The sequence below is a fragment of the Pyrus communis genome, chromosome 7 (assembly GCF_041283825.1).
Source record: "Pyrus communis isolate YQ-2024b chromosome 7, ASM4128382v1, whole genome shotgun sequence".
NCBI classification, from domain to species: domain Eukaryota; kingdom Viridiplantae; phylum Streptophyta; class Magnoliopsida; order Rosales; family Rosaceae; genus Pyrus; species Pyrus communis.
The window spans coordinates 9004971-9128478 of NC_142571.1; the positions used below are offsets into that span (position 1 = coordinate 9004971).

General features: G+C 36.7%; 5 protein-coding genes, 2 long non-coding RNA genes and 2 pseudogenes across 10 annotated transcripts; 2 read left to right on the top strand and 7 right to left on the bottom strand.

The window, feature by feature from the left end:
• Positions 1–828: 828 nt before the first annotated feature.
• Positions 829–4127, bottom strand: LOC137734240 (receptor-like protein 6). The gene has a single exon (XM_068473539.2). The coding sequence runs from the start codon at positions 4030–4032 to the stop codon at positions 1183–1185; it is 2850 nt and encodes a 949-aa protein (XP_068329640.2). The 5' UTR covers positions 4033–4127; the 3' UTR covers positions 829–1182.
• Positions 4128–27272: 23145 nt separating this feature from the next.
• LOC148695676 (large ribosomal subunit protein uL6 pseudogene) lies at positions 27273–28283 on the bottom strand (annotated as a pseudogene).
• Positions 28284–35846: 7563 nt separating this feature from the next.
• Positions 35847–36563, bottom strand: LOC148695677 (receptor-like protein 9DC3; annotated as a pseudogene).
• Positions 36564–39849: 3286 nt separating this feature from the next.
• On the top strand, positions 39850–43989 carry LOC148695678 (uncharacterized). 4 transcript variants are annotated; one of them, XR_015963871.1, is made up of 6 exons: positions 39850–39993; positions 40303–40366; positions 40560–40639; positions 41234–41336; positions 43350–43382; positions 43519–43989. It is a non-coding gene; the product is annotated as an uncharacterized LOC148695678 (long non-coding RNA). The 4 variants fall into 4 exon arrangements; XR_015963873.1 differs by having other exon boundaries at positions 43524–43989; XR_015963870.1 differs by lacking the exon at positions 43350–43382.
• A 477-nt stretch (positions 43990–44466) lies between these two features.
• LOC137734235 (receptor like protein 27-like) lies at positions 44467–46928 on the bottom strand. Its single transcript, XM_088696241.1, has one exon. It carries the CDS (start codon positions 45985–45987, stop codon positions 44623–44625), a length of 1365 nt encoding a protein of 454 aa, XP_088552367.1. The 5' UTR covers positions 45988–46928; the 3' UTR covers positions 44467–44622.
• A 12265-nt stretch (positions 46929–59193) lies between these two features.
• Positions 59194–62425, bottom strand: LOC137733362 (receptor-like protein 6). The gene has a single exon (XM_068472512.2). The coding sequence runs from the start codon at positions 62294–62296 to the stop codon at positions 59474–59476; it is 2823 nt and encodes a 940-aa protein (XP_068328613.2). The 5' UTR covers positions 62297–62425; the 3' UTR covers positions 59194–59473.
• An 8604-nt stretch (positions 62426–71029) lies between these two features.
• Positions 71030–73434, bottom strand: LOC148695679 (uncharacterized). Its single transcript, XR_015963988.1, has 2 exons — positions 72181–73434; positions 71030–72081 (listed from the first exon to the last, which is right to left on the bottom strand). It is a non-coding gene; the product is annotated as an uncharacterized LOC148695679 (long non-coding RNA).
• Positions 73435–103932: 30498 nt separating this feature from the next.
• LOC137734250 (AT-hook motif nuclear-localized protein 11-like) lies at positions 103933–113135 on the top strand. The gene is made up of 4 exons (XM_088697366.1): positions 103933–104693; positions 111999–112072; positions 112826–112960; positions 113055–113135. The coding sequence occupies exons 1-4, from the start codon at positions 104360–104362 to the stop codon at positions 113133–113135; spliced, it is 624 nt and encodes a 207-aa protein (XP_088553492.1). The 5' UTR covers positions 103933–104359.
• A 7325-nt stretch (positions 113136–120460) lies between these two features.
• On the bottom strand, positions 120461–121069 carry LOC148695680 (secreted RxLR effector protein 161-like). The gene is made up of 2 exons (XM_088697367.1): positions 120709–121069; positions 120461–120600 (listed from the first exon to the last, which is right to left on the bottom strand). Exons 1-2 carry the CDS (start codon positions 121067–121069, stop codon positions 120461–120463), a joined length of 501 nt encoding a protein of 166 aa, XP_088553493.1.
• Positions 121070–123508: the final 2439 nt, after the last annotated feature.

Consider the following 123508-nt stretch of genomic DNA (forward strand, 5'->3'; position numbering starts at 1 on the left):
GAAAGGTTTTGTTATTCTCCAATGTGGGACTTTCGCCTTCACCTCTTCACGTGTACCAATGACTTGTTTTTTCCCCATTAATTGTCTTGTTAAAATATGTCAATAATTTTGAAAAATGGTACATAAAAGTACTCTTACAAAGTTATAATATCCTTCATATAAAAATGTTTTCTGTAAGAATAAAAAGTGTATTATCCTTGCACGACAAAAGAAAAATTAAGTCACAATAAGCATGGAACCTATTGAGGAGAATTTATAAGATAGATATTTATATTAATGATAACATTATTATTTCATCAATGATATAACACAAGTTTTAGGGCTAACGACATTGATGTTTTCTGTTTCTGCGCTTCAAGTCCACCAGGCCTTTTGCATTTGTTGCCTATTGCACAACTGATGTATTCAGTTTACAAGTTGTTCCTACAAAACCAGTTCCCTTGTAATTCACGATTCTCATTCATTCCCTCTGATGATTGGAACAAAATGTTGTACAAATTTCGTAGCTCTGGTTTTAGAATTTTGGAACAGAATGTATTACTCTTAAATATGTAACTGTTGTACAAGTATTCTTAGTTACTAAGGCATAGGAAAGTTTCGATTTCATTTGATTGAAAAGATTGTCTCCAATTAATCGAATGAATAAGAATCCCTTCAAATGAACATAGCTGCTTTCATTCTAATTTCAGAAAATCCAAATCCATGAAAACGTACAGCACTCTACTATCTTTATTTACATTACTTTCTATCTCCATTTAATTGTTAAAGAAACTCGATGGTGCAAGCAAACTGATATAACTTAAAAACAATATGATATATAGGGCAGAGTTTTGAACTTGAACAACACAATCAACTAAAAGCTAAAAAGCACCAATACATTCTACCTTCTTTTTTTTTTCTTTTTTTTTTCAAAGAAACATCAACGGTACGAGAGAAAATATAAAAAAAAGAAGTTACATCTAATCAGGAGGACATAAACTTTACCCCTCAAAATAAAGAAAGAAGAAAGAAAAGAAACCAAAAGTATAAGAAAATAGGAGGGACACACACTTACATAACCTGATACAAACTTATAACTAAACATATAGAAAGTGAAGGAAAGAGACCACAACAGAGAAAACAAACGACAACAAGAAATGCGAAACGGTAACAAACTGAATTTCTACTTCCCCCACTAGTACTCTAAATTTTCCTTATCATTTGCCTGATCATTCCAACAATCTTAAGAAAAAAGTCGGGCCTCTTTGTTATCACAACATCTGCAAGAACTACTCCCACTACCAACCCACTTCCACATCCGGCCAAAACAATTTTCCAATCAAATTCAAATATGCCTTCTGAGCTAGAATCACCTTCGTCAACGGTTGAAGGTGGAAGATCAGGGGCCTTGGGATTTCCACATTTCTTTGGCAATGGATCTCCACACAACCCTGGGTTTCCCTCGTATGAAGTGGCATTCAAGGAAGTAAGTTGGGTTCCTTGTGGTATAGGACCTGTGAGACTGTTGTGAGACACATTGAAATTGGCGAGAAAAGTAAGTCGACTCAGTTGTTGGGGGATCTGTCCTGAGAGCTTGTTTTGTGAAAGGTCCAACGATTCAAGCTTCATCAAGTTTCCAAGGGATGATGGGATAGAACCAGTGAGAATGTTGTGGGATAGATTCAGCGAGCGAAGCTCCTTAAGATTCCCAATGAATTGTGGAATTTTCCCTTCAAATTTGTTGCTTGAGATATCAAAGGATGCAAATTCTTCTCGGATCTTTGGGTAGTATTGCTCCAAACCTTTTGTTGCTATTGTGAGTTGGTAATCAACACTATTCCAAACCGGGAATCCATTGACATCATAACCTATGCGTGTGTACATATATGCTGACTTGTTTACAGTAATATCTGGAAACATAGATGGAACCGCACCAGTAAAATCATTGTAAGCCAAATCAAGAATGCGTAACTTGGGGAAATTGACATTCTTTCTAGATTTCCCAATCACACCGTAAAATCCATTATGGCGCATTGCCAAAAGTTTTAACTCTAGAAGAGTCCCCAACCAAATGGGAAAAACATCATTGAAACGATTGTTTGACAAAACAAGATAATCAAGCATCACACAATTGGCCAATGACCTCGGCAACTGCCCCTGCAACTTGTTATGACTCACATCAATCATTCTCAAACTGCTTCCTTTGTTGTATGTCTGAGGAATAATTCCGTGAAAACAGTTGTTTCCGAGAAGTAGAAGAATCAGACGATCACTAAAGTTTCCGAGACACTGAGGAAGCATGCCACCCAAATTATTTTTCGACAAGTCAAGGGACAGAAGATTTTTCATATTGCAAAGCAACGGTGAGATTTCTCCGGTAAAGTTGTTGTCTGCAGCTGCATATTCTAGCATGGTTGGTGGAGGTATCGGTAGTGATCCATGAAACATGTTGGACGAAAACCTTAAACCTAACAGTTTCACCCAAGGAAGGACAAGTGGAGGTTGGTCTGAAATGAAGTTATTAGAAATGTCTAAAAATAGCAAAGTTTCTAAGCTTGTATTCCACATCCATTTTGGTACTTGGCCTCGGATTTTGTTTCCAGCAAGTTCCAAACGCGTCAACCCCTTCTGATATTGTAAGAAGGATGGAAACTCTCCTATGTTGCAATTATTCAATCCAAGAACGGTGAACTGTTTAACCGTTGAATTCAAAATTCTGGATTCAGTGACAAGTTCTAAACCGTTCCAGCTTAATTCTAGTTGGTAAAGAGATTGTAGATTTTGAAACATTTGAAACTCTACTGCACCACTCAGAGTATTCGAATGGAGATACAGGATCTGAAGGTTTGTGAGATTTGAAAATGACGCTGGAACTGAACCATTTAATCTATTAAAAGCAAAATCTAGGTACTCTAGTTTGCTAAAGTTGCCTAGCCAAGATGGGATTGGACCAGTTAAAAAACTTGTACTAATCCTAAAAGTAGCCAGTTGGGTAAGGTTTGCCAAGGAATCAGGAATTAGACCTCCAAATTTATTGGCTGAAATGTCTAGATAAGTGAGCTGCCTAAGATTCCCAAGAAAAGATGGAACCAACCCTTCCGAAAAATTGCATTGAGCCACATCGAATTTTTGCAGTGAATGAAGGTTTTGAATTGAAGAGGGTATTGTTCCAAAAAAGCCAGTAAAGCCGACTTTCAGTAAGTTGAGAGGACTGCTTTGATTAAATTCAGGAAAATATCCAGTCAATTCTTGGTTGTATCTCACACTAAGAGATTCTAGGTTTGGCAGTTGGAAAATTCTCACTGGAAATTCACCAAACAGGTGACAGTCCTTGAGGTGGAGGGCTGTCAAAGATGATAAATTAGCCATGGAATGAGGAATTGCCGAAGATACATTTACGAAACTGAGATAAAGTACTTCGAGACTAGTTAAGTTTTGCACTAGGCTTCCAAGATCTGATGCTTCAAGTTTCAACAAGGGATAATTCTCCTCTTCTGATGACTGATGATCCTTATCTTCTAACAATCTATCGAGATTGAGAGCTAGATTAAGGTATGTCAACTTGGATAACAGTGAAAGTTCAGAAGGGACTTGACCAGAAAAGACAGAGGTAGAGAGGTCAAGATGAGTGAGGCTTGGAAAATTCCTAATGCTAGCAGGAATTTGAGAGTAATTGAAGTTATTGTCAGAGAGGTTTAACCTTTGAAGATGAACAAGGCGGAAGAGGCTGCTATTGTTGTTGATAGAGCCGTGGAGACAGCTGCTACCAAGATCTAGGCCAATCACATGACCCGTCTTCTCATCACACTCGACACCTTCCCATGAGCAGCAGGTGCTATTTCCTCCTTCAGCTGGTTTCCATGATGAAACCTTTGGATAAGCATCGGTAGATCTAGAAGCAGAATTGGCAATAGTAAAGCTGTCTTTGAATTGCAGCAGGGCGGACTTCTCCTCATCAGGGCAAGATGGATACTGCTTCTGCGAAGAGTAGGAAGAGTTAGCAATAACCACATGATGAAACAGCAACAAAACTAGTACTAGTTTTGAAACCATGCGAATGATGGAGATATCAAGTAACCCCGTAACAACAATCTTTTGAATTTTTTTTTGCACTCTTAGCTTTGTATGATGGAAGTGCAGAGTGATATACAACAATTTATAGACCGGCATCGATCAGTATAAAATCCTTCCGCAATATAATTTCTGAAAAGTGATAGAGACGGGTGCAGCAAGGACAAGTTGATATGATGCCTTGACTAATTGATGAGAAAAATCAAAAGTTGGAAAAATCAGCAGCACCAAGCAAAAGTTGGAAAAATGATGTTTCTTAGATTTATTCTTCCTTTTTCTTTTTTCGAATAACATTTAATTACTGTCAATATTGCTATTTTAATTTACAATTAAGAAGAAGTAGGTACAATTTAAATTCGGTACATGGTGAATTAAACCAAATTTTTTTATCTATCAGATCAATCCATCACTTATAAAATACTTTACGATAAAATGTTCTTATAACTCTTTCCATCAAAATTCATTTTTCTTACATAATATAAAGTCTAAACTAATCTAAAGTATTCTTATGAACAAAATAATGAATGTAACCAAATTTCAACAATCATCGTTGTCATGTCATGTTTTTGTAACTTGCAAGGACAGGAGCCTTCCAAAATAATTAGGTTTTAATTCGACCGGTGGAGTGGATACTGGCCTACCTACGTGGAACTTGCGCTTTGGTTTTGGTCTATTTTGGTTTTTTTAACAGTAATGTTATTCTTATCATATTTTTATAACACATTTATATATTATCTTATGTGGTATTTGAAGTGGACAGTCACATTATTTAAATTAATCAAAATTAAATTTAAATTAAAGACCATTTAATAAATCAATAATTAAAAAAAACTGGAATTAAATGGTAATTGTGGCATACCCCGACTGAAATCAAGGTGTGTTGGCCATCACGTGAGGGTGACGTAACCATGTGCATAATGCGGAAGCAAAAGATAATAATAAAAGTACGAATAAATAAAAACCAAACTACTAAAAATCTAGTTAAGGTAACACACTAATGCGAGACTAAGTGTGATAAACATAATCAAAGCACAGAAAACCTAAGTGCAGTCCAGAACAAGAATACTAATTACACAACACCCAAAGGTGATCCTACATTTGTGATGTTCTGTCAGAACCATTGTCAAGTCCTCGTGAACCACCAAAGCTGCTTCTAACTAGAACCTGGAGAGGCGCAAAACAGAAAGTGTGAGTGGGCAAAAACAAAGCTTTTCAAAATCATTTCATTATCAAAAGTTCTAACCCCTCACCGTAAAACCTGTATAGTTTCCTAGAAAATAGTAGATACACATATATCAAAAACATATTTAGAAATATGCTATGTCGAATGCCTCCACATAAAATGTAAGTAACTCAGGTAATGTCAATCAAGGCAAGTAACATGTCAGCCGGAGTCACCTAACGTGACCTGTACGACTAAATCTAGAGCTCAAATCCCCAACTCACTAACTATACCTGTACATGAGTCGGAACCACCCAAAGTGGTCTTTACGACAGCACTGGGTGTAAATAAATACGCTTAAGTGCTACAATCACGTGAAGACTGGGCGAATAATCGCGGGTCACCTACGAGTCGGAACCACCTATAGTGGTTTGTACGATAGGACTGTGCACCTAACTTGGATCCAAGATGAGCGTGTGGTGCGGGAGGTGAACATCACGTGAAGGACTATGCCCTACTCTGGGCGGGAGCACTAACATCGGGGGTGCAGGTTATGAGCTCTCTATGCATCTCACATAACCACTAATTCACAATCATAAACCATAAACTTACCTGGCACTTACCTTTGCGTCCGCAGCACTAAACATACATATATGCAACTACTAATGCATAAATAAGTAGGCAAACGCTATGCATGGCATTTAAAACATATAAACATTCCATATCATTTTCTGGGAAAAACCACAAGTATATAGGTATATACGGAAAACCAAAAGCCCACTCACTGATATATGAAAGGGTCGTAACCCCCTTGCCTCGAGTGACTGCGCTCGTCCTCAAGATGGGTCTCACCTATACGTGAAACAACTATAAAAACGTCAATTTAAAGCACATAACCAAAACTAGGTAAAAACTTTTCATACAATGCTCAAATGGGGTGTATGAATACACCAACGTGATCTACTCAACCTCACGAACATCCCCATATTTTTAAAATAATTTTCCGAGGCTCCACACGCCGGCAAGGGCACGGCCCTACGCGCCTCCACGTGCGGCCAAAACTGTCGTGTTCCTTAACCGCTGTTAGGGAATATTCCGTTAAACCCTAACAGATTCCGTTAAAACTAACTTGACGTCGTTAAGAATATTTCGTTAACTTAACGGAATATTCCCTTGTCTTCTCCGTTGAGTCTGGCCGGTCGCCGCTGTCTGCAACTCGAATTCTCGCCAAAAAATGGAAAATTTTCAAAACTTCATATCTTCTTCATTTCTCAACCAAATTCCATGAAATTGGTACCAAAATGAAGCTTACAACAAGTAGAACAAAACCTTACCACTTTGAAGCCCTTAAATTCACGGAATCTCGCCAGAGAAACCACGAAATTCCGGCCAAACCTACAACTCGCCACTTCTGGCCTTCCTGACGTCCAATTTCTTCCAAAATGCTTCTCCAAGCTTCGTGAGAGTATTCTAAAGCTTCCTATGACCTTAAAAACTTCTAAAACCCCCCACGATCATGTGTGCATAAACAGTGCACAAAATCGAGGTTCCCTGGTTCTTAGGTTTTCGAGGGTTTCACGTCTAAAAACTGGTATAGATGAGTTCCTGATGACGAGATGAAGGTGATGGTACTAAACATAAGCTCGATTTGTGAGTATGACTTGTACGGACGTTGCAAAAAATCGAAAGAGGGAGGAGAAAGAGAGAAAAGGCACGATAGTGTGGTATGGGTGTGTATGTGTGGTCCTAGATGAGTCAACCACCAAAAGAAACAACTAAACAACACCCCACAACTCCAATTAACATCCAAGGGCATTTTAGTCTTTTCGCACCTACGGTACAAATAATTCGGGACGGGCCATCACAACCTACCCCCTTAAGAAAATTTCGTCTCGAAATTACACAACAACAACAACCCAAACACTAGTAACCATAAAACAAGCGGGGGTACAAATCTCTCATCTGGTCATCCGTCTCCTAAGTAGCCTCTTCCGCTGAGTGATTCCTCCACAAAACTTTCACTAAACTCACAGTCTTGTTCCTCAGAACCTTTTCCTTCCAATCCAGAATCATTACTGGTTCCTCGTCATATGTCAAATCCGGGTTAATTTCCAATGGTTGAGGAGGTATCACATGCGACGAATCTGCAACGTAATGATGAAGCATGGACACATGAAAAACATTATGCACTTTAGCCAGCTCAGAAGGTAACTCAAGCCTGTAAGCCACTTCACCAACTCGTTCGGTGATCATATATGGTCTAATATACCTGGGACTTAACTTGCCTTTCTTTCCGAACAGTACAACACCTCTCTACAGTGAAAGCTTCAAAAACACCCAATCACCAACTTTATACACCTTGTCAGTGGCATGCCTGTCCGCTAAGCTCTTTTGTCGATCCTGGGCCGCTTTTAGGTTAGACTTAATTACCTGAACATTCTGAGTAGTCTCATCTACAATTTCTGGACCCACCAAAACTCGTTCTCCGACCTCCAACCAACACAAGGGTGTTTGACAAGATTTACCATACAGTGCCTCAAATGGTGACATTCCGATACTCGAATGAAAGCTGTTGTTGTAGGCAAATTCCATTAAATCCAATCGCTTGTGCCAAGCATCGCCAAACTGCAATACCGAAGATCTCAACATATCCTCCAACGTCTAAATGGTTCTCCTTGATTGTCCGTCTGTCTGAGGATAATATGTCGTACTGTAGAGTAATCTCGTACCCAAAACTTTCTGAAAAGCCACCCAAAATTTAGAAGTAAATCTTGGGTCACGATCCGAGACAATACTCATTGGAACACCATGGTACTTCATAATCTTCGATATGAATAATTCAATTAATCGGCCCAAATAATACTTTTCCCTCACTGGAATAAAATGCACTGACTTAGTAAGCCGATCAACTATCACCCAAATGCCATCAAAACCATTATGTGTACGTGGAAGCTTGTACACAAAATCCATAGTAATATTTTCCCATTTTCACTCTGGAACGGGAAGCGGCTGCAACAACCCAAACGGCTTATTCCTTTCAGCTTTAACCTGTTGGCAAATGGCACACCTACTCAGCTATCTCTCTTTTCATACCTGGCCAATAATAGAATGGTCGAATGGTATGATACATTTTAGTACCTCCTGGATGCATCGCATAAGCTGAGATATACGCTTCATCAAGAATTGCTTTCTTTAATTCCAAATTATTCAGCACATACATTCTACTCTCCTGCATCAGCATACCATCAGATTCTCAAACTTTAAAGTCTTTCTTTTTTCCCTGATTCTTTGCTTGAATTATTTCATGGGTCTCTTCATCAACCATCTGGGCTTCAAGTACACAATCAATTAAAATCGGCCTAACTTGAAAATTAGCAAGTAAGGCTACCTCCTGATCTTCTACCTCTAACCGCACTCCAGTTGATCTCAAGTCTGCCAGAAAAGGAACACGACCAGCGTACAACGCGTTAATACGGCCCTGAGATTTTCTGCTAAGTGCATCAGCTACCACATTCGCACGACCAGGGTGATAATCAATCGTGCAATCATAATCACTAAGCAGTTCCAACCATCTCCGTTGACGAAGATTAAGGTCTCTCTGAGTGAAAAGATATTGAAGACTCTTATGATCCGTAAAGATCTTACAGTTTTCTCCATAAAGATAATGTATCCACATCTTCAAAGCAAAGATAATGGCCGCTAACTCCAAATCATGCATAGGGTAATTCAACTCATAAGGCTTTAATTGTCGTGAAACATAAGCAATCACCCTACCATGCTGCATCAACACACATCCCAGACCATTTAAGGAAGCATCACTGTAGACTTCGAAATTACCACTATCATCCGGGAGTGCCAAAATAGGTGCATGAGTGAGACAATACTTCAATTGCTAGAAACTTTGCTCACAATTATCATGCTACTCAAATTTAACATCATTTCTAGTTAGCCTCGTCAGTGGTAAAGAAATTACGAAAAAATCCTTTACAAACCGTCGATAATATCCTGCTAAGCCAAGAAAACTCCTCACCTCAGTGACGGTTTGTGGCTGCTTCCAATTCTCCACTACTGCTACCTTTTGAGGATCCACCAAAATACCTTGAGTAGATATGACGTGTCCCAAAAATGCCACTTGATCTAACCAAAATTGGCAGTTGCTAAACTTAGCATATAGTTGGTGTTCCCTCAACCTTTTCAACACCAAAGTAAGATGTCGAACATGCTCAGATTTAGACTTAGAGTATACTAGGATATCGTCAATAAAGACAATGACAAACCTATCCAAATACGGCTGGAATACTCGGTTCATCAAATCCATAAAAGTTGTTGGTGCATTCGTCAATCCAAATGGCATTACCAGAAACTCGTAATGACCATAACGAGTCGTGAAAGCTGTCTTAGGGACATCCTCACTACTGATCTTCAACTGATAATAACCAGACCTCAAATCAATCTTGGAAAATACATAAGCACCTCGAAACTGATCAAACAAATCATCTATACGCGGCAATGAATAGCGGTTTTTAATTGTTACCCGATTCAATTGCCGGTAATCAATGCATAGCCTCAAAGTCCCGTCTTTCTTCCTCACAAACAATACTAGAGCTCCCTAGGGTGAAGTACTAGGCTGAATAAAACCTTTATCCACTAATTTATGCACTGGATTTTCAATTCCCTCAACTCAGCAGGAGCCATTCGATTAGGAGTCAAGGATATAGGATTAGTACCTGGAAGCAAATCAATAGTGAACTCCACATCTCGGTCTGGTGGCAATCCAGGTAAATCATCAGGGAAAACATCAGGAAAATGCCTAATTACCCTTACGTCCTCCACGCTACTAGGAGCAACATCGTTTAACACTACATGAGCTAAGTATCCCTGGCACCCTTTTGATAACAACCTTTTTGCTCGCACAGCAGAAATAACGCCATGTCTCACCCCACTCTGCTCACCCACAAAAGTAACCACAGGTAATCCAGGACGATGGAAGGTAATTATTTTCCCGTAGCAATCAATATTGGCACGGTTAAAATGCAACCAATTTGTGCCCAAAATCACATCAAAATCAACAATATCTAACGGGATAAGGTTAGTTGGCATACAACATCCTCCACCATCACTGGACATCCTGGATACACATAATCAACATAACATATCTCCCCTCTAGGCATAGCAAACTCTAAATCATACCCTAGAGGTGTAGAATGAGGTTGCGTCACTTGAGCAAATGTATGAGAAATAACAGAATGTGTAGCACCACAATCAATCAATACTCTAGCAAAATAACCAAGGATATTTAACGCACCCATGATCAAGTCAGGATTATTCTAAGCATCTTGCAGAGAAATATTGTGGATGCGCTCCTGGGTCTGCTGTCATCCACCACGACCTTTACTAGTCTGACCACCTTGACTCTGCACATTACGCCCCTGACTAGGCTGACCAAACTGCCTTAAAGATCCCGCACTACTAGTAGCAATCTCTCCCTGCTGAGGCTGTCCTCCCTGGTGCCACTGAGATCCACCTGCTGGAATGGGAAGATACGGTATATAACCTCTGGAGTACTGAGGATACCCACTCTGAGAATAAGGATCCTGAGGATACGGATATTGTCCTGGAGCATAAGGAACGACATCACCTTGATAATAGTAGGCACCACCACGACCCATTTGACCATAACTACCAGGCTTTGAAACCTGCTGGATCGGCGCAGGTGGTGGTAAGAAAGACTGCTGGGGCCTCTGCTGACTCTAGGGACAATTTGCAGCTCTATGTCTCATTTGCCCACAAGTGAAACAACCACTGATGCCTCTCCTGCACTCTCCAAAATGTCGATTGTTACACCTGCGGCACAACAGAGTTCTTCCTCTACCAATATCGCCTTGTCTCTGGCCTCAAGAACCCCCAGAAAATCTACCACATCTTCCCTGACCAGTGGCACTAAAACCTCCACTGGAAGAACTAGAACTAGTCCCACCTCGCTTAAAACTCTAGGTCTTGCGAGGTCCTAGAGATGCTTGACCTTTGCCCTTATCATATTTCCTTTGATTGCCAACTTTTTCTTCCTCCTCACTCTCGCTAGGCATGTTCTCGGAATCCTCAATCTTCAACAAAATCTCATAGAACTCCTGATAAGAGTCGCAAGGAGTAGTGGTCGCCATAGAACGCCACTTCTTCTTAGTACCCAATCGAAAACGACGAAGCATCTCACCCGGATTGGCAGCAACCTCCAGATAATAACGAGATAAATCAGTGAACCTCATATAATACTCATTCGCCGTCAATTTCCCTTGCCTTAATTCAGGAAATTCTTGCTTCTTACGATCAATGTACTCGGGAAGCACAAACTTTTTCGAAACAAATGCTTAAACACTTCCCAGTTAGCCCTTTCCTCTGGGGTCAAAGGACGGACCTCCTGTTCTCACCAGGATGACGATTCCTTACCTAAGAACCATGAAGTCGTCTCCACCCACTTTTCAATAGGAAGATTCCCCTGATTATGCAACACTCAAAAAGTCTTTTCAATATGCTCCAGCCACCGCTCAGCTCCTTCAAAACCTTCGTGGCCCTCAAACTTATCCAGCTTCAAATTATACATAGTCTCCAGAGGAGTCCTCTGGGGAGGGCGGAGCGCCGACTGAATAGCGGTAGCAATAGCTTCCCCCAATTGAGCTACATCGAGGAAACTAGGCTCAGGAGAGCGACGTGGTTCCCTACGAGGTGGCATAGTTCTGACAGAAGATACCAAAACAATTAGAACACTCACAAAATATGCAGGACTGCCAAACCTATGCTGTGGTATGCGTGTGTGTGTGTGGTCCTAGACGAGTCAACAACCAAAATAAACAACTAAACAACACCCCACAACACCAATTAACGTCTAAGGGCATTTTAGTCTTTTCTCACCTACAGTACAAATAATTTGGGATGGGCTGTCACAAGAAGTCTTCTCCTTCCTTTCCCATTCAATCCTGCTTTTTCTCTCGTTTCTTCTTCCGCGCCAGTTCTTTCACGCCATATTTTTGCACTTTAGTAATCCAGATAGGGGAGTGTTGATAAACCTTTGCCTAAACAAAAAAGCTGGAATTAAATGCTTACCAATAATCCAAATAGGGGAGCGTCGATGAACCTTTGCCGTATGAGAATTAGTTGAGATTGTGGTAGTCCACACTAACGTGAAAAAAACTAGAGTGAAAAAATATGGTGTGGAAGAAGAAACGGGTGAAAAAGAAAGATTGAATGGAGAAGGAAGAAGAAGACTTCTCGTATGCCACAATCACCATTTAATTCCATCTTTTTTTTAATTATTGATTTATTAAATGGTTTTTAATTTAAATTAAATGCTAATTAATTTAAATGATATGGTTGTCCACATCAAATACCACATAAGGTGGTACATAAATGTGATATAAAACATGGTAATAGTAACATTACTGTTTTTTTAAACAACAAGTTCTTTTCTCATCATAAAAGAAATATCTCATTAACTCGTTAACTCAAGGGAAAGCAAGGAAGAGAGAATACTTCGACTTGGAGTTGAGGCCTCGACCCTGGGGAAACCTCCTCCAACTGCATGTGTCTAGAGGAAGTGTAGGTATTCTTGTTGACATTGAGTAGGAGAGAAATGTCCTCCAACTTTGCATTTGGATACTTCTAAATGTGTTGGACCTTCATGCTTGAAATCTTGATTAAAATATGTGTAATTTGTATTGGAAATTAAACCAAAAAAAAAAAAAAATGTTAACGAGTGACTCATGAGCTTAACAGGTTGAGTTCGAGCGACTCATTAGCTTAACGAGTCGGGTGTGGGTGACTCAATAGCTTAAAAGGTCAAGTGAAACCCGACCTGTTTGCAGGTTATCAGTTGATAGTAAAGGGGATGAAAGTTTCGGACTCTCAACAACTAATTAAGACATTAGAGTCATCGGATTCAATTCATGCATTGGCTTGAAGTGGGATGGATTTGAAGCCAGAACTTTTCATTCGATATCCAATTTCTTCATCATTAGGACTTTCAAACTCCTAGCATAGATTAGGTCAAGAGTGCGGGTGTGACGAAATTTTTCATGTTGGATTTGGTCTATGTTGTATTTTTCAAACGGCAAGCCCTTTTCTCATCAGAAAAGAAATATCTCATTAACTCAAGAGAAAGCACCGAAGAGAGATACTTCCACTTGGAGTTGAGGCCCCAACCATAGGAAAACTGTAGGGAAACGTATTTGGCTCAATTTTTTTTTTCTCATTCATTCTCAAACGTAATATATATATATATATATATATATATTAAATACAAATATATAGATTATTTAGATTATTTACAAATGCACGCTATTTACTCTTGGGTGATGTTATCCCTACACTTATTTTTACCTGTCACACACACAACACTCCCAATTTTCGGACGTCAGATTGTGTGAATGGTAGAAGATCAATGTATAAAAATTAACAAGAGTGTGTGTGAAGTAAAATGGGATGTATGAATAGCATTATCCTTACTCTTTCATACAATTAGCGTAATGCAGAAAAGTCAATGGAACCCATGTAGAAGATTTAATGAGTTCAATTGTTCAATGAACCCAATTAACACACACTCCCCCTCAAGTTCTGTCGGGTAAAAGCTTACGTGCTCAAAACTTACTTTTACCTGCCGAAATGATTTCATCTCAGAAGGTGTTTTCTTATAGTGATATCAACTAACTCCATGACAATAATCTTTTGATTTTTTTTTTTTTTTTTTTTTTTTTTTTTTTGGCACTCTTAGCTATGTATGGAGGTACAAAGTGACATAACTATTTGTAGACTAGCATCAGTATAAAATTATTACGCAATATAATATCGAAAAAGTGATAGAGACGGGTGTAAAGGGGACAAGTGCATCGCATTTCTTCTACATGCGTAAGAAGAGATGCTCTTGACTAAATGATTCATGAGTTAACTTTTGAAGTCGTATTCAACTTTTCAAATGCCGTGAATCAGAAGTTAGAAAATTGAGCAGCACCATACAAGAAACAAGGCTTGATGACGCAGTACTAACGTAGAAGGATTAAAAATATAAATCCTTCAAGAAACAAAGTTTTTGGAACCCACCTGTTTGATAGAAACTCTAAAGGATAATTTGATTAGTTGATGAGTTGATGCTTACAATGGATAACACCCATGACATAACAAGTCATTTACAACACTTTTGGACAACACAAAAGGCTTAGAGAATTCAAACGAAAGTAAATGACATTAATCGGACGACAATTGAAAAGCCCAAAACTTATTACAAATTTTATTTTTCGGTTTTGGAAGCTTAATTCCTCTTAAACACAACGGGCTTATGATATCATTCCTCTTATTCTGATCGCGATTCTCTTCAAACTGACATATTATACGCCTAATTATGATACTGAAATATTTCTTGTTGCCTTTTTTGTCACCATATTTATTGAATCCAATATTTTCCAATTTTAATTTTTCTTCTCTTGAAACATTTTATTTTATTTATATTTCTTCATAGGAAGTGACTAATATCTTGTCTTACATCACTTGACTTGACCTCAACCATCTGATCTTCGACCTCAAGATCTAGATTAATGGTTCGAGAGCAAGTGTGTAAAAAAAAAATAAATGAAAGGAAGAGAAAAAGAAGTGCAAACGGATCGATTACAAAACTTTGCCAAAATTACTACATAACGCAAAAGGACTACATCTTACCAAACTTAATTCCAGCCAAGTTACATGGTGTATTTATAAAGACCCAATTCTTAACAAACATGAAAGCAATCGTAAACCCTCCTAAATAATAGGATAGTAACCTAAGATCGTGTGGCACAGAAGGATTTAAGAGTAGTGTAGATTGACCGAGTAGTACTCTTTCTTTTCTTAAAGTCGACAAGAATGAACAAATAATGAATGCAACCAAATATCAACCAATCATCGTTGTCTTGTTTTTGCAACTTGCAAGGAAAAAACCATCGATAGTAATTAGGTTTTAATTCGACCGGTGGAGTGGATAGTGGTCTATCTGTGTGGAACTTGTGCTTTCGTTTTGGTCTATGTTGATTTTTTCAAACTGCAAGTTCTTTTGTCATGAGAAAAGAAATATCTCATTACTCATTAACTCAAGGGAAAGCATGGAAGAGACAATACTTCGACTTGGAGTTGAGGCCCCGCCATTGGGAAATCTCCCCCAACTACATATGTCTCTAGGAAGTGTAGGTATTCTTGTTGACGTCAAATAGGAGAGAAACACTATCCATTGGTCTTGCTTGGTTGATATGACTCTTCGACACGATTTTTCTATATTTAATGGCTTTCTATTGAAGAAGCTCTACATCTCCTTCTTGTTTGTCCACACGTTAGGCTTGAAAATTCTTCTACAAAAAGCAAAAGAAAAAAAAAGGGGTTATTTGTGCATATATGTAACACATTTACAGTTGATCTCATGAGTTCCTTCCGTAAGGGTTTATGATATTTGTATTGACACTCTTGTAAGGTTTTATCATATTTATATGGCTAATTGCAAGACTTATCAACTTTGCATTTGGGTACTTCTAAATGTGTTGGACCTTCATACTTGAAATCTTGATTAAAAAATGTGTGATTTGTATTGGAATGCAAAATTAAACAAAAAAAAATGTTAATGGATGACTTATGAGCTTAACAGGTTGAGTTTGGATGATTCGTTAGCTTAATGAGTCGAGGGTGACTCATTAACATAACGGGTCAGGTGAAACACGACCTAAACCCAATAAACTGAATCCATTTACAGTTTACCAGCAAATAGTAAAGGGGATGAAAGTTTCAGACTCTCAGCATCAAATTAAGGCATTAGAGTCATCAGTTTCAATTCCTATAGTGGCTTAGAAGTGCAATGGATTTGAGGCCCGAAATTTTTATTATACCCAATTTCTTCATCATTTTAAGACTTTCAAACTCCTAACATATATTAAGTCAAGCATGCGGGTGTAATGAAATTTATCATATTGGATTTAGTCTATGTTGCATTTTTCAAACTGCAAGTCCTTTTCTCATCAGAAAAGGAATATCTCATTAACTCAAGAGAAAGCAAGGAAGAGGAGAAACACTTCGAGTTGGAGTTGAGGCCCCAACCATAGGAAAACTGTAGAAAAACGTATTTGGCTCAATTGTACTTTTCATTCATTCTCAAATGTACAATATATATATATATAGTAAATAAAAATATATGGATTAATTATAAATACACACCATTGACTCCTTTATATAATGAGCCTAATGCAGAAACGTCAATGAATCCATGTAGAAGATTTAATGAGCCTAATTGTTCAATGAACCTAATTAACTAACATTCCCTCCCAAGTCAGAGAGTGAAGATCCACTACTCCCAACTTGCATATCATAATCGAAAATTTTAAATTTCGTCGGGTAAAAGCTTAAGCACTGAAAACTTACTTTTACCTGACGAAATGGTTTCGTCTAAAAAGGTGTTTTCTTGTAGTGATATCAAGTAACTTTATAACAATTATCTTTTGAATTTTTGCACTCTTAGCTATGTATCGAAGTACAAAGTAACACAACTATTTATAGACGGGTAATGCTAGGGAGACTAAATTTGTAGATAAAGTTTTGAAAACTAAAGGAAACACCTTATCTATTTTGTAGGTGTTCTGAGCTCATATAAGTAAACATTTGCCCAAAAAAAATTTGATTAGCAGATTGTAACTCAAGTAATTAAACATTCATTCCATCCATCTCAATATCAATTGTACACATATAAATATGTAAATAAATAAATAAAATTGACCTGTTCAATCTGATCTTTGATGGTATGCATCATGTTCTGAAACATACAGTACAGTCCATTAAGAATGAAGATCAATGGTTTGGAGAGCGGAGGTGGATCTACCACTCCTGTCATGTATGGTTATGGTTAAGCTATATTAATATTTTATATTAATTTTTTATAGAAATAATAAAACAAAAAGTAATAGGAATATAAAATGTTAACGTGGCTTAACCGTGACCACACAAACAGGAGGGCATACGGAAAGTATAAAAATAGGAGGGCAAACAATCCACTTCCTTGGAGAGCTCCAAGATTTGTGGCCAATTGTTAAAGGAGGTGGATTGTCTGACCTTCTATTTTCATACTCTTCTTATTCCTTTTTGTGATGTGTGGTCACGGTTAATCCACGTTAACATTTTATATTAATTTTTAATAAAAATAATAAAACAAAAAGTAATAAGAATATAAAATATTAACATAATTTAACCGTGATCATACAAATAAGAGAGTATATGAAGAGTATGAAAATGAAAGAGTAGACAATCCAGTTTTAAAAACTCCAAATTGACTATCCGGTCTTCTAAAGTCACGTCAAGAAGTGTTGATCATTAATGACATGCAACAACATATTATTCGCAATAAATTTCCTTGACAGATATTGAAAAATGGAGTTATCAACAATTCGGTTTTCCATTGACATATATTAAAAATATAAAACTAATAAAAGAGATTTAAAAACTATGAGTTTAAATAATAAGACCAAAATAAAAGGTAAAGTGAATAGTATCATGATTGACTTTTTAGTGTAAAAATATGATTTTTCGTTAAAGTGAATAGTATCGGGAGCTTTTCGTTAAAGTTCCCTATCAATGGAGTATCTCCAACAGGATGAGGATGATCCTCTTTGTGGGGATCCTAATGATCCTCACATCTTAATCGTTTATTGTACATTGTGCGTCTAGTTTTCATTAGGTATTATTTGTGTTTAATTTTTAAATAAAATAATTTTTGACCGCACAATATACAATAAATTATTAGGATGTGAGAATCCATATAATTTCACAATTTGGATCAAGATGGGATCCAAATCCTCTCCAATAGTCCAACTCTTTGGCATTGGCCCCACAAAATTGAGAATTGGATTTTTCAAGTTGCAACTTGATTTGTCAATTTACGCGCATTGGATTCAACCCGACGAAATACTATACAGTCATGTAGAATCCATCACTATTTTTTGAAATGTTGTTCATGTTGTGGTCTATATTTAACTGAGGGGTGTGGCATGGAGAGAAACATAGTGCATAATAGGTTTGAGTAATTGTGTGTTATTCCCTAGTTCATGTGCCTTTATTAGGAGGAGAGAAACCTGCTCTCCAAGTAATACAAAGTCTATTAGGAAGATATTTTAGATCTCAAAGGATTCCTAATTTATCTCTATTTAGGATTTACACAATCAGACATGTATTAGAACGTATGTCACAACACTTCCCTTTTGTGTGCAAATACTGAATTAGATGGCGCATCAAATGTTCATGGAAAATATAGAAGTAGTTGATAAAGTCATCTCGTCTAGTTGGCGCAAATGGCAAATGTGAGTCTCAAACCAAACGGAAGAGTGCATAGGTGGTAGAACTCACAAAACATCATTATAGAAAAACTCAAGGTGGGACAAAAACTCGTAGTCAAAGGAGAAACGTGAGAAGTTGCATTAAGTAAAAATTATACGTGTTCAGGACGTAAGTAGAATGTACAAAGGGTATGACAAACCCAGGATGGGTGCCTGATCAAAACCTAGTCAGATAAAAAAATCCAGTGGCAAAAATGCTTCTTAGCATAGGAAAAAAGAGTACATCAAGGTCAAGTAAGTATACTTCTGAATACTCCCCATAAGTTTGACAAAACTTGACCTTCGCTAGGTTTCTCTGGTTATTAGTGTGGATAAGTATGTAAATGAATAGAGACAGAGAAGCAAACAACACAAGATGTACGTGGTTCACCCAGATTGGCTACGTCCACGGAGTAGAGGAGTTCTCATTAGTTGTGAAGGGTTTACACAAATACACAGGTTCAAGCTCTCTTTTAGTGAGTTCTAGTGAATAGTTTAGTACAAATGACATTAGGGATTATTGTGGGAGAATGATCCTCTTTTATAGAAGATAGTTTCTAGCTTTGTTCTGACATTGACATGTGTTGTGTTGTGATTGGCCTCTGATATCGACAAGTGTCGCACTGTGATTGGCTTCTGACATTGACACGTGTCGTGTTGTGATTGGCCTCCTGGTTGGAGGAAAAGTCTTGTGGGTCCTTGACGGTATGCTGTTGACTGGTGCTTAGTAGTTTCGGGATTGGTCAAGTATGGTACAAACAAAACCATTGGATAACCATCATCACTAGAAGCAGATTTGTCAATGATAAAGCCGTCTTTGAATTGCAGCAGGGCGGACTTCTCCTCATTAGGGCAAGATGGATACTACTTCTGCGAAGAGTAGGAAGAGTTAGCAATAACCACATGATGAAACAGCAACAAAACTAGTACTAGTTTTGAAACCATGCGAATGGTGGAGATATCAAGTAACCCCATAACAACAATCTTTTGAATTTTTTTTTTCACTCTTAGCCATGTATGACGGAAGTGCAGAGTGATATACAACAATTTATAGACTGGCATCGATCAATACAAAATTCTTCCGCAATATAATTTCTGAAACGTGATAGAGACGGGTGTAGTGGGGGACAGGTTGATATGATGCCTTGACTAATGGATGAGAAAAGCAAAAGTTAGAAAGTCAGCAGCACCATACAAGAAACAAGTCTTGACTTGATGAGAAAAAGAAATACAAACCAATCACAAACTTTGCCAAGATGGCTGCGTATGGAAAAAGAGTACATCGTACCAAACTTAACTCCAGCCAAGTTACATGGTGTATTTATAAAGATACAATTCTTAACAAACATGAAAGCAATCGCGAACGATCCTGAATAATAGGGAACTAATCTTAAGATCATGTGAAACAGAAGGATTTACAAGAATAATATATGCGCCACCACATAGTTTTACGGTCTAATGGTATTCTTCTTCACTTGTAAGTGAGATATCTTAGGTTCGATTCTCACCAAAGGTGAATTTGAACCAAATTATTGGTAGTCCATTATGAGACTTAGTCCACCCCACCCCTTAGTGTAGATAATAATGTTTGCTAATATATATATATATATATATGCAGAATGACGGGTGTAGATAATAATGTTTGTTAATATATATATATATATATATGTATATATGTATGCAGAATGGCTGAGTATGGAAAGAGATCCTCTTTGGATCTCTTCCACCAATGCCCACGGATCAATTGATCCGGACCTTTGAAATTTAATCAAACTGTTAAAATTATTATAACTTTTAAAAGTGGCTTATGTGTTTAGCTGTTGGATCAAATTTCAAGAGTCCGGATCATTTAATCCGTGGACTTTGGTGGAAGAGATCCAGAGAGGATCTCTTTTTCCACTAAGTAGTACTCAAAAGACAGCACTCGTCATTTCCAAAAACCCACTCACAATTTATTGTTGTAAAATGTTGTTTCTTAAATTTATTCTTCCTTTCTCTCTTTTCGAATAACATTTAATTACCGTCGATACTGCTATAGAATGGCATGCGAATGATGGAGATATCATGTAACCCCATAACAAGAATCTTTTGAAATATTGTTTTTTTTGTTTTGTTTTGTTTTGCACTCTTAGCTATGTATGGAGTGCAAAGTGACACAACTATTTATAGACTGGCATCGGTATAAAATTCTTCCGCAAATTAATTTCTAAAAAATGATAGAGACGGGTGTAACGGGACAAGTGCATCGCATTTCTTCTACATGAGTTCTTGACTAATTGATTCATGAGTTAATTGTTGAAGTCAAGTCTTCAGCTTTTGAGATGGGGTGGAATTAGAAGTTAGACAAATGAGCAGCACCATAAAAGAAATATGATTTTTTTTTTTTTTTTTTTTTGCATACACACGTATAGTTTATCTCATGAGTTCCTTCTGTAAGGGTTCATGATATTTGCATTGACACTCTTGTAAGGTTTTATCATATTTGTATGCCTAATTGCAAGACTTATCAACTTTGTATTTGGGTACTGCTAAATGTGTTGGACCTTCGTGCTTGAAATCTTGATTAAAATGTGTGTAATTTGTATTAGAATACAAAATTAAACCCAAAAAAAAAAAAAAAAATTTGTTAGCGGGTGAAATGCGTGACCCATTAGCTTAATGGGTTGAGTTTGAATGACCCGTTAGCTCAACAAGGCGGGTGTGAGTCACCCGTTACCTTAACGAATTAGGTGAAACCTAACACAAACCCAATAAACCGGACTCGTTTACAGGCCTAGGCTCAAACCTCCAGATAGTGAAGGGAATGAAAGTTTCAGACTCTCAGCAGCAAATTAAGGCATTAGAGTCATCAGCTTCAATTCCTGTACTGGCTTGAAGTGGGGTGGATTTGAAGCCATAAATTTTTATTCGATACTCAATTTCTTCAACAGTAGGACTTTCAAACTCCTGACATGTATTAAGTCAAGAGTGCGGGCGTAACGAAATTTCTCATTAAGTCAAGAGTGCGGGCGTAACGAAATTCTCAGAGTGCAACTATTCTCATGTTGGATTGTGACGGGTGTTGAGGTTTGAAAAATTCAACTTGTGCTTTGGTTTTGGTCTATGTTGCATTTTTCAAACTGCAAGTCCTTTTTCTCATTAGAAAAGAAATCTCATTAACTCAAGAGAAAGCAAGGAAGAAAGAAATAATACTTCGACTTAGAGTTGCTACTTAATACTACGGTCTAGTAGTTTTCCTCTTTACTTTTAAGTGAGATGTCTTAGGTTCGATTCTCCCCAAAGGCGAATTTGAACCATATTAGTGGTAGCCCATTGTGAGGATTAACCTACTCCCTCATCCCTTTAGTGTGAATAATATCGTTTCTTCAAAAAAAAAAAAAAACTTTGACTTGGAGTTGAGGCCCCCCAACCATGGGGAAATTGCCTCCAACTACATATGTCTCGAGGTAGTGTAGCTGATTCTTGTTGATACAATTTGTGGAACCAAAAATAATCCCAAAAATTCAGAAGGGGACACGTGGACTTTTACTTCAGAAAGACAAGATTGCCCTCATTAAATAAGCAGAGCTCTCAAGTAGTCCCATGTGCAACTGAGCATCACTGGAAGTTCAAGCAGCGGACTACGACTACTCAAAGCTCCCCTACTCGTGGTATCAAAAAAATCAAAGGCATTAAAGATAGAATTAATTACCAAATCCTATCTTTAATACAATCATAATTGAAGATCAACCATATCAAGTAGGGAATTCCTGTCACAATCAATTATGAATATTCCCATCATCATTCCAAGATATTATCTCCTAATTAATATCTTGGAAACATCATTTCCTTGCGGATTTTACGGATGACATAACTTGGCCAATAGGAAGCCGCCATGTGTAGGGCAAATCCTTACACTATGACCGGCCACTACCTCCTATAAATACCCTCATCACCTCCAAATTTCGGTAAGCTTTTGGTATGCATACAAGCCCTAAAAACTCATTCTTTTCAGAGAAATTAACTTAGGCATCGAAGATCCATTTGCTAAACCCTTCTCCCCACCTCGTGGGCATGTAAGCCTTAGATCTTTGATAAAAAAAATATTGATTGTATTGTAGGTACAAGTTCATTAAAATAGAAGGTAGCGAATTCCTGCTACCACACAATTCTTCCCCACTTAAATGAGTTTCTATACATGTGTTTAATTGTATGTCGGATTAGTAATATAATTTCATAAATGGATACACGATTTAATGCATGAGCATGGATTAAGTCATGCCATAGAATGAACAATTTTTTTATTTTTTTTTTAAATTACGAACGACCTTTAACATTTGCATAGAAATTGAATAATAATCGACCTTGCGCTTGCCCTTAACATACTATTGTTGATCTTGTGCAGTTGCAAATATTTAATTGTCTTTGGTTTTATCTATATTGTAGGTACTCCGAGCTCACATAAGTAAACATTCATCCAAAGATAGTTTTACTAGCAGCTTGTAACTCAAGTAGTTAAGAGCATCCCCAGTTTCGCATAAGTAAATATGTAATTTTCTTTTTCTTATATTTGAATTCTACCACAAGAAAACCACAATTCTCATTCTAGTAATTGCGTCGCTAGTCACCAAATTATGGCACTCCCACCCACCCTTTCTCTACATTTTCACCAAGAGTGTATAATTGTGATTTTCATTCCCACTATGCCCTGCGATCTTATTTTTGTTGGAGAACAATTTAAAAACAACAAAATACCAAAAATACTGAATTGAGATACTTATACTTTATTATTCAAAAATACTTGCAATATAGGTCATTCTTCATCACAGAGTCCCCAACCATAAGAGGACCATTAGAAGATAAGAAGGACGAGCGCCATATATTATCTTGACGTGGCTCATCTGTACCACTCCTAAGACTCAAATCTAAGCAAATGTTAGATGGGCAAGCCATTTTTCAGAAATGATGAAGGAAAAATGGGGTCAGATAAAATCTAAGAAGTGCAAAAAGGGGAAATTTTTGCCGGCAACAATTTTTTGAGTGTATCTGAACAAAATTGATATATCAATAAAAGAAGAGGTAACAGGGTCACTTGTTCAAAATCGAAGAGACATCGCTTTTCGAATTTCAAAAGCCAGTTTTTCAGGATAAAGTTCGTCAACATTTCTCAGATGTAATCTCAGCTTTTGGATATCACGTGCAACTTTGTCAAAGTTGAAAACGCGTGAATCTTATTGTTCGAATTACACCATAGTACCTGTTATTGGGAAATCCCTATATATGTCGACCTCTATCTTCTATAACAAGGCAGACTTACAAAAATATCTAACTTATCCTCCTCTCCGAGAATGCATCTTCAACAAAGCATCTCGAAATACTCAGTTTTCTTTCTCTCCAAGAATACCTCTTCAAAACAAGTCACACCAAAGCAAAAGTATCTCATATCATCAGGGTTGAAAGCAAAGGTATCTCATATCATGCTTTCTCCCTGTCATTTCCTTTGTCCTTGTTCTCACCTGGAGGACAAGAAGAAAGAGAGCAATCAGTCGCCACATGGAATCAAGCTTCCTATTTGGAACTGATTGCCCAAAACCTTTGCCTGATTGCTTACTTAACATTGCTCTCGAGTAGTCATCTTCAACTGTTGATATGATGTTGGTTATTGACACTGAAGTTGCCAAGCATGATGAGTCGCTGAGAAGTGATGTTCTGAATGACCATTCAAATGTAAGGTTTGCATTCCACTTCTGCATCAGGGAACAAATACTACAAGATAAGATGTCACACCTGCATGGGGGAAAATTAAGGAAAATACCACTTCTGCAAAGGGAACAGATAAGGCAAGAGAAAATGATACATTGAAGCATGTGGTGACAAGCATAACAAAATATAAGTCGATTCATCCCCGACGGAGCCGATGATCACTTGTCATGTGGAGCTACTCGTGGTTCCATTTCATTGAAGGACAAGTCCCAAGGATCTTGAAGAAATCACAAGTCCGATTCAAGATCAAGTGTCCACCACCCTTGAATCAAATTCTGCTCTAGATAAAAGGAGTAAATTCCGACCTTTGGAGGAAGTCTAGCAGAAGGCCCTGCGGCCCAGTTCAAGAAATAGCCTATGGAAAGTCAACAAGTACAACAGATGTGTTACTACTCATCAGGGGAAGCATCCAAAAACAGATCAATGTTTTAACGAGTTAATCGAAGCCTTATGACCATCCAAGGGGGTGTTATAATATTATGAGCCATTCAATGTGTAGATGGCCAACCCATTACATCCCACTCATCCCACTATATATGTCCTTCCACTAAGAGCTACCATTGCTTGCTTTTGGTGCTCCTGCTTTGATTATAAATCAAAGAAGAAAACATGGAAGAGAGAAGCCAGAAAGTTCATGGCAGAGAGAAGAAAAGACGGAAAAGAGAAGCTAGAAGGCTCATGACAGAGAGAAGAAAAAGAGAGGAGAGAATAGAGAGAGTTATCTTTGTAATTTTATTATTTCAGATTATAATGAAAGCACCACTACTGCCCCGCGGACGTACTCCAGTCACACTGACTGTAGAGGAACCTAGTAAATTTTGTGTCTTATTTATTTATTCCACTGCACACACCATCAATTTTACAAAATATATATATACATATATACACACACACACAAAGGAAAACTAATGAAAATGGCTTGAAGACTTTGAGTTTTAACGATAAAGGCAAAATATTGGGTAAAGTGAATAGTACCAGGTTTGACTTTTTAGTGTAAAGATGTGGTTTTTCGTTAAAACTCCTTATATACAAACGCTCGACAAAAAAATTTATATATATATATATATATATAAAACGCTTGTAAAAACAAGCTTTATGTTGTAGTCCTATTAAATTAGAAATATGATTGTGTAAATTCTAATATATGTAGGTATTCTTTTGGGATTCTACTATATCTCTTAGACTAGATATTATTCTATTAGAGTTGTTTGTAATCCTATTAGGGTAAGGATTCTAATACAAATAAAGGCACAATGGGATGAAATAGAACACACCTCACAATTACACATCTCTCTATTCTTTCTCTATGTGTCGTACCTTCTCTCTCTGGCCTCCATAAGTGTTCAGTAAATTATGCCTACAACACGTTATTATCACTTTTTTGTAATTAGGTGGTTTAGATTCTTTTGTTGATCAATTTCCACCCTTAATTTTGCTTACCACTTAGAATCCATTCTCCTGGAATGCAAGGGCCACTCCATTGGTAATTATCCCAATTTCATTTTCAGTTTTTGAGTCTTTGTAGATTTGCTAGTGGGGTCTCAACTCTTGACGGATAAAACAAAGGTCTTGTAGATTTGCTCGTAAAGCTTTGGTATTTTCACCGGCTCAGGTGTTTTCAACATCACCACCTTCTTCTTATTATCAGCCTTTATCGGCAGTGTTGTTCGTGGCTTTGTTCTGTCCCAGCAACAACCTGAAAAACAAATCAACAAAAAATGCATTGATATCATACTAACAATTTGATACTTTACGTCTTCAAGTAAAAAAAGGAAAATCAAATAGCTACATTATTTCCCCAATTAAACAAAATTATCAATTATAAACGTTGAACACTAACTATTTCTCGAATTGGATAGGGGTATCGATACTATTTATTAAATAGAACACTAGTACTATTATTATTTCTTAAATTGAACACTGGCACTATCATTATTTCTTAAACTGAGTAGTGGTACCATCACTATTTCTTAAACTGAACATTCACTATTTCGTAAACTGAACACAAATATTATCACTATTTCTTAAACTGAATACTCACTATTTTGTATATTAAACATGGGTATTATCACTATTTCTTAAACTTAAGACTAATATTATCACTATTTCTTAAACTGAATACTGATTATTTCTTAAGTTGAACACTGACTATTTTTAGAATTGAACATAGGTACTGTTACTATTTCTTAAGCTAAACACTGACTATCTCTAGAACTGAAAACTGACTATTCATTAATTGAAAACTGACTATTTATTAAATTGAAAACTTGTATTATCATTATTTCTTAAACTAAATACTAACTATTTTTCGAATTGAACAAAGATACTATCACTATTTCTTAAACTGAGTACTGATGTCATCACTAATTTTTAAACTAAACACTATTTCTAGAATTGAATATGTGTGTTGTCACTATTTCTTAAACTGAACACTGCGATTATCACTATTTCTTAAACTTAACACTAACTATTTCTTAAATTGAAAATGGGTATTATCACTATTTATGAAACTGAACACAATTACTATTTATGAAAGTAAACACGAGAACTATTTATGAAATTGAACACGAGTACTATTTATGAAACTGAACACGAGTACTATTTATGAAACTGAACACGAGCACTATTGCTGAAATTGAACACTACCTATTTCTAAAATTGAACACTAACTATTTCTAAAATTGAACATTAATTATTTATAGAATTGAACACGAGTAATATCACTATTTCTTAAACTAAACAACGATTTTTTTGTTATGCATGAAACAAAAACACAATTTTAAAACACCTCCAAATACACCACATAAATTTTCATTTACAAATTTATTATTTTCATTCACAAACACACGACACAGCACCCCAAATGCACACATATAATAGCCATCCATCATCAAAGGTTTATAAACTACATCACAAAACAAATCCTTGAGAACATGAGATATTCCAAGCAAACAAAAAAATTAAACGAACCAAACTCTCATTTTTATTTTAGCATTCTAATGGCTTATTTTCCAAATCAATACAACTTTGCCTTAAATATGCCTTCCATTCCAATCAATGCTTCCTCGTACCCAGAAGTAACAAAAGAATGCTCACTCATACTTCCAACGTAACGTGGTAGCTTAGTGATTACAAAAGGGCAGCTTTCCCTCAAGTACTTAAATCCATCAGTTTCTCCATTATTCCTCTATGAAATGAATCAAATATATCAACCAGGACAGATATTTAATATATTTCTCACTAATTTCTTACCAAAAACAGCAACACAATCAAACATTCAACAGAACCCGCAGCCCGCATCTGCCCCTTGATATATTTTCTTCCACAGAAACTCTCCAACAAAAGGAATAACTAGCCAATCCCATGAAGAAATTAAACTACATTCAGAAAGAACACAAAAACAAGCACCCTTCATTCCTCTGCAACAATGGTTCCCCTCTCACTTACATAGATACCATCAAGAAACTTCCTAATATATAAGATGGCATTTCTGGTTGATCAGGGCACAAGATTGAGAAAAATTCATGTCCATCCAAGATGGGGTTATCCTTGACCTTTTCACATTGGGTGATAGAAACATCATCATATCCACCTTACTCACCTTCTTTCAAAAAGTTATGTGTGTCGATCAACTTGGTCTTATTAGTGATGGAGGCATTGATGGAAAAATTAGCATACACAAACACATCTTGTAGCGATACCCCTTGGTGATGAGATTTCCGATGTGGGAGAGAGCGGTGCGGATGGCGGGGCTGATTTTGAGGGATTCGATCCAGGCCTTGACCTTCAGCTTCCGCTTTCTGGTCGTATTCCCGTGAGGTCCTTAATGATCTTGGTGTGGACCTTGATCTTGACACCGTCATGGATGTCCATGGTCTCAGAGGAGAGGATGGTCATCATATTCGCTACTCTGGTTGTTTCTCTCACTCTCTCGCTTTGCAACTCCGGTTGGTGACGAAAGGAGATGAGGAATTTGAGGTTATGGAGGCAGGGAATAACAGAGATAAGAAAGGAAGAGAGGATAAACGAACAAAGACTTGCCGTAGGGGCAAAATCGGAAATTTATAGTTTGGACCATTTTAACTAGGCTAGTTTAATATTGGGTTTTGTCCTAACCATTAAATAAAGTTAGTACATGATTTTTGGTTAACATTCAAAATTTTCAAATCCTTATCATTAGTTTTCCTTTCTTTTTATGATTTATTTATTATTTTATTGAATTGATCTACATGTTATTGATTCAATTTAATTTTTATGTGTTGAACATGATACAACGCATTGGAGATGCAATCCCGGCATTCCAAGAAGGATCTTCTACAAATTCAAAGGCTTTTGTTGTTTTCTGCCAATTTAGTACGTTTAAAATAAAGGAAGATATTTGAAACGACCATGAAGCATGAAAACATTCCTCATAATGCATGAACCCTTATATTTATATTTTCCTTCTGACACACACACACACACACACACACACAAACACACACACACACACACACACATTCATGCACTACGCAATTATAAATCGCTATGTGGAATTTGTGAGTAAAAGAATCGAAAGAAATTAGAAGCAATTTAGGGTTTTTTTTTTCAAACCCTAGATTTCAAAAAAAAAAAAAATATATATATATATATATATATATATATATATATATATATATATATATAAAGAAAATATGGGAAAATCGCGGCTTCAGCTAAACATGGACCAAAAGTGTAGCAGCCATTTGGGCTTGCTGTGTGTGTATCACCAAGCCCGCATGCTTGGGTTCTTCACGATTGGGCCTGCAACCCTAATCCGTGCCACCTCATCAGAAGCCAGCCTTGCTGGGCTTCTGCTCCTTGGCCCAAAAACTCGACTGCTACTTGGTTTCCTCCACGCAATGGTCCGCCTGTAGCAACCCATGTTGCTAGGCTTTTGTTTTGTTTTCCCACCCTGGCTTGCAGTGTAGTAGCAAGCCTGCTACTTGTGAATTTTTTTTCTCTCTCAGCCAATGAGTGCAGCAAGCCTGCATAGCCCCACACATCCGAACCGCAGCCTGCAGTTGCTAGGCTATTCAGATTGGACAGCAACCAGCAATCCAATGCTGGGCTACCTCTTTTTTCTCGGCCTAAAGCCATTTTTGGCTTTTTTTTTTCAACCCGCATCCATATTTTTGGTGCCCAATTTCATGGTCTTAGCCAATTTTTTGGGGTTTTCTTTCAAATGGCCCGTAGCCGTCTAGCCCAAATTATGGCCTGAAACTTTGTTTTATTTTTCTTCTAGGATTGACCCTGAATGGCCTCGATCTATTGAATTAATTAACGTGACCAACAATCCACTAATCTGACAAGATATGCAAAATTATTGGCCTGTAGCGCATTTTTGGACATTAACGACTCAATATTTTATTTCTTTTCTTTGAACTGTTGACTACCTTTCGTAGTCCTGAAGCACTCACACTTGAGTTCTTGAAGCAACCCAAATCCACTACACTTAATTGAATATTGTATTTTGTGTTCTTACACGTACCTATTTTTATGAACCAGAAGTTCATAACTAAACTTGAATTTGTAGTTTCGAAGTTAGTGCCTTTGAAACCCTAAGTTTTCGTAAAACAATACACCCATGAAAACCCGATGTTTTTCATGTAAACCATGTCTTAGAACCTGAATGTTCTAACTTTGATGCTTATGGATATCTTATTTCCATAGCACCAATCACAATCTTGTTCCCTCTATTAAGTAGATTGTCGAATTGTAACAAGTTTGATTTCATTAATTTGGACGTTTCTTGACAGAAACCACTTCATATGGATACAAGATGTGAATCTCCACTTGACTATCAAGAAGTTGAGAAATAATTGATGCTAACAATGGTATGGAAGAGCTAAATAAGCCTTTGCCATGATCTTTATTCGAAGACTTATGCCCGAAGCATTACAAAAGGAAATACCTCCCGAATGAGGATTCCATGGCTCTTTGGCTCATTCCTACGAACCGTCTAATCATGAAATATATTGCCTGAAGCACACCATGATTACGTCTATGAATGAGTACGATTTTGAAGTTTATAAATCCGATAGAATTTCGTCTTGAGAATACTTTTTCTCGTACTGCCATGTTTCTAACTCGCTCATGAGGTAGTCATGTAGAGAACAGAAGTTTACCAAATTCTCAGATCTAATTATTACCACAAACATGAAAGAAAGGTATAGACCCAACTTTGGCTGAAGTTTACCAAACGGTATATATCCAGTTCGGCTGGAGTTTACCGAATGGCTCAACCCAGTTGGTCAAAGCCTATCGAATGGTGGTGCCCTGTTTTGGTAGGGATGCACCAAAGGGCATGCTCTGCTTCGGAAGAGGTGCATCGAAAGGTATTCCTCTGCTTCGGTAGAGGCCTACCAAACAGACCTTCTAGCTTTAGCTGGAATCTACCGAACCCAATTATGGGTCTATCTCTCTCACAATCCAATTTCGAGTTTGTTTTTACAACATATGGTAGAATCAGGGCCTGCCAAGGTGTGGCATCATGCTTAAAGCATGATCTTTGGCACCTAAGACCTAAAACTTCAAGAATAAGAGATAGTATTCCTAAACCTTAACCCTACAGAATCTACTTCCGTCTTGATGGAATAAATCATTGGTTATGCACCTGTTCGTGCCTCTACCAATGTCGTTAAGGAGTACCAATCTCATAGTTAATATGTGAAACTATTTTTGCTTCACCGAACACCATTGGAAGAGCAGAATTTTGATATGAATGCCTTGTAGGCCGAATCCTCTCAGTAAAACATTTACTTTGTGAACATTTTTCCATGTTCTTGGATTCACGTTGGGTGTTTGTTTTAGTTATGGATAATCTTATTGATATTGCCCTCGAATATGAGTTAATTGAATCATGTGTTCTTGTATGCATGTGACCGAATTCAATTAAATATGTCATTAGGTACGAATGTAGGAAAGTTAGTAGTATGGATGAATGTGACACTAACTTTATACCTAAAATCACATCTTTAGCAACGACTTCAGGTATATCCAACCTGATTAAGAGCATTGGCATGCTCCTTATTGTATGAATGGTTCTACATTACCATTTCAAAGACCTTATATTCTCCTCGTTCCAAAAGAACGTCGTTGAGTCTTAACGATATTTAAGATGACAATGATCGTGAATGAAACCATTGAAGAATATAAAGTGAAATATCTTTGCACCAACTCCAAAAATGAGCCTACAGCTTTGCTTTGGGGCCAATGGGCTGTCTCCCAACTGGGAACATTCTACATGTGGCCGGCCTGGAGGCTAGTGATTAAGCAGTTTATTTGATTTGGCATGACCATTTGGGACACTTAGGTCGAACAATGATGTTACGATGCATCTCCTTACCCGAATTAAGGATCTTGTGTCTACAAGTACACTTTGTCAAGCTTACTCATTGGGGAAATTGATTTTCTAAATCATTCCTTGCAAAGATACGAAATCACCCTCTTTTCATAGTGGAAAAGGAATATATGTGAACTAATACAACCAAAATGCAAACCATATAAATACTTATGGCTTTGGTTGATGAATCGACAAACTGGTCACATGTTTGTCTACTCACATTACTGCTAAACCTCTTGGCCGATTTTAAAGGTTCACCACCCTACTTATCCCTTAAAGTCCGGGAGACTCGATAATGTTAGAGAATTTATATCAACGGTTTTCGATAAAGTATTGCATGTCATTTGGGTTTATAATTGAACATCTAATTCCCATGTTCACCCCGAATAGCCCCGCATAGTGATCATAAAAGCGCAATTTAAATGATTGCCCGGACCTTGTGACCGTAACAAGTTTTTGGTTTTTGCCTAGGGCTATGCAATCTTGTACGCAGCTATTTGGTCCACCTTAAGGTTTGTTGCCACCGAACCTATTCGAAGTTACAGTTGGTACGAACCTGACGTTTCGCATTTACACGTTTTGGGTGTGCATTCCATGTGCCAAGTTTTGCCGCCACAATGTACCAATATGTGTCCTCAAAGAAGGATGTGAATCTTTGTCGATTATGATTCTCCTTCACACTAGCTTTATTAGAGCCATTTCATGCGATCTCTTCACTGCTCATTTGCGGATTGTCAATTCAATGAGACAGTCTTCCCGCTGTTAGAGGGAGATAAGAACGTCAACGTTCTTGTAGAACGGTTCGAAATTGCATGGACGTTGCCCACTGTGTCTCATCTCGATCCCCATACTGCACAAGTGTGGTAAGCAAGTGCGATGAATTCTAGCTTTCAAAATGTTGCTCCAAATGCGTTCCTCTGATCTAGTTAAAGTGACAAGATCATATACCAACTATAAACATGCCTACAAGGATAAACGTACTTAATGGATGTTGAGTCAACATCCCCGAAAGGTATGCCGCCTCTGTTAGACTGTTTGGCCTCTGGTAGTTCTAGTGGAGCTTGCCGAATAAGGTGGTGAACATGATGGTGCTTGGCTGCTCTGTGTTGCACAAAGATCGCAGAGAGAGTTTGAGATGAAAGATGAGAGATGTAATGGCAATAGAGAGATAAGGGAATCTGAGAGAGTGGGAAAAGAGGTGACATGAGGACAAAGGGAAGAGGAGACCCATGTGGGTGGGTCCCTCTAGACATAAAATATTAAAATATAAAGGCGCAAATTATCTAGAATAGTGAATTTACCAAAATGCCCTTCTACTTCGTAGTTCCGAAAAGTCTTTGTTCTAACTCTGAATTCAATTCCGCTTAAGCCCACGCATTTGTATGGTCGAGTACTCTGATAATGTGTGTGTGTCTTTGGGTCAAGCCCAAACAATAATTAATTAGGCACGAGGCCTAATTAATAAAATAAGAACGTAAACGGGCCTACTTGCCCACTTGCTTAACGAACCCAACGAATAAGTCATTGATATTACAGTGTGCAGCTTGCAATACCGCTAACTCACTATTGTCTCGATAAACAAGTAATAATTCCCAAGAGTGCAAAATTACCATTTTTCCTTTCATTGGGAAATGTGCATAATTCGTTCAATTTATACCCGTTCATGCTCACGTGTTCGTAAGAAATCACCTAGAAATATGTGCAAAGGAACAAGAAGTGATAAGGACTCAAATGTCCACAAAGGATTTCCAACTGTCAGGGGCATTTTTGTAATTTCACAAGATTAGGGAATAAAATAATATTAAACTAGGAACGGGATGTCACAGTTTTCAATTTCATTAAGTATTGTTTTAATAGATTTAATGCAATATGTAATAATTTATTCAAAAAAAGAAAATGCAATATGTAAAAACTATTGGTTATTCTAAGAATTTTGTTAGTTGCCTCAATAAATGGATCCCACAAAGTGATAAAAAAAAATTTAGATTGACATTATTATTTAACATATTAGGTGGATCAAATTTTTTTTATAAAATGTCAAATTGCCACATGAGCCATCAAATATCAATTTGATGTTTTAAATTTGACATCTTATTTGGAATGCTCTTAGCATTTCACGTGGCAAAACGTGAATGGTCTAGAATTGTATAATAAATATGAGTTGATATTAATAATAAATAATAATGACATATGATACAAAGAGAATAATTGAAAATCTCATAAAAAATATAAGGTGATAATGATACGGAGAGGATAAGGTCAACAAAGCATTAAAATATGTGTAAATATATATGGGTGAAATTGCACAAATATAATTACTTTTCATAGTGAATAGTAACTGTCTTTAGGCGTGGCTTGCCCTTGTCCTTACTCAACGGGTGAAATTTCTCTTCGGCCATTATCTAGGTGCGTCTCTCTTGAGAGAGATTGGTTAATTTGGTTGTTGGCATCACATATGTAATTGCTCCTTCAGTCGGGAAAGCTTTCTCAAATTTTATTCAGTAAGTGATACGTACAAACAATTGTTTTAACCTTAGATTAGATTATTTTGTCTTAAAAACCTACAACTAGCATGCGGAACAAAACGATCAGATGGAAGCCACCAACAGGCAATAAACAGGGACCGGGAGCTATCAGATGGACAACACAGCACAAATCAAGTTAAGTGTAGTATACATGACTGTTAAGTTTTATATGTGGGCCAATCTAGAAGTTGAGTTTTACATATGAACCAATCTGTTCTGATACAATTAAAAGGTATGTACTATCAAACGGGGCAATATAAATAGTAGTTTAACTTTTTATAAACTCTTGCAAGGTTTTGTTATGTTCCGACATGGGACTTTGGCCTCCACATCTTCACATGTTGTACAAATAACTTGTTTTTCCCATTAGTTTTCTTGTTAAAATATGCCAATAAATTTTGAAAAATGGGACATAAAAGTACTCTTACGATATCCTTCACATGAAAATGTTTTCTACAAGAATAAAAGGTGTATTGTCCTCATACAATGAAAGAGAAGTTAAATTACAATGAGCATGGGTTTTCTACAAGAATAAAAGGTGTATTGTCCTCATACAATAAAAGAAAAATTAAGTTACAATGAGCATGGGAACTGTAGAATTATCAGAGAGACCAACAACACCGATATTGTCCCCAACTTGTTAATTACCTTCTGCAAAGTACGGTAAGTTTGGAGTTTTATCACAAAATGTTTCGGTATTAGTTAGAGTGAGGTTAAGATATTTAAACTCTTATATTCTCATAAATACGATCGATGTGAAATATTTCAACAGAAACTATTGAGGAGAATTTATAAGATAGATATTTAATAGACGACATTGATGTTTCATGTTTCTGCACTTCAAGTCCGCGAGCCCTTTTGCATTTGTTGCCTATTGCACAACTGATGGATGTTAATATTCAGTTTACAAGCAGTTTCTTCAAAACCAGTTCCCTTGTACTTCACGATTCTAATTCATTCTCTTCGATGATTGGAATGAAATGTTGTACAAATTTCTTAGCTCTAGTTTTAGAATTTTAGACAACATTACTCTTAAATTTCTAACTGTTCAAGTATTCTTAGATACTGAGGCATAGGAAAGTTTCGATTTCATTTGATTGAAAAAGGTGTCTCCAATTAATCGAATCAATATTGAATCGCTTTAAATAAACATAGCTGCTTTCATTCTAATTTCAGAAAATCCGAATCCATGACAACAGCAGCACTCTACTATCTTTATTTACATTACTTTCATCTCCATTTTTTATTTGTTAAAGGAACTCGATGGTACAAACAAACGTTGATATAACTTAAAACACTACGATATATAGGGTAAAATCTTGAACTTGAACAACACAATCAACTGAAAGCTAAAAAGTACAAGTACATTCTTTCCTTCTTTTTAAAGAAACCTTAACGGTATGAGGAAAATTTTTATTGAATAAAATAAAATGGTTACACCTAGTCATGAGGGACATAAACCTTACCTCTCAAAATAAAGAGAGAATAAAGAAAAGAAAGCTAAAATACAAGAAAATAGGGGGACATATTAACTTATAACTAAACATTAGAAAGAGAAGGAAAGAAACCACAACAGAGAAAACAAACGACAACAACAAATGCATAACATTGCAACAAACTCAATTTCTACGCCCACCACTTGTACTCTAAATTTTCCATATCATTTGTCTGATCATTTCAACAATCTTAAGAAACATATCGGGCCTCCTTATGATCACAACATCTGCAAGAACTACTCCCACAACCAACCCACTTCCACATCCGGCCGAAACAATTTTCCAATCAAATTCAAATATTCAGGCTGAGCTAGAATCACCATCGTCTACGGTTGATGGTGGACGTTGAGGGGCCTTAGACTTTCCACATTTCTTTGGCAATGGATCTCCACACAACCCTGGGTTTCCCTCGTATGAAGTGATATTCAATGAAGTAAGCTGGGTTCCTTGTGGTATAGGACCTGTGAGATTGTTGTGAGACACATTGAAACTGCCAAGAAAAGTAAGTTGCCTCAGTTGTTGGGGGATCCGTCCTGAGAGCTTGTTTTGTGAAAGGTCCAATGATTCAAGCTTCATCAAGCTTCCGAAGGATGATGGTATACAACCAGTGAGAATGTTGTGGGAAAGATTCAGCGAACGAAGATCCTTAAGATTCCCAATGAAGTCTGGAATTTTCCCTTAAAATTTGTTGCTTGAGATATCAAAGGATGCAAATTCGTCTCGAATCATTGGATAGTATTGCTCCAAACCTTTTGTTGCTAGTGTGAGTGCGTAACCAGCACATCTAATAATCCTGGCTCCACCTGCATCATAAGCTACGCCTGTGAACATATATGCTGACTTGTTAACAATAATGCTTGGAAACATAGATGGAACCGCACCAGTAAAATTATTGTAAGACAAATCAAGAATGCGTAACTTGGGCAAATCGACATTCTTTCTAGATTTTCCAATCACACCATTACTTTAGTCTAAAGAAGGGGGCGAAATTGCACGTAGAAATGAACAGTGTTTGGACCACATTTCAGTTTATTTACAACACTGCCACTGAATTTCTCGACTTTTGATCCCCGTGTGTGAGCAGTGCTTCAGCCAAAACAGGTGCTCTCTCTAGTTTTCATCTCTTCCATACTCAAACCCTAGCCGCTCCACCTCTCTCTCTCATCTCCCTTCGTTAGCTCCACTACAACTCAAAACCTCGACAAAACACAATTCCCCTTCTGCAAAAGCTCGAGAGTTTTCTCTCTCTGAGAATTAAAAAATGTGAGCTCGCTGATCTCTCTGAGAAACCATGGCCTCCATTTTTGTCAAAAACCAAACTCAGGCCTTGAGTCTACAAAATCTGGAGAGCTTTCTCTCTCGCTTTGCTCTCTATGTAAACCCAAGAGAAATTCCATGGAAACATCACGCTTGCAAACGAAGTTGCAGGCCCACACACCAGCAAACTCCATCTGAAAGCCGAACAATCCAAAGGTAAATCCCTTCGAACTCTTCGATTATGAATATCCATCGTCTTCCACCTCATCTTTTTCTTCTGTTACTGCTTCGACCAGTAGGGATACTTCAGGCGGTGCTGCTGTTGCTTCCGGCAAAACATCACCACAGAACCACCATCATTCACTCTGTTCTACTCAGGACACACAGGCGAAGGCCTTTCACTGCGCAGTCAGTTCTAAAATGTCCGGTCTTGCTGTGACGGGTTATCGAGTTCTTGCATCGAGTCGTTCAAACGAGGCATTCATGTATTGTATTTATTTGATTAATTAATTAACTATTTATTGATTATATGTTTTGATTTCTTTTGGGTTTTTTTATTTTTGTATATTTCTGTTTTTCTTTAATAACTCTGGAATTTGGATTTTTGAGTTTTGCATTCATGCAACCTTAGTGACACACCCCGACCGAGATCAGGGCGCGCTGGCCGCCACGCGGAGGTGATGTAACCATGTGCACGTGCGGAAGCTAATAAAATAGTAATATAAAAAGTATGAATAATTAAAAACTAGCATACAAAGTAATAAAAACAAGTGCTAGCGTAGTGAGACACAAGTTCAGAGCATAAGCCTACAGCAGTCCAAAAGAAAATGATACGACAATAGTACACCCGAAGGTGACCCTACGCTGGTGAGTGTCTGTCAGAAATGCTGGGAAAGCCCTCTGGGAAACCACCGAACCTGCTAGACAACTAGAACCTGGAGGGGCGCAAAACAAAAGCGTGAGTGGGCAAAAACAAAGCTTTTCTAAAACCATTTAGTAAATACATTCTAACCCCTCGCCGTAAAACCTGTATACTTCCCAGAAAATAAACATATATATGTATGTATAGATATGCTAATCATGCTCAAGAATCTGCCATGTCAAAACCTCATAATGAAATGCAAGTGCTCAGGTATAAATCATATCACTAACATATAATCTGGCAGCCGGAGTCACCTAACGTGACCTGTACGGCTGCATATAGAGCTCAAATCTCAAACTCAATAACTAAACCTGCCCAAGAGTTGGAACCACCTAAAGTGGTCTGTACGACAGGCCTGGGTGTAACATATATATACGCTCTAGTGCTACGATCACGTGAAGGCTGTGCGAATAATCGCGGGTCACCTACGAGTCGAAACCACCTAATGTGGTCTGTACGACAGGACTGTGCACCTAACTTGGATCCAAGCTGAGCGTGTGGTGTGGGAGGTGAACATCACGTGAAGGACTGTGCCCAACTCTGGGCGGGAGCATTAACACCGGGGGTGCAGGTTATGAGCTCTCTAAGCATCTCAAACCACTACTGAAAATAAACATGAGTAACACCTACCTGGCACTTACCTGTGCGTCCACAGCACTCAATATGCATGTGTATATGTATGCAACTAATAATGCACGTGATGATGCATAAACAATAATAATATGGTGCATGGCATAAAACAATTAACCTTTTCAAACAATTTCTGGGAAAATAAATGTATATAGGTATATACGGAAAACCAAAAGCCCACTCACTGGTAAGTGGAAGGGTCGTAGCCCCCTTGCCTCGAGTGGCCACGCTCGTCCTCGAGATACGTATCACCTATATGCGAAACAACTACAAAAACGTTAATTTTAAGGCACATAACCAACTTCTCGTAATAACTTCTCATATATTGCTCAAATTGGACAAATGGATATACCAACCTGCTCTACACAACCTCAGGATCACACCCAAATTTTTAGAATAATTTTTCACCGCCGCACGCGCCCCCACGCGCCGGCCACGCGCAGGCACGTGCATGGCACGCTGACGGCGTCAACTGACGCCGTAGGGAATATTCCGTTAATTCTAACGGATTCCGTTAACGGCGTCAGGAATATTCCGTCAAACTTGACGGAATATTCCATCTCCTTCCCTGGCGAACCTTCGGTGCCATCGCCGACGCCTGAAAACTGGAAAATTTTCTAACTTTGATATCTCGTTCGTTTTTCGTCCAAATTTCCTAATTTTTGCACCAAAATGAAGCCTAGGACTAGGGGAACACAACCATTCAACTTTTAAGGGTTAAAAACCATGGAATCTCACCTGCGAAATCGATCCAACTCCGGCCAACTTCGAACCCAATGATCCCGACGTCTAATTCCTTCAAACGAACTACTCCGAGTCTCCTTGGGAATCCACCAAGCTACCTACAAGCTTCATTTTCCTTAAAACGTGAGAAATCACGTTTGCATGAATAGTACCCAAATCGGACATCGTCGAATCGACGTGAAAACGATGGAGTTCTCACCTGAAAATGGTACGACTGGACTCCCACGAGCCTCACGAGCTCGACTATGGCCTTGGTTTCCTCGATCTGTGGGTGTTTGATGGGTTTTGGGTGGTGTCCGTACGTATATGGTGAAAGAGAAGGGAAATGGGGTTCTCGGGATAGTAGCAGGAAACAGAGAAAAGGTGGTGATGTGTAGGGGTGCGTGTGTGGCCTACAACATGCCAACAAAACTAAAAAAAACAACCAATAACGTAAAGAAAACGAACTAGGGGTAAAAGTGTCTTTTCACACGTACGTTACAACGATTTTGGGACAGGTTGTCACACTTAGGCTTCTGGGTTTGTTGTTTTAGAGCTAAATAAGATAATTTAAATATAATTTGAATCATTGAAGTCATCACTCTTGCCTCTCTGTCTCTCTCTCTCTCTAAACAATTTCCAATTGGTTTTTAGAAAGAGAAAGTGGCAGCAGCAGCAGTGGGGAAGGAAGAAAAACTATTCCTGTTTCTGTGATCCTGCCCTTCGAAGCTCTGGAGTTTGGCTTTGGCTCCGTTAGCTATTAAGGTAATTATTAATCCATGCCAGGAGAGGGTCACAGTGAGAGAAATAGTCGGGATTGCTGGGAGATAAAGAGAGAGGGAGGAGTGGGGGGGAGATAAAGTTAGGTTCGTGTATGCGGGATATGTGGAATAAGAATTTATTTGAGAGTTTTAGGTCTTTTTCAGCGTCCCTGTTTAATTTCTAGATTTGTGGTTTTCGATTTGCAGCTGGATTTTGTGTTTGGATTTTTTTTGTTTTGTGATTTTGGGGGTTATGTCTGCGTGCTTCGATCTTGCGTCTGGTTGTCTAATTTGATTTAGTTTTTTCTTCCAGGAAGCGCTGATCATCAAATTTTGGAGCTGTTGTGTGTGGCGTTGGTAGCCCTTTTGTGCTGAGGGTATACAATTTTTTGTTTTTCCCTTCGAGTCTTTTGTTAAGATTTTTTTTTTTTTTTTTTTTTTTTTTTGGTGGCCTTTGGTATGCAGATACAACTTTTGTTTAAATTTTTGTTTTTTCAAATTTTGGCTATTTTGTTTATGTGTTTAGATGCTCAGTGTGGGTTTATGGTATAGTTTTCCTTTTATTTTCAGGAAACGGTGCTTTTTGTTTTCTGGAACCGCTTGTAGAGCGCACTACTTGAGGATCTCAGATCGAAGGTAAAAGGTAAAAGGTAAAAATCTCTAGCTTCCTTTAATGGTGTAAGCTTGCACGAAAGAGAGAAACAATAACCAAAATTTTATCTGAAGAGAACCAAGAATTTTGAAGCCAATTACATTGGCTTAAGAATTTCTTAGGATAGAACTTGCACTCGATCGACAGTTTTATTTATTTGCCTCTGTTTTCTTGCTCGGAAAATATTATTTCCAGCCCTCAAAGCCAACCAATTGAAATTTCTGTTCGGGCAACAACCAACACATAATTCTAATAAAAAAGAAGTAGCGAGAAGAAGAATGTAATACAGAGACACATGCATGTGGAACTTCATTGCTAGATTTTATTATTTATCATAACTCAGTAAAGAAAAATTACAGACGTTGCCTTCATAGGTTTAGGGTTTTATTTTAGATAAATTGCAGTGCACTGTCTGTGCTAAAAGTTTTTGGATCCAAAGCGGTCAGGATGCTAATTTATAAAGAATTTTTCTTTAAATTTTTGTATTCTTTTGTGATTTCATTTTATCTGAATTATTCATTTAATGTTTGAGATGCACTACCTTGCAGAGTATTGTTCTCTTTTGGCTATAACAAGAAATTTGATTGTGCAGATTGTATTTGTTTTGGGATCTATAAAAGGATATTACAAGGAACATATCTTGGCTGTTGATACCATACTTGGATTCTAAACTCTCCAAAGCTGCCTTCATCTGGGTTATTTTCTCAACATTCTCTTTTTCGTTTACGGTTGGTTTCGTATACCATTGCAAGTGTTAAATTTGTGATTTGTTGTTTATGTGGTGAAAAAATAGGATGCTAGACCAATTCAAATTATTTATTTGTTACACGAAAAAAAAAACTTTTAGAACTCCCGGTAGAAAGAGATTTCGCTAACGAAAAAGTCTTATTTTTTTGTGAGACTTAAGAGGTTACCTTCTCCAAACGCATAAATGGACTTTTGAAGAAGGCTTTTGACCTCTCTATCCTCTATGACGCTAAAGTTGCTCTCATGATCATCTTCTCTCGCTCTGGCATGGCCTGCCAATTTGCAAGCCATGAGTACATTTAATTAACAAATAATTCAACTAGCTAGCTAGGTTTGATGATCATCTTTTCAATTAATATGGTTTTGCTAACGTGTAATGCAGCATAAATAGGACCATTTCCATGTATAGAGGTAAAGTAGGGTTGCCTGAAATCAAACAACTTAATTTTGTGTTCCAATATCACAAAGAATGGTGCAGGAATTTTCATATTTGGGTAGATTTTTATGAATTGTTCTCGAGCTAAAGGTTGAAATGATCTTATTCACTTTGATCTTTTCTAGAAGCTATTTGTTAACGGTTGTTAACTTGGCTAAATGAGTTTTGCAAGCTACCATTTTGTTTAAATGTAGAAACAAAAACTAATATCCATGAAAAGAAAGATGAGTTACAAGGAAAGATAGGATATCCGTTTAAGCTTGACTGAAAGTTAGAGTGTAATGCTTGGTGATCATCTATTGCTACAAGAAGAAATTAAAAAACTTTGTTATTTGATTCTCCGCATTTTCATCGCTGATTCGTCTATGAACAGTTAAATTTTGCTTTGCCTTTATTAATCTTGAGTTCACTCTTTTCTATTGTTATTATATATTGTTTTCAATTATATAATTGCAGCTTTCAAAAGAGGAAGATGGGTATTTTTGTTTGGAGAGAGAGAGGGGGAAGATAGTTAGAGAGGTGAATTATGTTGACAAATGGGATAGTGGATTATAATGTTGTATTAATTAGAATGTTAGGATTTTGTATCACGTTGTGTGAGTTAATGTTTTCTGTTCTATGTTGTGAATGATTTTGCATTCATTACTGCCAGGTTTTTGCCCCAGTGTTTATATGTGATGCATCAACATTTTTTTTACTTAAAATAACCCCAATGGTTTGGCCTTTCTGTATTCTCATATAGCATTCAACCAACAACATGCCATTAGGTCTCCGTTCTCTACACAAACTAAAACAAATATTAAGTCCTTTGAACACCCAAATTCAAAACCAATAAGTAATGATAATTACATTATTGTCTTTCCCAATACACAACAAATTGGAACAAAAACTATATATATATATATATATATATATATATATATATAACACTTCCATATGCTTATTTCACTTCATTATTTTTTGCATTCCAGTTGGTCTTTGTTTCGTTCTTAGATAGTTATCAGCATAAAGTAAAATTCCGTTCTTGGCTCTCTTTTTCTATACTGTAGCACCTGCTTATCTGTTAATGTAAATTTGGGTTATGTTGGATTTTTCAATTTGATTCTCCAATATATTTTTTTGATGACAAACTGGTCTAATCAGTAATTCCCCACTCTGAGAACTTGAGACCTTGGACTGATATTTTCTGGTATACTCACAGACCCCTGAGATTTTTATGTCTCCAGAGTTCTCCAGCCAACCAGACCCCTGGTTGCCATACTTTTGTTGCACGCAGATCTTCTGGTATACTCACTAAGCATAAATTTAATGGTTTACAGAAACTTTTAATAGTTCCATCCTAAATATCTTCCTTTATTCTTGATGCCATGCTACTTGCTCGACCCTTTCTTGCATCAGTTGTGTCACCAAAAATTAAAATGAAATGAAATAGTTTCCCTACATGCTTAATGTTGTGAATGCCGGTGATGTTAGAAATTTAGTGTTGTTGCTCTCTTTAATATATCCGTACTCATGTGTTTTACAGATGCGCAGTTCAAAAGAACTGGTTACTGCTTGGGTGAGGGTTTATCTGTATTCTTGCCTTGGAGTTGGATGCACTTTGTGTAATGGATTGTGATTTGTTTGAAAATATCTTTGGTGATGATTTTGAGTATAATGTGTTTTCCTAATACTGTTTTTCTCCCTCTTTGTAGTCCAGTCGTGCAGAAGACATCTCCATTAACCAGTAACAGATGAAATTGTTTGCTGTCGAGGTTCCCATGAAGAAGAGCGAAAATGCTGCAAGTGAAGGATAGATAACAGCTCAAGACACATGGTATGAGGGTGCAGGTAAACTGTACATATGCATCTGGAAAAAGTTAAAAGTTAAGGTGGGTTGGCTGTAGCTTCTCCTTCTCGCCACTACAGAAAACACTTTTGAACTGCATTAAGCTGTTAATAAATTAAGCTTAAGTTATATTTTACTTATCAAAAATGAGTAACCTGTTTTAAAAAGGAAAATTAAGTGCTCATATTAGGTAAACTGTCACTTTTACAAAGTTTTCTGGTAAATTAGATATATAGTTTAATTCGAAGAGTTGTATTGACCTTTACTTTTGTTAAATTATATAGTTTAATTACGTCCCCTTTGTCCAATCCCTATATATCTGCTCAACTCTTGGGTCAATTATCTGCCAATAGGAATGTTTAATTGCTTGATCAATGATGTCAGTTCAGTTTGAAGAAGAAACAGGACTTTTGTTCAATAGGGATTGACTCTCACATACGAGTAAGATGTCTCAATTGTTCATTGATTCTTGGGTGCTACGTCTTTTTAGTTGCTTTGTGTGGAAACTATTCATGCCTGTTGCAACTAATACATTCAAGTCTCGCAGCAATGCACGGGCATATTTTCTCATAGAATCTATTATGGCGCATTGCCAAAAGTTTTAACTCTTGAAGAGTCCCCAACCAAATGGGAAAAACATCATTGAAATGATTGTTTGACAAAACAAGATACTCAAGCCTCACACAATTGACCAATGACCTTGACTGTACGAGAAAAAATTTTATTGAATAAAAAAAAAAAGTTACAACTAGTCAAGCGGTACATAAATCTTACTCCTCAAAATAAAGACAAAATAAAGAAGAGAAAGCGAAAATAAGAAAGTAGGGGGACATACACTTACATAACATAAAACAAACTTACAACTAAACATATAGAGAAGGAAAGAAACCACAATAGAGAAAACAAACGACAACAACTGATGCATAACATTGTAACAAACTTAATTTCTATCCCCCCCCCCACTATTACTCTAAATTTTCCATATCATTTGTCTGATCATTCCAACAATCTTAAGAAACAAGTCGGGCCTCCTTGTGATCACAACATCTGCAAGAACTACTCCCACTACCAACCCACTTGCACATCCGGCCGAAACAATTTTCCAATCAAATTCAAATATTCCTGCTGAGCTAGAATCACCTTCGTCTACGGTTGGAGGTGGAAGTTGAGGGGCCTTACGATTTCCACATTTCTTTGGCAATGGATCTCCACACAACCCTGGGTTTCCCTCGTATGAAGTAATATTCAATGAAGTAAGCTGGGTTCCTTCTGGTATAGGACCTGTGAGATTGTTGTGCGAGACATTGAAACTGCCAAGAAAAGTAAGTTGCCTCAGTTGTTGGGGGATCTGTCCTGAGTGCTTGTTTTGTGAAAGGTCCAACGATTCAAGCTTCATCAAGTTTCCGAAGGATGATGGTATAGAACTAGTGAGAAAGTTATGGGAAAGATTCAGTGACAGAAGCTCCTTCAGATTCCCAATGAATTCTGGAATTTTCCCTTCAAATTTGTTGCTTGAGATATCAAAGGATGCAAATTCTTCTCGAATCTTTGGGTAGTATTGCTCCAAACCTTTTGTTGCTAGTGTGAGTGCGTACCCAATACTTCTATGGATCCTGAGTCCACTAACTTCATAAATCATGTTTGTGTACATATATGCTGACTTGTTTATAATAATATCTGGAAACAGAGATGGAACTGCACCAGTAAAATTATTGTAAGACAAATCAAGAATGCATAACTTGGGAAAATCGATATTCTTTCTAGATTTTCCAATCACACCGTAGAATCCATTATGGCGCATTGCCAAAAGTTTTAACTCTGGAAGAGTCCCCAACCAAATGGGAAAAACACCACTGAATTGATTGTTTGACAAAACAAGATACTCAAGCCTCACACAATTGATCAATGACCTCGGCAACTGCCCCTGCAATTTGTTATGACTCTCATCAATCATCCTCAAACTGCTTTTGTTGTTGTATGGCTGAGGAATAACTCTGTGAAAGAAGTTATTTCCAAGACCTAAAAAAATCAGCTCATCACTAAAGTTTCTGAGACATTGAGGAAGCATTCCACTCAATTTATTTGGCGACAACTCAAGGTATTGAAGATTTTTCATATTGCAAAGCAACGGTGAGATTTCTCCACTAAAGTTGTTGTATGTAGCTGCATATTCTAGCACGGTTGGTGGAGGTATTGGTAGTGATCCATGAAACATGTTGGTCGAAAACCTTACGCCTGCCAAGTTCACCCAAGGAAGGACAACTGGAAATTGGTCTGAAATGAAGTTTCCACTTATGTCTAGGAATACCAAAGTTTCTAAGCTTGTGTTCCACATCCATTTTGGTACTTGGCCTCAGATTTTGCTTTCAGCAATTTCCAAATGCGTCAACCCCTTCTGATATTGTAAGAAGGATGGAAACTCTCCTATGCTGCAATTACTCAATCCAAGAACGGTGAACTGTTGAATTCAAAATTTTGGATTGAGTGACAAATTCTATAGTGTTCCAGCTTAATTGGAGCTGGTAAAGAAATTGTAGATTTTGAAACATTTGAAACTCCACTGCACCACTCAGAGTATTCGAATGTAGATAAAGAATCTGAAGATTTGTGAGATTTGAAAATGACGCAGGAACTGAACCATTTAATCTATTAAAAGCAAAATCTAGGTACTCTAGTTTGCTAAAGTTGCCTAGCCAAGATGTGATTGGACCAGTTAAAAAACTTGTACTAATCCTAAAAGTAGCCAGTTGGGTAAGGTTTGCCAAGGAATCAGGAATTGGACCTCCAAATTTATTGGCTGAAATGTCTAGATAAGTGAGCTACCTAAGATTCCCAAGTGAAGATGGAACCAACCCTTCTGAAAAATTGCATTGTGCCACATCCAAGTTTTGCAGTGAATGAAGGTTTTGAATTGAAGAGGGTATGGTTCCAAAAAAGCCAGTAAAGCTGACTTTTAGTAAGATGAGAGGACTACTTCGATTAAATTTAGGAAAATATCCAGTCAAATCTTGGTTGTATCTCACACTAAGAAATTCTAGGTTTGGTAGTTGGAAAATTCTCACAGGAAATTCACCAAACAGGTGACAGCCTTTGAGGTAGAGGGCTGTCAATGATGATAAATTAGCCATTGAATGAGGCATTGCCGAAGATATGTTTACGAAAATGAGGGAAAGTACTTCGAGACTAGTTAAGTTTTGAACTAGGCTTCCAAGATCTGATGCTTCAAGTTTCAAAAAGGGACGATACTCTTCTTCTGACAAATAATCTACATTGCCAGATAGACGAAGTTATGTCAACTTGGATAACAGTGAAAGTTCAGAAGGGACTTGACCAGAAAAGACAGAGGTAGAGAGGTCAAGATGAGTAAGGCTTGAAAAATTCCTAATGCTAGTAGGAATTTGAGAGTAATTGAAGTTATTGTCAGAGAGGTTTAACCTTTGAAGATGAACAAGGCGGAAGAGGCTGCTATTGCTGTTGATAGAGCCGTGGAGACAGCTGCTACCAAGATCTAGGCCAATCACATGACCCGTCTTCTCATCACACTCGACATCTTCCCATGAGCAGCAGGTGCTATTTCCTCCTTCAGCTGGTTTCCATGATGAAACCTTTGGATAAGCATCGGGAGATCTAGAAGCAGATTTGTCAATCGTAAAGCTGTCTTTGAATTGCAGCAGGGCGGACTTCTACTCATTAGGGCAAGATGGATACTGCTTCTGTGAAGAGTAGGAAGAGTTAGCAATAACCACATGATGAAACAGCAACAAAACCTGTACTAGTTTTGAAACCATGCGAATGGTGGAGGTATCAAGTAACCCCATAGCAACGATCTTTTGAATTTTTTTTTTTTTTTTTTTTTTTTGGCACTCTTAGCTATGTATGGGAATGCAAAGTGACACAACTATTTATAGACTGACATCAATACAAATTCTTTCACAAATTAATTTCTAAAAAGTGGTAGAGACGGGTGTAACGGGGACAAGTGCATCGCATTTCTTCTACATGCGTAAGAGATGCTCTTGACTAATACATTCATGAGTTAATTTTTGAAGTCAAGTCTTCAACTTCTGAAATGGCGTGAAATTAGAAGTTAGACAAATGAGCAACACCATAAAAGAAAAACTAAATAATTTTTGCATACATACGTATAGTTTATTTCATGAGTTCCTTCTGCAAGGGTTTATGATATTTGCATTGACACTCTTGTAAGGTCTTATCATATTTGTATGCCCAATTGCAAGACTTATCAACTTTGTATTTGGATACTTCTAAATGTGTTGGACCTTCATGCTTGAAATCTTCATTAAAATATGTGTAATTTGTATTAGAATACTATGTTAACAGATGAAATGGGTGATCCATTAGCTTAGTGGGTTAAGTTTGAGTGACCCGTTAGCTCAATGGGACGGGTGTGTGACCTGTTAGCTTAACGAATCAGATGAAACCCTACCCAAACCCAATAAACCCAACCCGTTTACAGGCCTAGACTCAAAACACCAGATAGTGAAGGTAATGAAAGTTTTGGACTCTCAGCAGCAAATTAAGGCATTAGAGTCATCAATTTCAATCCCTGTATTGGCTTGAAGTAGGGGGGATTTGAAGCTAGAAATTTTTATTCAATACCCAATTTTTTCAAGATTAGGACTTTCAAACTCCTAATATATATTAAGTCAAGAGTGCAGGTGTAACGAAATTTCTCATTAACTCAAGAGTGCAACTATTCTCATGTTAGATTTTAATGGGTGTTGCAGTTTGAAAAATTTAGCTTGTGCTTTGGTTTTGGTCTATGTTGCATTTTTCAAACTGCAAGTCCTTTTCTTCAGAAAAGAAATATCTCATTAACTCAAGGGAAAGCAAGGAAGAGAGAATTAATATTTCGACTTGGAGTTGCCAGTTAATAAGTCTAGTCGTATTCCTCTTTACTTTTAAGTAAGATGTCTTGGGTTTGATTTTCTCCAAAGACGAATTTGAATCACATTATTGCTAGCCCATTGTGAGACTTAGCCTACTTCCCCACCCTCTTAGTGTATATAATATTGTTTCTTCAAAAAAAACGAAAATGAAAAGAAAAAAAAACCTTTGACTTGGAGTGGAAGCCCTAACCATGGGGAAACTGTCTCCAACTACATGTCTCTAGGTAGTGTAGCTGATTCTTGTTGATAGAATTTGTGGAATAAAAAATAATCCCAAAAATTCAAAAGGGGACACATGGACTTTTACTTTAGAAAGACAAGATTGCCCGGGCAGAACTCTCAAGTATTCCCATGTGCAGCTGAGCATCCCTGAAAGTTCAAGAAGCGGACACGACTACTCAAAGCTCCCCTATTCGTGGCATGGAAAAAATCAAAGGCATTAAAGATAGAACTAATTACCAAATCCTATCTTTAATACAATCCTAATTGAAGATCAACCATATCAAGTAAGGAATTCCTATCAAATCAATTATGGATATTCCCATCATCATTTCAAGATATAATCTCCTAGTTAATATCTTGGAAACATCATTTCCTTGCGCATCCTATGGCTAAAGATGACATAACTTGGCCAATAGAAAGTCGCCATGTGTAGGGCAAATCCCTACACCATGACTGGCCACTACCTTCCTATAAACACCCTCATCACCTTCAGATTTCGATAAGCTTTTGGTACGCATACAAGCCCTAAAAACTCATTCTTTTTAGAGAACCTAACTTAGGCATCGGAGATCCATTTGCTGAACACACCCCCCCCCCCACCCCACCCCCCCACCCCCCTTCCCCACCTTGTGGGAGCATAAGCCTTAGGTCTTTGATCAAAGATGTTAATTGTTTTGTAGGTACAAGTTCGTCAAAACAGAAGGCAGTGAATTTCTGCTACCACACAATTCTTCCACACTTAAAATGAGTTTCTATACATGTGTTTAATTGTGTGTTAGATACACGATTTAATGCATGACCATGGATTAAGTCATGCCATAGAATGAACAATTTTTTTTAAATAACGAACGACCTTTAACATTTGCATAGCAATTGAATAATAATCGACCTCACGACTGCCCTTAACATACTATTGTTGATCTTGTGCAGTTGCGAATATTTAATTGTCTTTGGTTTTTATCTATATTGTAGATACTCCGAGCTCACATAAGTCTAGTAAACATTCGTCCAAAGACAATTTTACTAGCAACTTGTAACTCAAGTAATTAAAGCATCCCCGGTTTCACATAATTAAATATGTAATTTTCTTTTTCTTATATTTGAATTCCACAAGACAACCACAATTCTCATTCTACTAATTGCATCCCCAGTCACCAAATTATGGCACTCCCACCCACCCTCTCTACATATTTCACCAAGAGTGTATAATTGTGATTTTCATTCCCACTATGCCCTGCGCTCTTATTTTCATCTCCATGCATCTTCAGAAAGAAGCTTTTATTTCATTCCCTCAGGAAGTTCCAGGGATATGCCACCTTTCAAAATACCATCAATTTCCATAATCAAAATCATAGTTTTCTATATTCTATCAATATGAAATTTCTAACCGTACACAAATTTTGGCATATACTTGATCACCATTCAAATACTAATCTAGCACCAAAGATCTAGTTTGAAACTCCATACCAAGTCAAATTATCGTCCTGTTTTCTTATCCCCAAATAACTGACAATATTTTCTGCAGAAATTCCCTTCGCAAAAATTATTTAAACTTCCCCTCATTTCTGTACTTTTAAGAGCCTCCTATTTTTCATTACACCAACCTAACTTACAAACTACGTCAAACCTATCCCCTCCTCTCACGCTCAAGCAAAACACAACTCCATTTTTCTCTCTGTTTTCTTTAGTTGATGACCGCTGCCATTCCGCTCAAGTCCACATTTCAGCACTCTTTGGTCTCCACATAATTACTTTCTAAACCCATTTCACTAAAACAAAGTCAGTCAAACTATACATCTTTCTCAATAGAACTCTAATACGCCAATGCAACAACACATGCAAAAACTAGCTTTATATTCAATCCTATTCCATACACTTTGCATATTACCAGAGGTATCAACGTCCAAAAATCCACTTGTTACAAACCTTTCAAATTTCAAACACACACACATACATACTTATATATATATACACACACACACACACACACACACACACATACATATATAAGTCATGCTCCGGACTCAGGTTGATATAGAAAACTCAAATCCGAATCCGGAACACAAGCTAAAAATTAAATAAATAAAAATAAACTAAAACCTGATGAAAATAAATTCCTCTTGGACAAAGAAACTCAAGAATTCTTTACAAGGCTACAAAAAAAAATAAATAAATAAACTTATGGTGATCTCACATCTAATTCAATCTCATTCCGCGTACTCTCTTGATTGTTTAGTTCCAAAACTTGCATAACAATGAAGGCGTGAACTTCAACAACTCACTACGGACATAACCTTAACACAGTATATATTAATCAAACTAGATTAGGTGTCATGGCATCATACACAATCAAGTATCAAATCATTATTGATAACAATGCATGAATGCAATGTAAAGCATTTTAACTATACATGTTAATTTGCATAACAAAATACATAGACTTCGTATGTCCCATTCCGTACTTATACCACTTGGTCCCGAGCGTTAAATTATACAAACTTTCTACCGACCCCGAGCCAGGGTTGTGACACCTAACTAGGTCAACCGACCCGGTGATTGTGCCTAATCAAAACTAGTGGAGCCAACAATGCATGCGGGTGTGAGGCCCTCTGCAGCAACTTGAACAGAAGAGCCCAACAACTATATATGACGTGGCTCGATAACAACCGTAAAATTTTAGAATGTTTGATGATATGGACCATTGGATCTCCAACAATTAAAAAAATAAAAAGATTCTTACTGTTGATCCATGTGGCGCTTTCTAGTACGTCATATTCAATACTAAAAAAAAAAAATCAATTTGTCAGGATTAATTTGACGTTAAAAATGGAAAAAGGGAAATAAAATTAATTAATTTTTATTCTATAAAAACCCAACCATGTTCTTGATTTCTTACACCACACTGCACCACAACTCAATATTATTTTTGTTACAATCTCCTGTATTTGTTTTCCACTTTCCTACAAACTCCTAGGTTGAATAAGGATATGTGGCATGATATGAATGGTCGAGAATTTTATAAAAAATATGAGCGGATATTATTAACGGATAATGACATGTGGCACGACAAGGATGATTTAAAATCTTTTAAATAATTTAAGGCGATAATGACACATAAAGGAGAAAGCCAACAAAGCAAAATACACACACATGTAAATTATGTAATTGCCCCTGGCAATGGCAACAGATGGAGTTTTGTTTTAGTACAACGATATAGTTTACAGTAAAGGGAGGAAGAGTTCAGCTAAGCCACACAATTGACAACCTAATTTGGTATCGATTTCGTCATCCACGAGATTCGTACCTAAGACCTCTCACTTACAAATGAAGATGAATACCATCAGACTGTAGTACTGAATGACACAATAAATGAAGTTATACAAATGCATTTTACTTTTCAGAGAGAAAAGTAACTGACTTTGGACTTTTTCTTACCCTTAGCCCTTCCTCAGCAGGATCTTAAGCGATTATCCAGGCGTGTCTATAGAGAAAGGGATTGGTTAATTTGGTGGTTGCATGACACGTGTAAAATCTCCTTCAGTCATAGAAGCTGTCTCAAATTTTAGTCAGTCAAGTGTAATGCCAGCAATTGTTTAAAGATTAGATTAATTTTTCTTCAAAACCTACAACTAGCATACGGAACAAAACGATCAAATGGAAGTCACCAAGTGGCAATAATCACGGACCAATTTGGCGTTGAGTACTTTACATGTGGGCCAATTTGGCGTTGGGCTTTACAGGTGGACCAATTTGTTCTGACATTCTAAAGAAATACAACTATAAAATGAAGCAATATGAAAAGTGATTTAACTTCTTATAAACCATGCAAGGTTTTGTTATTCGTCGATATGAGACTTTGGCTTCCACACCTTCACATAATGTTCCAATAAATTGTTTTTTCCCATTAATTTTCTTGTTAAAATATGTCAATAATTTTTTAAAATGGTACATAAAAGTATTCTTATAACATCCCTCAAACCTAGAAAACCAAATAAAATAATAAAACTAAAAAACACATCCCTATTCTAATTTGGTAAACTAGGCAGTCAGAAATTCCACACATTTCCTAGTCAAATCTGCACCAAATCAGGCTTAAGAAGTGGTGTTGGAAAAATGAAAACATCCCCTTCAACTTTGTAGAATGAACTTTCCTAAACAAACATCATTTTCAAGGACTTGTGACCAAAATAAGCCCAAAACGTCAATCTGGCAACACAATCCTCTTCACTCATTGATTAATCGGTTCTAATTGGAATCACTAACTAGATTCCAATTGGAATCAGTTCCAATTTAAGGAAAAAAATATTTTTTTTTTCTTAAGGGTCATAGCGGGTCATAACGGGTCAGGTCACCTTACCCGTTGGCTAAGGTGACCCGACCTGTTAAGGACTCGTTAAGATAACGGATGTGACACGACATGACCTTTTAAGATAACAGGTGTTACATGAAAACGACACGAACACGACAGACACGACGCGTTTGCTAGGCCTTGTTTTTACCCCTAAGTTGTGCGCGACATCCTACTTCCTTCCTTCCCTTCTTTGTTTTGGCAGCCTTCCCCTTCATTCCTTTCATTCTTCGTATTTTCTCCCCCACGCCGTCTCACTTTCAGAGTCTGTAAGACTCGCTCACGACTCAGCAGCTGTTCAGCTTGACTCGTGCCTCATCTCAGTCTCACTTAGTCCTTCCTCGACGTCAACCACTCGCCCACCTCACACTCACCCTCGCAACCCACAAGCTTCCTCTCGCCGTTTCAAGTCTCGACAACCCACCTTGATTCCTCGATTCCAAAAGGTTAGTCTTTCTGCTCGATTAAAATTTGGATCCACAACTATAGTTGGTCTTTCTGCTTATTAAAATTTGGATTCACAACTGTGTTTTTGTATGATGTATTTTTCCGATTAGGAATTTGGATTGGAAGCCTTTGATAGGATTAGACATGGTAAAAGGGAAATTGCAAGAAAGTAAATGCAGGAAATGGAAAAGGAAATCAAAGGAAATTCATAGTCTCTTTTCATCATAAAAGGGGTTTAAATACACCCAAAGATAGCTAGGGTTTGAAATATAAATAGGCCTAATGATATCACATATGTAATGGGCCTAATAGCTAATAACAACAATAGCTGGTCTAATTGATCTAATAGAAACCCAATAACTTAGAGTCGCATCAATCCCACCCCCTTAAGATGAGGCTTGTCCTCAAGCATCTCAAGCCGAGAAAGAAGCTTGCAGCAGTCTGGAAAGAGGCCAGCCAATTTGCCAAACGGTGTACCATACTCATATTCAGTATTAGCTTCTGTATGGACTTTAAATCACGAACCATGTTCTTCCAAAACATCTTCGGTGTGTGCACCCAAAAAACAAATATCAGTAACTCAGATCCTGCCAAAATGAAATCAGGCAGTCTTGCCAAATACTTTGAGATGGAATAAAATAGTTGAAGCACACTGATTTTGACAACACTGAACACGAGAACAATCAGCCTTGTTGCATCACCAACCACCAACTCGTGTGGTAGATAGATTGAATTAAAGATGGCAAGAAATAGGGTATGTTGTACCAATAGCACCCATTTCATAGCAAGCAGCATCTCCGATGAATGGTCAAGCAAAATACAGGTTTCTTCATCATATTCGAAAGCCTCTGCATCATGCTCTGGAAATAGGTTGGAGGCCCAAAAATAGTATGGAAAATAACTTGTCACAAAGCCATTGAATACCTCAAGATTAGTGAGTGAAGGCCAATTGTTGTTCAGCAATACACCAAAAGAATTCAAAGAGATCTCACCCCCGTTGCGAAATTCCATGGATGATTGGATGGCTTGATAATCGCTTAAGTAGAGCAGTGAATCGGCACAGAACATTCCATAATTTATCATCTCATGCTGCAAAAAGAGTGCTAGACCCTTCCAATAATCGAAACAGTTTGGCACACCACCAAATGTGTTTGTCATCTGGTACACTACAGAGCAAATGGGTCTAATCCTAGCTGTATGTGACATCTCACTCTTGAAGAACCATATTACAGGGGACTCATTACTCTGGAATATGTAGGTGAAAAAGCAAATTAGGTAATCATTTCTCTACCACTCTGTCTTGTTTGAACCCCGAACACTTCGTGAAAGTGATGGTTGTATTCCTTCCCCATAAAGAATATGGATCATGTTCACACGAACTAAAGCAGTGAAATGATTCCAACCAATTATAGTAAATCCCTTGTACACAGAAAACCAAATTGCAGAATCTAGTGCTGCTCTCATATTTCCCAAGGTAACTCTCCATATACCATGGTGATGAAAAGGATCAACTAGAACAAAATTACAGCGCAAAACTTCATTCCATAGGTGTAGTGATAAGAACACTACAGCTTCCCCAACCCATGTGGCAACATGTAAAACATTCCCATTCAACCAATTATGCATGCAATTAATATCGGTAGCAGGAAACTGATTGCTCTTCCCCAAATAGATATGATCTGATTCAAGCATATGAAAGTGTGAAACCAAACAAAGAACAAGTATAAATACTGGAGGTAGAACCTGAGTAGGAGGCAATGAGGTAGTAGGATCTGGAAAGTACCTCTCCATTAAACGAATATGAGTCGTATGAGCCATAAACAAGGCTGCCATGAGGTCGACATTGTATTTAGCATTGAAGTGGCACCATGATACATACTCATCACCATCAAAATGCTTGCCAAAATCAGTTATTATACCAATGCTGTCAATATAGAAGGCAAGAACCACATGGATTTGATTTGCATAAGCAATATAGGAAGCTACCAATGGACTCATGTACTTAGAAATAACCTCTATAACTTGCAAAAGCCTCTGTGAAGCTGATAGAAATGCCTTGTTCAGCACACCATGGTAATGCATGCCATCTAGTAAAAATCGAGCAGTAGGTTGTGTTACCCAAGTTAGCAACATGTTCTCAAATGTCTCCCAGTTGGAATGTGTTCGAATTTATAGTGAAAAGACCATCCAATGGCTCTGTACCCACTGCTAGAGAAAAAGGCATAGAAAGAAACTTCTGAAAATAACAAGAATATTTTTCCTTGACAAGTTTTGATGCTACGAAAATAGGTAACCCAAAACTTGTCAATGACACTGGCAGCACATATGCATTAGCATCATCTAAGAACTCAACAAGGGATATTTCAGAACTGAGGGTAAACCCTTGTTTGCCGGACAAATTCCTCGAACTCATCATGGTCTAACCTCATCCACTTGGAACGGAATGAGAAAACTAATGCAAAAGCTGCACAGCTTAATTTGCAAAATGCATGCCCCAGATCCCATACAAGCTGAAATTCAAGTAGAATAGTTAAAAAGAGAGAGAAAGCTAGATGTAGATCAACAGTCAAGGTATCCAAAATGCACAGCTTTGGTTGAGATGCAAAATAGCAACAAAGTAGTGGCTTAAATATAGTCAAGTACTTGGCACAAGCACTGCTAGCACAGCAAGGAATAAGCCATTGCAGGCGATAAATTTGAGACATGAAATCGAAGATGGTTTCTATATTGCCATCACTTTGTCTCTTTGACATTTCATCAAGCAGTTCTGCTGCAGTCAATTCCATCTTCACGAATTTGCCAACAAGATACAAAATAACCCACCCATATTTATCATTCAAGAATGCACTATATTTAGCATTCAAAAGCGAATGGAGTATGGCCCTTGAATTTGCTGAACTATGACTCAGATAAGGGAATACCTCAGGTTCACTGTTTTTTATATGAGTTAGTGGTTGCTTATGTAGGTGTATATTCTTCAATTTGAAGTTTTGGTGATCTCCATACCACTCCTGTTGACGATATCATACTGATCTTCCGGTTGCAAGTGGCCTGCAACTTTGGCTTCAGAGTTTTTGGGAAGAATATCCACACCAGCTGGTTCGAAATTTGGAGATAAAATTATGGCTACAGCTGAAACGGTTGAGTGTGGATTGACAGGCGGAGTTGCCATTGCTGTCAACAAGGGTGAAGACGAGAGTAACGGTGGAACGCGATGGTCTTGGAGCTTCGATGGTGGAGATGATCGAATTTGCGACGGAAGACGTGGCGGGGGTTGAAGAGAGCTCATGGACAGAGGCCTTTGTGGGTGAATAACCAAATTCTGGCGAAGGGTCAGGAGAGCACTCTGAGCGAGGAGCAATCTCTACTGATTCAAAATGCGAAGTGGTGGTCAGTGGCGCCAGGAAGGAGAACGGCGGTGGTACCGTGGTCATGATGGTTTGAATCGTGTCTAGGCAAACACCCAGAGAAGACGCGGATTCCGTAACACTCGTAACTTGCTTGCCCAGTCCGTCACGGTGAAGAACAGGTGCGAGCACTACCATTGTGAACTCTAGAACGGTGGGTGTGGACTTCGTCGTCCCCAATAAGTCCGGATCTAGAATGTTCATGGTCGAATTTGGAGGGACCCTCGCCAATCCAAGCAGCCGAAGCTCCTCCATAAGAGCTTCCCGTAAGGTAGCTTGTTGGTTATTGAGTGTTGTCATTGTCTTCCGGAATTCAGACGTGTGGAACTGGAATTCCTCCACCATGGTAGTGGAATTTGCCGATGCCCTTGGTGGAGTAGGAGCTAACAACGAAATCAAGCGATTCCGGTATCGTCGTCGGCAAAGGCTCCCAGACGGAGGCTTCCTCTTCGTCCGCACGAGGGAAACCACAGCAGGATTTCGCCCGATTTAAGTGACGGCTGCTTAGAAGTGTGGCGAATTCCTCCGACCATGCTGAAGACATTTCCTGTTGCAGGAGCTGTGTGAACTGTCGAATCGAGACCCAGGTCAAGTTCATAATATGAGACCTGATGGGGGTCATTAAATCGTAGACGGTTCTCGAAATCGAAAACCCACAAATTCTGTTCGTACGACGATGGAGAGTAAATTTGGGGATCGTGAAAATTAGGGTTTGTGGCATAGGAATGAGGGATTTGAGGGACGTCTATGAAGTCCGAATACACAACGGAAGGTGGTGCGGGGTGCGGAAGGAAAATGGGACTGGTATATGAAGGAGCTACGGGAAGCTCAGGCACATCCGAGGCTGGGTAATCTGGCGGTCGATAGTAACAACTGGAGTAAGGAAATGTGGGCTTATACTCGTATGGAATCTGGCACTGAGAAACATTGGTTTCTGGATTCCATCACACTTCTTCACGGTGCCGGAAGTGTGGGATCAACGAAGGCAAACCACAGATCCACGGTGGAAAAGGAAATCAATTGATAGGATCAAACATGTAAAAGGAAATTGCAAGAAAGTAAATGCCGGAAGTAGAAAAGGAAATAAAAGGAAATTCATATTTTCATTCATAAAAAGGGTTTCAGGAAATTATATTTTCATTCATAAAAAGGAAATTGCAAGAAAGTAAATGCCGGAAGTAGAAAAGGATATAAATGAGCCTAATGATATCACATATGTAATGAGCCTAATAGCTAATAACAATAATAACTAGGCTAATTGATCTAATAGAAATCCAATAGTTTAGAGTCGCATTAACTTTATCTGTCATTTCTGCTTTGACAGTCTTGTTTCTCTATTGTAAATATAAATTCATCACACAAAAACACAAAAAGGTTTTGTTATTTCCCATTAATTTTCTTGTTAAAATATGTCAATAATTTTGAAAAATGGTACATAAAAGTACTCTTACAAAGTTATAATATCCTTCATGTGAAAATGTTTTCTGCAAGAATAAAAAGTGTATTATCCTTGCAAGACAAGAGAAAAATTAAGTCACAATGAGCATGGAAATTATCAAGGAGAATTTATAAGATAGATATTTATATTAACGATAACATTATTATTTCATTAATGATATAACACAAGTTTTAGGGTTAACGACATTGATGTTTTCTGTTTCTGCGCTTCAAGTCCACCAGCCCTTTTGCATTTGTTGCCTATTGCACAACTGATGCATTCAGTTTACAAGTTGTTCCTACAAAAACCAATTCCCTTGTAATCCACGATTCTCATTCATTCCCTCCGATGATTGGAACAAAATGTTGTACAAATTTCGTAGCTCTGGTTTTAGAATTTTAGACAATTCTTGCTATACACATTACTCTTAAATATGTAACTGTTGTACAAGTATTCTTAGTTACTAAGGCATAGGAAAGTTTCGATTTCATTTGATTGAAGAGATTGTCTCCAATTAATCGAATGAATAAGAATCCTTCCAAATGAACATAGCTGCTTTCATTCTAATTTCAAAAAATCCAAATCCATGAAAACGTGCAGCACTCTACCATCTTTATTTACTTTACTTTCTATCTTCATTTAATTGTTAAAGAAACTCGATGGTACAAGCAAACTGATATAACTTAAAAACAATATGATATATAGGGCTGAGTCTTGAACTTGAACACAATCAACTAAAAGCTAAAAAGCACCAATACATTCTATCGTCTTTTTATAAAAGAAACCTCAACAGTACGAGGGAAAATTTATTAAATAAAAAAAAGAAGTTACACTTAGTCAGGGGGGGCATAAACCTTACCCCTCAAAATAAAGAAAGAAGAAAGAAAAGAAACCGAAATTACAAGAAAATAGGAGGGACATATACTTACATAACCTGATACAAACTTATAACTAAACATATAGAAAGAAAAGGAAAGAAACCAGAACAGAGAAAACAAACGAAATGCGTAACGGTAACAAACTGAATTTCTACTTCCCCCACTAGTACTCTAAATTTTCCTTATCATTTGCCTGATCATTCCAACAATCTTAAGAAACAAGTCGGGCCTCCTTGTGATCACAACATCTGCAAGAACTACTCCCACTACCAACCCACTTCCACATCCGGCCAAAACAATTTTCCAATCAAATTCAAATATGCCTTCTGAGCTAGAATAACCTTCGTCGACGGTTGAAGGTGGAAGTGGAGGAGGATTTCCACATTTCTTTGGCAATGGATCTCCACACAACCCTGGGTTTCCCTCGTATGAAGTGACATTCAAAGAAGTAAGCTGGGTTCCTTGTGGTATAGGGCCTGTGAGATTATTGTGAGACACATTGAAACTGGAAAGAAAATTAAGTTGCGCCAGCTGTTGGGGGATACGTCCTGAGAGCTTGTTTTTTGAAAGGTCCAACGATTCAAGCTTCATCAAGTTTCCAAGGGATGATGGGATAGAACCAGTGAGAATGTTGTGGGATAGATTCAGCGAACGAAGCTCCTTAAGATTCCCAATGAATTCTGGAATTTTCCCTTCAAATTTGTTGCATGAGATATCGAAGGATGCAAATTCTTCTCGAATCTTTGGGTAGTATCGCTCCAAACCTTTTGTTGGTATTGTGAGTTGGTAATCAACACTGTTAACAATCCAGAATCCATTGACATCATAAATTACGTCTGTGTACATATATGTTGACTTGTTTACAGTAATATCTGGAAACACAGACGGAACCGCACCAGTAAAATCATTGTAAGCCAAATCAAGAATGCGTAACTTGGGGAAATCGACATTCTTTCTAGACTTTCCAATCCCACCGTAGAATCCGTTATGGCGCATTGCCAAAAGTTTTAGCTCTAGAAGAGTCCCCAACCAAATGGGGAAAGTATCATTGAATCGATTGTTTGACAAAACAAGATACTCAAGCATTATACAATTGACCAATGACCTCGGCAACTGGCCCTGCAACTTGTTATGACTCACATCAATCATTCTCAAATTGCTTCCTTTGTTGTATGTCTGAGGAATAATTCCGTGAAAAAAGTTGTTTCCAAGAAGTAAAAGAATCAGTTGATCACTAAAGTTTCCGAGACATTGAGGAAGCATGCCACTCAGGTTATTTTTCGACAAGTCAAGATACTGAAGATTTTTCGTATTGCAAAGCAACGGTGAGATTTCTCCAGTAAAGTTGTTGTCTGCAGCTGCATATTCTCGCATGGTTGGTGGAGGTATCGGTAGTGATCCATGAAACATGTTGGACGAAAACCTTATACATAACAGTTTCACCCAAGGAAGGAAAAGTGGAGGTTGGTCTGAAATGAAGTTTTGAGAAATGTCTAAAAATAGCAAAGTTTCTATGCTTGTGTTCCACATCCATTTTGGTACTTGGCCTCGGATTTTGTTTCTGGAAAGGTCCAAACGCTCCAAACTTTTCTGATATTGTAAGAAAGATGGAAACTCTCTTATGTTGCAAAAACTCAATCCTAGAATGGTGAACTGCGGAACTGTTGAATTCACAATTCTGGATTCGGTGACAAAATCTATATTGTTCCAATTTAATTGGAGTTGGTCAAGAAATTGTAGATTTTGAAACGTATGAAACTCTACTACACCACTCAGACTATTGGAATGTAGATAAAGGATCTGAAGGTTTGTGAGATTGGAAAATGATGCAGGAATTGAACCATTCAGTTCATTAAAAGCAAAATCTAGGTACTCTAGTTTGCTAAAGTTGCCTAGCCAAGGTGGGATTGGACCAGTTAATCGACTTGTACTAATCCTAAAAGTAGCCAGTTGGGTAAGGTTTGCCAAGGAATCAGGAATTAGACCTCCAAATTTATTGGCTGAAATGTCTAGATAAGTGAGCTGCCTAAGATTCCCAAGTGAAGATGGAACCAACCCTTCCGAAAAATTGCATTGAGCCACATCCAACTTTTGCAGTGAATCAAGGTTTCCAATCGAAGAGGGTACGTTTCCGAAAAAACTGGTATATGAAACTTTCAGAAGCATGAGAGGACTACTTCGATTAAATTCAGGAAAATATCCAGTCAGATCTTGGTTGTATCTCACGGTAAGAATTTCTAGGTTTGGTAGCTGGAAAATTCTCACCGGAAATTCACCAAACAGGTGACATTCCACGAGGGCTAGGGTTTTCAAAGATGATAAGTTAGCCATTGAATGAGGAATTGCCGAAGATATGTTTACGAAACTGAGAGAAAGTACTTCGAGACTAGTTAGGTTTTGAACTAGGCTTCCAAGATCTGATGCTTCAAGTTTCAACAGGGGACGATACTCATCTTCTGACAAATTATCTACATTGCCAGATAGATCAAGGTATGTCAACTTGGATAACAGTGAAAGTTCAGAAGGGACTTGACCAGAAAAGACAGAGATAGAGAGGTCAAGATGAGTAAGGCTTGGAAAATTCCTAATGCGAGGAGGAATTTGAGAGTAATTGAAGTTATTGTCAGAGAGGTTTAACCTTTGAAGATGAACAAGGCGGAAGAGGCTGCTATTGCTGTTGATAGAGCCGTGGAGACAGCTGCTACCAAGATCTAGGCCAATCACATGACCCGTCTTCTCATCACACTCGACACCTTCCCATGAGCAGCACGTGCTGTTTTCTCCTTCAGCTGGTTTCCATGATGAAACCTTTGGATAACCATCGTCGCTAGAAGCAGATTTGTCAATAATAAAGCTGTCTTTGAATTGCAGCAGGGCGGACCTCTCCTCATTAGGGCAAGATGGATACTGAGCAATAACCACATGATGAAACAGCAACAAAACTAGTACTAGTTTTGAAACCATGCGAATGATGGAGATATCAAGTAACCCCATAACAACAATCTTTTGAATTTTTTTTTTTTGCACTCTTAGCTGTGTATGATGGAAGTGCAGAGTGATATACAACAATTTATAGACTGGCTTCGATCAGTATAAAATACTTCCGCAATATAATTTCTGAAAAGTGATAGAGACGGGTGTAGCGGGGACAAGTTGATATGATGCCTTGACTAATTGATGAGAAAACTCAAAAGTTAGAAAAATCAGCAGCACCATTCAAGAAACAAGTCGACTTGACGAGAAAAAGAAAGGGTACATATCCCATTTTACTTCTCATACATATTTTTAATTTTCTATCATTATATTGGATGAATTAAAGAAAATCATCGGACATAAATTAATAAGAGGTATGTAAGAAGTAATTTGGGATGTGTGGATAACACACTCTAAAAGAAATACAAACCAATCACAAACTTTGCCAAGATGGCTACGAAAGGCAAAAAGAGTGCATCGTACCAAACATGAAAGCAATCGCAAACGATCCTGAATAATAGGGAACTAATCTTAAGATCATGTGAAACAGAAGGATTTAAAAGAATAATATATGCGCCATATAATACTACGATTTAATGATATTCCTCTTTATTTGTAAGTGAGAGGTCTTAGGTTCGATTCTTGCCAAAGACAAATTTGAACTACATATATATATATATGAAATACAACTGTATGGATTATTAACAAACCAATGACAAACTTTACAAAGATGACTACGTAAGGCAAAAAGAGTAAGTACATCGTACCAAACTTAACTCCAGCCACGTTACATGGTGTATTTATAAAGATGCAATTCTTGACAAACATGAAACAGAATACTGGGGAACTAATCTTATGATCATGTGAAACAGTAGTATTTAAAAGAATAATATATGCAGAACATACTATTACGGTCTAATGATATTCATCTTCACTTATAAGTGAGAGATTTTAGGTTTAATTCTTGTCAAAGGCAAATTTGAACCACATTATTACTAACTTATTGTGATGATTAGTTCACTTCCATCCCTTAATGTAAATAATATTGGTTGTTAATATATACACACACACATATTTATGCAGAATGACTGAGTGGTACTCAAAAGACAGCATGTGTCATTTCCTTGAACCCACTCACAATTTATTGTTGAAAAATGTTGTTTGTTAGATTTATTCTTCCTTTTTTTTTTTTCGAATAACATTTAATTATGGGGTGTGATGTTCACATATTTTTTTTTTACTTCTTTCACATATTTTTAGTTTTCAACCATCAGATCGGATAAATTGAAGAAAATCAATAGACATAAATTAATAAATGATGTGTAAAAAGTAAAAAAAGATGTATGCATATCATATCCCTGAATTACTGTCGACATTGCTGTAGACTGGCATGCGAATGATGGAGATATCAAGTAACCCCATAGAGACGGACGTAATGGGGACAAGTGCATCGTATCTTCTACATGCGTAAAAGATGATCTTGACTAATTGATTCGTGAGTTAATTTTTAAAGTCAAAGTCTTCAACTTTTGAGATGGCGTAAAATTAGAAGCTAGACAAATGAGCAGCACCATAAAAGAAAAAAATTAATTAATTAATTTTTCCATACACACATATAGTTTATCTCATGAGTTCCTTCTGTAAGGGTTTATGCTCTTGTAAGGTTTTATCATATTTGTATGCCCAATTGCAAGACTTATCAACTTTGTATTTGGGTACTTCTAAATGTGTTGGACCTTCATGCTTGAAATCTTTATTAAAATATGTGTAATTTGTATTAGAGTACAAAATTTAAAAAAAAAAAAAAAAAAAAATTGTTAACAAGTAAAATAGGTGACCCTTTAGCTTAACCGGTTGAGTTCGAGTGACCCTTTAGCTCAACGGGACGGGTGTGAGTGACTCGTTAGCTTAACGAATCAGGTGAAACTTGACCCAAACCCAATAAATCAAACCTTTTACAAGCCTAGACTCAGACCACCAGATAGTGAAGGGAATGAAAGTTTCGGACTCTCAGCAGCAAATTAAGGCATTAGAGTCATCAGTTTCAATTCCTGTATTGGCTTGAAGTGGGGTGGATTTGAAGCCAGAAATTTTAATTCGATACCCAATTTCTTCAACTTTAGAACTTTCAAACCCCTAACATATATTAAGTCAAGAGTGCGAGTGTAACGAAATTTCTCATTAACCCAAGAGTGCAACTATTCTCATGTTGGAATTTGACGGGTGTTGCAGTATGAAAATTTTCAACTTGTACTTTGGTTTTGGTCTATGTTGCATTTTTCAAACTGCAAGTCCTTTTCTTATCAGAAAAGAAATATCTCATTAACTCAAGAGAAAGCAAGGAAGAGAGAATTCAATTAATACTTCGACTTGGAGTTGCCACTTAATACTACAGTCTAGTGGTATTCCTCTTTATTTTTAAGTGATAGGTCTTAGGTTAGATTCTCTCCAAAGGAGACGTATCAACTTTGTATTTGGGTACTTCTAAATGTGTTGGACCTTCATGCTTGAAATATTGATTAAAATATGTGTAATTTGTATTAGAATACAAAATTAAACAAAAAAAACAAAATTGTTAACGGGTGAAATAGGTGACCCCATTAGCTTAATGAATTGAGTTTGAGTGATCCGTTATCTCAACGTGGCGGGTGTGAGTGACCTGTTAGTTAAACGAATTAGGTGAAACCTAATCCAAACCCAATCAACCCAACCCATTTACAGGCCTAGGGTTAGATTCTCCCCAAAGGAGACGTATCAACTTTGTATTTGGGTACTTCTAAATGTGTTGGACCTTCATACTTGAAATATTGATTAAAATATGTGTAATTTGTATTAGAATACAAAATTAAACAAAAAAAAAAAAAATTTGTTAACGGGTGAAATAGGTGACCCCATTAGCTTAATGAATTGAGTTTGAGTGATCCGTTATCTCAACGTGGCGGGTGTGAGTGACCTGTTAGTTAAACGAATTAGGTGAAACCTAGTCCAAACTCAATCAACCCAACCCGTTTACAGGCCTAGACTTAAACCACCAGATAGTGAAGGGAATGAAAGTTTCGGACTCTTAACCGCAGATTAAGGCATTAGAGTCATCATTTTCAATTCCTGTATTGGCTTGAAATGGGGCGGATTTGAAGCCAAAAAGTTTTATTCGATACCCAATTTCTTCAACATTAGGACTTTCAAACTCCTAACATATATTAAGTCAAGAGTGCAGGTGTAACGAAATTTCTCATTAACTCAAGAGTGCAACTATTCTCATGCTGGAGTTTGGTGGGATGTTGCAGTTTGAAAAATTCAACTTGTTCTTTGGTTTTGGTCTATGTTGCATTTTTCAAACTGCAAGTCCTTTTCTCATCAGAAAAGAAATATCTCATTAACTCAAGAGAAAGCAAGGAAGAGAGAATTAATTCTTTGATTTGGAGTTGCCACTTAATAATACGATCTAGTGGTATTCCTCTTTATTTTTAAGTGAGATGTCTTAGGTTCGATTCACCTTTTTTTTCCCTTCTCATACACACTTTGTTAATTTATGTCCATTGATCTTCTTTAATTCATCCGATCCGACAACAGAAAATTAGAAAAGTGTTTGAGAAGTATGGATATCACATCCCTAGATAATATCGTTTCTTTAAAAAAAAAAAAAAAAAAAACAACTTTTACTTGGAGTTGAGGCCCCCAACCATGGGGAAACCGCCTCCAACTACATATGTCTCTAGATAGTGTAGCTAATTCTTGTTGATACAATTTGTGGAACAAAAAATAATCCCAAAAATTCAGAACGGGACATGTGGACTGAAACTCGAGAAAGACAAGATTGCCCTCATTAAATGGGCAGAGCTCTCAAGTATTCCGGCGTGTAGCTAAACATCCCTGGAAGTTCAATCAGCGAACTACGACTCAAAACTCCCCTATTTGTGGCATGGAAAAAAAAATCAAAGGCATTAAAGATAGAATTAATTATCAAATCCTATCTTTAATACAATCCTAATTGAAGATCAACCATATCAAGTAAGGAATTCTTATCACAATCAATTATGGATATTCCTATCATCATTCCAAGATATTAACAAGATATTATCTCCTAATTAATATCTTGGAAGCATCATTTCCTTGCGCATCCTACGGATGACATAACTTGGCCAATAGGAAGCCGTCATGTGTAGGGCAAATCCCTACACCATAACCGGCCACCATCTCTTATAAATACCCTCATCACCTCTAAATTTCGGTAAACTTTTGGAATGCATACAAGCCCTAAAAACTCATTCTTTTCAAAGACACTAACTTAAGCATCGGAGATCCATTTGCTAAACACCCCCCCCCCAATTCCCCACCTCGTGGGCGCGTAAGCCTTAGGTCTTTGATCAAAAGTGTTAATTGTTTTGTAGGTACAAGTTGGTCAAAACAGAAGGCAATGAATTTCTGTTACCACACAATTCTTCCACACTTAAATGAGTTTCTATACATGTGTTTAATTGAATGTGGGATTAGTAATATAATTTCATATATGGATACACGATTTAATGCATGACCATGGATTAAGTCATGCCATAGAATGAACAAATTTTTTCAAATACAGAACGGCCTTTAACATTTGCATAGCAATTAAATAATAATCGACCTCGCGATTGGCCTTAACGTACTATTGTTGATCTTGTGCAGTTGTAAATATTTAATTGTCTTTGGTTTTATCTATATTGTAGGTACTCTGAGCTCACATAAGTAAACATTTGTCCAAAAACAATTTTACTAACGGCTTGTAACATAAATAAATATGTAATTTTCTTTTTCTTATATTTGAATTCTACCACATGACAATCATAATTCTCATTCTAGTAATTGCATCCCCAGTCACCAAATTATGGCACTCCCACCCACCATTTCTCTACATATTTCACCAAGAGTGTGTAATTATGATTTTCATTCCCACTATGACCTGGGCCCTTATTTTCATCTCCATGCATCTTAAAAAATAAGCTTTTATTTCATTCCCTCTAGAAGTTCCAGGGATATGCCACCTTTCAAATTACCATCAATTTCCATAATCATAATCATCCGTAGGCATATAGTTGAATACTGTTCAAAGACTAATCTAGCACCAAAGATCTAGTTAGAAATTTCTAACCGTACACAAATTTTGGCATATAGTTGATCACTATTCAAAGACTAATCTAGCACCAAAGATCTAGTTTGAAACTCCATACCAAGTCCAATTATCGTCCTGTTCAACTTTCTAATCCCCAACTAACTGACAATATTTTCTGCAGAAATTCCTAATAGGATTTTTACCATCTGTAAAAGTAGGGATAAAAACACTTAAAAATACTTGCAAGAGTACAAGATTGTTGTAGTATAGCGGCTCAAGCAAGGTTGTTTTCCACAAAGATTGAATGAATAATTTGTGTTTAAAACCAACTCTTAATTAATTATTGAAAACAAAGTTTTGGAAAATGTTGATTTTAGAATTTAATATAATAAAAAAGAATTTTAAAATAAAACAATTAAAGAAATTAATTAGACAACAGTTTAAAGAAAATCAATTTGTAAAAACCTAGGGTTCCGCCATCCCCTTAACAAATCCTACGCAATTTTACCAACTACTTATGAATTTCCACATACATGCTTTGAAGGTTAGGTTTTCCTAATGCATATCTTGCTCGTGATGTTCAAGCGAAAACGTATATCTAACATGCAACCCGTCTGTAATGTTCAGATCAAATATAAACATGCAAGACTCATTAAGCTTTGTGAAAACCCTTTGAAATATCATGCAACTCTTAAGAGCATGATGTTCGCCTTAAGTGAACTTACAATTACTAATCACAAGAAGCCCTCTTCAATTTCAGGGTGATGTTCCAACAGAAATTGCATCAAATTACTTGTCTAAAAACCCTAATGGTAGCAAATCATTAAGACAATTAGATAGTTTAATCACGGTGATTAATAATTCAAAGCAAACATGCTTCCATTCATAAGCAAATTAATAAAATCACATATTCATGCTAAGGCTCAAGGCTCAAGGCTTCGCCCTAGCAAAAGAAATATTTACGAACAATCATAATAAAATATTATTAAGAACATGGAAAGAAAACACCTAGAAAATAAACTTGAATTGTGCTTGTGCGTTTCCTCCTCTCTTCCCTTCTAACCCTAAGAGCTAAAAAGTTTTATTTATACACTACAAAATAAAACCTAAAAAGTCTTAGAATAAAACTAGGAAACATAATAAAATAAAAAATAAAAGGTTTCCTATTTACACTAAAATTTGGACTTCTCAGGAAATCAGACTTTTGACCAACCAAATCAACTCCGATTTGGTCCCAAAAGATCTCTTTTGAAAGTTGGAGACGTCCCCCTACAAATCCTCAGAAGGAATCTTCCTCAAAATGTGCCATCTTGACCTCCAAAATACCCAAAATGTCCAAAAACGTCAATTTGGTAAAGCTACGCGCTGGGCCTTTATTTCATCGCCATGGTCAAACGGCTTGGTAGAAAAATATGAAACTTTGATACAATCATCTTGAAAGAATCATGAACATCTTCCAATTGTAATCACTCCAAAATTCATCCGTTTGGTCACTTTTTGCTCCAGAGAAAGTCTCATGTCCTACATTGAAAATATATAACAAAGTATTAAAATTCTGCCAAATAACCAATAAACTATAACTAAGAATAGGGTAAAATATATGATATAATATGGACTCAACAAATACCCCAAACTTAGCTTTTTGCTTGTCCTCAAGCAAAACAAATATAAGAACTAACAAACTTAAAAATTTTATTAATACTCAACTATGACAAAATTTTCCTCTTCAAGTTGTAATCCATAGAAAATGTTAAAAATCAAAACATCTTTCCAAAAGTTCTAACTAATCCCACCACAGAGTCTATGCCATTTAGAATCAATTAGAAAAGAATTCATGAACTTCCTTTGTTGTAAAGTGAACCAACATGGTTAAAGAGACTCGACTAAAACCCTACCTTTCGTCCTCTTTATTCTACACGTACTATATTTTTTTTTTCTCCTTTTCGAAATTTCTCTTCTTTTTTTTTTTTTATCCTTTTTGGATTTTTTTTCTAGTAATAGTAGTGGTCGTGCAATGCTAATTAGGCAGAACTGGCCCGGTTACTAAGCAAAGTCTTGGGTGGAACAGTTATTACTTTATGACACATACTAAACTTTACTTTACTTAGAACAAAAATTAAAAAATTACTTAGACAAAAAGTAAGCTTTCCAATCTCACTCCCCACAAACCATGTTGGTGTGAACGTGCAAATTTTCAAAGTATAACTCATGGATTAGTGTCTAAGTAACGATAAATAGAAAAGACTCTACTATGGGATTAACCTTCACCATGTCCATTTGTTCTAACATTTAAAATAATCTATGGATATTAACTCAAAAACAAAAAATTTTAACTAACTCAAAAATTAAAAACCTTAAAGTTTACTTTCCCACTCCAAAACTTAAATCACACATTGTCCTCAAGGTGTGGAAAAAAGAATGAAATAAAAAATAAACTAAACAACAAAATAAAAATAAACAACCACCTTAATTGACTAGAAATAGAAAAATGAAAAATAAAACTAGAAAATGAAACAAAAGACAAAGCAGAACAAACTATAAAATGATACAAAACGAAAAACAAAATAAGGGGAATGGAAGTGGACACTCTTGGGTTCGAACCTGGGACACGAGAGCATCAAAGAAAGCGCTGAAAGATAAAAACCCAAAATTTGCTGGGTGCTGGATTTGAACCCATGACTTGCTGGAACAAAATTTGCCTCTTCACACGGACCACACGTGCTAATGGAAATTCTAGCTGCTCTTATTTAAGCTAAGGGGAAACTTAATATGAGTCCAATTTTATGAGCCATTATTAGTTATAGTCCAATTTTGTTAGGTCCAATGATTCATTGTCCACATAAGCTTATTTGTATTCTCTTGCGAAATTTACCCTTAAATTGACCAATTAAGTAATTACTGTTTTTTTAAGTGTGTGATTAATGTTAATCTTATCCTTAATTATAGTATTAGGGATTTAAATCTCCTTTTTTTCTTCTCCTTCCCCAAATTGTTCATTTCTCTTTTCTTTCAATTCTCTTTTCTTGTTTCTCCCTTACAATATCTTTCTCTTCCTCCTTTTTTTTTTGCTTCATTCTCCTTTATATATATATATATATATATATATATATATATATATATATATATATATATATTTTAACTTTGAAGTTCTATCGAATTAGCATTTTCTCTAGTGTTTCCTCCCGTGTTTCCTCCCACAATATAATTTTTCTTCACGATGTTTTTTGGTTTTTATCTACCTATATCACTTGTCCTTTTTTTTTCTTTTTTTTTATTTATTTTTTTTTTTATTTTATTTATCTTTTTATATTATACTGTGCCTGCATCATGAATAATTGTATTTATCTACCTATATATATATATATATATATAAAACTTATTTTGTTGATAATCTAAGATTAATTGTATTTATCTACCTATATATCACAAATTAACTATGTTATCTACCTATACAATATGTTTTTGTTCATAGTCTATCTGTATCATAGATTATTTTGTATTATCTATCTATAAAATGGGTTTTTGTTCATAGTCTAACTCTATCATAGATTCTACCTACATCACAAATTTTTTATTTTATTTTTTATCTGCCTCTGGCAATGTTTCTTTTAATTTTTGATAAACTTATAAGATTTGTAATAATGTCTTTTTAATTAGAAAACGGGTAGATAAAAGTATTTGAAGATTCAAATTTAAAAAATTTAAAAAAATTATTTTTTAAGGGCAAAACAGGTGTAATAGAAATCTAATAAAATTGGACCCAATTCAAAAACAGCTGAATTTTTTAGACCTGAATCAAAGTGCCCCTTAAGCTAAATTAAGCCCCAGTATCCTCGTTGCCCCAAACCTAGCCGTTTGAGAAGCTCCCCTTCTCTTTCACCTGGAGCCCAAAGCCGCAGACTCCTCCATTCATGTCTCATTTCCCTCAAAAACCATAGCAGCCGCATCCCCTCCAATGAATTTCATGGTCCAAAACATACTTCACAATGATCTCAGCATTCTTCGGCCATAGATCAACCTCAAAAACAAATACCCAGCCGTGCCTCCCTAGCTGTATCTCATGTCCCTCTCAGTTCTTGACACTGATAAAGGTAACTCTCTTCCGCATCTCCTTTGATTTCGTCTCCAAAGCTGCAAATCTCAGATGCGGCGATGCAGTATTGCTTTCCCATGTGCTTGCATGAATCTGAAAGATACTAAAGTAGGGTATGAGGATCTGAATTGCATAAGCTCAACTTAGTTAATTATGAGTGAGTCATTGACTTCATATTTATAGAGATTACATGAATATGTTTGTTACAGATTACAAGTATTTCAAATTTACAAAACAACTAAACAGATTACAAAGAGATGTAGATAAGCTAGGATTGTTCAGATATCCCTTGACTGATATTTGAACTGTGGCAATCTGTTTGAATAGCGGGAGCTGGGATTTCAAACATAGATGACCCGGATTGCTGACTTGGCATACTTTTCGACTTGTACGGCTGAGATGGTTTATCACGATGAAATTGAGGTTCTACCATAAAATCAATTGACAATATGAGGATTAGCCGAAGATCATATAAGCACATAACAAACCTTGTCTCTCACCAATGTGGAACAACTCTCAACACACCCCCACACGTGTGGCGGATTTTCAAGCCTACACGTGGACAACAACTGGGTGACGTAGAGCGCGTGTGGTCGTTGGGCTTCACACGTGTACAACCTTACTCTGATACCATGATGAAATTGAGGTTACACTATAAAACCAATTGGCAATATGATGAGTAGCCCAAGATCATATAAGCACATAACAAACTTTGTCCCTCACCAATATGAGACAACTCTCAATAGAATCGTGATGAATGATGAGTCAAAATGGTGTGCACAAAACTGGATCTATATCTTGACTTGATGAGCCGTGCTTTCTGTGCATCATGGATCCCTCCCCCAAACTTGAATGTAATTATATTTTGAAGGAAGTGTGAGAGAAAGGGGTCCATTAGCATAGAGGTCTTCTCAGCATCCTCACTGTGAGTTAAGCCTGACAAATGGGCCGTGTCTATCGTGTTTGTATTGCTTTTGTGTAACACATATTATCTTAACAAGTTGTGTCGTGTCACACATGTTATCTTAGTGGGTTCTTAACAAGTCGGGTCACTTTACCCAATAGATAAAATGACTCAACTCATTATGACCCGTTAAGAAAAATATATTTTTTTCTTAAATTTGCAATTCCACACATTGCCACATAAATATTACTTCAAAACATTAAAATACATTTGTCGTTTAAGTACTACATCTACATTAAAAAATAAGAGCCTAAAAAAAAAAATACACATGCTCTTAGTGCAGGTTAAATCTAGCTACCTAATCCCCCATGCTGAATTGTAATCAATTAACCACTTTGATTCATGCATATGTGCTGCAATAAGAGAAATTCATGTAATATTTGTTCAATTCAATATAAATTCACCACAATAAATCTGAGGCGTCATTGTATTAATCTTTATAATAATGACTACAAGAGTTATGCACATGTATAATATTAAAACGACAAACGACAATCCTACACCCCCCATAATAAACAGTGTTAGTTTTTTTTTTTTTTTCCCTTTTTTTTTTGGAAGCTCATCAGAAAAACCGAGCTGGGAAGCGAGTCAGCCATGGCGATGGGGGTGAGTTCATAGTACGACGATGATTCCCATGTCGTTTTTTGATACGAAGAAGAAATGGGTTGGTGTTAAATTGTTAATTTTAATTAAGTTAAATGGATTAATGAAAGCTGCTGCAGCATATCCCCTAACATACAATAAATCTGAGGACATTCATGCTTGAAAGAGGGTGAGGAGGAAGTAGCGAAGTTCACAGAGTGAGACCGAGAGACTACAGCCGCTACACACAATCACAATCAGGCACTACAAAACACAAAATACAGATCGAACCTTGAACGGAGATGCAGAGCTGAAGTTCACAGAGAGGGTCGCTACACGGAAGAGGATGAGGAGGAAGGTTATGACTTGCGAATGCGAGGGAGATGCAGAGCTGAGCGGGAGAGATTCGAGAAGCCTGTCTGAGAAGAGAAGAGGATCCAAAGTCCAACCTAATGCCTAATGGACAGCTGAGATTAAATTTCAATCAATCCAATGGTCACCAATTTTTTAAATTTAATTTAATATATAAATTCACTAACACTTTTCATATAATATAAGATTTTATGGTATCTACTAGTGTAAATATTTTAAATTGAAGATCGAGTTCATTCATTGTATTCATATAGGGTCAAGAAGTGTAGCTGTAAAAATTCATCAAAATCGGAGTTAAAATAACCGTTAAATCGTGATTTTCATTTATAACCGTCAAAAAGTTTTTTCCCGTTACTTGATCTCTGAATATTTTTTTTTTTTGCAATTTTTGGCGTATACGATCTCGAAGCATATACAAACAAGTTTGACGGTTTGGATCGTTGAAATTAGTTTCGTAGGATGTGTGTCCCATCAAAACGATAGATTCACTAACACTTAAAGTTTATTTATACTTTCATTAAGTATAACATAAGATTTTGTGGTATCCATTAGTGTAAATATTTTAAATTGAAGATCGAGTTCATTCATTGTATTCATATAGGGTCAAGGAGTGTAGTTGTAAAAAATCATCAAAATCGGAGTTAAAATAACCGTTAAATCGTGATTTTTCGTTTATAACCGTCGAAAAGTTTTGTCCTGTTACTTGATCTCTGAATGTTTGTTTTTTGCAATTTTTGGTGTATGCAATCTCGAAGCATATACAAACAAGTTTGACGGCTTGGATCATTGAAATTAGTTTCGTAGAATGCGTATCCCATCAAAACGATAGATTCACTAACACTTAAGAGTTTATTTATACTTTCATTAAGTATAACATAAGATTTTGTGGTATTCACTAGTGTAAATATTTTAAATTGAAGATTGAATTCATTCATTGTATTCATATAGCGTCAAGGAGTGTAACTGTAAGAAAATCATCAAAATCAGAGTTAAAATAACAGTTAAATCGTAATTTTCATTTATAACCGTCGAAAAGTTTTGTCATGTTACTTGATCTCTGAATGTTTGTTTTTTGCAATTTTTTGTTGTTGCGATCTTGAAGCATATACAAAAAAGTTTGACGGTTGGATCGTTAAAATTAGTTTCGCGTAATTTGTATCCCATCTAGTTCAATGGTATATAACTATATATATATATATATATATATATATATATATATATATATATATATATTTATTTATTTATTTAGTAGATTTAAATATATTTATTTTGTACGTATAATTGAACAGTACATGGAGTAGTACATCACGTGTCATTATAAAAATAGTGGGATATGGGTGATAAAAAGTTAATAACTTAAAAAATAAAATTTCTCACCACTTCTATTAAAACACATGGTGTACTATTTGTGTTCCTGTTACAATGAAAAATTTCTCAAGAAAAAAAAGGAGAGAGAGAGAGGTAAATGACGTACACGTGTCAGGAACACAGCTGTCGAATCTTATCCTAACAAGTGCACGCTTGAGAGACCATGGTGGAAAAACCCGCCCTACTAGTAGCAAGCAAAATATCACTACACCCATCTTTCCCTCTCTTTTTTGTTTTGTTTTCTTAAAATTTTCTTTTTTCTCTCCCTGTTTTTTAAAGAAAAAAACTTTTTCCATCCCTTTTTCTCCAAATGGCGGATGCATATTAATTTTTATAGTTTTTAGGAGTATAAAATTTAATTTAAAATTTAATATATATATATATATAATTATTATAGTTAATATTTTGGGGGTATAATTATTATAATTATTATAGTTAATTTAATATATATATATGTCAGATCCCTGCCCGGGGCGGATCACTTCCCGGGCCCGCTCCACCACCGTAGCACGATATTGTCCGTTTTGGGCCCCGACCACACCCTCACGGTTTTGTTTTTGGGAACTCACACGAGAACTTCCCGATGGGTCACCCATCCTGGGAATGCTCTCGCGCACTACTCGCTTAACTTCGGAGTTCCCATGGAACCCGAAGCCAGTGAGCTCCCAAAAGGCCTCATGCTAGGTAAAGATGAGAATATACATTTAAGGATCACTTCCCTGGGCGATGTGGGATGTCACATATATATATATATAATTATTATAGTTTTTAGGGGTATAAAATTGTTAAATTAATATATATATCTACATATATAATTATTATAGTATTTTTTTAGGGTTATAAAATTATTAAATTAATATTCTGCTTATCTTGTATTGTGTTACCCATATGTATACCCGAACCAACATGTTATCTTAACAGGTGCTTATCGGGTTTCCCGATAACGATCCGATTCGTTATCGTGTCGAGCCGAACACTTGTTAATTTCGGATTGTGTCGTGTCGGGTTATTTGGTCGTGCCCGAAAGTGCCAGGCCTATTGTGAGTATCCCTGGATCTCATCATATGCTCGCTCTGTATCTTGTGCTTGCATTTGTGTTGAATTTGACTCCCATGAATATTCTTCTGAATGTGATGATGAATTTGTTGTGATGAAGATATGAATGCTACTGAATGAATGATTCAATCAATTGAGCACACTTAGTGGATATTTAGAGCTAATTTACTTCCAGATGCAACCTGGAAAGATCAGACAATAAAAATCCAATTAGAATAAATCCCAAAATAAAATACTAATTAACTAAAAAAATTTCTATTTTTGTGTTATTCAAATTTCTGACCTTTTTTTTTTAATTTTTTTTAATTTTTGTTTTTGTGATTTTGTGATAATGAATGAAAGCAAGAAAATAAAATGAAAATGAAAGCAAAGAGTTAGAAAAATTGGGTTGCCTCCCAATTAGCGCTTTAATTAACGTCTATAGCTAGACGCAGAGGAATGAGGCTAATGATCACATCATTTGTTCCTTCAAAATTAACCACTCCTTGACAGCATCATAGAGTGTCAGTAGGTAAGGATTGACTTGAATTGTGCATTTGAATTCATTGGTTGAATCTTTCTTGTCCACCCTTCTAAGGGAATGAGTCTTTGTTGTATATGGTCCCTGACCTCCCTTCTAGTAAGGTTTTGGTATCTGTTGAATTGGTTTCCACCTTGTATTTAATACCCATAATTTTTGCAGTGGCTGGATTTCTCTATTAGGAATTTGGCTGTCAATAAGCTTATTCTTTCCCGTATAGATCTTTGCCTGTTCGTAGGACTCATCTGGCATTTCTTCGAGTTTGATGGACTGTGCAGGTCCACTGTTTAGTACAGCCGATAAAATTTTCTTATCAGTAGGTAGCTATCCTGTATCCGGATTTGTCAGTGTGTCCAAAAGCTAACTTGTGATGTACCAAATGCCGATTTTGTATGAATAGCTTCTAACACATCAATTTTTGTGCATTCGTGCAACCTTTGTGGGAAGGGTTTTAGTGGCACATAAGCATGGGTGGCCCTCGGTTCTGGGAAAACATCTATATATGTTGCTTCCTCCCTTGGGCGTGAATGGCTGGCAGAGTGCTCCTCTGTTCCTGAGACAGTCTCTTCCTGATCATTAAAGTTGTTCCCACAATTTGATGCTTGAATTTGAAATCCTTGATGGGTTCTTTCAATGCACAACTCAGTTGATTCCAACAATAGAGAAAGTTTGTCCTCCACTGAGAGCTCTTGTGGCACATTATGTTGCTCAAAATATTGCTCAAGAAGCTTTTTCAAACTTGTAGTGTAGAACTCTGAATAGGGATTGTTCCAATTCTTTTTGGAGTCGATTCTCATATTGATATGTTTTTGGACAAACTTAGGAAAATATTTTCTTCGGGGCACTCCAAAAGATCATGGGTCTTCAAACAGCAAAGGGCACAAACTGTAGGTTTAAATCCATAAAAACCTTTTTCTGCTAAAGAAACCCATAACGGCAATCCTCCTGGTGGTGGCTCCATCATTGAATTGCTATCAAACTTAACAAGCCTACAAAAATAAAAACAAAATCAACAAGTAAATAAAAAGAATATATACAAATAATTACGTAAGAGTATGATAAACACAAATTATTTAAAACAATCCCCGACAACGGTGCCAATTTCTTGATAGGATTTTTATCACCTGCAAAAGTAGGGATAAAAACACTTAAAAATATTTGCAAGAGTATAAGGTTGTCGTAGTATAGCAGCTTAAGTAAGGTCGTTTTCTACAGAGATTGAATGAATAATTTGTGTTTAAAACCAACTCTTAATTAACTATTGAAAACGAAGTTTGGAAAATGTTGATTTTAGAATTTAATATCATAAAAACGAATTTTAAAATAAAACAATTAAAGAAATTAACTAGAGAACAATTTAAAGAAAATCAATTTGTGAAAGCCTAGGGTTCTGTCATCCCCTTAACAATCATACGCAATTTTACCAACTCCTTATGAATTTCCACATACATGCTTTGAAAGTTAGGTTTTCCTAATGCATATCTTCCTCGTGATATTCAAGTGAAAACGTATATCTAACATGCAACCCGTCTATGATGTTCAGATCAAATATAAACATGCAAGACTCATTAAGCTTTGTGAAAACCCTTTGAAAAACCATACAACCCTTAAGAGCGTGATGTTCGCCTTAAGTGAACTTACAATTACTAATCACAAGAAGCCCTCTTCAATTTTAGGGTGATGTTCCAACAGAAATTGCATCAAATTATTTGTCTAAAAACCCTAATGGTCGCGAATCATTAAGACAATTAGATAGTTTAATCACGGTGATTAATAATTCAAAGCAAACATGCTTCCATTCATAAGCAAATTAATAAAATCACATATTCATGCTAAGGCTCAAGGCTTTGCCCTAGCAAAAGAACTAGTTACGAACAATCATAATAAAATATTATTAAGAATATGGAAAGAAAACACCTAGAAAATAAACTTGAATTGTCAAAGGCTAGTGCGTTTCCTTCTCTCTTCCCTTCTAACCCTAACGGCTAAAAAGTCTTATTTATACAGTACAAAATAAAACCCTAAAAAGTCTTAGAATAAAACTAGGAAACATAATAAAATAATGGCTTTTTAGCCAAAATGGTCCCTGAGATTTACATAACTCCTCACTTTGGTCCCTGAGATTTCAAATCGATAAAAGTGGTCCCTGAGATTGTCCATCATCCATCAATTTGGTCCTTCCGTTAAAAAATTCCGTTAAGTTCAGGGTATTTTTGTCAAATCAAGTTCTCCACTTGCTTTTTCACCATATTTCCCTCATTTCTCTTAGTAAATACCCCTATGCTGCTAATTTTGGTAGTGATATCAACTCTTCAACTATTATTAAAAATGATTTGGCATCAAACTCAAGTAAATCATCGTAAATGGTACTTAACTTTTTCCCTTTCGTTAATTTTTGGAAAAAACTGTACAGTTTGCACACTTGAATATAATGAAATGAATGGTTCAAATATTGTAAATCCATAGACAAGGGCTAAATCAAAAGAATTAACAAAAAGAGATATCATGCTCCATTACATGAAATTTTCAACATGATTAGCATTATAACTTGCAAAATATCTCAAAGAAAAAAATGTTCAAATGTTCAACATCAAAAAACAACATCCCACATGTTTAATAGCATTGTTCAACTGCAAAATCAATATCCAACTGTTCTAATTCAAAAAGAAGAAGAAAAGAAATGATTGCAAGTTTTTTTCTTCCATTTGTGCAATGATATCCAAACTACAAACTTCCTCCATGTCAAGGCTTCCAAGGCTTGCCTCTCTTTGCTGGTGATTTGTATCGTTTGTTGGTAGATTATGATTGTGGTGGCACTACTTGGGAAGTGACACCAATGCAACCTTGTACCTATTGAAAACCAAAAGATAAAAGCTTACACTTAGTTACCCTATAAAATCCAAATTGTACTCCTTTTATCACAATTTACACAAGTAATTGTTGAAAAAAAAGGAAAAGAATAAACAACACAAAAACTAAAGGGCTACTGAATGTACCTGATAGGATTAAAAGCACACCACAAAGTAGCACACAAATGTCCTATTAATTTTCCTTATTAACAATAATATTTGTCAATTATAGCATATGAAAATAAGGGTCTTTTCCGCAGAAGATTGTTTTATCTAACTACTTGAAATGTCAAAAAAACTAGGCTGTTGTCCCTACTAACCAGCCACTGAAAAATAATTATTAGACCGACTTACACTTATCTAAAGTCTACGAAATTTTATATGCAGATACTAGACACACAGAGCTACATTTGGGATTTTTGGAGTTGATTTGCTATTTAAATTAAATCGAACAAAAACAGGACAAAAACAGATTTTTAAGTAGTTCACAAATTAAGAAAAACGAGTGAGGGGAATTGCTATCCACCACCAAATAATCATACAAACATGTTATGTTTCATTCAAATTCCTTTTATTTTCGGATGAAGATGCTCAAGTTGGCTCAATGTTAGAACTCAACCTATTACTCTTTCTTATGTAGTATGTTAAGAGAATGACGTTTTCAACTTAACTTAGTCCCTAAGATGCAATCTAGAATGGTGTGTTCATAGATTTAACAAGTAGAAATCATTAAGAACGAAAAGAGTTTGAGTCATCACAAGGCATCGTAAGTACTAGCGTTGTCTTACTTATCCTAGAAATTGATTCACATGTTAATCACAATTAACAAGTACTACTCTAGAACATATGTAGGTCCTCAATTGGTAAGGGCAGGCACACACATATTCATAGCATTAGAATCCTAGATATGCTTACTAAGTATGCATCCGTAGAAAACACATAAAGAATTCATCAATGAGACAAGTAGTGAACCAATTTGCATCCAATCATAAAAGTAATTCAAACGAAATGTCATAACAAACTTGCAATCATATTCGGGGCTTCAAACAGCCCCTAACTACTAAAAATTTAGTTACACAATCCTTAAGTTAAAACAAAAGATAGACATAAGTTTGAGAAAATAGAACCGAAAAAAAAATCGACTAAGGCTCCCCCCCCCCCCCAAAAAAAAAGCTACTTTTAAACCAAATCTTGCTGCATCATTTTCTTCTCTTTAACTCAATCACTAATAGCCATTTAGTGATGACAACAAGTGAGAGGAAATGTAAAACAATCGTAACTCCTTGGGTAGCCTTTATGTCAATTACTCCCTCTTAATCCTTATCTTTAATTCCATTTTCTCTGATATTTGAATAGGTGTCAGCTGGTTTGTTTTTTATTGCATCAGTTTTGGCTGCTAGATTTATTGGATTTATTGCTTTCAATGTTTTCTTGTCAGTTACAAACTGCTCAGCCTCTTGGGAACCTTTCAGTGTTAAAACAGCCATAACTTCTTCTAGAAAAATGATATTAACAATCCTCGAAATGCTCCAGAAAATAGACATCCGTAGCTTTCCAAACATATAAGGCTCATTCTCTAATTAATTCTGAGCTGTCCGCAACTTGCTTCCAAAGTCAGCTGACCTGCACAGGCAGTTTTGACGAATTTGTTACTTAAAATCCCACTTGTGCTATTTTTCTTTTCTTTGCTTGAAAAATCCTACAAAACACAAAAACAAAGTAAATAACTCAAAAATATAAGGAACTAACTAAGAAAAGAAAAGTGAATTTGATGTAAAATTTATATAAATATGAGCTTATCAGTACCATTTGAACTTGTGGAGTGGGTTGTGAGCTAGATACTATGCCTTTCCCTCTTCCCATTCCTCTTCCTCTTCCCATGCCCATGCCCACCTATAATATCAACCAATTTAATGGACCTCACTTTCATTATCAAAACCTACAATTTAAAAAAAAAAATTAAAAAATACAAGACAAAACAGATTATACCTCTAGTGTAGATGTGTTAACAAGTGAATGATTTGGCTCTTGAGTGGCTTGAGTTGTCACTGGTGTGTTTGCAGTTGTGTGACTTGGCTCATAAGTGCCATGACTTGGTGTTGACTGACTTGTAGAGCCCCCATTTCCACAAGTTCTTTTTGTGTGGCCCTCATGTCCACATTGTTGACATGTATACGGTCTATGTGAAACCCATTTCCCTAGCTTCTTTCCACCATGAGTTGTCACTGGTGGCTTTTCACCAGGCTCCTTTGTCTTATTCTTGTTAGGTCTGCCTGTTTGCTTCTTGTGTAAAGGAGGTTTAATAGTGATAGTATCTGCCACTTTTAACCATTGATCTGGACCAGGGAGGGGTGAAATAATAGGAGCATAAGCACTGAGGTAAGATGCTTGCTTATAGCACTCATCAACATATAAAGCGACATCTTGTTTTTTTCTTAGAATGCAAGCGATAGCTTGAGCACAAGGGATTCCACAAAGATCCCATTTCCCACAAGAACAAGTCCTGGCTCCTAAGTCTACTAAAAACTCCACCCCCCCCCGCGCCCAAAGTGAGGAGTTATGCAAATCTTAGGGACCATTTTGGCTAAAAAGCCTAAAATAATAAAACTGAAAATAAAAGGTTTCCTATTTAAATTGAAATTCGAATTTCTCAGGAAATCAGACTTTTGACCAACCAAATCAACTTCGATTTGGTCCCAAAAGGTCTATTTTGAAAGTTGGAGACGTCCCCTACAAATCCTCAGAATGAATCTTCCTCAAAATACCATCTTGACCTCCAAAATACCCAAAACGTTCAGAAACATCAATCTGGGAAAGCTACGTTTTGAGCCTTTATTTCATCGTCACGGATAAACGACTCGGTAGAAAATTTTGAAACTTTGATACAATCATCTTGAAAGAATCACGAACACCTCCAATTGGAATCACTCCAAAATTCATCTGTTTGATCACTTTTTGCTCCAGAGGATGTTGCATGTCTTACATTGAAAATATATAACAATGTATCAAAATTCTACCAAAATAACCAATAAACTATAACTAAGAATAGGGTAAAATATATGGCATAATATGGACTCATCAATTCCCTTTGCAGAAATTATTTAAACTTCCCCTCATTTCTGTACTTTTAAGAGCCTTCTATTTTTTATTACATCAACCTAACTTACAAACTACATCAAACCTATCCCCTCCTCTCACGCTCAAGCAAAACACAACTCCATTTTTCTCTCTGTTTCCTTTAATTGATGACCGCTGCCATTCCGCTCAAGTCCACATTTCAGCTCTCTTTGGTCTCCACATAATTCCTTTCTGAACCCATTTCACTAAAACACGTCAGTCAAACTATACATCTTTCTCAATAGAGCTCTAATATGCCATTGCAACAAGACATGCAAAAACTAGCTTTATATTCAAGCCTATTCCATGCACTTTGCATATTACCAGAGGTATCAACGTCCAAAAATCCACTGTTTACAAACCTTTCAAATTTCACACACACACACATATATACTTAGGGATAAGATCAAGGGACAAACATTTTAACAAATATTTTTACACATTTTTTTTAACCTTTAGATTACAAAACATCCAAAGGTCCATATTCATTCATTAAATGACATAGATGCTTATGTGGATTTTAACTAATATTAAAGATAAAATAAAACTGAAAAAAAAAACATAAAATCTGGAAAATTAAAAATATAATTAAAAAAGGAAGATAATTGAACTGAAATTGGTTCTCTCATTCCCATATCGATTAAGACTTGGATTCAGACTTTGAACCCTAATAAAAAAAAATCATGAAACTTCTTCTTTGCCGATGAGGAAGCTTTATTATTTTGGATCTGGCCAGAGGCCCTGGCTACCCATCGGAAACCGGCGCATTACCAGAGCAGAAGGACAACTGGGATTTTAATGGGGAGATAGTCAGTGGGTTGGGTGGAGTCAAATTAGATTGAAGGGTTTTGAGTTGTTTCCCATAAACATGTGGTACAGAAGAGGAAGAGGACGATTCTTTTTTTAGTTTTTGCAAAACCTAATTTAATGACCCTAGCTACTCTCGATCCTTTTTTATTTCATTTTTTTTTTTTTTTTAACGATTACAACTAAGATTTTCAAAGTAACTATTTGTTTTCAAAGTAATCATGGGAGTTGGAATCAAAGGGTTATCATCGACTACCGTCCATGAATTTGAGCAACAAAAGAAAATGGTAGCAGCGACCATGCCATGGAAGGAATAAAACGCCCATGATCCTAGGGTTCTTCCCCTTTTAATTTTAGTTTTAATTTTCTTCCAAACTTTATGTTTTTTCAATTTTATTTTTATTTTTAATATTAGTTAAAATCCACATAAGTATCTAAGTCATTTAATGAATCAATAGGAACCTTTGGATGTTATAAAATCTAAAGGCTACAAAGAAGTGTAAGAATGTTTGTAAAAATATTTGCCCCTTGATCCGATCCCATACTTTTATATATCTTGCAAATCCCTTCCAACACTTCTTTCCCAAGGTATCTAATTCACCATTTTGCCATTCTCTGGACTCAGGTTGGTAGAAAACTCAAACCCAAATCCGGAAAATGAGCTAAAAATTAAATAAATAAAAATAATCTAAAACCTGATGAAAATAAATTCCCCTTGGACAAAGAAACTCAAGAATTCTTTACAAAGCTATAAAAATAAATAAATAAATAAACTTCTAGTGATCTCACATCTAATTCAATCTCATTCCGCCTACTCTCTTGATTGTTTAGTTCGAAAACTTCCATAACAATAAAGGCGTGAACTTCAACAACTCACTAAGGACATAACCTTAACATAGTAAATTAACCAAACTAGGTTAGGTGCCATGACATCATAGACAATCAGGTATCAAATCATTATTGATAACAATGCATAAATGCAATGTAAAGCACTTTAACTATACTTGTTAATTTGTATAACAAAACACACAAACCTCGTACGTCCCATTCCGTATTTATACCACTTGGTCCCGAGCGCTAAATTATACAAACTTTCTACCGACCTCGAGCCCGGGTTGCGACACCTAAGCAAGTCAACCGACCCAGTGATTGTGCCTAATCAAAACCCATGGAGCCAACAACGCTTGCTAGTGTGAGACCCTTTGCAGTAGCCCCAATAGAAGAGCCCAACGACTCCATATGACATGGCTCGATAACAACCGTTGAATTTTAAAATATCTGATGATATGGACCATTGGATTTTCAACAGTTAAAAAAATAAAAAGATCCTTACCGTCGGTGCATATGGCGCTTTCTAGTTCTTGGATTCAATACTACAAAAATCAATTTGTCAGGATTAATTTGAAGTTAAAAATGGAAAAAAGGGAATATTTTTTTTTTATATTCTATAAAAACCCAACCATGTTCTTGATTTCTCACACCTCACCACAACTCAATATTATTTTTATTACAATCTCCTATATTTGTTTTCCACTTTCCTACAAACTCCTATGTTGAATAAGGATATGTGGCATGACGTGAATGGTCGAGAATCTTATAAAAAATATGAGCAGATATTATTAATAGATAATGACATGTAGCACGATGAGAATGATTTAAAATCTCTTAAAAAATTAGGGAGTTTTAACGAAAACCCGCGATACTGTTCATTTTAACGAAAAACTATATTTTTACACTAAAAAGTCAATTCTGGTACTATTCACTTTACCCTTTATTTTGTCCTTATCGTTAAAACTCTAAGTTTTCAAACTTTTTTTTAATTAGTTTTCCTAAAAATTTAAGACGCTAATGATACGTAAAGGAGAAAGCCAACAAAGCAGAATATATATATATATATATATATATATATATATATATATATATATATATATATTTATGGGAAGTGTTATTAGCACTCCAAAAATCTCATTCTACACTCCTCACAAGTGTATTTTTCTTTCCAAATATAGTAAGTTTGGAGTCTAGAATGAGATTTTTGGAATGCTAATAACAATTCCATTATTTATTTATATTATGTAATTGCCCCTAGCAATGACAATAGATGGAGTTTTTTTTTTTTTAGTACAACAATATATTTTACACTAAGAAGAGGGGAAGTTCAGTTAAGCCACACAATTGGCAACCTAATTTGGTATCAAATTCGCCATCCACAAGATTCGAACATAAGACCTCTTACTTTTAAGAGAAAATAAATACCATCAGACCGTAGTACTGAATGACACAACAAATGGAGTTGTACAAATGCATTTACTTTTCAGACTAAATAGTAACTGACTTTGGACTTTTCCTCGCCCTTGCCCTTCCTCAGCGGGTGAAATTGATCTTAGGCGATTATCCAGACGTGTCTCTAAAGAAGGGGATTGGTTAATCTGGTGGTTGCATGACACATGTAATATCTCCTTCAGTCATAGAAGCTTTCTCAAATTTTAGTCAGTCAAGTGTAATGCCAACAATTGTTTAAAGATTAGGAGGTAAAATATAGGAATTTTCAACAATATCTGGAGTATGAGAACGTACCTCTTGGATATCCACGGGGACATGAGTATGTACTAGTGGAGGAGAGTTAGGGTTATTTTCTGTTTACACAGTTCCAATATCACTCGCGGACCCATTACCTTCTATTGAATCCATAAATGGTGTAGGCCTACAATTCAACACTACATGAGCTATCTCTCGGTCAGGGGTTTCACGGTCAAGATCCACTGGGCTTTGGCTTGTTGTGTCGTTGGCCACTACCAAGCTCTGAACTGCTATGTCGTGACCGTCTGGTAAGGCACGATCAGGGGGGTTGCTCATAACACCTAAGTCTTCAGTCTCGGTGTCGCATGTACTATTGGGACCATGCCAACTGTCTTATTCATTTGGAACATCAAACCAAATATAGTCTTCGTCTTTACTATTCAGCTTCCCCTGAAGAGTATCATGGGTTTGATCAGAGATGAAAAACATCTCAATTTCGAAAAATGTGACATCTATGGTGACATAGAAATGCTTAGTAGGTGTATGGTAACATCAATATCTCTTTTGTTGGCTATTAAATCCTAGAAATACACAACGAACAGCACACGGATCCAATTTACTCATTTGATTCTTATGAAGATGCACATAAGCCACACATCCAAATATGCGAGGTGATAATTAAAGAGAACATAATCCGTCAAGACTTCCATGGGAGTTCAGAAGTTATGAACTCGAGAAGGCATTCGATTAAGAAGATAAACGGAATACGTAATTGCATCCGCCCAATAGGAATGAGAAGCATGAGGCCCGATTAGAAGAGCCCGTGTAGTTTCTAAGATATGTATGTTCTTACGTTATGTTATACCATTTTGTTGAGGAGTTTGAGGACAAGTAGTCTTGTGAAGTATGATGTGCTTTGCGAAAAATTGTGATAGTTCAGAATTAAGATATTCTCCACCATTATTGGATCTCAGGACTTTGATAGGAAGAGAAAATTGATTTCCAATCATGATAAAACTATTGGAAAATTTGCTCAACATCACTCTTCTGTATCATGGTATAGAGCCAAGTCATTATGGCGCAATCATCTACAAAGGTAACAAACCACCGAATACCGTGGCACGTCATTATTGGTGAGGGACCTCATACATCGGAGTGAATTAACTCAAAAGGCACTGATCTTTTATTGAGACTCAAGTGGTAAGAAGTACGATGACTTTTTGCAAGAAAGCAATCCTGACACTAAAAATCAGAGTCTGAAACACCATTAAATAAAGACAGAAGTAATTTTCTTAAATAACCAAAAGATTCATGTCCTAGTCGACGATGCCATAACCAAATTCTCTAAACCTTGTTGTTGTGACCACTCCTCACTTGGTTGACTCGACCCAGTATGACATCATCCACATATCCACATAATATAACCCTCTCCTCTTATTACCACACCCAATGATCACCCTTATTTGGATATCCTGTAGTAGGCAAAAAGTGGGAAACATGAGTACAACACAATCTAATTTTTTCATAACTTGACCAATAGAAAGTAAATGATTCGACAATGAAGGAACAAGAAGAGTGTTATGCAGAGATAAAGAGGGAGTAAGTGCAATGGAACCCACTCTTGTAATTGGAGCAATTTCACCGTTTGATGTGATAACATTCTCCTTGGGTGGCATGGTTAAGTGGTGAAACAGGGATTCATCATATGTCATATGATCTGTAGCCCCGAAGTCAATTATCTAACCAAAATGTCATTTAGTGGATGCTATAAATGCAGTGTCAATTTTACTTGGATCATTGGATTGTTCTTGGACGAAATCAAATTCAATAATGAAAGTTGCAGGCCTAAACTGTACGTGCCTGATTCACTGCCATTATCAGGATTGTTTGCTGCTGGTGGACTCAACAGGCCCACATTCCCTTTGTTGTTGATGTCAGCGTAGGGCCCAGTGCTAGTGCCAGTGTCTCCTGCTTGCTGCCCTTTTCGAATTTGGGCTCTGTGGTCCTCCAGCCTAACACTTGCTTGATAGATTGTTGGCATTGACTTCTGAATTTCATCGCAGTAAGCCCAGGTTCGGTCAACACAAAAGCAACGCTAACGATGGAAGGCACAACTTGGTGGTCAGCCATTGGCAAGGCAAGGTTTATAGTTTGGTTCCAAGTCTTTTTTTCCCTTTCTGCTGTGAATCTCTTATTTCAAGACCACGATTCTTTGATTGGTTCTTTTTTTTCTTTTGGGTTGGATTGCTTGAAAGGTTTCTTGCTTCGAAACCTTTGAATCTGGTTGTTGGGTATCCTTTCTTTTTATTTATTTTTTGGTTGGGATTAAGTAAGGTTTCTTGCTTCGAAACCTTCAAAATTGAATTCTAGTTGCTGGTCACAAACGGCAACGAACAGTAGAATCCTCAAGTCGACAGTGGGTGAACTTAGGGTATAGAGGAAGAGACAGGCCGAAACCCATTCTGATGCCAAGATAAAAGTGTTTAGGGTTTGAATTGTATGTTTATTCTTCTCTCTATGAGGTAAATATATAGTTGTACAATATCTCACATAACAAGAAATAAGAATTCCAATTATACAAGGAATAAATTATAGAATTACATTCCTAAACTAAATGGTTTACTCACGCCAACATCAATTGGCAACGGAACATTGGTTGTATAAACCAGGAAGGGCACTGGGTACTTTCCAAAGGTTATGATTGTGCCACAATTGGATGAAAACTTTCTTAGTGTGGGACAAATGGTGGAGCATGGACATTGGCTTATTTTTGGAGATTTCATGACTTCCATCTATGGAGAGAGAAATTTGTAAGACCACATTGCCACAGTACAGATGAAAGGCAATAGGTGCTTCCCATAATCATTTGAATCAGTGAATCCTGTCATGGAAAATAGTGTCTCAATTGTTGGTTCTTCTTGGAAATGGCATGGAAGGTTGACTACTTGAACTATGACAGCTTTGCTTCAGGAGCAAGATATGGTATATGGGCCGCCTAAACTAACTGGAAGTGAGCATGTATGTGAAGAATGTGCAACTAGAAAGGCTCATAGAGAAGTATTTGACAAAGATAAAACTTGGAGGGCCTCTACTCCTTTAGAATTGGTTCACACTGATGTCTGTGGACCAATGATTTAGACTCTTGGAGGAAACATATACTTTCTTGCCTTCATTAGTGATAAAACAAGAATGTGATGGGTCTATTTCTTAAAGAATAAATCAAATGTGTTCATGGTGTTTGAAAAGTTCAAATCCATGGTTGAATTACAATGTGGATTCAATTTGAAAAGGCTCAGAAGTGATAGAGAAGGAAAGTACATATTAATAGTAATGACTAGCCATTCGAATTACGACGTCGTCAATCATCTTGGTGAAGACTTATTTTTCTACCTAAATCAACCTACATTTAATCCATTTAATCCTATACATGATTTCAGCTTAATTTTTGCCATACATGCAGCTCTATTACTAATACTTTTCAATACTTCTGTTATTCTTCCATTTGCAAGACATCCAAGTAACTTTTGATCATCACATTCATTGACACAAAAAAATTACTCAAATACTCCACACGACGATCCTTATTTCCTTTCATCCTTTCAAATTACTATTATAATTTATCATTCCACATCTTATAGTTGCTACAAACCCCGACAATTAGCTCACATATCGTTAAAACGCCAAACCCTCCCACCACTCACACAATTTTCTAATTCTAAACAATAACCCAAAACTAGTTTTACGAAACAAAACCCTTCTATGAGTTGTCTAATCTTCCCTCCCACCAGTCGCATGCATTCTACAAAACTAGTATGGATATGAAGAAGGAGGAAGAGGAAAGCACGGACAATGAAGAGGATGGAAGACATTTAGGGTGCGTTTGTTGCATCGGACTGTCCCGGACTGGACTAGCTGCAGGGACTAAGCTGGACTGCCTTAGACTAGACTAAGCTATACTAGCTTAGTGAAGCATTTGGTGCAATGTCAAACTAAGAAGCAAGATAATTAAAACAGTACTGTTACCAGTTTGATGTTTGCTTAGATTAGAACTACATTATTGTTCTATTTTAATTGCTTTTTATATTAAAGATATTATTAAAATTAATAATATTGGATTAAAGTGAGACTCAATAAAAATATAAAAACCAAATTTTCTTGCCAATGAAAGAAACATACATGATTCAGGATGCATTTGTTGTACCGAACTATCTCGAACTAAGTTAGACTGACTTGGCTTAGACTAAGCTGGATAAGAATAGTGGAGTGTTTAGAGTTCAAATACTTCTTTTGTCATTCATTAATTGATTTTACTATTATTAATACACCTTTTTTATCTTAAAAAAAAACAAACAAAATACAACTATTTTTATTTGACTCTCCCCCCCCCCCCCCCCCCCGGCGGTGGTCTCTCTCCCCTGTCTCTCTCTTTTCTTCATTCATTTGCTTTGGTTCTTCACATCCAAATTCGCTCCCAGTAAAACTCAAACCAAAAAAACTAAAACCCACATTTTTTCTTCTTTGCATTTGCTTTCTCTTGAATTCAAACCTATATTTTTCTTTTTTTAATTTACTTACTTTCTCTTCAAATCAAACCCAAAAAAAATCCCCAAATTTTTTTTTTCAATTTGCAGAGGCTTCGTCGGATCGTCAGATCTTCAAATTCATTTCAATCGACCTCTCCAAATCAATGTCAATTGATCTTGCAGAAGAAAGAGACAAACTTGTTGGCGCATCTTCCTGGCGAAGCTCTTGGCAAACTCGAGTAGGGCGTGACAGTTGGTGCGGGATCTGGAAGAAGAAGCAAGTTGAGGAAGACAAAGACAATGTGAGTTAAGGAAGACGAAAACCAAGCAGACGAAGCGAAGCGATGGTCTTAGCAATCCCATCCTTTTTAGGCGGCCTCGCTAAGATCGGTTAGTGAAGAGTTTAGTCGGCACGAGTCCGACGTAGTCCCATTAAACACAATCCTGGCTCGCACCAAACACGGGATTAATATTCTTAGTAAGCCAGTCCAATCCAGTGATACTTAGTGAGTGCAAACAAACACACCCTTATAGTTGATGGATAATGGTTTACCTGATGGACATCCATCTGGCAAGTAAAGCCATGTGGGTGGACATGTATAACACATAAAAAATTAGAACTGGACTATTAACCCTGTACGACTTTACCCGACGGAGGTTCGTCAGGCTAGGGTTGTGTCAGTGGATTTCCAAGACCCATGACAAGATATCTGTGACATTTGGAAAATAGGAATTGGAGACTTTACCCGACGAAGGTTCATCGGGCAAGATTTGTGTCAATGGATTTTCCAAGAACCATGACTGAATGTTTTGAAAATAGGAACTGGACTTTTACCATATATGACTTTACCCAACGGAGGATCGTTGAGCAAAGGTTGTGTCAGTGGATTTTCAAGACCCGTGATTGGAGGGTTGTCCGACAAGAGTCAAGTTAATGGTTTATCAAAACCGTGAGAGAACATTTGTGACACTTCGAAAATTGAACTTTTGACGATGTATATGGGTTTACCTGACGAACCTCAGTCGGGTAAGTGAAAATATAATTTCGAAAAGAAATTAACACTTAAGAAATTCTACAATTATTTCCTTATCCAATCCACTTGGATACTATAATATCAATAGAGTTGGATTGGATCTTGTAAACTAGTTTCATAGAATGCGTTTACCCTCCTAAAACATCGATTCCAAAACACTTGGTCTTTTTTCTATACTTCCATTAAGTAAAACACAAATTTTCGCGAACAAAGGCTCAGCCATAGGGTTACAACTTTAGAATCCATTACAAAATACTAAGAAATAAAGATAAATTTACATGATACCAACCAATGTTTTGGTACAAGACAAATCTGATTTTGTAATGCCTAATGCATTTGTTAGGAATTATAAAGCATTTAAAAACAATAATAAAATAAAAAATAAAAAATAAAAAAAGCCTGATCGTGAACTCACAAGGAAACACTTTTAAATCTAATTCTGCTTGAGCTTTAGAAATGGGGCTGGGCTTTTTTTCTTGATCGGCTCACCCTTAGGATTTAGGCTTCTAACCATTACAATGGTTTCCTCTCCATGTTCTTCCACATGCAAGAAATCTTAGGAACGTTTTATTCACCACCCTCTTCGACAATACGGTGGTGTCCGTTCATGCACATTATGATATTATCCTCTCCATGTACTGCCTAGACCTCCAACCACAATAGCCATGCCTTTGCTATTGGTGTTTTTCATGATGTTGTGCAAAGTGCTAAAATGGTAAGGTTTGAGTAGTAGGAACAGTGGGTCTTGAACCAAAGAAGAATGGGAGAAAGGAGAAAGATGAATAGAAAGGCACTGAGTAAAAAGAGGAAAATGAGGGTATTGAGGAGAAAAAGGAAGAGGGAGCCACAGACTTTAAAAATTGATGGCTATTGGTTTCCTGACGAAGACATTTGTCAGGCAAGTACTAGGTAAATGCCGAGCAAGCTTGTGGAGGTAAATATTTATTAGATATCATTAGTGGACTTTTGAGCACCAACAATACAGTTTACCAACGAACCATTCGTCAAGCAAATGTTTCTTTTACGACGAACACCTGATTTGTCGGGCAACTCTTTCCCATCTAATGCCAAACATTTACACAACGACTAACTTCATGCCCTACGAATCACTTCTGTTGCATAAAGGTTTTTAGTAAACCCAATACATTGACCGTCTTCACCCTACCAACAGAAATATTCCTCAAGTCAAGGTGTTTTACCCGATGGAATTTCTTTCGTCGCTCAAAGTTTTGTAGGGCAAGCAGTATTTTCTGAACTTAAGAATTATATTTTAGATATGCGTTTTATTGATGATGTTGCGATATGACATTTTCAAAATATGAAAGCATGTCGTGGACAATAATTAAAAGTATGATCGATTTTTTAAAGTTATTTTTTTTTACTCATCGTTGTAAAGTTCTAGCTCTGCCGCAGTCACCTTGTGTTCATAAAGCAAGGAGTAGTCGTCGATGTTGGGAAATGATAATACTTGGTGAGTCCCCAATATGCTGACTTTCTTATGTAGCCCACAAAATTGAGGACACCTTCTATTCTAAGAATTATTTTTTAACACACAACCAAACACCTCCTTTCTTCTTCCCTACAACTTTTTCACCCTTTTTCCTTCATCTTCCTTCGCCTACTCCAATCACCATGATGGCTACCATTTATCATAATTGCAAATAAAAAAAAATGAATTCTTTTCAAGATGAACAAAATAAGACCCATATAGTGATCGGAGTGGCCATCTTCGTTGTCCTTTGCACCTTCGACAACCGTCCTCACCCACCACCACCATCCACCATCCTTCATCCGCTTTCGAACCGATGATTAATTGTATCTTGTGAAATTGTTGAGTAATCGAATTCTTGGCACCTATAAAAGTTGTTTTGGCCGGTGCACTGGTTTGGTCGAATTTACAAAAGAAGGGCGATAATTTGCTTGGATTTGCAGAGGAATGACGACGACAGAGGAGAGAGGTTGGAGGGATAAGGTTGGGATTGACAGAGTGGCTGGCATAGGGAAGGAAGGAAGGAGATAGGTGTTTGGTTAACAAGATAGCAAGAATTTGTGTGTGAGTTTTAAAGACAGGTGTTGGTTTAGAGCAAGTCCACCCCCTAAAAATGTGTTGGCACCCAGCTCATTTAATCCACTCAAATGAATAGTGATTGACCCCAATGCACAGTAATTGGCCAAATGCATCTTCCCCCTTAAAAAATGCGTTGGCACAAATGCATCTCCACCACTAAAAAATGCCTTGGCACCCAGCCCATTAAAATATTATAAATTTTTTCTGTATTTTTAAATAAATTTTTATTATGTTAATTAATCTAGACCGTTGGATTTGAAAAAGTTGAAATTCAATAGCTTAGATTTGGACAAATGGCCAACTGTCATAATTCTGACCGTTTTCCTTTTTTTTTACGTTTTTTGGGCAAAAATAGTGGACCATTGATCTTAGGATTGAACGGTCCAGAACGCGCCACATCACTAGCCGTTGGGTTTGAATTTCAATTTTTTTTTTACTGTTGGAAATCCAACTACCCAGAATGAGCCACGTGGCTTCTCATGCTCCACTTTATTTGTGCCTGCAAAGATGGGGCCCATTGCCTTTTTTTTGTCGGGAACTCGCACCCATGCGCACGTGTTTTCCATGCGCCTGACGCAAAAAAAAAAGAAGGAAAAAAAAAAAAAAAACCGTAATGCCTTGTGACGTCACACAGGCCGGGACATTGCTTAACACGTTTCAGGTCTGCCTACAAGCTGGCTTGGGCTGGATGCCAACCTATTTGGATCAGCTGAAGGGTTTTTTAGGGAAGCCAACCCATTTTTTAGGCTTTTTGTTGGCCTACCCCAATAAGGTGAAGTTCCTCTTATTAGGTCAGTTAGTAAAAATTGGATACTGACAAATCAGTACTCAAATATTGTCTGTTGGCAGCAAAAAAAGAACCTGTGGAGATTGTGTTTTCTCATCGAGAAACAAATAAAGCGGCACATGATGTAACGACTTTCAATCAATCGGCAAGTGGTTGATTGTATTGGTCCCGATTTTCTTTATGAGCCTTACTTAAAGAGACAAAAATATATATCATGTTTCACACAACTTCACAACTTTTAAAGCATTTCATGGAGGGACAAAAAATCCAAATAATAGAAACCCAAGCCCAAACCAAAAAGAAACGGACAGACTAAATTACGGCTCGTGCCCCTCGACTATAACTGTTAATAAACGGACAGTTGACCACTACACGACAAAAAATCATTAAAACAAACCGATTTCCCTTATTTAATACCGCGAACTGACAGTTTCATCTTCCCCAAACCTATCATTTCAAACACTCTCATGCAAAAAAGATACTTTCGCAGAGAAAAAAAAAACCCTAAAATCTCCTTAGATTCCGACATTTTCAAGCCAGATTTTTAGTAAGTGATACAGACGTTCAGCTAGATTTCCAGAAGATCAATGTTGAAAGTTTTTTCTGCTACTCAAAATCGTTCTTTTTGCATGATTATATTTCGAACTCTGTCAAGAACAAATGCATTATCAAAGTTTTGGATGCATTATCAAGTGTTTTTGCACTTGTTTTTGCAAGAGACACTTTCGGAAAATTGTCAAAAACACATGCAATATCAAGTGTTTATAGCACTTGATTTTACAAAAAATTCAGTGTTCCAGTTCGAGAAAAAACAATTTCAGTGTTTTAGATGTTTCAGTTTTGCTTTTTTAGTTTATATGTATGCTGATTCTTCAACAACATCTGAAGAAACAAATATGAATATGTTTCTAAATTTTGTGAGTAAAAACATTAATCGTCTAGCTTGTTGCTGTATTTTGTACTGATGATGCACTTTATACTAACGCTGCACTTTGTAAATTAATTCTGGTTCTACTTTCTATTTGTAAATTGGTTCTACACATAAATATGTTGTAGAAAAAGAAAAAAGGAATATGCATCAAGCCTGTGTTAAAAACAATTATGCATCTACATTATGCGTTAACAGACAATTCTGCATTTACCTTGTTTACTAATTGATGCTGCATCTACTTGTTTGTTAATTGATGATGCATATAGCTTGTGCGCTAAGTGATGTTGCATATAGTTTGAGCACTAAGTGATGCTGCATCTAACTTGTGTGCTAAACATCTGCCATTTGCATCTAGTTTGTCATTTATATGACTTCATATTATTTGATTACTTATTATACTCTTGATTGTTTCATTTTTTTTTTTTATGAAGATGTCGCCAAAAGTAAAACATTTTGCAACGAAAAAGAAATCACATCAAAAACCTCCTACAGTAAAGTGTCGGGTGACAGATGATAACTATGTTCAAATAAGACTGAATCTCATCGCCTTTGCAGAACTATTACAAGAGCTCAAGCCAAAACTTGATGAAAAACTAGAAGTCTTGGCATTCATATATAAGTCACCTTTTGATAGACTTGTGAAAGCTTATGTAAAAGGTGAATTACAAATGAAGAAATCAGACTGGGATGTCATACATAGCAAACTGGTATGACACTGAAAAATGAATGTTCAAATTCAGAAATGGATATTGCAAAGTAAATGCTGATGATGTCCAACGTACATTTGGGATCGTAAACTAAGGCAGAGAAACCCCTCAGTCAATAAGAGACTCGGGAATCCCAAAGCTGAAAGAAAACAGATTTGTTGATAAATGCTTCTCAGAAATGACAAGAATAGATAGAAGAGAAATTGCACAAGCAATTCAAGTTGCATTTGATAGTGGGACAACAAAATGGAATCAAGATGCAGCCTGCCGTATAATTCTATATTTGCTCAACAAAAATCTGTTTGGGAGCTTAGCAAGGAAACTCCACTGGAGTTTGGTCAAGAATTGTAACTCCATCAATAACATAAATCAGTACAACTGGGCCAATGAAACAGCAAGATAATTGATGGAATCAATTAATATAACAAAGATGAGAAAAAAAGACAAACAACCAACCATCAGTTGCGCTATTGTGCTTTTAATGGTAAGCCAAAAAAAAAACTAATTAAAAAAAAACAGTTTTTGTCTTATTTTACAAAAATATACAAAAACTCTAACTTTTATTTTGTCTACAGTATTGGACTTGTCATCACACCCCAATCATCAAACCAATAGAAGGAAAGAAGAAACACTTGCCAACAGCAGTGAAGTGGGATTTGGCAACAGCAGTGCAAAAATAGCCTCTATGTACTTCAATCCAAGAATCAGTTCCTGTAGTGCAAGAAAATGCAGTGAAAAAAGTGGCTCCAAGCGCCTCAGTTCCTTAAATCCCAGTTCACCAATATGGACAAGAAGAAAATTCATAATTAGTCCTTCCACCGCCAGTTCCAGAAAAAGTACAACAAAATCTCAAACACTTGTTCAACCTCAAACTCAAACAATGGTCAGACGCATCAAGCAGAAAACCAGAAGAAAAAGAGAGATATGCATTTCTATTACACTGCCATGGAGAAAACAAGAGAATTAAATGAGTGGAAGTGGAAATGTCATCCAGTATACTTTCTCCTAAACACAATGGACAAAAAAGCCATTAGCCTTTTCTGGAAAAAAAAACACCAGTGTAAGAAACTTTTATAGCTAAATCTATAATTTCTATTATACTTCAAAATATTGATTCTGCATTAACATATTTATATGTGTATTGTATTTTAGGGACATATATTGGTCATCAACTGCAAATGAGTTCAGCTACCATGACAATATTGCGATGAAAGAAGATATGGATGGATTCCTTGGAGATGACAGAGTTACAAATACTGTGATTGATGCACACAAATACATTCTTAGGGAACAAGAAAGCAATTTGGATCATCAAAACTTCTACTTCTTGGTCAATCTCTTTGTAAGTTATAAATATTGAATTTATAATTCATGATGATGCTACATACTGATGTTTCATACACATGTCCACACTAATGATTCATATTGATGCTGCATATTAATTATCTCTATACTAATTATGTTCTGGATAAACAGATAAAATTCACCAGTGATAAAAATAACAAAGCCAAGATGAAAGAATTAAAGCAAAATTTGGAGGAACAATTAATCGAACAAATGGGAGTTGTGCGAAAAATCTTTACACCTCTTCTAAATCACAAACACTACACATTGCTTGTGTTCGACATAGAGGAGATGCGTTTCGATTTTTACAACTCTAATAGAAAAAACTTCAAGAAGATGAAACAAACATCCATAATGACAATGCATATAAAGTGGTAAGTCCAAATTCAATATTGCTTATATTTTTAGTGATTTCCTAGTACATTTTTCAAAACCTACACTTAATCTGTATACAAGTCAAAATGGTTGAAGAATGGTACAACAATAGAGACAAGTTATTCCATTTGTCATTGAATGAAAGGGAAAATTCAACAAATGATTACATCCAAATGAGCCCTAGAAATTCAACTTTTGAGATGAATGAAGATAAACAATGTCCAATCCAGATTGGCTCGTAAGCATAATTGTGTATTTTGATTGTTTTAATTGAATTACTGTTCTTGGTTTCATATTTATGGTTAAACTAATTTTTGCAATGAATAAGATAGTGAAATGGTTCTGACTAAATATTAATGTTGTTGGAATTCTTGAAATTTGTTGATTATGAATAAATTTTCAGTGCTAAAATGATTGTACACCAATCATTAGATTCCATATAATACTAATGCTACATACTAAATGAGTCTACTATAACTAATGCTACATACTGAAGCTATATATTCTTCCATAACTCAAGTTGTATATTGTCTGCTTTAACTTGTTTTACAAAGATGATTATGGTGTTTTTGTGTTGTACAACATCTGAACAATACCAAAAGGTGGAAAAATGACAAAGTCCAATCCAATGACTACCTTCTTGAACAAAACCTTTAAGATCATCTTCTTTTTTTCGGACATAACAAAGAAAACCACTTTTCTGAAACACGCCTCCTGTCGGACATCATGACCATCAATCTCCCTCTAATTGATTCAATCAAATCAAGAATAGGCATGCGACCTTCAAAAATCATTGCGTTAAATGATTTTGTAGTTGCATTACTCATTTTGTTCCACTGATTTCCCTGAAAATGTATAATAGAATAATGCTTTTTTGGAAGATCATCTAAAAATGAATCGGAAATATCTCCGCCAACACTTCTCATTTTTCTCAATATTCCTATCAAAATCTTCACACTACATGCATATGCACAATTCCATGAGAAGTAGTAGGGAAGTACTTTTGAATAGCATTCAAAAGCCCATGGTGTTGTTCGGTAATGAACGTGATCTTCCTTTTTTGGTAATTTAATATCCGAACCAAATGTTCAACAAACCACGTCCAATTGTCTTCATTTTCCATGTCAACAATACCATAACACACAAGGAAAATCTCTGTATAAAAAAAATTAATAATTCTATAAAAAACAGGTTATGCACATAACATTACTGATGATGCACATTAATAATTGATGCTGAATAGTTTTGTAAAAACTGATGTTGTACAAATGTTGCATAGAAAGAATAAACTGAGTCATTAATGAGTTTTGTAAAACTAATGCTGCACATATGCTAATCAAAAGTTCAAATTCTTCGATGTATATTGGAGGGGGGAGTGTGGCCCAATCCCCCACCCATAACTTGATTCATAAACCATTTATTGCTTCCTAATCCATTCCACATTAATAAACTGATGCTGCACTTTAATAAACAAATATACACAAAAAAGAATAACATGATTCTCCAAAATATATAAATATTGAAATTCAAAATGATATCACAAATCTGTAATTTATAACAATTAAAAAAACTTAGCATTATTTGCATTTTTAGCACAACAACCAAGAAGAGTACCGATATATCTTCCCTTCAAAAACGTACCATCAAGGAACAACATTGGTCTACACCATCGGAATCCTTTAACAAAAGCTCCAAAAAATATGAATAACCTTTCAAACCGATTATTATAATTATCAAGTTCTAGCGCACAAAAGGATCCATCATTGGCAACCACAAACTCATCAAGGTACCAAGGTAAATATCCAAATGAGAGAGCCTCATCACCATTAACCTCATTATATGCAATCTATTTGCCATGCCAAGCTGCCTGATATTTAACATTAATATCATAACTCTCCTTCATTTCTCTCATAACATCCTTTGTCTTAATAGAAGAATTCGAATGAACCTTGGCAGCCAACAAAGAGGACAAAACAGAATGGCCAAACCTTTTATTCTCCTTTTGACGAATACGTCTAGTGCAAATATGAATATTATTTACTTTTTTTTTTTCATGATAAAACAACCATTAGAATGTTGCACAACATCATGAACACGCCATTGACAACCTTCCAACAATTTCTTTGAGCAAACAACAGTAACATGATTCCAATCATTCCTAGTGAATTTGAAATCAAAACCAACCCCAATAGAGTATTGTTTAAGCTTTCTACGAAACTTAACTGCACCACCTTCATAACTTTGACACTCATAAGAAATATAACTCTACCACTCATTTGTTGCATAATTTTGTGGTCCACAAGAGCCATACTTACCCAAATATTGGTTCTCATCTCCAATACTAGTAGCTTCACTTAGGCAACAAGACAACACACCACTAGTAGAAACAATAGACATCTCCTTCTTAGCATGAACATAAACATCACCAACTGGATTTGAAATCAATTTATTCACCAATAGAAGGGTCTGAATATCTTCATTGCACTCTAATAAACAATTTGTTTCACCTCCGTATAATGAGTATTTCAACAAAAAGCCTTCAGATGACAAACTTGGAAACCTAAAATTTAATTGCCCATACAAATCCTCATAACTAGTATGCGAATAAAGTGGCACAACCACTACACAATTTTCATATACACACTTTAACAACGGACATGATCTAAACCCAAAAAAAAAGCATAAAGTTAAACTGATGCTACATAGAAATAATTAGATATATATATATATATGCATTTTAAAATATAAATATAATAATCAATAAAAACTTATGCTACACAAAATCTTTCAAAAATGATGTAACTCTTAGAATATTCTGCAAAAATTGATGCTGCACAAATGACAATAAAAAAATGTATAAACATTGATGTTGCATAAATATATGTAATACAGATGCTACACAAAATGTAAAATATGATTAAATAATCCATCATCCTTTCAATAAACCAATGCCAATCGATTCTTTGTGATTATATAAAACTGATGCAGTACAAGTATTACGTTGAAAATTATTAAATATTTATGGGGGGTTCCCCCTTCCCCCAAAAAAACTTATGCCAACTGATTCTGCATGATTCTATGAGTCGATGCTGCATCAATAATAATAACCTTCGCCAAATACTAAACTAACTCATAATCCATTCCAATTCTAACAAATGCACATGATAACTATACCGCAAAAAACAAAAGGAACTTCAATGAAAACAAAAGCAGTACAACGAAAAAATCATCTTCGCCAAACACTCTATCAAATAAAAAATGAATCAAAATCTTCAAAACTAAAAACCGTGCCTACAAAAAAAAAAACTCAATGCGACCAATAAAAAACTGAAAAATCAGACTCGTTTCAAACTCTAAACCCAAATAAATTCAAAACACAGACAAAATTCAGAGAGATACACTTACCTTCGAAAAAAACTTGAATGATTCGAATAGAAATTATGGCGAGAGATAATTGAGGGAGATGACGAGAGATAAATCAGAACAGAAAAACTTCAAAGAGAAAGAAAAATAGCAGAGAAACGAAAATAAAAATTGAATGATTCGAATAGAAGAGAGTAAATTCCGTCGATCACTGCCAATCATGTTTAACAGAAAAAAGGAATGGCAAATACGTAACTCCGTTTCTAACGGAAAAACAAGACATGATGTCATCTTGCGCGCATTTAAAAAATGTCCTTCCTTGAAATGTTCAAAAAAGTGTAATCTCAATATATAATTAAGTATTGAAAGTATACTTTAAGTGCAATCTAACAGTATTTCCCTAATACAGATTTTCTTGAAGCTCAAGTAACATCTAATAGCTCATATGTTTGGCGTAGTATTGCTGCCTTGAGACCGGTTATCCACAAGGGACTTCAGTGGCAAATAGGTAATGGGAAGACGATTCATATTTGGAAGGACAATTGGGTGCCGAGGGAGTCCTGTCTTCGGATTTTGACCCCGCCACCCTTACATTGGACTGGGGAAGCCACGGTGGAAGGATTGATGAGGGAGGAAGTAAAGCAGTGGAATGAGAGTTTGTTGAATGCGTTTTTTTCTCTGGAGGAAGTGGAGCTAATTCGAGGGATTCCACTTAGCTTGCGTGATATTGCCGATTGCAGAGTTTGGCATTATGATCGTCATGGGAGGTTTGCGGTCCGAAGTGCTTATCATGTTGCTTGAGGGATACTTGCAGCTAGTGGGGAAGGGGCTGCTGGCTCGCACTCGTGTACTAGTAATAGTGGGGAGAAGCTATGGAGAAAGTTGTGGATGGCTTGTGTCCCCGGGAAAGTAAAGATTTGTGTGTGGTGGGCATGTTTGGATTCTTTGCCTACAAGGTTGAATCTTTGTAAGCGAAGGGTGCCAATCGAGGATGCATGTGTCGTGTGTGGTTGCCAGGTGGAATCCGTGGACCATGTTTTGCGTGATTGCCATGTTGCTAGGGCGGTATGGTTTCGCGACTTGGGTTTACGGGTGGATAATGAGCATGGTGTGAATTTTTTGGAGTGGTTGGCCAATCTGCATCTACAGGGATCTGCAGCGGGATTTGAGCTTGGGCTAATGCTGATTTGGTCATTATGGCAACACCAGAATGAAATTTTATGGAATGGTAAGCACTTAAACCCTGATGAGCTCGTCCTTTGGACGGAAGGGTGGTTGCAGGAGTTCCAAAGGTGCCATAAGTCGGACATAAAGAAGGGGACATGTGAATTGCAGAAATGGAAAAGAACTGTGGAGATTTGGGTCAAGTGCAATTTCGATGGAGTATGGAATCACCGTCAGCACCGGGGTGGATTTGGAATAGTTTTACGCAATCACATGGGGGAATTTCTAGGTGCTATAGCAGGTCCCATTGACTACTCCATATCTGCCTTGCATGCGAAGTTCTTAGCAGCTAGGCACGCTGCACAGTTGGTCAAAGGGTTATACTAGGCCTATGTCCAATTTCAATTTGAAGGAGATGCGGTCATGGTTTTGGCTGCAATGAAGGGGCAAGGCGAGGACAGGTCTACTTTTGGCCCCATTATTAACGACTAGCAGTGCTTCTGTATGGACTGGTAGAAATTGATGGTGAGTCATGTGCAACGGGAAGGAAATTCGGCCGCACATCGGCTTGCTCGATTAGGGCTTACTTGTACTCAAGAGTTAGTGTGGTTCGAGGATCCTCCGGATTTAATTCATGATATTCTATGTGAGGAACGTTTGTAAGTTTGTTTGTTCGTTTGAGGATAGGTTTACTGTTGTGTGGGTCACTCTTTCCTTCGACCGGGTTGAAATCCCCAGAAAGATTTTTATCGAGATCCAGTTTGGACATTATCCTCAGTTTGTACGAATTCTGATTTGCTTAATGAATATTGTACTTTTGTTCACACAAAAAAAAAAGTTGTAATTTTTCTATTTTCTTTCTAATATTTCTGTTTGTGATGTAAACTAATTTTTAAACGTAATTGAATAAAATCTATCGTTGGACAGAAGAAAAAAAAAATAAGTAAGTAAAAAAGGGAACTGACAAGGCAGTACCAAGTATTGTCTGTTGGCAAATCAGGGGGTGAGGAGAACATGCATCACGTGCGAGGACAACAGTCATTTACCCCCAACCGTTTAAGGAGACGTAGCGCCACCAACCCCCGCCACCTTTAACCCTCCAACGAAAAGTTGCGTTTGCTTAGGCCACCTTTGCACCTTTAGATGGAAAACAAACTAATAAAAATGACAAAAGAATAATTATAAAAGCCATTTACTTTTTTACCATATCAGCCAATTTTTATCGGATTTTCTGTTTTATTTTGTCATTTCTAATTGGTCCAGGTGAAATTTCTAATCGGACAGAGAAAAATATAAAAATTATTTCCAAAACTAAATAACGGACATTTTTGTGCTCGATTTTTCCCTTTTTGGCTGTTTTGGGGTTATAAATTACATCTACCCTCACAGTCGCCTTCACGAATTCAGTCAGTTTCCTCAAAACCCCCGCCGCTGTTTTCATATTTTTATTTTCTCGTGAAACAAACGGTAATCGTATTATTTTATTTTTCAATATTTTTTTTGTTCATCGAATGAGTGAATTATGAAATGTACGTAAAGTTTGAGAAGAGTAAGAATTGAAGTGTTAGGTGATTCATATATATATATATATATATATATATATATATATATATATATTTAAAGTTATGATTTTGTTGATTTTTTTTTATCTTTTGATTGACCAAGAAAATGTCTTGATCTTTTTTTCGTTGTTGTTGTTGTTGTATATATGTGCTTATCAATCTTGGAGTTGCATAATGCTTTAATTTAAAATTGTCTTGGCCGCAAAAAAATAAACATAAAAAATTTAAAAATAATGTTTAAAAGTTTCAGATTCACTCTATTCCCTCTACTTTTACTTATTGAAATGATATATATTTTCACTATATTTCTCTCTCTCTTTTATTTTATTTTATTGAAAATGATGTATATATTTTTGAAACGGTTTATTGGAACTTTGGGCTGGCTTAATTAGAAGTCTTGATATTTGAATGCCTCAAAAAAAAACAACCCAAACTTTTTAGTTCTTCCGCAGTTTGTATTTAAAGAGTAATGATTACTTGTTGGTTGTGTCCCTTGTGGGACGCTCAAACCTCAAAGTTTTAGATGTTGGAAAAGATGAATATTTTTTTGAGTTCAAACCATAAATCTTTTTTGTCCTGGGTTCTGATTTATAATTTTTATCTCTTTAGTTGAGTAAAATGGAGGGTCTGAATTTATTTTCTAGTCCGTTGATAAAATTGGTTTTTTTTTTTTTATTCAATTCTTTCTTCATACTTCAGGGTTTCTGGTTTAACTGGTTTTGATCTGTACAGGTTAAAAGAAAGAATAAAATATTTGAGTTAATTATCATCTTGGCCTCCTTTATCTAGTTTCTGTTTGTTTTATTGTTCTTGTTTTTCTTTCTCATGCCTTGTTTGTTGCAGTTGCTGATAGATTTTGGAGTTTTAGTGTGATTTCAGGTTTTTACGCATGGCATCTGAAGGGCAAGGAACGATTGAAATTCCATCAGGGTTACCTACAGCGGCAATGGAACAAATGTTTGAAAGTCCAGTGGGGTATCAGGCTTTCCCGAACAGCATCCAGGCTGGAACATCGCCTGCAATGGCCCCACCACCGGCGAGTGGTGGAGCTAACGGTGCTAGCACTTCAGGGAAGAAGAAGAGGGGCAGGCCGAGGAAGTATGACCCCTATGGGACAGCCCCAGCGGCAAAAAAACCCTCCTCACCCGATGGGACAGTGCCACCGGCTTCTGGAAAGTGCTCTTCAGAGCAGAAGGGCAAGGCACCAATGGCCGAACCAATTGGTGCGTATATTATAACCATTTTAGTATTTACTCATTTGCATTTTATAGCATGCAGTTTGGGTCTGAGAATGATACGTGTTTGTAACCAAAAAAGGTATAATAAATGTGCCACAAGTTGATCGATTATGAAATTTGATGGTTGAAGTTCGGTTTTGGTAGCATTAATAGTTTGTTTCTGTTTATTTTATATTGGAACTGCTTTCAGACTTGGAAGATTATGAATTAATACACTGGGATTTTGAAGTTGATCTCAGTTATAGGATAGATCATCTTTGTTCAAATTTGGAAGTGTAATAGAGAGAGTTTTAGGTGAAAGTTGTTCTTTCCTTTCCTTTCTTAAGCGTAACCTCACGTGATAAGAGAGAGAGAGAGAGAGAGAGAGATGGGGATGTTGGAATTAAATGAAAGTTGGTTTTGATCTAATGGCTGAGAAGGAAGGGTTCAACTGTTAAGTTCTTACTTAGTCTCATAGGACAAGTGTTGGCTTAGATTTCTGTTTTATAAATTAAGGGCTGAGATAGCTTGTAACAGAAAGTTGTTGTTCTGATATTTTCTATAAAATATCTGTGTTGCTGCTCTCTGTGCAGAGAGCTCTGCACATTCCTGAAAAAAACCTTTCCTCTTCCGTGTAAAAACTTCCCTCCTAAAATATCAACTTCAAAACAATTCTAAGTTTTATCATGGCCTCAGAGCTTAGGTTCTGATCAAGAATTCAGAACTGGGCGTTTTGTGTGCTTGGTACTACTGAAAAAGGAGGGAAATTCAATTCCAGAATTTTTGAAAACCTTACTGTTCTTACAAAGTCTCATATGGCAACTTCGAGCAGTGGAGGAGACCTGAGGGCTCCTATCTTCAACGGGTCCAACTACGATTTCTGGTCTATCAAGATGAAGACCATATTCAAATCATATGATCTTTGGAACTTGGTGGACAAGGGTATCGAAAATGGAGAGTCTGGAGATGATTCCAGTGATGAAGATCAAAAGTCAGTTAAGAGCTCAATGAAGATTAATGAAACCAGAGATGCAAAAGCTCTTGGTATCATTCAAGGGGCAGTTTCTGACGAAATATTTCTTCGAATCTCAAACTTTGAATCATCCAAGGCTGCGTGGGATGTTCTTCAACAAGAATTTCGTGGTGACAAAAAGGTTATATCTATCAAACTACAATGTTTAAGGAGAGATTTTGAGTACACTAGAATGAATGATGGCGAATCTCTATCTGTTTATTTAACTAGGATGACTGATATAGTGAATCAAATGAAAACTCTTGGTGAAGAACTATCAAACCAAAGATTAGTGCAAAAGATACTTATAAGCCTGCCCAAATCCTATGATTCTATTGCATCCATTATAGAAGAAACTAAGGACCTTGATTCCATTGAGGTTCAGGAAGTGATTGGTACACTGAAAGGATATGAGCAGAGGCTAAACATGCACTCTGAAAGCTTAGCTGAAAAAGCTTTTTCTAGCCTAAGTGTAACTGACAGAGATAGCAGCTACAAGGCTCAGGGGAACAACTCAAATCAAAAGAAATTCTGGAAAGGAAAAGGGAAGTAATGGGATAACAAGTTCACTCCACAACCAAGATCAGAATCTAGCAGTGAATCCACTAAAACTAAGTGCAAAATATGTGACAAACTACACTATGGTGTTTGCTGGTATAAGGGAAAGCCCAAATGCACTAAGTGTGAGAGATTTGGTCATCTGGCAAAAGACTGTAATCCAAGAAGGAACCAAGCTGTCAACTATGCACATAGAGCAGAAGAAGAGGAAGTAAATGTTTTTTATGCGTGTAGTGTTGCAAGAACTGAAAATAAAAGAGGAATCTGGTACATTGACAGTGGATGCAGTAATCATATGACTGCATATGAATCACTATTAGTCAATATTGACAGAAGCTTCAATTGCAGAGTTAAAATGGGAAATGGTCAACTTGTGGAAGCTACTGGAAAAGGAACTCTGGTTCTAGAGACAAAGGGTGGAAGAAGATTCATCAAGGATGTGATACTAGTACCTGGCCTTGATGAAAATCTCCTTAGTGTGGGACAAATGATCGCACATGGTTACTTCTTACTCTTTGGGGATGACATGGTGGAGATCTTTGATGACAGAAGTCTCCAAAATCTGGTAACACAAGTTGGCATGACTGAAAACAAAAGCTTTCCACTTATGCTAGACTACACTAACTCAGTTGCTCTAAAAGCAAGTGTTGCAGAGAATTCGTGGTTATGGCACAAGAGATATGGACATCTCAACTTTCACAGTTTGAAGAACTTGGAGAGATTACAAATGGTGACTGGACTACCTGAGCTACAAGAAACAAAAGAACCTTGTGAAGGTTGCATACTGGGGAAGCATCACAGGGACTCCTTCGAAACTAGAAATGCATGGAGAGCTAGCCAACCTCTAGAACTCATTCACACAGATGTGTGTGGTCCTATGAAAACACCTACACTCAGTGGGAACAGATATTTTCTGTTACTTATTGATGACTGCACCAGGATGGTTTGGGTTTACTTCATGAGAAACAAGAGTGAGGTTTTTACTATTTTCAAAAAGTTCAAAGTAATGGTTGAACTTCAGTGTGGTCTGAAGATCAAAAGACTGAGAAGTGACAGAGGTGGTGAGTTCACCTCCATTGAGTTCCAGGAATTCTGTGAAGGGGCAGGATTACAGAAGCAACTGACAATGGCTTACACACCACAGCAGAATGGTGTAGCTGAGAGGAAGAATAGGACTGTGGTTGAAATGACCAAGTCAATGCTGCATGATAAGAAAATGCCACTTTCCTTCTGGGGTGAGGCAGTCAATGCTTCTGTGTATCTTCTAAACAGGTGTCCAACTAAAGCACTCGAGAGGAAAACACCATTTGAGGCATTTAGTGGCAGAAAACCAAATGTAAAGCACTTGAAGGTGTTCGGATCAATCTGCTATGCACAGATACCATCTCAATTAAGACACAAACTTGAAGTCAACAGTATCAAGTGTGTCCTTGTAGGCTATGGAAGCTGTGAAAAGGGCTATAGACTCTACAACCTTGAGACACATAAGGTTATAATCTCAAGAGATGTGGTGTTCAAAGAAAATGAAGCATGGAATTGGGAAACCAAGAACATTGACACCATCTCATTTCCATTAACAATGGAAGGAACACAAGCATCTGTGCAACCTGAAAATGAACATGTTATAACAGGTGGAAGTCAAAACGATTTCTCTACACCATCACAAGGATCTCAGTCCTCTACTTCAAATGCAGAAGGACAAGAATTGCAGGGTTCCTCCCCTGGAACAACTCCATTAAAATTAAGGAGTCTAGATGAGATCTATGCAGTCTGCAACTACTGTATTGCTGAACCAGAGAGTTTTGAAGAAGCAGAAATGGATCAATCTTGGCAGAAAGCTATGAGTGAAGAAATCACCATGATTGAAAAAAACTCTACTTGGAAATTAGTGAACAGACCAAGTGATAAACCTGTGATAGGTGTGAAATGGATATACAAGACCAAGCTGAATCTGGATGGATCTATAATGAAGAATAAAGCAAGACTGGTAGCCAAAGGCTACTCACAACAACCAGGGATTGATTTCAATGAAACCTTTGCCCCTGTAGCAAGGTTAGACACTATCAGAACCTTGGTTGCTCTTGCTGCTCAAAAGGGATGGAAGCTACATCAATTAGATGTTAAATCAGCCTTTCTAAATGGCACACTGGAGGAAGAAGTGTACGTGGATCAACCACAAGGCTTTGAAGTCCCAAATGAAGAAGAGAGAGTGTATAAGTTAAACAAGGCACTGTATGGACTCAAACAAGCCCCCAGGGCTTGGTACAGTGAGATAGACTCCTATTTCAGCAGATGTGAATTTAACAAAAGTCCTAGTGAAGCTACATTGTACACAAAAATTGGTGAGAAAACTGAGATGCTTATTGTGTCCATATATGTTGATGATGTGGTGTTTACTGGAAATTGTGAAGAAATGATTGAAGAATTCAGAAAAGATATGATGAGGCAATATGAGATGACTGATCTTGGATTGCTGCATCACTTCTTGGGAATTGGAGTAATTCAAGATGTTACTGGAATCTTCATACATCAAGAGAAGTATGCACAATCTCTGCTTAGAAGATTCAATCTGGAGGGATGCAAATCTGTGGGAACACCATTGATCACAAATGAGAAGCTGTGCAAAATCGATGGTTCTGAATCTGCTGATGAAAATCTCTATAGGAAAATTGTTGGGAGTTTACTTTACTTAACTGCAACAAGGCCTGACATTATGTATGCAGCCAGTCTCTTATCAAGGTTCATGCATAATCCCACAAGAATTCATATGGGAACTGCTAAGAGAGTACTCAGGTATATCTCAGGGACCTTAGACTATGGGATCAAGTATGAGAAGGGAAAAGAAGCAATTCTAGTTGGCTTCTGTGACAGTGATTGGGGAGGCAGTGAAGATGACATGAGAAGTACCTCAGGATATGCCTTTTCGTTTGGTTTTGGAATATTTTCTTGGGCTTCTGTCAAGCAACAAAGTGTTGCACTGTCTACGGCTGAGGCAGAGTATGTAAGTGCTGCAATGGCTACCTCTCAAGCTATATGGTTGAGGTTTGTGTTAAAGGATTTTGGTGAAATGCAAGTGGATGCTACACCACTTATGTGTGACAACACATCAGCAATAGCTATGACTAAGAATCCTATTTTTCACCAGAAAACCAAACATATCAAAAGGAAGTTTCACTTCATAAGGGAAGCATTGCAGGAGAATACCATTGAACTGATCTACTGCAAGTCTCAGGATCAACTGGCAGACATCTTCACCAAAGCTCTACCTAAAGACAGATTTGTTTATCTCAAAGAAATGCTTGGGATCAAAACCAAAATTCATTTGATGGGGAGTGTTGGAATTAAATGAAAGTTGGTTTTGATCTAATGGCTGAGAAGGAAGGGTTCAACTGTTAAGTTCTTACTTAGTCTCATAGGACAAGTGTTGGCTTAGATTTCTGTTTTATAAATTAAGGGCTGAGATAGCTTGTAACAGAAAGTTGTTGTTCTGATATTTTCTATAAAATATCTGTGTTGCTGCTCTCTGTGCAGAGAGCTCTGCACATTCCTGAAAAAAACCTTTCCTCTTCCGTGTAAAAACTTCCCTCCTAAAATATCAACTTCAAAACAATTCTAAGTTTTATCAGGGGATACCCGGTAGAATCTCTTATGCGTAGGATGTATGCAAGATCCTTTAAGTTGATATAAATTGAATAAAACATTAGATCTTAACAAGGGGCCATAATTTTTTAAGGATGATGTTGATCATGAGTTTCTTATCAAGCATTAGAGTACGAGTAGTTTTTGTTAGTGTGAGGATGTGAAGATAAAAGAGTCTCTCATAGGTGAAAGGAAAAACCTTGCAATGGCTTATATGAGGTTGGGTTACTCCTCATATTGCCAATTAGTTTTGTGGTGGAACCTCAACTTTATTAATGTAGAATACAAGTTTTTCTTGATTCTGTGTAACAAGTTTGGATTTCTAAGTTTGTTTTACACAAACTCCAGCTTTTGAGGTTTAGCAGCTAATCCTGCTTTGGTTAATACACCTACCGAGATATGAAGAATGCCCCTTCATCAACATAAACCCAAAAACCTTATTATATTTTACTCGTTATACCCCCTTGTCTCATATCTACACCGCCCGCCTTCACAGCTCGCTCACTAATCCTTTAGCCCCCACTATAAAGTGAAATCATTATCTAGCTTTCCTTTTGTATTTAGTCCTTTTCTTTTGAATCCAACAAAATATTAAGGAAGGATCTTCTTGTCCCGGTCTTAGGTGCTCCATTTCTTCTTCTCTCTCGGTTCTCTCACAATGATTCTCATCAATCTAAACTATAACCTCATCAATTTTTAGTTGTTATATGGATCCACTTCCCTCAAACGTCAAATTAATCTAAATCCCGCCTCAATGGTCCAACACCCTTTCAGCCATCATTTAGCTCTGGGTGACCCCCTTCACTCGTCATTAAGCTATGGTTAATCCTTTCACCTGTCATTAAGCTCAGGTTGGCAATTTGAGTTCACTCCCATACTAATTAGGCCTAACATGATGTTTTGTTAACTAATCGTGTTGAATGACACAATACTAACCCGATCGTTCCTTGTATTTCTAAACCAGATATATATGGATTACTTTTTGGATAAAAATCCACTGGTCTTGGTCTGTTTTAACGAAATATAAGATGACTTCTACAATACGTACTATGAAATGAGATAAACTTACTCATTTTAATTCATATATTACTAGCTAAATGAGTATCATGTCAAAGGTGTTTGACACTAACTCGAACCTGTTATTATTCGTGTTTGCAGCTCTAGTCAAATTCATGTTCATTTTAAGGAATAATCCATCCTGAACCTGCTCACTTTCGTGTGAGTTAGATTTATATAAAAAAATTTCACCCTAGATTCATCCCTAAACCGGACAGCATCATCTTGCTTTCTTTTGTGTATAATGCCTTTCCTTTTGTATACGGATGCCTTCATTTTGTATTTTTCTTGCAAATCTTGAGAGCGATGTTCATGTCCCAGTTCCTATTGTTCCATTTTATCATCTCTTGGTTCTCTCTCACATACTGGGAAGATACAAAATGTTTCTTTTTTACTTCAAATTTTTGTTTTAAGGAAGAATTAGACAAACAGAGATTATATTATGGTTTAATATCGACAAGTTGTAATTTTAAATCAGTCTGTCCATTTGTGTTTGGTTTGCATGTATGGTGTGAAGAGACAATTCGTAGCTGAATTAGTTTTTGACATTATGCAGTTTTGGCATACTCTTAGGCTTCATTTCTTATTTGACAATTTAGTAATGTAGTCTATGAATTAGGCTCACTTTTTATTCATGTGTACATGTTTATTGTGCAGAACCTCAGAATCGAAGGGGTTCCTTACGATGTTTAGAATTTCTCGTACTATTAGTTAGTGGCTGCTAGTTTTCTGTTCAACTTCAATATTGTTGGACTCCAGAAAATCAAGCAAAAAAATTTAACTCATATTATTGGACTTAGAAATGGGTCTACATATATGTTTGGGGCTTGATTTGATCATTGCTGAAATACCACCTTGAGTGCTTCCATTTGGGATTAAGAGAGTGAATATCATGAGTGTTTATTTCTAAGGAATTTTGTCCTCACCTATCAAGAAAGGAATATTTCATTAGATTTTAGAGCATACATTATGGTGCTGAATATTCAAACTGGACTTTTTTTTAAGGGGTACCCTAGACTAACCGTTTCTATATTGTTATTTTGCAGGGGAGGACTGGGGTTCAATCGAGACTACTTTGAACAATTTTACGCCTTATATGATCACTGTCAATTCTGGTGAGGTAAAATATAGTAACGTTTCTACACTGTGGAGATTCTTTCTGATTTGTAATTCTCTTTCGGTTTGCTGTCTGCCTTTGACATGAATTTCACCCTGGTTAAATAAAAATGTACAATATGTTTGGGGTGAGGGATTTCTAAATTTGAAGGCAGTTAGGAAAAATGATGAAAAAATGGATCATAAAAATTTAGATAGGAGGAATTAGAAAATTCACCACATGAGCATTACAAAAGCATGTTAGAGGGATTTGTAAATGACTCATTCCATTTCCAATTATAATTTGTAAATCACTCTCACATTCCTTTTGTATTAATGCTCATGTACTGCATTTCTGTTCCCTCCTGTCCTACTTTTTATGATCTATTTCTTTATCACTAGCTATGCCAAATAAATCTGTTAAAATTTAGAGGTTCCTCCCCCATACATACCCCTACTGAATGTAGAAAAGTATCAGAAGATTGACATAACAATTTATTAGAAACATAATGGCTTTACTTAAATAGATGATAGCCCTAATAGTGCTTCCATCTTCTAATAAAGTATTTTTAAAAAAAATACTTTACCTATTATAAAGTAGTAAACAATTTTGTTACGATATATGTTTTACAATATTACTTCTTCTGTGTGTTTAATCAGTATGCAACTCAAATTTTTTTTTCCTAGATATGTTTATTGTTTTCCTAGGCCGTCTTTTCCTCTATCTACAACTTGATTAATGGGGTATAAACCTTCCTTTTTGTTTATTGGGTTTAAGGATGTTGCATGGAAGATTGCACAAACTGCTCAACAAAACACTGGTCGAGGTATTATCATTATGTCTGCAACGGGAATGCTTAAAGAAGTTACACTGATTAACCCGGCTCACGGAATCAGTCCTATAAAACAAGAGGTCTGCCATATTCATTCGATTTCAAGATGTATTTTGTGTGTGTGTGTGTGTGTGTGTGTATTTGTGTTTTACACTTTGCTTTAAGAATGAAAAGCAATATGAGGATATCGATATCTTGATGCAGTACTGCAGTGTGCTTACTGGAGACTTCTGTTTTTCTAACATACATTGCTAACTTTCTTGTAGGGTCAGTTTAATATAATTCAAATCTCTGGCTCGTTTATGATGTATGACAAGAAGGGAACTTGCAGTGGTGGAATGTCTATTACGTTGGCAGATTCTGATGGTCGTAGTGTAGAGGGATCTGTTGGAGGATCTCTGATAGCTGCCACTCCTGTGCAGGTGAGGCTTTTCTCTTGTAGCGTTTGTCTCTTGTTGAGGAAAAACTTAGTACACAACTCTAACACAAGTGTTGGAGAGACAACACAAGTAAACAAATTACTTGTATTAACTCACAAAATATTACAACACAAACTATTAAGGACACTCTTGAGAAGCTATGACACTCACTCACTTTCTAGAGACAAACACTAGACCACTCACACTCTTACAAGACTACTTACAAGGCTTCTCACTCTCTTACTTAGCTCTCTCTCGATTCTTACTTCTTCTAGAATTTCTAGTGCATTGATCATGCACACTTTTCCAACTCTTTTGCTAAACCGACTTATCTAGTCGGTGAGATTGGGTTCTTCCATTTTAACCACATGTTTCGTGATGGTTCTAGGTTTTTCTACAAACCATTTTTCTAGATTTTCTTAGCCTAACGCGGTGACTTAGGCTTTTCCATCCAAACACCAATTGTTGCACTTTGCTAGAGTTTTCTTGCATATTCTCACTCATGATTTCAAATGAGCTAGACCTTAATTATTAGGCTGGCGTTGTACTTTCAACACTCCCCCTCAACACCAACGCATTCTTTCCTCCATGTTGAGTTGATGACGAAACTTTTTGAACTTACCAGTACTCAAACCTTTTGTGAACAAGTCTGCAATTTGATCATCTGTATTGATCTGTCTCATCTTAATCTCTTCTTACAAGACCTTCTCTCTAATGAAATGGTAGTGTACCTCCACATTTCTCGCATGAAAGACTGGATTTTACACTAAGCGAATTGCCGATTAGTTATCACAGTACAACGGTACTGCATAATCTACTGGTTGATGTAGATCACTCATCAACTGTACCAGCTGTGCATTCTCTTGAGCTGCCATTGCTGGTGCTCTATACTCTGCTTCCGTGGTTGACAAAGACACTGTTCGTTGTCTCTTGCTGCACCACAAAACTACTCCAGAACCAATTCTGAAGACATACCCAGTGGTCGATCTCCAGGTGTCATGATCTCCTGCAAAATCTGCGTCACAATAGCCAACCAACTTACCATCTTCACCTTTGTTGTACAAGAAACCATAGTCAATTGTACTTTTTACATATCTCAATATGTCGAACTGCTTCTAGATGAGGCTTCTTTGGATTTTGCATGTACCAACTCATCACACCAACTACATAAGAAATTTCGGGTTGAATCAGAGTCAGATAGATTAGACTACCTACGAATTGTCGATACATTGTTGCATCTTCCAAGTCTCTGCCTTTATATGCACACATCTTGGCATTAGGTTCCACCAGTGTTGAGATTGGGTTGCATTCAAGGATCCCAAACTTCTGCAACAAGTCTTTTGCATACTTTTGTTGACACAGAAATATCCCTTCTTATGTGTGATCAACCTCTAATCCACAAAAGTGCTTGAGTTGTCCAAGTTCTTTCATCTTGAACCGAACTGACAAATTCTCCTTTGTTCGACGAATTTCAACCTCATCATCACCAATGATGATTAGGTCATCCATGTACACCAGCACAACAGCTAACTTTCCTCCATTAGCTTTAACAAATAAGCTGGAATCTGCATGCGCCACTGAGTAACCACTTTGCTTTAGAAATTCTACAATCTTACTGTACCACGCCCTTGGTGCTTGTTTCAGACCGTAGAGTACTTTCCTCAACTTGCACACGTACTTGGGATGAGCTTTGCTTTCAAAGCCTATTGGCTGCATCATGTAGATCTCCTGATCTAACTCTCCATGCAAGAAAGCATTCTTCACATCCATCTGGTATAGATTCCAATCTTTGTTAACTGCAAGTACAAGTAAGACTCGTACGATTGTAAGCTTTGCTACTGGACTTTTGTTGACCTTCTTAGTTATGATTATGGAGTTGATACTTCCACTTCACTAGGTCTATCTTCTTCTGGTTGTTGATATACGTCAGCTTGCCAAGGGTTTTGGGGCACTGTTTACTCAACACCATCACCATCAAGTGAATCCTCAAACTCATCTGGTCTCAACTGGATTCGAACAATTTGCTCCCTCATCTTTTCCTGCAACTTATCTTCTATCTCTCTCGAATCAAGCAATGCCTCATTTTCTAAGGACCACCAAGAAAATGCTTCATCAAACACCACATCTCGTGATGTGTAACACCTTCCATTTGTAGGATCACAACATTTTCACCTTTTTCTTTGGCTGTCGTATCCCACAAAGATACATCAGACTGCCTTCTTGTCAAATTTGCTACGTAAATGACTTGGAATGAATATGTAGCACACACAACCCAAGACTCGACAGTAACTAACTGTAGATTTCATATCCCACAATTTCTCAAAGGGTGAGACAAATTCTAACCTTGGTTGAGGAAGCCTGTTGATCATATGAGCTGCAATTCTCATTTCTTCGACCCAAAACCTTCCTGGTACATTCTTAGCATAGAGCATACTTCTACATATCTCTGCAAGATGTCAATTCTTTCTTTCCACTGCGCCATTTTGTTGTGGCGTGTTAGCACATGTGAACTGATAATGTATTATACATTCTCGTGGATATTAGGAAAACTCATTCGAGGTATATTCTCCTCCATTATCCGTGCGTATGCAACGGATCTTCTTTCCCACTTCTCCTTCAACTGTCTCTTTAAACTCTTTAAACTTTGAAAATGTTTCAGATTTTTCTTTCATAAAGAAAACCCATACATACCTGGAGAAGTCATCAATGAACGTCACCATGTATCATATCCCACTTATCGATGGTTGCTTGACGGGCCCGAACACATCGAAATGAACCAACTCCAACGGCTCTTTCGCTTTAAACTTCGACTCTTCATATGGTAGTTGATGTGCTTTACCATACTAGCATCCTATACAAACCATGTTTGTTCTCGCGTCAAGTTGAGGTAGCCCCTTAAGCATTGACTTCTTCATCATCACATTTAACTTGTGATAGCTAACGCGACCTAATCTCATATGGCATAAATATGTTGTCTTGTTCTTCCTTGTCTTGTCTACGTATGCAGTTTCTGCTGACATTACATAGACTAACTGCAGTCGCCGTCCCTCCATTGTTGGAGTCCCTAAGATCTTGAGGTGTCGATACACCTTCACATCTCGTGGACCAAACAAGACATAATTTCCCAATGACGTTAGTTGAGGCACTAAAAGCAGATTGTTCTTCATACTTGGAACATGGTAGACATCTTGAAGCGACACATGGTTAGTGTTGTATCGGGGCTCAATTACTGTCTTACCGATGTGAGCAATCGGTAGCCTCGAGTTGTTAACCGTCACCACTAAGCAGTCTCCTTTGTACTCAGTTAGACTTCGTAACTTTTTCTCATCACCTGTCATATGGTTTGAGTAGCATGAATCCACGATCCAATCATTCTGGTAGTCAATCGACTTCAGACTTGTTGTTGTGATAGCTGACTCTTACTTCTCCATAGCAACGGATGCTTCAGCGTCCCATTCTTCCTCTAGGGCTAGAAACGCAACGACGTCCCAATCATCTTCACTTTTCTTCTCTGAGTTGGCGACATTACTTTATGCAGGCTTTTTGAACCAGCAATCCTTCGCCATGTGGCCCTTCTTTCCATAATTGTAGCACTTGCCGTCAAACCTTTTATTATTCTGGGACTGACCACGGTTGCCGTGATACTTCGGAGCTCCCCCTGGTCGAGAACTCCCTCATCCTTGATGACTTTTTACCTTGTCACCATTTCTTTTCAATCCACCACTAGCACACTGCTTAAAGCTGCCTTTAGTTTTGGTGTAGAGTGCTTCCTCTTCACCTTTTAACGACATCCCTCCCATTTGCTTTGCCAAAGCTTCTTGATCGGCAAGCAAATTCTCAAACTCAACAAGTGATGGTTAGGTCGGCCATCCTTGTACAGCGGCAACGAAGCCTCGATATTCAAGTCTCAATCCATGGATAATTATTCTTTTTATCATGGATTCTACAATGGCAGAACTAGGATCTAACTCAAAAATTTCACAACAAATAGTCTTTACCTTATGGAAATATTCGGCAATCGTCATGTCTTGTTGGGCCACCGATAACAACTCGTTCTCGAGAAGCTGCAGTCTTGTATCGTTCCTCTTTGAAAAGAGTGTGGCGAAGGTGTCCCGTGCTTCTTTTGGTGTCTTAGCCTTCCTTATGTGCTCCAACATGTCATCTTCAACTGTGGGTTTTAAGGCGAACATTGCCTTACCTGCCTTGATCTTCCATTTTCGCAAAGTGTCGCTGGTGTCTTTTTCCAGCTACGTAACTTCATTACCGCCGACGACATCCCAAAGATCTTGGCCTTGTAGGTAAGACTCCATACACGTCGCCCATGTGTTGTAATTTTTGTTGTTCAACTTCTTGATTCCTCCAACAACTTGAAGGTCTCCCATCGTGTCGATAGAGCTTCGATAAGCCAAACAAGATTAACCAATAATCTTGCGAAGTACTAAACTTCTCACAATTCTCAAAAGCTTCACTAGAGACGGTCCCTGATCGTACCGCTCTAATACCAATTGTTGAGGAAAAACTTAGAGTACACAACTCTAACACAAGTAAACAAATTACTTGTATTAACTCACAAAATTTTACAACACAAACTATCAAAGACACTCTTGAGAAGTTATGACACTCACTTTCTAGAGACAAACTCTAGACCACTCACACTCTTACAAAACTACTTACAAGGCTTATCACTCTCTTACTTAGCACTCTCTTGATTCTTACTTCTTCTTGGTTGGTTGTTCACTTGATTACAAGCTTACAATACCACACCCATATTTATAGGGCATGTTTGCCGACTTATACAATCACTAGAATTTTCTAGTGCATTGATCATGCACACTTTTCCATCTCTTTTGCTAAACTGACTTACCTAGTCTGTGAGATTGGGTTCTTCCATTTTAACCACATGTTTTGTGATGGTTCTAGGCTTTTCTACAAACCATTTTTCTAGATTTTCTTAGCCTAACGCGGTGACTTAGGCTTTTGCATCCAAACACCAATTGCTGCACTTTGCTAGAGTTTTCTAGCATATTCTCATTCATGATTCCAAATGGGCTAGACCTTAATTATTGGGCTGGTGTTGTACTTTCAACATCTCTCTCTTTCTATGACATGTGATTTCTTTTTCTTTTTTTATTTCCTTACGTGTGTTTATACCGCTTTGGTCTATATTATAACGGGCTTTTGGTATCGTGAAAGAATTATACAAACTATTAATAAGTTGAAAAGATTAAAGAAATTTATTTTCCACATTATTTTTTCTCTTTTTACACACCTTTTTTTATTTATTTATGTCTTTGGATTGAATAACTAAAAGGAGAACTATGCATAGAGTTATGTCAAAGAAAGAAAATGGTGTGTGAAAATCACTTCCAAATATTTAAAGGTCTTTAGGACAACATGCTAGTTAACTAGCATGTATGTGTTCAAGTAGATTGTAAATGATGTGTGGAAATCACTTCTGAATATTTAAGGGTCTTGTCACACACGAGTTAACTAGCATGTACGTGTTCAAGTAGATTGTAAAATTAACCAAAAGGTTGACCTAACAAAGATGTACATTAGTTTTTTTTTTTTTTTTTTTTGTCAAACAAGATGTACGTAGGTTTTGATTATCATTAAAAAAAAGTTGGGGTTCTACTATAAAATTAATTAGCAATATGTGGAACTTTGCAAGGTTTCAACTTTACCTTCGCATCTCACATTATTTACTTTTGAATGTTTATCATGGAACTTTGCTTTGATTATCCATATACCCTAAAACGAATATCTTACCTTTCTATCTTTGACCATGACAGGTTTGCATAGGCAGCTTCACCATAGGACAACAAACAATAACTCCTCAGGCGGTGAAAGGCCCAACAGCACCAGAAATGACCTAAGTTCACGTTCTACTGTAGCATCTTAATGGTGACCACTGACGTCAACGGTCACTTTTATTCGTGAGAAACCCCAATTGTGACAGTGCAGTTATGAATTTAGTGATTGGTTTACAATTTACATTATGGAGGCGTTACAATGATTATAAGAAGACTCGACTTTTCTTTTCTTTTGGTTACAAACTTACGAGTTATGTTCTTCTGTTCTTAATTAGTCATGTGTTCATCTTTTCTTGCTCCTCATCTCCATTATTCTTGTTTCCAGATTCTGAGAATCAGTAGTCTGAGATAGATATGTAAGAGCAAGATTAACACTAACAAAGATTCAACCAATTGAATCACAACTCTCCAGTGATATCAACATGAATTAATACATGTTATTAAAGCTGCAATACTAACCTGCAGAATTCGATCCAGATGATGAAGCTATTGTGGCTTCAAGAACTATAACCTTCTCCTCTTTAGCAATACGAAAAAGCTCTCAAAACATTTGGACTTGAAATCTCAATGAGCCACGGAATTGCAAGAGCAGTGGCCAAGTTCTTATATAGTATTCTTTAACCATTCCCTATCAGAATTGGTTTAGAATTTGAACTCAACACAACCAACATGTAAACATTAGTCCTAAATAAGTTCCAACACTGAGTTTCAATTCCACAAGAATTACTCATAACTTTAATCATACTTATTCCACAAGTAATTCGATTAAGTCACAGCATATCTAATATGTACCTCATGTTTATGTGAACCAACACAACAGCAATGTCAAGAAAACACCACTCCCACTTATTAGCCAAGTCTCAACTCAACAATGTCAAGATCCCAATTAACATCCACACCAGAACATAATATTAATATTCTTTCAAAAGTATGCATCAGTAAAATCACAAGAATTGATTTTCTAGCAAACAAAAACTATTATTAATGACAACTTGTCTTCTGGAACAATTAACCACAAAATTGGAAAAATTGAACTTTAACAGAAAACCAAAATAAGACAACTGACTAAACCAAACAAACTTAAAATAAACTACCTAATTCAAAGGTTTGCAGCTTCAACCATTAATCAGAAGAATGAAGCATCAACCACAGCTTTTAAGTTCCAGAATGGCTTACTCCCACTTGTCTAAAGATTCTAGCACTCCCATCTGTGTCACATGCACTTTAAACACATGATTAGGCAATGCTTTTGTGAGAGGGTCTACAATCATCGAACTCGTTGACAAATACTGAATTTCTATCTCCCCTTTCTTCATCATTTCTCTAACCTTGAGAAACTACGCATCCATCAATCTAGTCTAGAAGCAGAAGTTCTCTTGTTATTTTTCGAGAAGAACACAGCAACATTGTTATCACAATACATTTTCACAGGACCTCTAACAGAATCAATAATCTTCATGTCAGCAAGCCAAATAGCTTGTTTCATCCCTTCAAAGCATGCCACAAACTCAGCTTCCATAGTCAAGGTTGATACAATAGTTTACTTGGCACTTTTTCATGAAACAGCTCTTCCACTTAACTTGAAAATATATCCACCAATTGATTTTCTCTTATCCACATCTCCGGCAAGATCTGAATCAGTGAACCCAACCAACTCCAATGTATGTTCTCTTCCATATACTAACATAAAACCTTTAATTCTTTGCAGATATCTCAACACCTTCTTTGTTGCCACCCAGTGAGCTTCCCCTAGATTTGATTGAAACCTTCTCAAAAGTCCAACAATAAATGCTAAATCAGGTCTATTACAAATATTAGCATACATAATACTTCCAACTAATGAAGCATAGAGCTTCATCTTCATTAGTTTAGTCTCATGCTCATTCCTTGGATATTGGCTTCTCGAGAACTTATCACCCTTGTTCACTGGAACATCAGCTTTGCTGCAACTTTCCATATTGAATCTATTGAGTACCCTCTCAATGCAATCTTTTTGCGATTAACCAAGGACCCTTTTCTATCTATCCCTGACAATCTCAATTACCAACACATAATAGGCTTTTCTCAAATCCTTCGTTTCAAAATTTGTACTTAACATATGTTTGCTTTCATTCAATAGTTGTTTATCTGAGCTTGCAAGTAAGATGCCATCAACATAAAGAACAAGGAAGATAAACTTCGAACCTCTGGCCTTAAGATAAATACAATCATCCATCTTGTTCTCCATAAAACCATGTGAAGTCACAACTTGATCAAATTTCAAAAACCATTGTCTAAAAGCCTATTCAAGTCCATAGATTGACTTGCTTAATCTGCAGACCATATGCTCCTTCCCCCTTTCAATAAATCTAGGAGTTTGAGCCATGAAGATTTCCTCAACAAGTTCTTCATTCAAGAAAGTAGTTTTGACATCCATCTGGTGCAACTCAAGATCAAAGTGTGTTGTTAATGCCATGATGACTCTCATTGAGTCTTTGGAAGACACTGGTGAGAAAGTGTCATTATAATTAACTCCTTCCCTCTGCGTAAAACCCTTTGCAACTAGTCTTGTTTTATATCCTTCAATTCTTCCCTCAGCGTCCCTTTTGGTCTTAAACACCCACTTGCAGCCAATTGTCTTGATTTAAAGAGGTGATGGTGTTAAAGTCTAGATAATTTTTGGACATGGAATTAAGTTCTTCCTCAATTATCACATTTGTTGAAAACTCAGGTTTAGCCATAACTTCAACAATCTCAATGTTTGGTGTGGGAGCACAAGTATGTAATTGTAGTCTAAAGATGAAGAATTTTCATCCAGCTGCACTTTTTCATCAAACTCAAAATTCTATTGGACTATATTTAAAACATCTTCATCTTCCAAAAAACAGCATTATGAGTTTCTTATATTCTGGTGTGTACTTGAGTGCAGTAAAACCTGAAGCCTTTTGATTTCTCAAAATAACCAACGAAGAAACATGTTGTTCTGGGGTCTAATTTCTTCTCACTTGGAATATAAAATATTGCTTCTGTCTTGCTACCCTAAACATGAAAATAATGGAAGCTTGGTTGTCTTCCATTCCATAATTCAAAATGTGTCTTAAGCACTTATTTAGATGGCACTCTATTCAAAATATAATTTAATGTCTTCAATGTCTCACCCCAGAGACCAAGAAGTTTAGACCTAGATATCATGCTTCTCACCATCCCCATTAAGGTCCTATTTCTCCTCTCTGCCATTCCATTTTGTTGGGGTGTGCCAGAAGTAGTGTATTGTGCTATAATACCTTGACTTTCAAGAAAGGAAGCAAACAGTCCCTTTTGTTGTCCAGCTTCTGTATACCTGCCAAAATAATCTGCTCCTCTATCTGATCTAATTATTTTAATCACAAGGTCCAATTGTTTTTCAACCTCTCTTTTAAAAACTTTAAAACATTCAAAGAATGAAGACTTCTCACTAATTAGAAAAATGTGACTTTATGTTGAGCAATCATCTTTGAAATTCACAAAATAAGAAGGGAATTGTTATTGGCAATCTAAATTTCTCATTCTACACTCCAAACTTTCTATATTTAGAAAGAAAAATACACTTGTGAGAAGTGTAGAATGAGATTTTTGGAGTGCCAATAACACTTCCCTATAAGAATTCCAACATATAGTTTTGACAGGAAAAGGCCCACAAACATCTATGTGTATGATTTCCAACAAATCATGACTTCTTTTGGCATCTAATTTCCTAATATTTGTCAATTTTCCTGTCATACAATCAACACATTCAATTGCATTTTGAAGTCAATTTCAGGAATCAAGTTCATTTTGGATAATTGAAACACCCTCTTTTTTGAAATATGTCCTAATCTTTTATGCCAAAACATGAATGTTTGATCTAAACGGTGCATTCTTTTGGTTGCAATGTTCAAAACATGCAAGTGATCAGTTTCTATAATGCAATGTAATTTCCATAGTTGATCATGCATAAAAGCTTTTCCCTGCAAAGAATCCTTTTTTATAAAACTTGATGCATTTTTCATCTCCCATGAAAACATAGCCATGTTTAACCAATTTTGATGCTAAAATTAGATTTCTCCATATTGTAGGAACATACAAGACATCATTTAATTGTATTATTAAACTTGTAGCTAGTTTAAGTTTGACAATGTCAATAGCTTCAATAGTCACTTTAGTTCCCTCACCATCAAAAACATTAAAATAGTTTGTTTTCTTTTGTTGCTCAAAACCATGCAATGAATTAGTGATATGCACAGATGAACCAGTATCAAACCACCAAGAATCAGCAAGAATATCATTAAGATTTGACTCCTCACACACATAGACATTAGTTTTTTCTTTGGCCCTCAACCAATCCTTGAATATTTCACAGTCATTTCTATAATGACCTTTGGTTTTGCAATGATAACAT

What these genes read in the sequence shown, in the direction of transcription:
- LOC148695680 (XM_088697367.1), bottom strand. Translation starts at nt 121,069, where the DNA reads ATGGAAAGTTGCAGCAAAGCTGATGTTCCAGTGAACAAGGGTGATAAG. An exon ending in GGATAAGAGAAAATCAATTG is followed by an intron (nt 120,601 to 120,708) that starts GTGGATATATTT and finishes CATGCTTTGAAG; the next exon opens with GGATGAAACAAGCTATTTGG.
- LOC137733362 (XM_068472512.2), bottom strand. Translation starts at nt 62,296, where the DNA reads ATGGGGTTACTTGATATCTCCATCATTCGCATGGTTTCAAAACTAGTA.
- LOC137734240 (XM_068473539.2), bottom strand. Translation starts at nt 4,032, where the DNA reads ATGGTTTCAAAACTAGTACTAGTTTTGTTGCTGTTTCATCATGTGGTT.
- LOC137734250 (XM_088697366.1), top strand. Translation starts at nt 104,360, where the DNA reads ATGGCATCTGAAGGGCAAGGAACGATTGAAATTCCATCAGGGTTACCT. An exon ending in ACCAATGGCCGAACCAATTG is followed by an intron (nt 104,694 to 111,998) that starts GTGCGTATATTA and finishes GTTATTTTGCAG; the next exon opens with GGGAGGACTGGGGTTCAATC. An exon ending in TCAGTCCTATAAAACAAGAG is followed by an intron (nt 112,961 to 113,054) that starts GTCTGCCATATT and finishes AAGAATGAAAAG; the next exon opens with CAATATGAGGATATCGATAT.
- LOC137734235 (XM_088696241.1), bottom strand. Translation starts at nt 45,987, where the DNA reads ATGTGGAACACAAGCTTAGAAACTTTGGTATTCCTAGACATAAGTGGA.